A 144,179-nucleotide genomic window follows, 5' to 3' on the forward strand; every position below is an offset into this window, starting at 1 on the left:
TCACACCGGTTCTAGCCAAGCGCCTCGGGCTCCTTATCGCCGAAACGGATCGATTTCAAGATCTTCACACTCGTTTTCCAATCCCTTCAACCTGTTTACTACCGAATCCACTACCTGCTGCCTCCGCTCGACTGGCTCCGGGCTCCTGCGTGTCCCTCGTGCCCTCCGTTCCACTATTGGTGGCCACACTTTCAGCCACTACGCCCCAAAACTCTGGAACATTTTCCCTCTATCCCTCTGCCTTGCCCCTTCCTTTCCCATCTTCAAATCGCGCCTCACCCTCACCCCCTCCCCTGCCTCCCTGGTACCCTGGGGTGGGGGGAGGGGGTGGGAGGGGCAGAGCACCTCACCCTCACCCCCTCCCCTGCCTCCCTGGTACCCTGGTGGGTGGGGTGGGGAGAGAACAACTCACCCTCACCCCCTCCCCTGCCTCCCTGGTACCCTGGGGGTGGGGTGGGGAGAGAAAAACTCACCCTCACCCCCTCCCCTGCCTCCCTGGTACCCTGGGGGTGGGGTGGGGAGGAGAGCACCTCACCCCCTCCCCTGCCTTCCTGGTACCCTGGGGGGTGGGGGGGGGAGAGAACAACTCACCCTCACCCCCTCCCCTGCCTCCCTGGTACCCTGGGGGTGGGGGGGAAGCACCTCACCCCCTCCCCTGCCTCCCTGGTACCCTGGGGGGTGGGGGGGGGAGAGAACAACTCACCCTCACCCCCTCCCCTGCCTCCCTGGTACCCTGGGGGGGGGGGGAAAGCACCTCACCCCCTCCCCTGCCTCCCTGGTACCCTGGGTTGGGGGGGGTGTGGGTGTGGGTGGTGGGGGGGGGAATGGTCAAGCATCTTCTTGGGGCGCTCTGGGCTGTGGTGATGGCGATGGGGGCGGTTGCTATGGTGACCCTCCTCAGAGGGCGTGGTCCGGGCGGGAGGGGCGGGGCGGGGCGCACTGCGCAGGCGCAGTTCACCCCTCGGGGGGGCGGGGCGGGGCGGAGCAGTGATTGCTCAAGATGGCGGCAGCGCTGCGGGCGTCGAGGATTCTTTTCGGGCTCCTCATCCTCTTGACGGAGGGTAAGTAGGAGATTTGTTTTTGGTCGGTTGATTGGTGGGGGGGGGAGAGAGAGAGAGAGAAGTTGGCTGTTCGTGGCGGGTTTGTGAGGGGGGGGGGAGGACAGTTTGAATGGTGTCAACTCGCTCCTCGCGCGCCCTCTCCCCCCCCCCCCCCCGCGCGCGGCTAACGGTTTCTGCGCGAGACGCGGCTTCGCTCTGTCTCTCTCTCTGTCTGTCTCACTCACTCACTCACTCTCTCTCTTCTCTCCCCCCCTCCCCACTCCACCACCCGCCCGCTTCCACCCCGTCCCGTCTCCCCTCATCTCATCTCTACCCCTCCCCTCCCCCCCCCATCCCACCCACACACACACACCCTCCCTCCCTTCATTCCACCCCGTTTCCCCCTCCCCACTCATCCCATTCCCCTCCTCCTCATCCCATTCCCCCCTCCCCACTCATCCCATTCCCTCCTCCTCATCCCATTCCCCCCCTTAGCATCCCCCCAACCCACCCCCTTCAGCAACCCCCCCCCCCATCATCCCCCTTCAGCATATCTACCCCCCTTCAGCATCCCCCCATCCCCTTCATTCAACTCCTTCGTCCTTTTTATTTTCTCCCACTTTTTCACGGTGTGGATACACAGTCATAATTCACTCACACTCACAGAGAGAATAAATACAGTGAAACACACCGCCCGTTTTATTATTTCATCGAAGTAGAGGCGATCCCTCCCCCCCCCCCCCGCCCGGCCACACACACACACACACACCCACACACCCCTCCCGTTATCCTTTTTATTTTCTCCACTTTAGCGCGTGGATAAAGTCAGTAAAAGTCATCTCTCGCACAGAGAGCGAGGGAGGGGGGGGAGAGGGAGACAGACACAGAGAGACAGAGAGGGAGGGGGAGACAGACACAGAGAGACAGAGAGGGAGGGGGAGACAGACACAGAGAGACAGAGAGGGAAGGGGAGACAGACACAGAGAGACAGAGAGGGAGGGGGAGACAGACACAGAGAGACAGAGAGGGAGGGGGAGACAGACACAGAGAGACAGAGAGGGAAGGGGAGACAGACACAGAGAGACAGAGAGGGAGGGGGAGACAGACACAGAGATACAGAGAGGGAGGGGGAGACAGACACAGAGAGACAGAGAGTGAGGGGGAGACAGATAGAGAGTGAGGGGGAGACAGACACAGAGATACAGAGAGGGAGGGGGAGACAGACACAGAGAGGGAGGAAGAGACAGACACAGAGAGGGGAAAATAATACAATGAAACACCGCTTTATTATTTGAGGTGAAAAGTTTTCGGGCTCCTGTTTGTTTGTTTGTCAGTTGTATAAAAACACACACTTGAGGAGTGTTTGCAAACGAAAGGGTTAGTTATTTCCATTCCCGTTTAAGCAAGAGTTTTCCCCCTCCCTCCCTCCCTCCCTCCTGCTTCTCCCTCTCCTTCACAGAGGAGTTTTCATTTCTATCCAGCTGCGTGGGGGTGGAGGAACTTTTGTGTGTTGTTGTTGTCGTCGTCCTCGATAAAGGAATAACGGTATAGTTTTTCCAAGCGTTGGGAAAACTGCCCGGAGAGACCTCACGTTGTCAGGCGAATATATATATATATATGTGTGTGTGTGTGTGTGTGTGAAAGAAAGGTCTGATTTCCAGCAAGATCAAAAAAAAAACAAGATTTGCTCTTAATTTAAACAAACACAACCTGGCAAAATCCTCCCCCCCCCCCCCCCACCCAAAAAAAAAAGTTTTTTCTTTTCACTTAAAACAAACAAACACCCCCCTCTCTCCCCCCCCCAAAAAAAAAAAAATCATCTGCTTTTCCTTTTTTTTCTTTTAAAACTTTGGTTTACGCTCAGGATTTTCAGATATTTCTTGAAGCCCACCCACTCTTATCTCTCGTTACCCTCCCACTGCGTGAGAAACTTTGGGTGTGTGTGTGTATGCGCACAGATAAGTTTTAACCCACTCCCCGATCTCTGGTAAATAACTAGTTATAGCATCATGAGACTCAGACGCACACTGTGAGTAGTGAAAAGTCTTGGCAGGAGTTGGTCAAGCGAGTTTAAAAACTTGTTGCTTATCCAGCAGTAATTATTTTTTTGTGTGCCGGTCAGCCCCAGTCCTGAGGTTACAGAATTCCAGTAAAATTCACGAACCTTTGCCGACTTGACGGCAGTAAAATAATTCTGTGGTGAACAGTATAAGGAAGTTTATGGAGTAAATCAACTGAGTCGGGTTCGCGTAACGAGTCTTCCCAAAGAACGTTAACTTGCACATCTATCACTGTGAAGTTTATTACATTTGTTATGTGGAAGATTTCGTAGTCGAATATAACGAAGGGTGGACAAAAAGGGAAGTGTGGGTATATGCTAAATCTAACTACAGAGCTAAGTTGTTTTGATATATTAATAAATTCAGAAAGTTATTTTACCTAATTTACCAGAGGGTGGAATTTGTAGATACAAGGACAGAATAAAAATGTTTTATAGCACCGATTGAAATGTTTAATATTGGTTCAACTGTCATCTCATCTCATGATATTGTTCCCACTATCTTCCAAGTTTCTTTGTTTCATATTACTACTTTTTCAATTTGAAGAAAATGTGTCAATTTTAACAAAATAAACTGATTTAAAAAAGGTTTGTAATATTTGTTCTTATTGAATTATACATAAATAGATACAAGATGTGTCATTCACTGTGACCTAAGATGATGGTATATGTTAAGCAGATGATGTACACGGGATGATTAATGAATTGTGCTAATAGAGGTGAGAAAACGATCATTGCAAATCTTGCAGTCACAAGTAAATTAAATTCAGACTCAGGATGAAAATGAGCAGTGCCAGTAGAATATTCTACTTACATACCCTTTACCATAACAATGTGCTGCATTTATAGAAGATAATTCTATTTCTCCAGCCCGCCCTCTTCTTTTTGCCCAGTTTCCTGTTTTTCTCTTCAAGGCAATTGCCCATCCTGGGTTATGTTTGGGTTGGCACTGCTTTTGATTTCCAGTATCTAGCCCGAGTTGGCATTCTCCATATGTGAGCCTGGTCCGCAACGAAGGGCGGGGCATCACAGCTGAGCCTGATTCTGCTGTCAGCTGGCATTAATACACATTCTAGGAGGGGTCATTGGAGAGCGAGCAACCCAACTTGTTTTCCCTCCAGAGATTGAATTAGCCAGCCTCAGGAGAAATGGGGAAATTCAACCTGGATTGTTTTTCAAAAACTGAAATTCTGAGGTCTTGTGCTTGAGGGACCTTGTTAATGATGTTAATGTTAATGATGCTTAATAATAAAGATTTTTAGAAAGCACAGCGAAATTGCGAAAGGAGGAGGTCTTGCAATATCGATAAAGGACACAATTACAACAGTAGAAAAAAAGGATTTTAGTCAGAGTGATCAGGCCGTCAGTTAACCTTGGATGCTGGTTATGCTGGACCAAACGGCTAGCCTCGATATGTCCGGCTTAATCAGTTTTCACTGTATATTACATCATGATGGGTGATTGAACGTTTTCTGCAGCACAACCATTTTCAATGTTGCATTCAACAAGAAAACAAGTGGCTTGGGTGGAATAAAATTATATATTCAATTTTACTGTTTGATTTCTTGACTGCATACATAGACTTCTGTGTGCCACAAAATATTCTTCCTTTACTTTGGAGAAAATAATATCATTGCCAGGAAAATGCAGTACAACTTCAGTATTTAACTTGAGGTCAGTCATATAGCCGCTTCTGTTTTTATTTAACAGTTATCCTTTGTTCTTAGTACAAGGCAGCGAGCAAGTTACTTGTTCCTCAACAAAGCAGTTATTTGTTTAGATCAATAATAGTCTGTAAAAAAGCTATGAACACAGCTTTGGATGAGTACACCCTCCACCTTCTTTAAGACCCATGACAAAAGTTGTTGTGTGGTGAAACCAAACACTGCTAAATTTTCTGCATAGATTTTCAGATTACGTGAATCATCACTTTTATACGCTCGCATCTCTCAAGTCAGTTTAACCACTGCAAAACTTTTTTTAGGTGATTAAAAATATACTTTGGGTTCCAAGTCCTGATGTAGAGCTTGAACTCACAACCTCTGATTCAGAGGCGAGAGCACTACCCACTATTTGAATTATCAATTCAAATAATATCTTTCTGGATTGTTTTTAGCTATTAAGTGCCATACATGCAAGATTATTCCTTGCTAATATATGATGTTTTGTCAGCTCCAATCGTATTATGTCGGGACTTGGACCTCGTATGGTCAAAGCCAGGGTGGTCCAACCTTTTATAATAATAATAATAATCCTTGGATTTGATATTATTAGCGCCTCATCACGTCTTTGAGACGTCTTAAAGCCCTTCACAGAATATACTGTAAAGTGAACTGACTATACTTTGTGGGTGAAACACAGCAGCCAATTTCACACAGCAGTGCCTGACAAGGATTATTATTGTATTACTTACATTCTTCATGCATGGTAGTGTCTTGGAGTGCTTAAATGCCTAAATAAAGAACTCCCATCTCCCTCCAAATTCCTTTATTGTAGGAAGTTTTCTGGCTTCAATTGTCTTTTCTAATGATGCGCTGTACTTTGTCGCAGAAAATGGAATTATCCCATTGTAATTTTTATCTGGAGTCCCATTTAATAACTAACTCTCAATATAATACTTATTTTTGGACCATTCATATTAATGAAATACCATTAGGATTGATTTTTCGTTATCTACTAAAATACAAGGCAATGAGGCTCAATGATTAATTTGTAGTTTTTAAAGTCCCAGTCTGTTTTTATGTAGGTTTCTTTAATCTTCCAGTCATTACTGACAGCATCACCATCCAAGTCTCCACACTCCACCTTATTAAGCTGGTCCAGAACCTTGGCGTCTTGCTTAACCCTCAACTATCCTTTCCACCCCAAATCTTCCCCCACCTCCGCAACATCGCCCAACTCTGCGACTGTTACACCACAGGCCGCTGAAACCATCATACACGCATTCATAACATCCAGGCTTGACTATGCAAACTCCCTGCATTGGCCTCCCCAACTCCTCCCTCCATAAGCTGCAGATCGTCCAGAACTCTGCAGTCCGTGCCCTCTCCCGCATCAGGCTCTGTGACCCTATCACCCCCATCCTCGCCCGACTCCACTGGCTTCCCATCACATGGAAGATCCTGGTCCTCGTCTTCAAAGCCTTTCATGAAACAGGATACAAATATATCTCAGCACTTCCGGAATATCCTGTCTTTGTGAGGAGCACAATAGTGAGTTTATTGCAGTCTTTTCGTGGTGAGATTTTTCCCATATTTAGTATGTAAACTTATGCTCTTGTGGTTGCAGAGTTTATTTTGGTGTAGCTTTTTCTATCGTTCTTGTGGAAATTATTAGAGGATGGTTTTTTTAAAATCACAGGTTAAAATTCATGTTTTTTTTGGGTCAGCTGAGTTGTGATGCATGCCGAAACCCATCACCACGTTCAAGAGTATTCAAGCCAAACTGAGAATTCCATAAATTCATGGTCATACAGCTTTAGTGTTTTTGACATATTGCAAAGTGAAGAAACTTGTCTGAAAATGGGTGTCTCTCCATTCCCTGCCCCCAGCGCCCTCTACTCATCTCCCCCTTCTCACTTCCCCACTCTTCCTGTCCTCCTCTACTCCAGATCCCAACCCCAGCCGGGTGCATGCTTGATTGTCCAGAGCTTTGGAACATCCTCCCGACGTCAAAGGCACTATATAAATGTAATTTGTTGCTGTTGTGATTACTTTATGACGTTTAGGTAATTCATGGGCTATCTGAGATGAAATGTTACTCCAAAAGTGAATTATTATGTTAAAACAAATTTCAGCTGTTTAAAAAGATTATGTTTCTATATTTTGAGGACCGGCTGTCTAGGCTTAAGCTAATTTTTTCAACAGCTGGGATTTATACATGTTCCACCATTTATCTTTTATGGTTGCTAAGTTTGATCTCTGATTTATCATTGAATACTAACTGGCAGTGTTCATGTGGCCATTCACAAAATATTTAAAATGTGCATTTAATTTTTTTCTCTTTGCTATCCTTTGCCCATGTCGAAGTACTAAGTATGGTTTTAGAGGGTTGGCAGGGAAGTACAGAGAGATGAAAAATGTGCTGCACTTTATCCGTAGACCATTTGTTGAAGAATTTCAGCTGTTTCAAAGGCATTACGACTGTAGTTTGAGATTCTGTTGATAATTAACAACTATAAGGCAAGCTGCGGTTGTTGGATGGGTTTAAACAGCTGTGATTTTTTAATCTAACATTATAACATTATAACACTGTTAACTAACCTATGCCAAGGTGGCTGCCGGGAGCCGGGTGCCCTATTTGAGAAACACGGGCCGCATAAGCAGTACTTTTGTGTTTCCCTTCCAGAAGCGTAACATTTGCACAGCTCCTTTTTCACGTCGGCAGGACTTCTGAAAGCGCTCGACACCGCTGGCTGGGCACCCAGGCTGGGGATGGGAGCTGAGGGGGCTGGGGAGGGAAAAAGATGACTGAGAGCGCAGTCAAAGAGTTAGGTCTTGATGTGCCTTCAAAGAAGGGAAAGAGGAAGCGAGTTGGAGGTACTTTGGGAATGGAATGTTTCGTGAACCACGAAACACTGCCTTCATTTCTCCCCTCTCTTTCTCTCCCGCACTCTCTTTGTTTCTCTCCCTCTTGATCTCTCTCTCAATCACTCTCCCTCTCTTGCTGAGACGTCTTAAAGCGCTTCACAGAAGTGGATCGACTGTGATAAAGAGCAATTGTTTTTTTTAGTCGGCCTGGCTTAGTTGGTAGCTCTGAGTCGGTGGCTCTGAGTCAGAAGGCTGTGAGTTTGAGGCCCACGTCAGGACTTTGAACTCAAGTCTTGGCTGACACTTTGGTGGAGTCCTGGGGTTGTGCTACATTGTTGAAGGTGCTGTTTTTCGAACGAGTTGTCCCTCTATCGGAGTTCAGTGTGATCTCTCTGAGGTCCTGTCTGTCTGTTCCAATGGGCATTAAAGATTTTTGTGGCTCAATTTGGAAAAGTGCAGGAAGTTTCTCTGTGTTCTAACCTTTGTTTGTCACTTTGTGAAATGTTTGCTGCAGAAATTATATTTTTGTTTTTATTCTCTGTACAGGTTGTCAAATGTGGGCATTGGTATTAACATCCAATAACAATAACCCTGTGGTGAATGAATTTGAAAGTAAGTACATTAATAACTATTTTCTCCTTTTTCCCCCAATTAATAATAATAATCCTTACATTTGATATAGCGCCTTATCACAGCTTCGAGACGTCTCAAAGCGCTTCACAGAATATACTGTAAAGTGAATTGACTGCATATTTTGTGGGCAAAATGTGGTAGCCAATTGCGCGCAACAGTGTCCCACAAACAGTCATGGATTGAGTGAACAAATTCTTTTGTAAAATTTATTTTTTGAGGGATTATTATCCCTGGAAAAGCGATCTGCCAGTTGACTACCTACTTAATGCTAGGTAAACTGCTAGGTTCCTACTTACTCTTTAGGCTTAAGCTAATCATTTCAACACCTGGGATTTGTACATGTTCCACCATTTATCTTTTACGGTTGCTAAGGAGCCACATGTGGAGTAAGGAAACTTGCTCAACGTTTCGTCCTGCCCGGCAATCAAACTCACGTTTCTCGCTTGCGAGACGAGTGCTCTTAGCACTGAGCTACAGGACTCCACATGTCAGAACATTACAAATCTCATTTTCCATCTAAAGTGCGGAGAATAGTTTTAGTTTATCATGTGAATGTTTGAGGAAATCAAATGTATAGTGACTCGGACTCTCCCAATACAGAAAAATGAGATAAATAAAATGTTCTCAGTTTAAAAGGAAACTATTTTTATGCTGTACAGTCAGAATTTTGCCTTACATTGAAATCTAGAAAGTTCCACAGAAATTAATTCGGAGTAAATACTCTTAATTACTAACAGAGATTTAATTTAGCCACATCTTCAAACACTGCTAAAAAATCATATTGTTTTTTTTTAAGGTGCTACATTATCCTGCCTTATCGAATCCACGGTAACTGTCCATCCTCGAATTGAGTGGAAGAAGTTGTCAAAATCAAATGTTGCTCCAAGCCATGTGTATTTTTTGAAAAAGTTCACAGGTATTGTTTCAAATTATGTAATGCCATTACATAGAGTAGGCTGCGGGGTCTCCTTGGAGCTGAACTGGCTCTTGAGATGACATGCTTGGCAACAGAATGTGGGACTCGAGTCAGCCCTCTGTGGTGATGTCAGTAATCTGGTTCTCGAGCCAGGTGGGTCCGCAGTCTGGGTCATTGGCAGGAACTGGAAGGGCAGACCAGTAAATATAGTCTTGACCCGTCCCCGCATGCGCACTGCATTGAATTATGCATGTGTGGTGTAGATTGATTAAATCGGATTTTATCCGATTTATACAGTTTGCCTGCAACTCCAACTTGGCGTAAGTCCCGACTGATGCAGCTAATGCGAGTTTTATTGTAATACAGCCTTTGATATTTTTCAAAGATATCTATCTAAATATCTAGTGTTTAAGATGTTGTGTTCTGGAACATAAACATTCGTACAATCAGGACACAGTTAGTACAAACAATGATGTCAGATGTAGATCATTTGATTTAAGCGCGTGTGTGTGGGAAGGTGCAGGCAAGCTTTATATCACAGTTTACATAGTCTCGCACTTGAATGCTGCTTACAAGATCATTATATGCAGGAATCGGGGAGGAACTAATTTGTTGTAACTGATTTTCTCAGTTTATTACTTTGATTCCCAGCCTCTAAAATGTTAAGTGAGAGGGGAAGAGGGGAATTGATCACGTATCACTCTTAGAAAGCACATATCCCCGTCGGCAATGGACTGGAATATATTGTTTGGTTGGAGAAGAGCGCAAATTTCACAGGGACATACAAACCCTGAAAATAAAACAGTATACAAAACAGATTTTTCTTTTTTGCATTTACTTACATTTGACGGTTGAACATTTTAATTTAGATTCAGGAAATTGAGCAGCATGTTCCATTAACCTGTATAGAATTTGATCTAATCCATGACATTATATTCTGCTGCAATTAGTTTTCATAGTCAATTTTAATCCTGATCTTTGAATTTGCCAATTTTAGCCAGAATTGCAGTTTGGGCATATTAACTTGTCTCAAACTTCCTACCCCCCTTATCAAGGGAGGTGGAGTGACAAAATAGTAGGGTGGGAAGAAAGATAGATGGTTGTTTCTTCTGAGTTTTAAATCTCCTAGATTTGTTGAATTTTGTGAGATTATTGATTGCGTATTACGAATTAAATATTCCGGTGATGAAAGCAGACACTATTTGTAACGCACATTTATCATTTTACTTAGGGGACTTGGAAGGCCGAGCGGATATTGATAAAGCCACTCTCTTTATATATAATGCAACTCGTAAAGACACGGCAACATATCGCTGCGAAGTAACAGCAATTAATGACGAGAATTCATTAGGTGAACTTTACATTAACCTCACGGTGCAAGGTACTTTTCATATAATTTTTTACCAATGTATGATGAAATGTTCTCATAGGATGAGCTGAAGTTTCTATGTAATTCATTGTTGACTAGTCTATTCGCAAGTGAGATGTCAAGAAACATTGGGAATCAATGAAATATCATTACCTTGAACCAAAATATCTGATTCAACATTAATACTGCGTATTTGGTAGTGATCTAAACCTGTGGTATGAACAGCATTTCGTGCTGGAGCTGGCTGGAATAGATACTTTAAGCAGGAATGCAGTTAGCGCCCACTCAGTATAAATCTGTGTGTGAATCACGCTGGACCTGCTTCCTTAATGTCCATTCAATGTCCTTGGACCGTTCCAGGAAACTTTCATCAGAGCATCTTATGACAGGCTCTTTTATTCCATCAAAACACAAATTCTATGTTCGTGATTTTTGATTTTGGCATGAGCTCATAATAATAATTCTTGTATTTGATACAGCGCTTTATCACATCTTCGAGATGTCTTGAAGCGCTTCACAAGATATACTGTAAAGTGAATTGACTGTAAATTTTGTTGGGGAATTGACAACAGCAAGTTACATTTGTAGAGCTTTTCACGTCAGGAGGATGTCTCAAATCAGATCAGAAGGGGCTTTTCAGGACCGATTAAAAGCAAGAGCTAGGAATTACAAACCAACTTTATTTATTCATATCCTGACGAGACTATAAAAAGAAAAGAAAATTAGTAGTAAACTCAGTCCTGAACTCCAGATGACTATAACTGCCCATATCTACAACAGGTATGCATTGCTAACGTATTTGGGTTATAATTAAATGGTAATCTCACTTTGAGAAAAGTTGATGTAGAGTATTTTTCATTGTAATTTCATGATGTGGTTATATTTTTGCATTATGTGTCAAATGTCATGATCTTCCCAATTCTGAAAAATGAGTTTGTTCGACAGTGAAACCAATCACACCTCGATGTTTCGTGCCTAAATCGGTACCAGTGGGGAAGACTGCAACTCTGACGTGTGCTGAGAATGAAGGCTATCCACCATCCATGTATTCCTGGTACAGAAATGGAGAACATATCCCAACGGACTACAAATCCAATCCAAAGTTTTTAAATTCCTCCTATAAAATAGATTCAAGTACAGGAACTCTGGTAATTTTCTGTTCTAAACTTTCATAAAATGCTTGCATCCAATATTGCCCCTCCAATGTCGGAATGTCTGAAAGCATTTTATATTAATTACTATTAAGGTGTAATGACTATATTTAGGTGAATATAGCAGCCAATTTGTGGGCAGCAATGTCCCACAAGCTGACAGGAAATAACAACAATATGCATTTATATAGTGCCCCTCACGCAGGGTAACGTCCCAGAGCTGGGTGGGAAATGATGGGGGGGGGGGTGTGCTTGGCGGGAGGTAGCCAAAAACCCAGTCAAAAATGGGGCCATTAGGTGTATTTTGAAAGCAGAGTAGGGAGGAAGCAAGGTGGAAATATTTAGGGAGAGTTCTGTGGAGAAAATTCCAGAGAGTAGGGACAGATTAGCTTAAAAGCTTGTCCACCAACGGTGGGATAGAGATGGTGGAGCGGAGGGAGTGGGCAGGAAAGTAGAGAATCCCAGGTGTAGGTTGGGCCAAGGTGTTGTTTAACAACATTTCAGAGGTTAAGCCATATGGATCAATGGCAAATTGCCGATCCAATCACTGAGCATCGGGAGGTGCTAATCAGCTTTCTCGTGGGCCACTAACTTTTCCATCAACAAAAGTAATCGCTCCAGGCTGTACTTGCTTACACCTTCGGACATTGTCTGGGATGACATTGTACACTTGCTAGAGTAGGGTTCATGACACACAAAGCTCCCAAGAAAAAGGAAGGGGAGAAACTGTTTTAAAATGACTCTTAAAGACTTATTTTTAAATGCCTAGTTTTAAAAGATTTTGTTTTCCTTGCTAGCTTTTTACTGCCACCACAAAACAAGACACAGGAGAATACCATTGTGTCGCATTGAACCATGCTGGCCATGCAGAGTGTGGATCTCAACGGATGGAAATTTGTAAGTTTATATTTTGTGTCTGAGCTTCAGTAACATTCATTAAATTGTTCAGTGTTTTGCATTGCTAACCTTGTTTTAATCATTTTTTGAAGTTTGGGCTTTAACTGTTTTGGAAGGTTAAATTAAACAGAATGGCCCCATTATTACATGTCTCGATTAAGAGCATTTATAGCGCAGGTCCACTTATAGTGCTGTTTTACTGTGAACAGAATGAGTTATGGGATATACTTAATTTTGATCCCTTTGAGTTGAGGAATGGCTGATTCCGCATTCGTTTTCCTGATTTTCTTTCCATTCACTGTGTTGCAGATGACATTAACATTGCTGGGATCATTGGTGGTGTGCTTGTGGTTGTTCTTGTCCTGCTGGTTATAACCATTGTCATCAGGCTTGCATATAAACGAGGATACTTTGCAAGTAAGGGATACCTTTTCTTATTAAAGTAATGCTTATTAAACATCTAGTGTTCAACACCCAGGTTATACGTGTATGGTTAACATTTAAGATATTACAAAAAAGCAGATTCACACAAAGCATACATGTATTGCAAATCATTACTTATTGTTTTACTGACAGTTTAAAAACTTGACTCCACACTCAGGATTAGCCGAACCACATTGACAGTTCCACACATGCATGCCATCTACGTGTGGAAATGTCCCCGTTTCTGGAATGCACCATCTCCTCAGAGGGACATGCCCTGCTTGTCTGATACCAAACATCATAAACAGCGGGTTGGCAAGAGCTGAGGCTTGGCTACCCTGGACGTGTGTTAAGAGTAAGGAGTTTTAACAGGCTGAAACTGCGCAGCTTAACATTAAGTACATTGTCTGGAAGCATCCTGCTGCTTGCCCAGCTATCGCCTCCTACTTGTTAAAGCTTTGGCTAACTGGGTTAGATGGACCCGAGTGGCAAGAATTCCAGCCCCCAGTAAGTGCCCCTAATGAGCCAGGCTGACTGGCATCGTAACAATTCCTCATGTTGTCTATGAACTGGACAACCAAGACTGCCAGAGGCACCCCCCGAAGAAACATCATACAATTTATCCATTATTCATTCCTGATAAAATATTTATAAACCAGTGGTTTAACTTCATGTTTTCTCTTTCCTGTTTTCCAGAGAAGCAATCTGCATCAAGGTAAGACCATTAAACAAGTGAGATTGTCCAATATCCACGTGAATTGTGAACGTTTCAATTGTGGAAATGAAAACGGTGCAGATATCACGTCATTCGAGTTCAATCATTTTAATTGCTGATGTTGTAACCTGTATTACTGAAAATATGTTGCAAAACTTTCTTTTTAGCAACTACAAGGCATCTTCAAAAGCAGATGGCGTTGATTATGTCAGATCAAATTCAGTGGACGATGAGGTAAATTCAAATTGTGAAGTGGCAATTCTTGTGTAATGAAAAATTCAGTATTGTACAAATAGAGGTTTTGTTTTGAGAATTTCCCAAAATTGACAGTGACATAAATTGAAATACTGATTAACAATTTACTTTTGCTGCGTTACATGGAATAATGGAATAATCTCTCACCATTACAGGGAGACTTCCGACACAAATCCTCTTTTATTATCTGAGGAGGAGAAAAGAGAAGTCTGGACAACAGAAGAATACCTCTTGAGGAGCTCAAACCAGTAGCGAATTGAAGTGTATAAACTTACATGGGCCTCAAACCTATAAAGAAGTTTAATGCCAGAGACTTTATGATATAAAATGATTTTTGCCAAAGCTTAATGACCACTGTTTCTGCTACTAAACCGGGAAGTGTTTTATACTTCAAATTCCATTTTTGGTACTGTAGCGTTGGCTCCGTTAGGTTATTTGATCGAATGATATTGCTCTGCTGTGGTAATGTTCTAATGTGGCTTTATTTTTAAGGGTTACTGCTTCTCAGCAATTATCCATGAGATGTGGATAATCAGCCGTGCATTCAAGCAGTCTTGAAATGGCACAGCATTGTGAGTGAATTGCCCGCAAGTCTCGAGCAAAGATTTTGATGAATATAAAGGAAATAGCAAATTTTCAGAATTATTTTGTGGGCAATAGGCAAACTAACGATAGAGTCACCATTTTTATTAATCTGCCATGGTTAATATTTTCAAAATTATTTTTGTATAGATTTGGATAAAAATGTTTACTCTTTTCGTAAAACCAGTGTTAATTGAAATGCCAAAAGATGAGTAGTTCTTCAAGTGGGCTCACGGGATAGCGACAGATGTTTGGGAGGAATTTAGTGGAATTTGAAAGTGGGTTTGGCCATGATTCTCTTACGTAGAGTGCTTTTGTTTGTACACGTTGCCTGTGCTGGTCAGTCATATTGATATACGGCAATGCTTCAATGGCTTATTTTCAAACAGCCCAATTTTTTTCCCCCAAAAAACAAATGGCAATGTAAGACAGTTCACGATCTATTACTGCGGTGAAAGTATAGTGTGGCTAAGGACAAGCTAGAATAATGTAACTGTTAGTTGCAAGACAATGACGTTTGGAAGATTTGTCAGGAATGTGACACCCAGAAAGATGCTAATAAACTGCTTATTGATGAGATGTCGTTTACAATTTGGACGGAAAAAAAGCATCTCTCTTGGCAGTTGAACAAAAGCAATGTTTTTTTAAAATTGCTACAAGAAAAGCATAAGAAAACATACTACAACTTTGTTTTGTGTTTAAAAGATCTGATTATATTTCCATCCAAGAAATGAATGTGTTGAAAAATATTTTTTAAGTTCTTACCTCCTACATTTGTTACAAAAAAGAATTGTGTGTGTGTGTATATATATATATATATATATGCCATCCTTGAGACTAAACAAATAGAAGTTGTAAGACCACCAAAAAGTCAAGGAAAGTGGGTACTGTTCATCAGTTTGAATCAAATCTTCCAAGGACGGTCAAACATCCTCCAAAGGTGTAATGTAGCTCGTAACTGCCTCCCGTGTGGTAGAACAAAGGCTTATGTTAAACATTTAAGCAGATTTTTGGCACCGATCAGTTTTCCTTTGGTGGGAACCTGGGACCTTCCCAATTCATCACAAAGTGGCATTTTCAAACTACCACGTCAGTTACTATCAGTCGGCAAGTCTGTTGCGCATTCTCATTGGGTATTTGCTGTACAACTTCATACTTTGTGTTTGCAGCCGGACTTTCCACTTTCAAATGCACGTTTTCTGTTTGCTTAAATATATGTAGTACAACTTAAGCAAATGTCTGCACTCACTTATGACATTACTTTAACATATCTATTCACGGAACTCACTCTGTATTTATGGAAACTCGGCTAATTGTGTACCGAGGATTTGTTCTGGATTTTAAGGTATATTTTATAGTATTTGTGACTCTTCATTTATCCATTATATTGAAGTAGCGTTGTGTTTTTCGTTGCATCTTTAAAGCCATGCCGTAACATGTAACAATTTACTACGAACAGCCTTTGTCAACTTATTCAGGTTGTGTGAGTGATATAGAACTTTGAACTTTATTTTCCTGTTATCTGATGCTGCGGTTAGATTGCCTGTTTTAAAAAATAGCTCATAAAGTGCCTGTTAGATGATTCTGTAGTTTTGTGACCAGTTTTGGTGGTACCGGTCAATTATACTTTAGATTAATTTATTTACATTTACAACGTATGTATTGACTTCAGTTATTTGAACTTCACAAACTGAATGGCCCATTTTGTTAAAATAGGTGGGAGGGAAGAGAATAAAAAGGAGTCATAAGAAGAGTCATCATTCCCCGATGACCTACTTATGGAATCCAAGTTCAGTCCAACTTAATTTTGCTCAGTTTGTGCTCTGGGCTGAGCAACTGTAAACATTCTTATAAGATTTCTGCGAGTTGTCAGTGTTCTGGCTAAAGCCAGGATTTAATTTTTACCACTTTACATCCTTCAGCGGAAGCTGCTTCTGACAGTTGTTGGAACAATTTCAAACTTGTATATCTTGCAGATGTCTTCCAATAACTTCATTCAATCGGATGGGTTCACATAGGGAGTGTTTCCCTGTGGCCTTACGGTAAGCTTAATAAATCAGTTTTTTTTTGAAATTATTGGGAGTAATTAGAACTGAACCACTATCTAAACATTCTGACCGATTTATAAACGAGGATAAAGTACGCATGTTCTGTGGTTAATTTTCTGTTTGCTTCAATATATGCAGTACAATTAAGCAACAGTCATGAGTTAAAGCGATTACTTGAGAGATGGTCCGCAATAATAATACTACTACTTGCATTTGATGTAACGCTCTCACATCTTCTCAGCGTCTCAAAGCGCTTCACAGAATATACTGTAAAGTGAATTACGAAATCTCTCCAGTCCCCGTAATTATGCAACTTTGTCCGGGCTCTGATAAACTAAACGTGTACCTGGCCTTTGAAGTGATATGAAAATTAGTTTCATCCATATAAGCAAAGACAGCAGTAAATGGGGGCCCAAAGCAAACCAGCTGAGCAGTTGCCATTAACTACACTGTTTGCAGTCTCATGCCATGCTCACCTGCAAACCTCTCACAGGATAGGGAGCTTGTACCAAAGATACAGCACGGAAAATAACAGGTTAAATTGTTCCTGGCAATTAAATTTTTTTCAGTTTTACTAACTAGTAATGACCAATTTTATTGGTACCAGGGCCACTTCAGATCGGGGTTGCTTGAGATAAGATGGTGTGCTGTCACAAAGCATTAGTTTGGTCCAAAAGCTGCTGTTTTTCTGCAGCTGGTGTCGACAAACTAATTCATTTGGATGTGGAGATGAAACGAGCATTATCTCTTTTTGCAAATTCAAGGTTCAAATTAGATTATACTATAATGTTCCCTCCTGACTACAGGGTGGACGTGCCTTCCCGCACTGAACCAATTTAAGACAATTTAAATAAATGAAATAACTGAATGTGAGGAGAGGGTAAGCGGTAGAAGTGGAACCACATTCTTTGCCCATTTACTTCCAAACTCTGAAAGGGACTGTTGTAACGTTGCTCCCTATTTGAAAGCACATTAATGTTAATCACAGTCCAGAGTATAGTTAACTTATTAGATGTCATTACAAAATGTTAATAGACATGTTATTTGCAAACCTTTAGTATGATCCTAATTATTTTAATACTCTTATGAGTACTAAAGTCAAAGCAGAACATTCTGATTAAATTTTCTCCTCTTCCCCCCAAAAAAAACCTGCAAAGAACCAATTTACATTTGATGCAGTTAAATTCAAAGTGGCGCAATCATATTTCATTATAAATATTACAAATTACATTACTTTTGGAGAACAAATGCTCAATATGACATTGATTGGCCTGAGATTTGGGGATTATGTATAAAAAGGCAAACTCTATAAATTTAGATTTGCATATTTACAGATGTCTAAACATTTGCATTACAAAAACTTGTGAATCCAAATCTTAAATTCATTTAGAACAAATGTGTATGTTTCACCTGATTCAAGTAAACGCTTGAGATTGAAGTCCTTTTGTGTGAGAATCCTGGAATTAAAAACCTGTACAAAACTAATAGTTAAACCTAATGTGTTTAAAATAAACATTTCATTTATTGATATATCTATTGTAGAGTTGGTTATTTCAAGAAATTGCAGCATTTTAACCAGTTAACACATTTATGAAAAGGATATTTAATTAATACTCAAGGGCATATTACTTTGCAACAATAGTCCCATTTTATTGTGGGAATGGAATTTTCCAAGTGAATGTCTCAGAAATAAACATGTTTCTAACTTCGAGCCACAAATTTGGACATTAGATTTTTTTTCTGAATATTGTAAAGTGGTGGATAGCAATGAAGTCCATTGGAGAAAATTAAAATAATAAAGCAATCTCAGGTACACTGACAGCGTAAAGTATTTTACATTTTTAGTACAAAGTAAACATTTGGTAGAAGTATTGTGCACATAAATATAAAATGGTTATTCATTGTGCATTGCGTGGGAAAGTTATACTGTGACATTTCAACACTTGATTCAAAACATTTCAAACCAGGATATTTTTCAGCAAGAACACAAACTGTAATATCCCAAACAACGTAATGCGTTTCAACACAAATAAGTGTAATACTCTGCAGGAGGGGCATTGCGTACACAATGGAGTACCTAATAGAAATGATCAACATATTGATTCAGATTTGAACCAGAACCCATCGTTTAGTTTGATCATTTTCGTTGGTTGCTTTCAGCACGTGATATATTTCTACCGTGGAATGAACTGTTGTACCAGATTTCAGCCACTTGTCAGTGTTACAGTCCAGAGGGCTGACATTCGCACACTGCCATCGCGTGGCTTAAATCAGGTATCGCGGCTCATATCAAGTTACTCCACTATTCTGGCACAGTGAAAAGGTTGGAAATAAACAGCAAATGTTTGTTACAAAGCAAAACCACGAGAGCAAAGCATTTTCACTAAATTGTCACCAGTCCTTGGATGCAATGCGTTTTTTAAAAATATGTTGCTCTTAATACCGTTGAACCTCTCTTTATGTATAACTCGCACAGCGCTGAGGACAATATAATATTTATACTACTTTTCAAACGGTGACTGAAATGTATAACACACTGATAAGCACAAGAACAGGCCACAGCGCCGGGCCTAACTCTTTTTCACTGTACAACAGCAACAAAATTATATTTGTGTATATATAAGGAAAAAAGCAGCCAACTGATTTGGGAGCGAGATGAATCCTCTTTAGCTGGAGTGCTCTCCAGAACAAGACCTAAATTGCACAAATTACTGTCGTCGTATCTTCAATTGGAAGACCTCATTGGTGTTTTTCTGACTCGTGGTTTGTTCAGTGTTTTGGCCACCGGTGATGCCACATTCCACTGCTGTGGTTGAGGAGCTCTGGAGGGCAGAAATTAAATTTAAAAAAAAAATAATAAATTGGTCACTTCAATCCGTGACTGTTTGTGGGGACGCTGCTGAGCACAATTAGCTACTGTGTTTCGCCCACAAAATATAGTCAATTCACTTTACAGTATATTCTGCGAAGCGCCTTTGAGTCGTCTCGAAAATGTGATGAGGCGCTGTATCAAATGCAAAGATGATTATTTTCATCAAGTTGCAAACCAGGTACAAAATACTACCAAGAGCAACAACCCTTCATGGAGCAATGTTATTGTAGTGCTTAACAGAGACGGTGCATATTGGGTCAAATAGAACGACCCAGGACAGCAACGGGCATTATTGACATTCGTTATGAATGATGGGCTTCACTGCACTAAAATAGTTTACTCTGATTAAAATATTATTTAAAATAGTATTTTACCGATTAGTTATTATTCCTAACATTCTTCCACCTCCGTCACATTCCCCGCCTCTGACCGTACCTCACACCTAATGCAGCCAAAACTCTCATCCACACCTTTGTGGCCTCCTACCTCGATTATTCAAACACTCCCCCGTCCCCGGTCAGCTCCACTCACAAAATCCAACTGCTCAAAAACTCCCATCACCCGTGTACTCCAAACTCTGTACCCACATCACACCAGTCCTCGGCAAACTCCATATCACAGAACGGATTGACTTCAAGATTGTCACACTCGTCTACAAATACCCTCAAGCCCTGGCACCTCCCTACCTCTCCGACCTCCCTATTCCTGCCGCGTCTGCTCCGCTGGCTCCTGCGTGCCCCTCACCCCCCTCCCTACCACTGAAATCAAAGTCATGCATTCTTAAAATAGTCAGGCACTTACGGTTTATCTGGAGACTTTAGGCACAGCACATTTTTCTGTGAATGTTCTTTACCTATTGATGAGACATAGGTTATTAGCTGTTGCCTGTTATTAACAGTGGACATAAAATATGGTTAATGTTTTGATTTAGGCCACACATCCTGTGTTTTTCTGCTGCCACAGCCTCAATAAATCTTGAGCCCAATAAACCCAAACTTTTTTTTGGAAGTTGAGGCACACTGGAGTGGAAGTCAGACACAGCGGGGACAAACGATTTGTCTGGCTTAAGAGGAGTCCGAGTTTAACCAAAATTCTTACCTCTTCCCGCCCAGCAGAGGAGCTTTGGCGGCACCTCCTCCCTCCCATCGGATGGGGAAAAGACCAATTAGCGGCAGCTCCGAGGTGATTGACAGCCTTGGAGCCGCTTGTGAATGTTTGGGTGCTCAGTGCGGGGGAACAGGGAAGGACAAGCATTTTATACAACCTTTGCGTGACTTCTATTTAGTTTGCAGATGTAGAAAACTCACCGTGTTCAGATGGTGTCGGACTGATGTAACTGACTCCTGCAGCGAAGGTTAAATTATCAATTGTTCCTGTGAAAAACAAAGAATAACCCATAATCATTTCCCCATTATTATAAACTAATTGTGGGGCGTTGGTATTCCACACTATTCTACATGTGAGAAATCTAAATGTACTCATGAAGGTCAGCAAAGTTTATGAGAATGATGAAACACTTCTCTACTTAGTTTTACTCCTCTCAGTTCCACCTTCCCCTAAAAATAAAAGGTTTGCAATATTGTACTTACTGTCAGGAGTACTAATAGCTCGCCCAGACAGCGAACTATTGGAGGAGGAGGATCCCGACCGTGTATATTGTCCTGAGCTGTGGAAAGAAGCTGCAGGAAAAAAACACATTACAACAGGTGATGCTAGGCGGCCATGGTCTGCTGTTCATGGTAATATCCTCCAGCATACCCCACCCAATAATAATTTGCATTTATATAGCACCCCTCACGTAGGGTGGCATCCCAGAGCGCTTGAGTGGCAGAATGCCCAGCTGGTGAATGGGGAGGTGACCGTCGGCACAGTAGAGTATGAAGGTCTTCAGTCATGACTATAATATGGGTGTTTTTAGAAATGCAGACCAGAATTATGCAAGTTTTGAAACTCAGACAAAACGGAGCGAGTTGCCTGGTCACCATTACAATGCATTTTTGCATTAGCAAAACAGAGGTTGAATAATAATAATAATAATAATACCAGCACTGCCCTGGAGCATCAGCCTAGACCAAGCTTTTGGCTGCCTTGGGCCAGATTCCCTATTTGAGAAAGGTCCGTGGGCCACATCAGCAATATTTTTGTGTTTCCCTTCCAGAAAAGTAATTTAACATTTACACAGCCCCTTTATCACGTTGGAAGGACATCCCGAAGTGCTCGACACTGCTGGCTGGACACCTGAGCTGGGGGTGGGAGCCGAAGGAGGTGGGAATGGTCCAAGCCTGGACTATACGTCAAGGTCCTGACGTGGGGTTTGAATCCACATCCATATGAATCAGAAACAAGAGCGCAACCATCGTAGCCAGACTAACACAATAAAACCAAATGGAAACGGATGCATTCTCACCGCCTCTTAAGTCACCTTTTGCAAAACCCATTACCTTGTTGTTTTGGCACAGGGTTTTCTGAGGGTGGAGTTGTAACTTTCCAGCCGATACTTTTGCTGTGTTTTTTGTCGCCCGTCTGGGCTGCTTTCTTTGCAGAATTTAGGATGGCCATCGTACTCAATGACTTTCGTCTGCAGTCAACAAGAACAAAATCTCTTCAAGTTGATGGCCCAGTGCATTCTTTTAAAATACTCGCTCTCCTTTGATCATTTACTGCTGTCTTCTTTCACAAGTCAGGACTAAGAGTGTATTTTTCTCAACTTAAATCAAAATGGGTCAAATAATACTGTGGGAACATTTAATTATGCAGCACCTAATGTAGAGAGAAAACATTCAGCTATCAGACCTGGGTATTGTAGCTGCAGGCGTATTCTGTACTCCACTATTGGGGGTAACAAAAGCGTATAGTTTAGACGTCATCTGCTGTGGTGTACGGAGCATAGACACGGCTCCTCTTGTACCAACAGTGGACTGGATTCCAACCCCAACTTGTGCAGCTGAACCTCTGGGGGATTGCTTTAAAAACAAACAGCACGTTTACTCAGCTTTGTAGACACGCTAACTGAATACAAGAATACACTATACATCACTTCGTACCAAAACAAAGTCTTTAAACGATTTTCCATACAACAAAAAATTAATAAAGCTACAACCAGGTTAATAAACAAACAGTGTTTATTGAAGTAAGAATCACTTATATGCTAACAAAACAGCTCAGAGCTTAGACTATTATGTGCATAAATGTTGGGCTGACAATGACATCCGCAGGGATGAGTTCTAAATATTGTTGTTTTAGAAACTGTTCACGCTGCACAATTAGTTGAGAGCAGCACCTGAGCCTCTTCACGTTACATAACTCATCTAAATTTAGAAAGGCATTTCTGGTCATTTTGACTGGACCCGCGCCAAAGATATCAGATTTAATTTGCCATTTAATTTAAATTTATTTAGCTTAATGTAAATAAATTTTAACTCCCATCTTGTGAAAAGTTCAACTAACAACAAAATGCTGTTGTAGCGAAAAACTTTTCTTCAGGTCTCCACTGGACATCAGTTATGTCCTCTTGTTTACAGATTTACTTAAGCATTCTACTAACTTAGCTTTGTCGATGCACATTAAAACTGAAGCAACCAATACTAAACTATCAAATTTCAGCCAAAAACATACCACAGGGGTTTGTGTTGGAGATCTGATTTCTGCGGCTGGTGTAGGATTCTGTCTTTCCATTTCCTCTCTAGCAATCTGTTCTTCATACTTTTTCATATCGTACTCCAATTCGGCTGCCAACTGCTTATCAGCAGCAAAGAGATCCTTCAGCTCATTTCGATAATCCTGCATCACTTCCTACAGAAAACAAACTGGGAATAATTAATGCTGCTTCATAAAGTTAAATTCCTTTCTCAAAAAGACTATGTGCGATAGCATCTCATAACAACCCAAAATGCTCTACAGCAACTATTGTTTTTTGACTGTACATTTGTTGGAGTAAATATTTGTGTGCAACAATATCTGACAAACAGCGAAGAGGTGAATGACAAATTTAACAGAATTATTGGACAAGAAATTTCCTTCTCTTTTCAGTTTAACATCTCAACTGAAGGATGGCACCTTTGACAATGTAATGCCCCCTGCCACTTAACCACATAAATCTCTCACTCAGAAGCGCTAAAAAGTATTCAAATTTTTCTAATATTCACACAACCAATGAGCAAGAGAAAATTCTATTTATTCCACTATCTACTTTTTTTTTGATTAGGTTATGGAACCAAGGCAATATGACGTAAGGAATCCCAGCTGCATGAACCTAGGAGAGTTACACTAAAACCAAAGATGATTTCAATTGTGATAACCGGGAAACACAATAAGTCGAAAAACAGAGAGGGACAGAGATAGAGGCTTAGATGACCATGAAATTTAGAAAAAATGAAGTTTAAAAGGTTTGTTTGGATCACAATTCTAAACTACAACACCTTGTATTTATATAGCGCCCCTCAAGTGGGTAGTGTCCCACAGTGGCTGTCTTTTTATTCACCTGAATAAAATTAATTAATGGAACTAATCAACCACAGAGATCTTATAGCTCAGAACTGTGTGCGTACAGCGACAATACAAAAAGACTAATGCGGTTCTCTTACTCTGAGGTAATTCATGAGATCCTTCAGTGCTGGGATATGCTTTTGTTGCAACTGGGTCTTCAAACATGTTACGATGGGGATGATGTTTTCTACAAAATTATTCTTTTGTACCTGTAAAAGGAAGTTTCAGATTAATATTCTCGTGAAAGCTTCAACTTAGGGCAATTTACTTTCATGATCACAGAACAACCTGCATTTATATAGCGCCCTTCACGCCAGGTAGTGTCTCGGAGCAATTGAATAGAAGATCCTGTACACCTTTCCTATTCTATACTTTCTTCATCTTGCTTTGTTTGTCAATTTTACAAGATACTTTAACTGCTAGTTTCTGCATTGCAGTCTGTAAACAAATGAATTCTGCTTGTCACAGCTTTCTTCCTGTACCATCAGTTGTGTTACTTTGAGTCAACATTTCTCTGCTCACGGTAATTAGTTTTAATTCGATCCTAAAAATACACTTCCAGTATCATAAATATTCTATGATCAGCAAATTAATAATACTAATCCTTGCAGTTGATGTAGCACCCTATCACGTCTTCGAGACATCTCAAAGCGCTTCACAGAATAGACTGTAAAGTGAATTGACTGTATATTTTTTGGGCGAAATGCAAATTGCCAGATAGTGAGGGCATTCTCCTTTGTGGGAGGAAGGATAATCCTCTCCATTTAATAAGTATGTTTGTCATTGTTTTCTTTTAGCGCCAGGTACCTGAGATATGAGTTTCTTCTGGGCTACTTGCATAACTGCGTTTGCCTTTGCCATTTCATCATTATCAATCGGTTCTTCGTCGGCAGGTTTTGATCTTGTGGAAGACAGCTTGATCTCCTTACAACTCATCACAGAAAAAATATCCGACAGCAGGTCGCTCGCATCCGTGTCCAAAGGAAGCATGCCATCAACAAAATACGCTGAAACAACAAACGCATTACAACTCGGATTCAAACTCAAGCGAGTTCCGCCCACAAAATACACGGTCAATTCACTTTACAGTATATTCTGTGAAGCGCTTTGAGACGTCTTGAAGACGTGATAAGGGGCTTTATCAAGTGCAAGGATTATTATTATTACATCTGAAGGAAACCTTAGAGGTAAGGCTTCCTCCAGGGTTTGCTTACAGATAAGAAACACATTTCTTTCTAGAAATTCAATTGGTATTACTGATTCTATTTTTTAAATACAGCGACCGTTTACTTCATGGGCATTTGTGGGTCATTGCTCTGCGCAAATCAGCGGCCCCTTTTTCACTCAAAATAAGTCACCAAGCTTTACAGTATATCCTGTGAAACGCTTTGAGACTTGAGAAAGGTGCTATACCAAATGTAAGGATTATTTTACAATCGTGGCTCTCTATGTTAAAACAAGACATACTATACCTAGAATAACATGAACAATTTTAGTTGTGAGGTTGAAACGTTGCTCATCTGTGAAATGTTCCAACAGGAATTTGTAAATAGTCATTCGATTTTCCTTGTTTGCATTCCCCTTCAAGGAAAACAGTTTCTTCTCCCTGTTAGAAAGACAAACTGATCAGCTGCTGCTTAAACGCCGCACCTCCAATTGGTGAAGGGATGTGTACCCGAGCTGCGGACAGGAAGACGGTGGCAATGCTCTCATGCATTTCATGCTGAGATGTGTTGCCTACTGGGAAGCTTGCAGGGAGTTTCTGATCCACCTCCCATCCACCTCGTGAGGGCTCAAACCCACACTTGTTGGATGTTGAAACTAGTTGCTTTCCTCCTTGTATCAGGGAGGTACCCGGGGACTCCTTGGAGCTCAACTGGCTCCAAGATGACATGCTTGGCAACGGAATGTCGGAATTAAGCCAGCCCTGTGGCCCGGGTAGTAGTGTTCCTGAGCCAGGCTGGTCTGCAGTATTCCAGGGCACTGCTAACGACAACACAGCCAGCCTAGCTCGTCTCGGAAGGGCAGACTTGTCACTGGCGGCAGGGAATCATCCCCTCCAGCAGTTACCCCAACGCAAACTCTGAGGTTCCCAAGTCTTGGCTCCCGCCAACCTGCACCTAATAATTTCCGGAAATAGGTAAGAGGATGTGTCCCTCCAGGGAGAGAGTGCGCATTCCATCCCAACAATCTATCTCTTGGATTTCCAACTCTGAACACAAGTGAATGCAGTGAACATACTGCATTTAATGTTACTAAAGAGATTAACTTTTAAAATATTATTAAAGAGCCAGTCGCACAACACTCGATTTTCTACACATGCACCATAACAAATCACCCGTTTTCTGCTGATCATCATGACTTGGAAGTAAAGATTTATAGTACTCACCGCTCGGTTTGTGAAATTATGTATTTTTCATGTTTTTCATAATTATTGAAATGCAAAATGCATTCAATGAAATGCTGAGAGAACATCAATGGATTCCTTTTCAGAAGTAAGTGGACTAAACAGAACTTGGCAAATCTGAAATGGAACAGAATCTGGTTTTACACACATTTCAGTGACACTGCAAGTGTAGAGCTGCATTGCTGAACAACTGCTAAATAAAGTGCTTATTTAACTCGCTTCTTTAGATCACAAATAACGCAGTTACACAATGGAGCCCATTCATCCACTCAATATTGACCTATTGGTTAAGAAGAAAATATTATTTTATTATCTATGCGGACAGTTTCATCGTACTGTGCTCATTGCTAGGTTTTAATGCAATGAAGTCTTAATTCATTAAAATGCAAACATTTATGCCTATTGACAGTGATTCAATAGTGTGTTGCATTCTGTCAATAGCTATAGATTAGGGTGTAAATAAGGATGTCAAAACACCTTCATAATATTATTTAACTAAGGCCTCAAGTTATATTGACTTTCTCCCTTCTGTATGTTTAACTGCCGATTTAAGCTCAACAATCAACAACCTTTCAGCTTTCCTCTCTAGTCTATGCACATCAACTTAGTGATAATATAAGCAAATATTGACCCTTTACCCACGATAGGTTTCACATTAACACTTTGTTAGGCACTATACAAAAAAAATTACGAAGGCCATGGCACAAAGACAATTACCTGGCTATGCTTTCATCTGAATCCACCAGAACACTCACAAACCTGAAGAAAAGAGAACCTTTCCATTTCACAAATTCTTCCTGCAGAGAGAGAGAGAGAGATAACGAAAGAACAAACTTTCTGGGATACTCAGATTATAAACAAGAGCAAATTATTTTACCAGCTACTATTTATCTTTTTATTAATCAATTTCCTGTTTTAATTTGACCATGTCACTTTTTAAAAAAAAATCATTATTCCAAAAGGTAAAATCCATATAAAGATTTACACCTAATAAGTCAGTCTTGCTGGGTTTTAACAGGAAACATTTGCAAACAATCAACTTGTCAACATGATGTTGTGTAATAAAGAGTACATCCTCACTAACCTGAAGTAAGTTGGTGAGCATGATCAGAGTCTGTTTGCGGATAAAGGGGCTCTCGTCTTTTAAGCACACAGCAATGTTGGGAATGTACCGATCCACCATCGTGGTGTACCGTACACAGAGGTCACACATGACTATGATCACATTGTTCCGAACAGCCACATCTTCGCAGACATCCAACTCGCGTGCAAGGGCCGCAATGCATTTCTTTGCCAAGTCTTCATGCTGTAAACACAATTTGCCTGCACCAAAGAATAGGAAGGTAATTGCCAAGTGCTGTGTGCAAATTAAATGTTTCTCCTGCATACTTAAAAAGACCCAATGTGTTTGTAAATACAGAAGCACAATATGACAATATCAGATTTTTATCTTATTTCCATATTCCAAAGTTATGAACTGTACATTGATAAACATTTAGCACTTTCTGTAGTTCAAATTGTCCTTGTTCAAAAATTTTAATTCAGCACAACAGATTCTTTTCAAAGCAAGATATTAGTATATATATATACTATATATATATATACACACACATGTGAAGGGTGCTATATAAATGCAAATTGATGATGTTGTCATAGTATATGGACAAAACTTAGGATAAGCATGCAGCAGCAATCTACTTTTAAAATCTATCTACCGATGCTTCTTACAGAGTTTAGGATGGAAGTTGTAAAATTGCTTCGAATTTAACCAAGGAACAATGTTTTTGACTTGACCGGAACAAACATAAAATATAATTGGGATGGGGTTCTTCTGATAACTTGTTAGTACAAATACTGTGTTGTATGGTATTGAGAGAAACAGATCAGGAAAGTCCTAGTTTTCATTTCTGGTTATGCTGCGTTAGACAATCTCAACAGAGCCAGAGGAAAGAGGAAGAGACTTAGGCAGAGAGAAAACAGTTGACGAAAATATATTCATCTTAATTACAAGGGTGAGATTTACAAAATTAGATTTTGGTTATCAAACAACTAAATAAAGAAAATGCAACCTCAGAAGTCTGCACTGAAACTTACCTAGAGTGACAAACGCATGTGCTCGGATAACAGGGGGCATAGTGGATCCTGCAAACTGTGAGAGGGGCTGTGAGGCTAGCAGATCACCGCCTTCTGGGCCTCCTGCTGAAGAGTAAAATACAATTTAGAGTATTTATAACCATTTCTGGTTACCAGGCAAATAGTCCCCAAATGTTTAGATATGATGTGTCAATATTTCAATTGCTGTTTTTTTGTAAGGACAAAACTGGTTTTGTTTTAGACACGACAACATATGATACACGTGGAGTCTTGTAGCGTATTGTTAAAGCTCTCGCCTCGCAAGCGAGAGGACCCAGGTTCGATTCCCAAGCGGGGCAAAATCGGAGGGAAGTTTCCAAACAAGTAGAAACCCGGTTGTTAGTTGATTCGCTGATCGTTTTTCCAGGGGGTAATAATTCCTTAAAACAAATGTGGCACTCAGTTCACGACTGTTTGTGGGACACTTCTGTGCGTGATAGGCTGCTGCATTTCAGCCACAAAATATACAGTCTTCACAGTATATTCTGTGAAGTGCCTTGAAACAGGGATGGGGGGGGGGGGGTGAGGCAGACCAGAATTCAGCCCTCTAATGTGTTATCCAATATAATAAGGCTGACAGCAAATAGGTTTCAAATTCTCACCTTGGGTTAAACTGCGAGAGGCCGCAAGAAATGACTGTACCAACAGGAAGATGCGCTTCTCGATTTTTGCAGGGCACAACTGTGCTACTTCACCGAGTGTGAAAAGATACCTCACCTGAAAGAAACAAGACGTTGCATCAATATATTTCCAGAGTTATCCCGCAGTATAATAAAATTGAAGCATTTTAGCAGAGTGCAGAATAATGTGAAGTCATGGCCTAGCGCCTGACCATGGGTGGTTGGTTGGGGGGGGGGAAGAGAAGGAAATTAACTCTATAAAGCTGCTGAGGTTTCTGAAAATTATTTATTTATCCTTAGAACAATAATAATCCTTGCATCTGTGTCAGCCTGGCTCAGTGTTAGCAGTGTGTCACTTCGCCTTTTGAAAAAATGTTGTCTTTTCACTTTAAGCATTTGAAGCTGAATTTCAGTTCAACGGTTTCATCTGTAAAATATGTCCCTCGTAAAATATGACCCTAAAACAACCCATAATTCAGTCATCTCACTCAGGAGCAGCCAATAAACTGCGAGTCTGGGGCATTCCTTATCTGACAGCAAAATTAAGGCACTTTGGTGGGTGTGGAAGGAGAGGACCAGGAATTCTTGATATTAACACTTACAGAGAAACTGGAAGTGTTCCATTCTCGAGGCTGTTATCACTCCTCTTGAGGAGCACACAATGAATCAAGTCATGCACACAAGAATATCGTAAGAGGATAAATTCTAAATCCTACGCACTAATAATGAGCTTTACCACTTACCACAACATTTTCATCCAAACATTCAGCACCAGCTTCTGTGAGAACTATTTTGGAAATGTAGGACTCGCATGCTGAAATCAACTTTCCGCAAATCTGATTCATCAAAACCTGGTACAGCAACAAAAATATTCATATTAAAGAGATCTTGTCTAAAATATATACTTTTTAAAAAAAATATACACATTTTTTTCCAGCAGTTTTAATCTACTATGTCCCCTGCTGAAAATATTGTGGATTGTTTATGAATTACAGTTGAAGACTTGAAATGAGCTGGATTTGAAGAGCACAGAAGAGATCAGGCTTTAGATTCAATCGTTGCATTGCAAAACAAATGTGCGCGCTGTGGGCCTGCGATCTTAGGGGATTGAATGAATACAGAATCATTGACAGAAGAATGAATCGGGTTCAACGACGAGTAGAGATCACTGATGTGGAGAACAGAATGTGAAAGAAAACGGAGCCCTGGGGAAAATGATGGAATGGTGGAGTTAAAAAGATGAATTATTCAACAACAGAAGCATACCTGGTGCAACGAGAGCACTAGATAGCCCTGAAAAATCATGTTATAGGGAAATCCAGTTAAAATGCTGCCCATTTTAGTTTGGTTTTCCTTTTAGTACTGATGTCCTGTGGTGTACTTGGCTTCCAGTGCTGACGAGCCAGATTCCAGCACTACAAAGAGTCAACTTCTGGGTCATCGGATTACTTGTACGTGTTCTACACAGTCTGGGGCACTGCGTGTAGAACACGTACAATGCGCTGATGTCATTTTACCAAGAGACTGATGTCAGTCAATGGCACTTGTTCCTCACATGTGTAGAATGTGCAGGAAGCGACGTTGGCTGTGCTTCTAGTAGGCGGGAAATGGGAGTCACTGGTGGCCAGGAAGTTGACCATTGTATCGGATTATCCAATTGTATTTGTTGATGCTTTTAGGATTTGCTTGGAAGCCTGAAAAGATCATTCATTTCAATCAATATTGATAAAAGTACCTGAGTCTCCGCAGACGAGTTGCATTGGGGCTGGCAGAGTTTGCCTAAGGCCTCAACTGCAGGACTGATGATTTCTGGAGGAAAGCAGAATGCATTTATCCAATTCTGCACATCATCTGTAAAAAAAAAACCAAACATTTAGTATAACCACAAATTTTTACAGCACCTTAATTCCATGCATCCCACCTACACGTGGAAATCCCAGGTATCGATTTAAACCGACCCATTCACCAATATAATTAATCACAAATGTATATAGAACGAAAAGAGTTACATCGCATTATGTGCGTACTACAAATCATACCATCTCACTTACCAATCAACTGGGTTCTGGTCTCCTCAGGCAAATGCTGAGCGATGTGTCCTATTACCCTAAAAACGTTGCTTGTGCTTTCATCTATCTTCTTTGACCTATAAACAGATACTCTACGCATTAGAGGAAAGAACTTCACAATAATGTTCATATTTTGCACCAACACCCTCTTCACCTGACGTGTCCGACTTAACAGGTTTCCACTGTAAAATTAAATCTTTGTTGATTTTAAAAGCCAAGGTAGATCAATAAAATGGGTTCAAATGAGTCCTGTTTTGAATCTTATTGTATACGTATAATACGGTAAGATGTGTCCTGTAACATTTGCAGGATACAAACCTGTAAATATTGTCCCAAGTTTCAATTATCTTCCCATAATTCAAGTTTGTTGATGACCCGACCACTTTTGAGAGTAGCATCCAGGCAGCAGGTGCATGCTCCATGTCCGTGTGCGAGATCAGGTTTTTAATAAATGTTGAATTGAATTTATTTTGATAAGACCACAGGTGGAAGGCCTTGGTCAAGTAATGGCTGTGGGAGACAAAAACAGATTCCTCTTGGCAGTTACATTATGCTGACAAGTTCAGGGCAAAAAAAAGTTAATTAACATCTTAATTCACCTCTACCAATTCAGTTTGTTCTGAGTAAAAAAATTGCAGTTTTGTTTTTAAAAAAAAGCAAATGTGCAAAATTAGAAAGTGGAACTAAAACTGATTTGGAATAATAAATTGTAAAAATAAAATTACCAGAGTTCGTGATTTCAAGTGTGAGGAGTGCCAATACATCCCAGGCCAACCTTTGATGTTTGTCTTGGTCACTAAACATATTATAGTGCTTGATTTGTTGTACTATCACCCGGTCCAGGCACTCCAGTACTTTCTCTTGCACAGAGCACTCGGAATCAATTACAACAGGGATAACACCATTCAGCCAAGCTTTCTGCAGCAAGGGATTGCTTGGCTGAACCTACAAGCATTATAAAGAGATCAGTAAGCTACCCTGTTAAATAATTTTTAAAAATTAGAATCAAACAACACATATTCAGATATCAGAGGATTTAAGTATGTTTTATAATAATAATCCTTGCATTTGATACAGTGCCTTACCACGTCTTCGAGACGTTTCAAAGCGCTTCACAGAATACGCTATAAAGTGAATTGACTGTACATTTTGTGAGCGAAACGCGGCAGCCAATTACACACAGCAGCGACCCACCAACAGTCGTGGATTATACACATTCGTTAAAAGCACAAAAACAGTAAAAGTTTAGTGACTATTGCAGGCGAGCATGCAACCAATTTACGTACAACAAAAATCTAACAAACAATACAGATCAGAAGATATAAAACCAGAACTCACCAGTAGAAGCTCTGTGATTGACTGTAATGCCTGCTTCCGGACAGACAATGCTGGATCTCGACAGCGATCCTCTAGTATTGACAGATCTTTTTCTTTACAGTTTACAAGATTGTGTTTTAAAATGCTTACAAATACCTGCATGACAACAGAGATTAGCTGATATGAAAGAAATAACACCACATTTATGGATTAAGAAATTAATGGAACCCTAAAGTAATTCTTGAATTCAGTTGCCTTCATCACACAAATCAGCATCTAATTTATTTCACAATATCTAACTAACTTACTAAGAGTCAAATGCCCCAAATGTGTGCACTCTCAATATATTGCTGTTCATATACAATTCTAGAATTACTGAGCTGGGACTTTTCTTTCTTCTGTAAAGAGAACAGAAAGAAAAACCTTAAAATGTGTGTAATCGAGGGTATGTGTTGCAGGAGGATTCCAGATGTGAAACGTGCTAATGTAATACCCAGAATATAATGTAATGTACAAATACCCAGACACCATTTACTCATTGTGCATTTAATCAAGTCTAGATTACAATTTTGTTCAGGGTTAAAATCTCAACTAACACAATGCCTAAAGTCCAGGGAATAATGTAGAATGCAGCAGTGATAAGATGCTGATTTGCGACTTCCAACTTAATTTCAAATGTGCCACTTTTGCAAGTCCATAATGGAAGCCGGATACTTAACCTACTCAAAGGAAAAGAAACAATAGAGAACCAACAGCTCTTTAAAATATACTATGAAACCCTGTTTGCTAATGGTGTTGACTTGCTTTTGCTGCAGAGTAGGAAAGTGGAGAAAACAATGCCGAATCCCACCTCATTGAAACGTTGTGAGTAGTGAGTGAATGGAGGGAATTTTCTCAAAATCTGTCAACTAGCTTAGCTATTTTTCATTTAAATAGAATCAATGCAAACTGATACAGTAAAGAAAGAACGTGCATTTTTATACAGCCTTATTAAGTCAAGACTCAAACCATTCGATGGGTAATAAGTGTGTGACTGTTTAGAAGGCAAATGTAGCAGCCATTTTTGTGGTAGCAAGGTCCTACAAAGATACACAAAGTCAACCAATTAATATGGAACATTTTTGTGCCGACTCCTACGATTTTCTCATGCGAACACAAATACTCTACCTGAAGGGCTGATTTTCTGACATTGGATCTCTCATCCCCAGCTCTCGATCGCAACATGGACATAACGTCTTTCACTGTTTAAAGAAAGTAGCCCGAATGTTTAAAAAAAATGACCAGATGAATACTTAATAAAAAATTATTCTTGCATTTGATATAGCATCTGACCACATCGTTGAGCAGTCTCTTAGAGAGCTTCACAGAATATATTGTAAAGTGAATGGACTGTGTATTTTGTGGGTGCATCGCGGCAGCTGATTGCCACAAAATGAATGTAGCATTTGCATCAGCTGTAATATGGCACAATGAATAATTATTGATAAACGCGTCACTATTCAGAGTAGAATTCTATCACTAAAAAAACCCTCCAGCTGATTCTACCACAAACCTCTGCCCTCACTTCCCCTCCCTCTCTTGGTTCCTCTCTCCATCATGCTATACAAATTTAATTTGTAGTTGCTGTTGAAAATAAATGTTTGGCACCAAAAGAGTGATCACAGCTTCTTTATGTTAATAAGGTTGAGAATTTCAACAACGTTAGAGGAGATAGTAAGACCTAGAGTGTTGATGAAGTTTTGAAAGAGAAGACATGAAAGGTAACTAACTGTAGATGTTAATTATATTTACACGAGACGAAAATGAGTAAAACCCATGCGAAAGCAATTCATAGAAAAAGATTTTTGGGAAGAAGAGGAAATTTAAGAGGAAAGACCAGGAAAATAACAATGGTGAAATGGGTTTTGATCCTATTAGTCTGCAAGTTTGCAAACAAATAAACATACAAATTAAAGAATATTTTTCTTGTTCTCACCATCTGTGACACTTGAATCCCAAAGATCTGTGATTTCAATGCTTTTCAATGTGCCCAGGTTCCTGAATTGATTAGTTGTGGCTAAATGTTTGTAAAATTTTGGAAACAATAAACAGATTGCAAAGGATTTACAAAAAACTGTACAGCACAGAAACAGATCACTCAGCCCAACCAGTCCCGTGACAAATGTTTATACTTTTCACCCATTCCTCATTCTCTCCCACACCCTTCTATTCCCGTCTCCGTTGTGTGAAGGTCCAGCTTTCTGTTGAATGCATCTATATTATCTGAATATAAGCACTTTCAGATTTTTTTAAAAAAAAGTGCACTCAACGCGTCTCAAATAACCGACATTGCAATAGGCAAAGAAATAATTTGTTAGTAATGGCAGGGGGGGGGTGGGGGGGTGGTGGTGGAGGGGAAGTAACTTTCCAGATTGCTTGATACGTTAATTTTATCTCGCTGCAACACTGGCCAAATTGCTGAAAAATTGTTTAAAATTTTAAATGCCTCTAACATTTTGACTTGAATGCTTTTGCGGGGCTTGAACAGATCAGGTTTCATAAAGAGTTTGAGGGAAGCTATATTTCCATTTTCAAAGAACTGAAAATTGGAAAAACATTCAAATTATCAGGAGCATTCATGACAATAAAAGCATATACAGTAAAAGATCCAGATAAAAGACACCATCTCCAAACAAGCTTGCATAATGTTACTAGTGCTATAAACCCTCAGAAAGCATGATCCTCAGCAAAATGTGCTTAATTTATGTATAGGAATTTACACACTTGTAAAATGAGAAACTAATTTCAGTTAACAGCTGAAGAAAAAAAGTTACCATTTATTTTTATTTATTATAGCCACTTCAGTCACAGATCTTACAGACAACACACTTTGCATAACTACAATTGCACTCACCATTAGAAACTACGGAATTCCCTTCTGTGAATTCATCGTATTTTATTGCATTCAGGGACGTTTGTTGGTCAGTTACAGCTAAACAAATGTTCGAAGAGGAAAAAAATAAAATTCAAAATTAATATCGAAGAATGTTGCATTTTAAAATCATTAAACTGGAAATGCGGTCAAACCAGTCGGTCTACAACAATCACTCAATGAGGCCTGAGCCAAAGTGGCCTTTCTATTAAAAGCAGAATATAGTACTGAAATGTTCTAATTCAATTGAATTATGACAGCACAAACCAGTATATCCAAAAATTAATGCAGCCACCAGACATAACTGTGGCAAACACGCACATCCCTCAATAATTTGTACAATTTTCACACCATTGAGCATTTCTATCGTTTAAAATTTAATTAAGTACGTCAGCCTTACACAGGCAGTGTAGAATAAATGCTTCATTTTCTGCAGCAACATGTTGGTTTGGTTCCCTATTTAATATGTTGGTGTTGACATTATCAAGTGATTCTTAACAGCTTTGTTTACTCGATTAACTAGGTTACATAAAGAAAGTTAACTCAAATCAAGCAAGTCTAGTTATATAATTTGACAGTAATACTGCAATATAACTGAGCAGCTCCTCAATTGGAAACATTTGAGAAGTGAATATTTGGAACAAAACCATTTTGGCTCGGATTCAACAATTTGCTTCTAGAGTAAAAGTAAAATTTGATCTGACAAACATGTAGATATATATATAGGCTGAATTTGAGAGCATCAGTCTATTTCTACTATCTGAATGTTGTGGTTGGTGAACTATGCATTAATATTTGCATATTACACTACATTCTGTAAGTCTTTAATTTACAATGGCATTCTTCAATAAAATGGTAAACATCATAAAACTTATTCAAAACAAAACTGAAAATTTGTAGCTTTTACCATTAAGTTACAACTATTTCAACAACGTGGGATTTAAAATTAACAAGTATGCATTTAACTCAATCAGTCTATGCTCTTTTCTCTATAGGCAAGGACCAAGATACTTTTCCATATATTTTCTCCCCGATACTGAGAGGGCACCTTAACAAGCTCCTGAAACCAGCTGGTGGAAGTGAAACCCACATATGGGATCGTATTCCAACACTTCAGATAGCTGAGCATCCACTTATACTTATTACACTGCCATATATTCTTTTTTTCCCCAAACCTTATGCATCTTCTAATTACCTTCTCCACCTGTGGCACAGGTCTTCTGAATATCCAGCATTCCCTCCGATTGCGAATGAAACATCGTTGGTCTTGTAGCTGCAAAGATTGTTTGACGTTTACCTTAGATTGGTCACAATGATATTCTTTCGGATTTAACAGTATTGAATAGCAAATCAATCATACTAATAATAATACTCCTTGCATTTGATATAATGGAGTCCTGTAGCTCAGTGGTGAGAGCACTCGCTTTGCAAGTGAGAGACCTGAGTTCAATTCCAGGCAGAGGGCGAAACCTTGGGCAAGTTTCCTTACTCCACACAGAGCCTAATAATAATCCCTCCAAAAAAACAAAACAATAATAAATTGGTCATTTTCAATCTACGACTGTTTGTGGGACATTGCTGTGCACAATTGGCTGCCGCGTTCGCCCACAAATATAGTCAATTCACTTTACAGTATATTCTGTTAAGCGCTTTGGGACGTCTAGAAGACGTGAAAAGCGCTGTATCAAATGCAAGGATCATTATTATTATTATAGTGCCTTCTCGCGTCTTGGAGAAGTCTCAGAGCTTGTTGAAATCCTCCAATTTGCAATTTTTAAAAAATGCAAACAACCTGGAGACAAAATATCAGAAGAGCAGTGCTAATCTTGTGACACTAGAGGGAAGCCTTCCAAATACAACATGGGGTCTCCAGCACAACATGAGCCCAAGAACCCCCACATTTTATTGGGCCGTTCGTCATACCACAACAGAGGTGAGAAACTTCCTGATCAGATGTTATTCCAACAAGGTACACCCGATTGACCAGCAGGTTTACCTGCACATCCACCTGCAGTTTCTTTTATTTCAACAGTTGACTTTTAAAACTCAAGAAGATTTCCTTTTCCTACTTTTAGATAAACAATGAACAATAAGCAGCTGCGATGTGATACGATGTGACGGTTTTGCTTTGGGGCAGTGCCACAGACGCTAAAACTACAAAGGTTTGAGTGATTTTAAAGTTTGCTGAGGCTGAAATTTTTCAACAGGCTTTCAGGAATTTTACCTCATGTATTTTAATGGTCAGAATCAATTGCATCCTTCCAGCATCATAAAACGGATCCTTTGCAATTCTGAATATGTAAACATTTACGGCAAGTACAGTACACTAGACACTTATTCATACTTACTTCCTAGCACCAATTCATGGATGGAGTCCACAGCTGATGAAAAGCCTAAATTTAGACACTGTGCCAGGCAAGTTAGTGCTCTACTTCTGACAGTAGGTGCTTTATCTGAGCATCTACCCAAGATCAAGACTTGTAGCCAATACTTGTGCATTAAATACTTGTGATGTTCTTGAGGAACAGTGTCGTCTGGTTCTCTCTCAGGGAGATCCAGTAATGCCATGACCACATCCAATGCAAAAGCTCTGTAAGATATCTGGAATTGAGAGAACCAATGCAGATTAATACCGTGATTCAGAACAGCAATACGGTATGTGTGCACGGCAATACAATTAACCGCAATGCTTCATATTTTCCACTGCAAGTAAATTGGCTAATTTGAAAATGTGACAAATCTTGCAATTCAAAGAATAATAAATTCTTATAATAACATATTTAAAATAGAAAAAAAATTAAAGGCTTCAATTTCATAAACTATATTTTCCTACCTTGGAGTTCTGTGAATACTTAAACAGCCAATCCAAGAAGGTAGCGTAGTCTGCACTAGGAAGTTTCTTTAGCAGTTGCACTACCGACTGAGCAGCACAAGAACGGTATTCTAATTTATCTGGCACCTGTAATGTCAGAAATATTGTTCGTCATCAACAAATAATATTCTTACTTTTCATCAGCAAAGAGTGCTTAACGCATCAGAATCCTTTCCCTTAGCCAAATTTGCACTGCTAATGTACAGGCAACAATTTTCAAACATTCCTACAGGGAGACGCTATCAATAGAAACCCTTGTGAGAGCCGAAACGACTGACCAAACACCTGTGAGCACGTGCAAAAGCTGGCCATCAGTGTCAATCTGATAACTCGCAGCCAATATTTTTTAATGGATCTTGCTTCGTAACATATTTCCTATGAAAGTTATTGGGCATATTTTTGGATGGCGTATTTTAATATTAATATCACACAGAGATACAAGCTCTCTCCCAAGAGTTTCTAGGGTTAATGTCATACGTAAGAAACTTTGTTGAAATTATAATTGAATATATAGTTTTTTTTAAAAAGACAGAATTTCTACTAAAAACAAACTAGATCACTTGATTCTTTAGAAAATATATCTATATATCACTATATGAGTGAGAGTGAGGTACAACTGAAACTAAGTTTAGAGTTTAGAAACTAGAATATTTGCCAAATCCTGCTGTTAGTTTCATTTCTTTATTCATCCAAAAGTGATAAACTACAGTCGATTTTACAAACCGAAATCAGGTAAATAAGTTTAAGAATCAAAAGACTTAAGGTTAGACACTCTCACTCTAGAAACTCTTGCGAGAGTGCATTTATCTCTTTGTGATCTTAATAACATACAATACAAAAATATGACAAATATCTTTCATAGAAAATAAAGAGTAGCTGTTATAACAAGATAAATACAAATTTTAGCATGCATGTCATTTCTTTCAGGTAATGCGTTGTTAATACTATACATTTGGTAGTGAATGATAGCAATTTTGACAGTAGTATCAAAAATGATCTTTAAAATAACCTCAATTCTGAGAGTTTCAAACCTTAGCACAGATATGTTGCAGCAAAATTCGAAGAGTAGGTAAGGCAGGCTCTTTCAGCTCATCCACAATGTAACTGCGAACAAAATATTTCAAACTTCAGAGATAAAATCATCTGCTGCACTTTCAACAACAATATTCCAGACCCAAAGATTTTAAAATGTTTCCCTTTAAAAAGAAGTAACCTAAAAATTTCTAACCTGATAAACTTAATGGCTACATCTTTGGCAAGGACAATTTTCTGTCCAACTCCCAGTAGTACAATGGATTTAGAACCTTCTTCGCATCTTATCATTAAAATTGTGTTTAATAGAGTTTCGAAAAGGGAACAAAGCAACTGCAAAAGAGAGAAAATAAATTGAGTACATCCACTGTACAGGTTCGTAACCAATTTATAAGAAAACATTTTATGTAAAAAATTACCTTGTTGACATCACCATGCATGGGGGAACAGAGTAATCGTAGCCCATAATAAGACAATTCAGGCATAGTCCTCATTCTCTCAATGTTTCTGGCAGAAAAGCAGAAAAAATTAGTTAACTCACAGCTAAAATAACTATCTGTATATTTATATTTGGTAAGTGTAGCAAAATCTTTTCCAAAATGTGAATAACGATCACAAGCCAATAACAATTTTAATAATATTCTTTTGATTAATAATAAGGAATATTATTATTAAACCAACGTTATTAAAATATAAAACAAATAGTTTGTCGTTATCGTCTAAGGAATCATAAGGGGAATAGTATACAAATTATATGCACACGATTTTAATCCCAGCTATATTGTGACAATAATCATCCTTGATTTTGATATAGGGCCTTATCCCGTCATCATGAAGTTCTAAAGTGCTTCACAGGATGTGGTGCAGTGATTGACTGCGTATTTTGTGAACGAAATGCGACAGACAGTTTGCACACAGCAATGTTCCACAAACAACCATGGAGTGAGCGACAATTTTTATTTGGGAGATTGTTAGCCATGAACTCCCTTCTCTTTTTGTTAGTGCCATGGGATCTTTAACATCTACCTGAATAGGCAGATGGGATCTCGCTTTAACGTCTCAAGTGAAGGACAGCACTTCCGACAATACAGCATACCATTAGCATTGCATTGACTATGTGATTCCAAGTTGCAACGTGGGGCTTGAACCCACAGCCATCTGACTGACTAGAGACGAAAGTGCTACCACCGACACAGACTGACACACATAGAACAATTAAATCATTTCAACAGAATACTTTGGTTGAACAAAGAAAAGAATATTTTAGAAGTAAAAATGAGTTTATGTATAACCACATGGCATAATCAAAGAAAGTTTCACAATAAATATTCCTGATAACTGAAAATCAATTAGCAGTTGAATTTGTTCAATAGTCAGTTCAACAGTAACACAGCCTTGAGATTTTCACATTAAGTATTTCATGCGCAAAATAGCTTACTGTATTTACAGACTTACACGGCTTTTGAAAACGATAATCCTCCAATTACAGGCTCAAAACTTGTCAATTGAGAGAACACCTGTCGAAATATAAAATACAAATATACATAGAAATATAGTTAATCGCATATATGTGGAAGTTTACGCTGTGTCTGAGGATCACATCGCCAAGAGGGAGCATATAGATGAGGGGTCAAGGATGGAGCCCTGGGGTACACCACAGGTGACCGGGTGGGGGCGGGAGGAGAAACAGTTTGAGGAGATAAAGTGAAAGCAGTTTGCTAGGTAGGGCTCGAACTGGGCTAGTGTAGTCCCACCAAAGTGGATGAGAGAGGAGAGGCAGTGGATGAGGATGGCATGGTCGACTGTGTTCAACACGGCAGAGAGGTCCAGGAGGACAAGGAGGCTGAGGGAGCCCTGGTCAGAAAGAGGACAAGAATTGCAGTCATTTGTGACCTTGACAAGCGGAGTCTCTGCGTTATGGACAGGGCAGAAACCAGACTGGAGGGGCTCAAGGAGTGAGTGGAGGGAGAAGTGAGAGCAAAGCTGGCTAGCGGCAAAGCGCTTCAGGGCTTTGGCAAAGGACAGGTTGATACTTCCTTGCCAAAGAAATGATACTTTAACAATATCTGATTTCACCATATCCATGGTTGTAAGGAAATCATTTTGGTATAAACTTGATCAGTTCAGTTTCATTGCATGCAACATCCATAAGGATGCACAAATAGTTGACTTCTTACCTGCAGGCAGTGGTGAGCACAGTGGGGGTTGTCTTTCAAAGAGAATTTGGACAGAAATCTCAGGAAGTTTTTCAGTACAGAAAAAATACTATCCCTGATACGACACAAGTCATTCACAGAAAAATGAACATGAGCATCCTCCTCCTCTTCCTCAAATATATCATCCATCTAAAAATGAACAACAAACACAAAAATATCAGCATCATGCTTCAAGTATACTCCAAACACCAGAGGTAACTACAAACCAATTAAAACAAGAGACATGGAATAGGAATCTTTTACAATATAGATGAGTTAACATTAGTTAATTTGGACTGAAGAAGCAGAATCCTATTAAAAATACAGGAAATCCTGCTTCAATATGCAATTCCATACAGGGGTAGGAACACGCTGGCTTGCATTCATGCTGCTCAGATGGCAAGCTCCTTATCTCAGTCATACAAATAGGAGAGCAGCTTGCTGGTACCAGAGGGAAGAAAACTATTGCATTCTTCTCTCACACAACACCTAGTGCCTGAGACAGATCTTGAAATAAAGTATAAATAATAAACTCCCCAATATCTAGCAAAGCAAGGTCACTCTTGCAAAAGACTGGTCTGCTAAGTCTTTTAGAAACAATCAGTCTTTACTTTGAGTTTTGCAACACAAAAACATCACACCGGTTTTCCTAAATATTCACATAATATATAGCATCCTATCACATCCTCATGACGTCTTAAAGCACTTCACAGAATATACTGTAAAGTGAATGTACTGTATATTTTGTGGGCGAAACATATGTGCACATTTCAGACAAGGCTCTGATAGATTTAAAGTTCCTTACCTGAGACTCAGTCTGTCTTGCTGGCTTGCTTCGCTTTCTTCCTTTTGCCTCATGCTGAGAGCTCTTTACCTGCGTGTCCTTCTTCCTCTTCCGATTTTTCTCTACATCCATTGGCCAACTTCTTGTCAGAGTGTCAAGACATTTGTCAAAAAGTACTGGATGAAAGAGCCGATTGGCTACACTACCTATAAGAATAATGTATGAAGAGTTTTTTTTAATACAAACCCAAGTATCTACATTTCTGGAAAATGGTTGCACAATTTATCCTTTTGAAGACATATCTGCAAATTGTGTTCATTTATATTTTACAACCTGAATTTTTATGCGACAAGTATGACATTCATTTGTCACAATTTCACCAAGATATATTTAACAGTAAAGAGGTTTTTACATTTACTTGTGTGGCGAGAAAGCAACTTCTGAGCTATTTTATCTCACCTGGGATTTCAAGAAGCAGGAAATAAAGTCCAGCTGCATGCAAGGCATATTCCCGCTGAGCGACGCCGGCATTCTTATCATGGATCATATGGACAAAATGATACAATACAGCAACAAGGACATTGTGGTGGATATCATTCTCTGCAAATAGTGTCCAAATACCCTAAGATAAAACATAAATTAGAAATGAAAGATGAAGTGTCCGTGAGTTAAAGGAAATAGGATAATTGTTCACTTGAAGGACCATTAAATATTAGCAGGAGTCAACATCAGGCTGCATGGATAAAGCTGTTACCAGTTTATGGCAACTCAACTTTGAATTATACATAAATAGGCCGGCCATTCATCCCAACTAATCCACACCAGTGTTTAGACTCTCCACTAGCCCCCACTCCTCTCTATCATACCCTTCCTTTTCTCCTCACATATGCATCAAGTTTCCTCTTAAATATGTTGATACGTTTTGCTCCAACCACAGCTTCTAGTAGTGAGTTATCACCACCCTCTGTGAAAAGATGTTCTTCCAAAACTCCATTTTAGATCTGCTAATGCCTAGCTTATATTTATGCCCCCTTGTTTTGGGCTCACGAACAAGTAGAAATAGCCTTTCAATGTGCATCTTATCAAATCATTTCATAACTTAGAACATGTCCAACAGATCCCTTTTTACTCATCTCTAGAAAGAAAAGCTCCATTTTTTCTTGATCACTGTACCAACTCATCCTTGGTAACTTCCTTATAAATCTACGCAGTCCTCTCCCCAGTGCTACAATTTCCTTCCTGAAATTTGGCAACAGGAACTGTACACAGGTACTCCCATTTTTTTCTTAAGTTTTCTATAAATTTAACATTACTTCCCTCCTTTTGTACTTTATTCCTCAGGACATAAAGCCAAATAAAATCTCAGTCCCAACCACTGACTCCCTCTCATTCCCCAAATGGCAATCTGACTACTTCTCACCCAGAATACTTACACCGGCTGATTCCTGGTCTTGGCTAATGAACTTAAGAAGACTCTTGTGAAGTTGGGAAAAAACCTCAAGTCCATCTTCTATGATCTCCTCTTCCAGGTGTGAATCCAGTGGTTCTGTCTCTGTAAAATCTAGTTCCCATACTGTATCCACCCACACTGAAAGAATATATAAAAAGAAATCAGATTACACTGAGTATTTTCATTTGGTCAGCCTGGTGCCTGACACATGTGGAAATCCGTCACTATGCTAAAAATGGAGGTAGAGTTCCATAAATGTATACCACCTCCACGTGGAAATTTCCATGTCTGGGATGGAATGCCCACTCTTTTCCTGGACAGCCACGTCCTACGTAGCTAGTAAAACTCAGATAATAATAATAATAATCATTGGCTCTGATTATAGCGCCTTATCACCTCTTTGGGCGCCTTATCACGTCTCAAAGGGCTTCACAGAATATGCGGTAAAGTGAGTTGACTGTGTGTTTTTTGTGGGCGAAACGCAGCAGCCAATTGCGCACAGCGGTGTCCCACAAACAAGAAGGGCACGAACCGAAGATTGGAAGACCCAAGAATGTGCAATTGGGTTAATCGCCGGAATTTTAAACCAGTTAAAACCACACAGTTTGCCATTGAAGAACACCGTCTGGCACACTTGTCCAGCTAGGACCACCCAACCTATTACGGCTTTGGCTTGCAGGGTTAACAGTGGGAAGAATCCTGATCTGCCCCCCACCTCCACACAAATATTGCCAGTAACAACAACGACATTACAATTGGATCAGCGCCTCATCAGGTCGGGAGGACATCGTTGGAACATTACATTGCATCGAGACCTGACGGTGCGAACTCCTTGGTATCGGCCGCCCCAACCCCTCCCGCCATAGGCTGCAGATCATCCAGGACTAACCCTGCAGCCGGTGCCCTCTCCCGCACCAGGCTCCGCGACCCTATCACCCCCGTCCTGGCCCGAGCTCCGCCGGCTTCCCATCGCACGGAGGATACAGCTCAAGATCCTGGTCCTCACCTTCAAAGCCCCTCCGTGACCTCGTTCCCCCCTCCCCCACCTCCTGACCCCCTACCACCCTGCTCGCTCCCTCCGCTCTGCTTCACGTCCCTCCCCCCCGCCTCGCTCGCCCCGAGCGGACCTTCCGCCACTCTGCCTCCCCCCACACCCACCTTCTGGAACTCCATCAGGCAGTCCCTCCGCCCTCCTCGCCCCCTCCCAGACCCACCTACAAGACCCTCCTCTTCAGCCTTTCTGCTTCACCCCTCACCACCTGCCCTCCCCCCACCCTCACCACCTGCCCTCCCCCCACCCTCACCACCTGCCCTCCCCCCACCCTCACCACCTAATGCTTTCGTTGTTGTGTTGTTGTTGTTGTTGCTCTCTCTCTCTCTCTCTTTCTTTTTTCCTTCCTGTTTGTTTGAACGGTCACCGGGTAGCGCGGAGGGTGGGTGGGAGGTGGGGGGGGGGGGGGTGAGCGGAGGCTTTGTGCCCGGTGCCGGCGACCCCTTTTTTTTTTACCTGCACTAACTTGGCGCAGTTTGAGACCTTCCAGTCGCTGCAGAAGCCGCAGCGCCGCCGACGAAGACGATGAAGAAGTACCGGCCATTGCTGACTGACGAACAGCCAAAGCCCAGCTCAGTCAACCAGCCCGCCAAAACCCCCGCGCCTGCGCACTCACCGCCATCCCAACGGCTGGCGGGCGACCAACATTACACGCACACAAAAAAATATTTTTAAAAAAAATGACATTAATTCCCCCACCCAACCTGGCTGTATTTTAAATGTATTTTTTTAAAAAAAAAAGTCTGTTTTTTTAACCAATTTTTAAAAAAAATTTTAAAAAAGAAAACCGTTGGTCGGTCGGCGCGTGCGCAGAAGCGCCCCTGAAGCCCGCGGCCGTCGCGTCGCGGCGCGACCACGACGGGGCGACGGCGTCAACGGCCCGACGTCCTTTTACGGTTCACGCGCGCAAAACCGCGGCCACGAGCACGCACGCACGCACGCACGCAAGCCGCGCGGAGAGAGCGAACGAGAAAGCCGCCCCGATCGGTCGATCGAGGGGGGAGGGGGGGGGGGGGGGGGCGGGGCGGCAATCGAGCCCGATCGGGGCGTGGATCGCGCCCAATCGGGCGGGTTTCTCGCCCTGTTCGCCCCCCCCTCCTGCGGCTTTTTGGGGTGGGGCTCCTTTTTTTTTGGGGGGGGGGGTGGCTCCCGCCTCCTGACGTGTCGCGCGCGCGCGCAGCGCCGCAGTGTCGAGCGAGAGAGAGAGAGAGAGAGCGCGAGAGCTTATATATTAAAAAAAATCCGCCCAATTGGGCGTGAACCACACCCCCCTCCCGCCCCAAACGCTGACCCGGAGGGGGGGGGAGGGAGAGGGGGAAGGAGTGGGCGGGAAAAAAAAACCCGAGGAGAGAGTGGAAGAGGGAAGCGAGTCAGTCACGTCAGTCAGTCACCGCCACAGACACACAGACGGACGGACGGACACCGACCGACCCTTAACGCGTCCCGAAAAAAAAAAGGAGGGCCCAAAGGAGGAGGTGGTGGTGGTGAGGTGAGGGGGGGGGGGTGTGGGGTGAAAAGGTTGACCCCCTCAAACGACCCCCCCGGAAGGCCGCGACCATGAGCTTCTTCAGCTTCGGCCAGAGCGCGGAGCTGGACATCGCGCTGACCGACGCCGAGACCCGCAAGCGGGCGGAGCACAAGAGCGAGGACGGCAAGAAGGACCGCTACTACCTGTTCTACGACGGCGAGACGGTCTCCGGCAAAGTGAACGTGGCCCTGAAGAACCCGGGCAAGAGGCTCGAGCACCAGGGCATCAAGATCGAGTTCATAGGCCAGATCGGTGGGTGGGATTTTTTTTTACACACACGCACGCACACACACACACCCTCTCCACACACTCCCCACACACACAACACAACACCCCCCCCATACACACACACAACCCCACACACACACCCACACACAACCCCCTCCCCCCACAAACACAACCCCCCCCCCACACACACACACACACCCACACACAACCCCCTCCCCCCACACACACACAACCCCCCCCCCCGTCCACACAAACCCCTCCCCACACACACACAACCCCACACACAACCCCCTCCCCTCACACACACACAACCCCACACACAACCCCTCCCTCACACACACAACCCCACACACACCCCACACACACAACCCCCCCTCACACTCACACAACGCCCCCCTCACACACACACAACCCCCCCCCACACACTCACACACAACGCCCCCCCACACACACACACACAACCCCACACACACAACCCCCCCTCACACACACACAACGCCCCCCTCACACACACACAACCCCCTCCACACATACACACACAACCCCCCCCTCACACACACAACCCCCCCCTCACACACACACAACCCTCACACACACACAACCCCCCCTCACACACACACAACCCCACACACACAACCCCCCCTCACACACACCCCACCCCCCCCCCCCCCACGGCACTGACTGACTCGGGTAAAAAAAACGACTCCTTAGTCATGTGCCCTGTGGTTGGGGCCTACAGGAGCCTCCTGTCTGTCATGACTGTGTGTGTGTGGGGGTGTGTGTGTGTGGGGTGGGGGGAGTGTACGTGAGGGGGGGAGTGTGCGTGGGGGGGAAGCATGTGTGTGTGTGGGGGGGGTGGACCGTGTGTGTGTGTGTGTGGTGGGGGGGGGGCATTCAGTGAGTTCAGGCCTGGGATTTTAAAGGTGTTTTGGGGGGGATAAATGTACATATAAAGACCCCCCACCCCACCCCTGCCTTGGGGGTGTAGGCTAAACATGTTCATTACTTAATAAATAAATAAATAATGCTTGAGTTTGACACAGCGCCTTAACACGTCTTCGAGACGCCTCAAAGCGCTTCACGGAATAGCCGGGACAAGCGAGTCGGCTGTATATTTGTGGGCGTAATGTTCATCGTCGTTTGAATTTTAATCAGGATAATAATACTATTAATAATAATCCTTGCATTCGATTATAAGCGCCCACAAAACACGCAAGTCAATTCACTTCATGGTGCATTCTGTGAAGCGCTTTGAGATGTCTGGAGGACGCGATAAGGCGCTCCGTCAAATGCAAGGATTGTTGTTGTTATTATCACGTCTTCCAGACGTCTCAAGGCCATTCGTGGGATGTACTGTAAAGCGTAGTGGCTGTGTGTTGCGTGGGCAAAATGGTGCAGCCAATTGCATAGAGCAGTGCCCCACAAAGAATTATGGATCGAGCGATCTAATTATTATTTATTTTTTCATATATGTATTTTTTAAGATTGAGGACTATCCATACAAATCATGTTTAGGGGTCTGCATTTTGCAGAGCGCTCAATGTGCTTGAACTGCAGCCTAAGAACTATTAAACAAACTTTATAATAAAAATGCCGCTAACTAAAGTTGTGAATGTGACACTGATTTTTTTAATTAATAATAATAATCCTTGCGTTTGATATAGCATCCAATCACGTCATCCTGACATCGCCAAGCGCTTCCACAGGATATACTGTGCAGTAATTGGACAATGTATTTTGTGGGGTGAAACCTTGGAAAATTGAAGGAAAAAGACCTTTAATCTGTTATTTCGATTATCCTTTGGATGCTGTCTACTTCCACATTATGGTTCTCTTGTCACATGGTTGCTTTTGTCTTGCAATGTATTCTTGTTTTTAGTTTCACTTTCGGCCTTTGGTGTTAATAAATGACTACAACAACTTGCAATTTTATAGTGCCTGGGACAGCGTCTCGGAGCACTTAAAACTTAATGCTGAGCCAGGCAGAGAGGGGAGGTGACTGCACACACGGTCGAAGAAGAGGGCCTTAAGATGCAATCTGAAGACTGGCAAAACAAGAGGGATTGGGAGTTGTAGAAATTTGGGATACAGTGACTGAAAGAATGCTATCCAATGGTGGAGCGGAAGCAACAAGGGAAGTACAGAATTCTAGAGCTAGTTGAACGAAGAGGTGGGTAGAGGAGTGGGATTTAAGCAGGTGAAGGAGGTGTCAGCACATGAAGTGATTCGTGTGTGAGTTTGAGGATCTTGAAATCGATCAGTTCTGCGTTAGGAAGCCAGTGGTAAGGACTGAAGTGATGGTGGTGTGGAGTTTGATACCGACGAGGATATGGGTGGTGGAATTTTGAATCGGTTGGATTTCACAAGCTATCTCTTTTGATTCACCTTATTTGTTTAATTTCCGCTTATAGTTTTATCTCAAAACTTCCCCTTAAGCTGTTTCTTTCGCTTGCCTCGCCTCAAGATTTTGATTTTGTGAAGATATTTCGTTGCATTGATGCTGAAAGGGTTAAGCATACACTCCTGAATGCATGTGTGTGTTAGTTAGATAATCCCAGTCATCTGCTTTTACCCCTTCTCCATACCGTTTCATATTTTCTTTATCTGATTGCCTAACAAAACAATATATGATCGTGAAATCCTCTTAGATTTCTAACCCTTAACTTTCTCTTTATCTTGTAATTTTATAGAATGCTGGGTAGACCCCATTGGAAGTCAGATAATTATACAGTACGGAAGGAGGCCATTCGGCCCATCGTGTCTGTGCCGGGATACACTAGTCTTTGAGGGTTTCCAGGACTGAAGATGTGCCCTGGCGTGCAGCAATGTTGTGGGGTGAAGGGCGGGGGACATATTTTTGAGCACTCACTCCAAAATCTAAAATATTCTTTCTTTTAACAGAGCTGTACTACGACCGAGGGAATCACCATGAGTTTGTGTCATTAGTAAAAGATTTGGCCCGGCCTGGTGAAATGACACAGTCTCAAACATTTGACTTTGAGTTTACACATGTAGAAAAGCCGTACGAATCCTACACTGGCCAAAATGTTAAGTTACGGTGAGTCGGTGTCTTATAATATTAATTTTTTATCAAAAGCGCAAGTGAAGTGTATGTAGGATATACGATGAGAACAAATATAAGAATAATCCTCATCTGGAGGGGAAAGTGAGTTACCGCTTCAGGCCGATGATCTTTCCTCCCTCCTTAGACGCTGCCTGACCTGCTGAATGTCCACAGCGATTTCTGTTTCTATTTTAGATTTCCAGCATCTGCAGTATTTTGCCTTTTGTTTATAAGAATAATCCTTACATTTCATAGAATCATAGAACGCAGAAAGAGATCATTCGGTCCATCGTGTCTGCGCCAGCTCCGAAAAGGGCAATCCAACTCAATCCCACTGGCCCGCTTTCTCTCCATAGCCCTGCAATCTTATCCTCCCCAAATACCCATCTACTTCTCACTTAAAAGTTTAAAATAGAATCTCTCATGTCAGGAGGATGTCTCCAAGTGACTATATTTTGCAGGCAAACGCAGCAGCAATTTCTGCACAGCATTGCCCCAAAACAGCCATGGAGTGAATCGCCATTTTTTTCACATCTTCAAAACGTCTCAAAACGCTTCACAGAATATACTGTAAAGTGAATTGACTGTATTCTGTGTGCATTTTCTGGTACTTTAGACTCGCGCATTGCAATTGTTTCAGAGAATGTGTGACCTTTTTGCAATGTTGATAGAATCATCCTGGCATGATTCTATGTGGAGTTGTTTTAAATGTAATTCTCAATGTGTTTTCTCTCCCAAATTCAGGTACTTTCTCAGAGCAACCATCAGCCGTAGGTTAAACGACATTACAAAGGAGATGGACATTGTTGTGCACACCCTGAGTACCTATCCTGAGATGAATTCCTCCATCAAGATGGAAGTTGGGATTGAGGATTGCCTTCACATTGAGTTTGAATACAACAAGTCAAAGTATGTACAGTGAAATCCTCTTATGGGCAGCAAATTGGAATGGGGAAAAAAAAGACGACATATAAGCGGTGTAGCATATCAGAGGCTAGCTGTATCATTATTCGCTATGCAAAGCGTGTCTCACAATACTGTAGTTGTGAATATTATGTTACATTTGTACATCAATCTATCTGCAGTACTTACTTCAATCAACTTGCATTTCAATACAAGTCTTTAAATGCAAATTTCAGATAAAACAAAAAATAAGATTCAATTACTGGGAAAAAACTTATATACTAAAATCAGTTTTAAGCCAACATTTTAATTTTTTGGAAAAGTATTTTTTTTCCATTGTGCAGCTGCAAATGGGGTTACTTTGCCATATATTGATAATAATACGCTTTTGGTATAGCGCCTTATTGCTTTGTCTCAAAGCGCTTCACAGGAAATACAGTAAAGCGTTTTTGACAGTGTAGTTTTCTGGGTGACCTCATCTGCGGACTTGGGTATGTGCCCTTTTTTTTTACTTCTGTTCCCAAAAGTTTGCGTATAAGAGGGTTTCACTGTATGTGGATTCGACTTCAGTTGGATCAATACCTGTGCATTGTTGAAGCAAAAAATCTAATCGCTGTGGTGAGGTGGGGCCCATTTCTTGAAAGACTTTCTGATCAATTTCCGTCGCACCAAACCAAATTTGTAATAAATTGGTGTGGTGTGTGGGAAATTGAACGTAAATTCTTTGAAGCCTAATGGGAACTGCGGTGATCTTGGTGGAACAAAAAAGGGCCAAATTTGTATTCTGTGTGGCTGATTTCCCCTTTGCCTACATAGTGTGCTTGAAATAAAAACAGAAGTCGCTGGGAGCACTGAGCAACTCAGGCAGCGTCTACGAAGCAAGAAAAGTGGGTTAATGTTTCGGTTTCTGACGAAAGGTCATCGACCTGAAACGTTAACTCGCTTTCCTCTTCGTAGACGTGGCCTGACCTGCTGAGTGTTCCCAGCCACTTCTGTTTTTATTTCAGATTTGCAGCACCTTCAATATTTTGCCTTTTGTACAGTGTGCTTGACATCAATTGTTGGAAAGTCTGAGTTCATAGTCTGAGAATTGAACCTTGGATTTCCCTGGTTTTGTATGGCTCAGTTATTCGCTGAATGAACTCACTGAGGCATGTAGTTCCACTTTAATGTGTTCAAAGTTTACTTCGTATTGTCTGTCTACTTTCTGATAAGGTGTCATCAGTGTATGATGGAGTCTTTCTGATTCATTTCGTAATGAGCAGATTTGCCTTTGAAGCTTTTTCCAGTTGCGGTGGTAAGTGAAACCGTAATTTTAACAGGAACTGCACGTTGATATCCAGAAAACGGTAGAGCTGTTTTTTTTGTTGTGATTAATTTCCTTATTTTCAAAGTCCTGCTGGAGTTGAGAAATCCTTCAAATCACGATCACTTTCTATCATTGATATTGCTTTTTTCAGTCTGTTTTTAAAATGATTGCAGGTATTTTTTTTTCCCTTCCCATCTCTGCCATGTTTTTAAAAAGTAGCAAAAACACAGCTGAAACTATAAAGTTTTCACAAATGCTATGGTCTGTTTCACCTTGGATCACCAATCTAAATAAAATGGAGACAGGTAAGCAACAATTATTATTTTTAGTAGATGCATCCTTTAATGATTTATTATGTCTTGGTGTAAAGTTAAAAGGGCGCCAGTGTAAAATGATTACACTAATTCTTTTATGTACAAAATAAGCAGGTGCACTATACAAGAAATGGATCAGTTCTGAAAGCTGAAAGTGTTGAAGCATTGAGGATTAAATATATTTTAGTTTCATTTTTTAATAACATACACAAGGTTTCTAGGTGTGAAAATCCTTGAATGGAGATGAAACCAGCAAAGGAAATCCAAATAGAAAGTCCTAAGACCCTGTTCTGAAATACACAGTCTGATTCTTTTGAAATTTTAGATATCACCTGAAGGATGTGATTGTGGGGAAGATCTATTTTTTATTGGTCCGCATCAAGATCAAACACATGGAGATTGACATCATTAAAAGGGAAACTACTGGAACAGGACCAAATGTGTTTCACGAAAATGACACGATAGCCAAGTATGAAATAATGGACGGCGCCCCAGTCAGAGGTGTGTGTTGAAGCATTTGTGAGTTGCTAAATATGGCTTAATGGCATTGGAATTTTTTCTTGGTCGTGTCACATTTCACATCATCAGCCAACTATCTGAAGTACTTGTGTTACATATTGTCTTTCAATCACTAGTTCTATTTACATCATTTGTATTACCAGTAAAACTGCATTGCAAAGATGATTTGCTGATGTTGTTCCTGATGCACTGTTAAACTGTTAAAGAAGAAATATCCATTTCTATTTTCACAATTTCAGGTAATTTCATTTTTATGACTTCTCCTGCACTTTTGTAAGTATGTTTATGTAATGTTTGTCTCTCTGCTTAGGAGAGTCCATTCCCATCAGGCTCTTTCTAGCAGGATATGAGCTAACTCCAAGCATGAGGGATATTAACAAAAAGTTCTCTGTGCGGTACTACCTCAATCTTGTCCTTATTGACGAGGAGGAAAGGAGATACTTCAAGCAGCAGGTATGTGCTTGCCAATGTAATTACTTGCTGAATAATGGCAATTTTTTTAAAAGCCACAATACCTTGTTTTAACAAAATGGAAAAAAATGAGCAGGTTAAAATGTGTGGCTGTTGCTATGATGAATAGCAAGAGCTATTTACAATAAAGAGTTTGGGACACAATACGTCAAGCGACTGCCAGGATGGTGGAAGGCGAATGAGATGGACCTTATTCTTCTTTCACCTCTCAAATTGTTGTGTTCTTGCGAATGTATCAATCTTCCAGCTACTAAAACTGTCTTGGACTGTAAACACGATATTACCACATTTTTAAAAGCTGCATTTTTCCCCTTTAGGTTAGAGATTGTTCTGAAGAGCTTTCTAGTCCATTTATGGTGGGAACTGTAGTGTTATTAAAAACTCTTCTTTCTATTTTTATTGTCAATGTCTGTTGTTGCATATCATGTGAATCTGCTTCAATATAGCAGTATATCCATTATTTAATGAAAAAGCATGGTTCAGTTTACAATTTAATTTCCTAATGTTGATTTGGCAAACGTAAAACATTTTTTCAATGATTGTGGAAAGTGTGTGTGTTTTATATGATATTCTCAATATTTCCTTACAGGAAATCACTTTGTGGCGAAAAGGGGATATAGTTCGAAAGAGCATGTCCCACCAGGCAGCCATTGCATCACAGCGTTATGAAGGGGCTGCAAATGCTGAAAACAAATCCCTGGCTAAAAACCAGGATGCAAGCGATTAACCTACTTTTCTGTCGCGTTGTGGCAGCTAGACTAACAGTGTAACCTGCAACAAAATCAACTGGACTTTTTAAGTCTTTCCAACTGATCTATTTCCACTTCAGAAGACTGATTTGGGATATTAGGTGATATAACTCATATGTTTTTTTTAAAAAAAGCCTGTGTGTTTAACGTGGAGCTAGGGCAGGAGATTTGATTGACTGACTCTACAGGTATGATGGAACATGCAATCTGAAACATTGCTGGCAAAAATGGAAGGTCCTGCTTCCATTACTTTTGCCTCAACACATTTTTTTGTCCTATCATGTGGAGCTCCTAAATCCATCTTTGGTCTTGCGTATTAACCCTTCATATATGAAATTTAACTGTTCAGTTCCTTTTGAAAACCAGAAACAAAACGACTGGTGATAGTTTCATCAGACCTCCAAGGAACTTCTTTTCCATTCTGCCTTGAGCTGAATCCTGTTCTACACTCCGTTACACATTAAATCCAGGCATTATTTGTCCTGCTGCTGAAACCGATATAGTTACTGACCCTTTCTAACTCGTACAAGAATGAGATGTTAAAACTGAAAAATGAACTACAGCGTTTTGGTCATTTAACACAATATTTTTTTTGTGTGTCAACATTGATACACCATAAAATTCAGACAGTTTATCCTTAGCTTTACTCTCTTTAGTTGAGCAGATGATGCTACAGGAATGAATGAAAATGGCAGATATTCATAGATATAAAGAAGCTCAGTCCTTTTTGTGTGTGAAAGTAGCTACTGTACACAACCACCGATGGATTCAGATCAGGAACAATCAGATTTGAAACAAAATCTGGATGTACTTGATGTTCACTTAATGTTTCCATGTAGCATCATTCCAGAATCACAGAAATAATGGATTTGAAATTCCACTATATCTGTTATTTAATGAAAAATCATGTTTCCGTTATTATAATTTCAGTGTGTCATTCCAATGCACTCCCACTATTGAAACATTTTGATCCAAGTAGAACATTTTAAGACAAAATATATAATATACGTGTCACGATAACCTGTACCAAGGCCCCAAATAGCAGGAATCTTTTTTTAAACTGGGAATCTTTTCTGAGAAATATTATTCAGCTTTGTCATTATGTCAAGGCAAGTGCTTTTAATGTCTGTGGTAATTAAAATCAAATGCTTGCTATTTTTAAGCCGGGATTACACAAAGGTACTGCGATTTAAAGCTGCAATATATTTGGTATGCAACATCTTCAACTATGTGGATTATTTGACGTTGCAGTTTGTAATTGTAATTTCATTTCAATTTACAGCCACGTGATAATTTAAAACAAAACTTGCACATTGACAATATTGAATCTTATAGAACTTAACCAGTCTATGATGCTATGACCCGATGTTTCACGATTGGATATTTTAATTTAACGGCCGGCCACTTTAATTCTGAGGCGTGTATTTCAGAATGTATTTTTAAATATTACTTCCACCAATTATTTCAGTAACTTAAGTGGTCTAACAGAGAAAGCAGCCCTGGCTGGCATATCCTCAGGGACATATGGTGCACAAATATTAAAACAATGTAGTCTCTGATAAAATATACAGTATTACTAATGACTCCTGTGGCTTCTCATTCTTCATTCCAAAAACTGATTGTATTAATGACATGCTCTTATTTTACCAGTAGCTATATCTAATTTAAATAAATGATAATGTTCAATTTTGTGTGTACTTTCCAGTCCTTTAGACAATCTTAAAAACTTCTAGGAAAATTATTTAACGAATCTTCTTAAATTGGAGTTGCTACACTTTTTAACGCTAAGACTTCCAAAACTTTAAAGGTGCTTCTAGTAAACTCGGCAAACAGTACCGACTGGTAAGAATCCTGGCTTCATTTTCATTTAGTTACTGGTTCAAGCCCCAAGGCTTCTAAATATTCACCCAGACATTCAAATTTAGGGGATCCATCACTTCTCAGTTCATTTGCTGAGCATCTTTGCTCAAGAGGAAAAAAACTAGCAGCGTGCCACGCTAAATAGCAAGGCAGCCTCTCAACAATGAAACATCTGCAGGGAATACTGAGAGAGCCTCTTAATTGCGAACTAAAACAGAATTCTTTCTAAAATCTGTAATTCGCTCGAGACACTAAGGGTCCACCTGTAGTTTTTCATTGAGGTCGGCTGCTGATGTTACCGCAGCAGATAATGTCCTGGTGGTAGGTGGAGAGGTGAGGAATCGAGGAAAAAATACAATTACAAAACCTTCCTGTGGTATACTGCAGCTTTAAAAAGGTATAATTGTGTATAGTTTGCTTTCCTGGGGGCAAGGCCCTTTCCATCTGTAATTCCGATTGTTTTAATGTTGCCTTTAGATGTATGTTGACCAAACTGCAAACCTGTGGCCTTGCCTTAATTCTACACAAGTGTTTTGACGTGGAGAAGGATATTTGAATATGTGCCTGTCACTGTAGGATGCAGTCAAACTTGCATAGGTCTTATCTTTATAAATCGTATATTCGCCCAAGTCATGCATTCACCCAAGTCCGATTTAGTTTCCTACCAAAAGGACCACGCGTGCGCAGTGTAGATTATTAATTGAATCAGACGTTATACGACTTATGTACGTTTGCCTGCAAATCATCTTTGGCTTAAGTCACATTAAATGTTATGGTCCCGACTGACGTGACTTATGTGAACTTTCCTGTATCTGCCAAAAATTTGAACTTCAGTATTTTTTTTCATTCTTGAAAACAAAAGGAAGCCTACGTGTGTTTTTGTTTTTAAGTTTATGTGTAAATATAAACCAGTTTATTTACCTGATAGACTTAACAGCAAAATACATTGCATTATTACCTGTAGTATTTCATTATGGTCTGGGACTTGCACACATCCTAACCTGTAGCTTTAGACTGGGTTTGATTCCCAGGATGGGCGAAAGGTGAGGCAAGTTTCCTCACTCCACACGTCTGTTTACCCAGCAGTAAATAGGAACCCGACTGTTAATCGATTGGCAGATCGCTTTTCGGGGGACAATAGTCCCTTCAAAATAAATCAATAAAAATAGTAATAATTTGGTCACTAAATCCACTACTGTTTATAGGGCACCGATGTGCGCAATTTGCTGCTTGCTGCGTTTTGCCCACAAAATACAGTCAGTTTACTTTATAGTATATCGTGTGAAGCGCTTTGAGATAAGATGCCATATCAAATGCTAGGATTATTATTATCGATTGCTCTTGTGTTGTTTTGGTTCCAATATGAGGTCCTTCCAAATACTTCTTGATGAATTGCTGTAATTACGTAGTCCGGGAAAGAGTTGTCAAAAAAATGATTCAAATTTAAAAAGTCTTAACTTGGAAAATGTTGCACATCTTTTGAAGGGAGAGAGGGGTGGGTCTGAGATAAAGTTCCAGGTTGGGGGGCAGATAATATGAAAGTCCGACTGTTCCGGGTGGGGCGAGGGATGTGTGAAGCGGGGAGAGCGCGGCCGGGTTGGTAAGGTTGGTAGGTCACAGAGGTAGGCTGGGGCGAGACCACAGAGGGATTTAAAGGGACGGGTGAGGATCGTGAACTTGGATCAGTCGAGGGATGTGGAACTGGGAGAGAACGGGGGCGATAGGCTCGTGGAGCCGAATGCAGGAAAGGACACAAGCCGCAGAGTTCTGGATGTTGTTAAATACAAATGTATTTTTAAGTTATCTGCTTGCATGTTTGTCTGAAATAGTTCTGGATGATGGATAGCTGCACAGGCGTGCTTTTTTGCTGCAATTTATGACATTAAAAAAAAAATCACTACAGATTCGGTCAAACCCCAAAAAAACCTCGAAATACTTGATGGACCTTGTGTTTGATTATAGCGACTACACGCGATGTCGTTAAAACGTCTCGGAAAGCTTTGCAGGCAGTGCTTTGAAACGTAGTGACGAGACAAAAATGCAGTCCGGTTGGCTCACAGCCGAGGCCCACGATCAACTGCGGAGCAAATGACCAATGCTATCTGGAGGATTGATCGTTGGCCAAGGCACCAGGAGAAATTCCCTTTTATTTTCGAGTTGTGCCGCGTGATCTTAAATGTTCACAGTTGCGCTTCTGACAAATTACCAGGTACTGCATTGGAGTGTTAGGCTACTAGACCATAAGGTCAAAGTCCCAATGTAGGGTTTAAATCCACAGACTTCTGACTCCCAACAACAAATTACATTCGTATAGCGCCTTTCACTACATCGGGAGGACATCCCGAGGTGTTGTCCAGAGGCAAGATTCCTACCAATCGAGCCACGCTCATAGGAACCTGTACCCGTGTTTTTAACTTATTCCTGATGTATTTTTAGATGTTTTGTCCAGATTTATAGTGTGTTCTTTCGTGTTTCAAGTTCTGTATTGGATCACTCTGGACTTAAGAACATTCCTGAATTCAGAGCCAGAGCTTTTAATCTTGTGAATAGGGAGATATTTAAACGCAGCATTCGCTCGTGAAGAATGGAGTCCGGTATCAGCCAGGTTCACAGACGTGAAGTCTCACTCGTTGAGCCTGTCCTTGAAGCCATCTTTAACGCGGTAGTTTGTAAGCGATGCAATTTTTGCAGTTTTATTTGCTGTCATAGCGTAGAGGCTTTGCTTTCCAGGAAGACTTTATGGTTTTAAGTCACTTTATTTCTTTAAATGTTTTTTTTTTTTTTTTGCAAAATCGCTATAACTGATTTAGGGGATGTCTTTGCGATAAGACAAGTAATTGTTATAAAATGCCTTAATAATAATAATCATAGTTGGGTGGGATGTTACTGCTTTCGTCATTATTCCTGGATGATTTTTATTTACTAAATTCAGGTAATGATTGCCTCGTTTTAATCTTCTCGACCCTATCTCCTATGTATTGTGGTTTAGAATTGAACGATTTGTGTATGTGTTTTGGTGGGGGGGGGGGCAGATCAGCAGGTCATTGTCGTAGTGACTTTGAGTACAGAGACATTAAATATTTGTGAGATGTAAAATCATGTTTTAACCTTTATTTTCCCTAACTCCAATTTTTTTTTAAATAAATAGTGATGAAGGCATTTCACCAGGGTGGGGGTGGGGGGGGTCAATGGCCAATTTTTCAGGAACAATGTTCAGTGTATCATAATGAAACAGTACCCACGAAAGACCCTGCTATTCACGATAATGAGCGCCTAACTCGAATGAGAATGCCAACTTGTCGAGTTGCACAGGCTGCCTTATTTTGGAATACGTTTTATCTATTTTGCAACGTTGTGGAGGCAACTTGGTGCCTTCCCAAATTCTCTGCCGTGAACCAATGACCTGTGTTAATTGGAACCCTTCTCTCTCTAAGTTGGAGATAAGAGAATCTATACTGAGCAGCTCTTTGGGAAGGGCAAAGAAAGTTGATATTCCTAGCTTTTTATAGCAAATTGTTACGGTAAAAAGGATTTTTTTTTATGCCTTTGTGAAACTGCCATCGTCGACAGAATGTCTGCTTGCTTGTGACAGTAGCTAACCTGAAATGCTTTTATCAGTTATCACATGAAATTGTACGTCTACAAATACATGTGTTTTTGTTTTAAAAAGGCACAAAAGGCTGTAGTTAACTGTTTTAGAAGGAACATTCCTTTAAATATTGTACATGCGGTTTTATTTGAACGTTTATCTGAATAGCAAGATATGTCAGCGCAGTGTGTACAAAAGAATGTGAACTGGTACATTTTCCGATTATGACTATGTACTGAATTTTACAAAGTATAAATTGACATAACATGCATTCTCTTCAGCTTTTTCTGTCTATTATTAAGTGCAACTCTTCGCTTCAACTGGGGCATCCAAGGGGGAAAAAAAGGACAATTTTAAAATTAAGAGTTAAACCTTTGAAAGGAGAGCCCAGAAAAAAATATTCTGTAAATATTTGATGGTCGCAAAGTCACAGTCAGTGAATTTGGGGGTTAGAGAACTAATTGTTAAGATGTAATGAATATGGAGAACAGAAATAAATGATTTCATTAATATTATACACTTCTTTCTTCTGTTCCACTGAATCCAACCTATTGTGATTGTCATCTTAGATGTGATTGTGTTGTGTCAATTGATCCATGGATGACAGTCTATAATGAGACATTGCAAGATGGGTTTTCCTTTCCTTTATGGATTCAACTCGTCATACCCATCTGCAAAAGGGCATACTGTTAATCACAAAAAAAATACACTGTAACGTTGATTCCTTTGAGAAACGGCTCAACCCACTGCAGTTTGCAAGCTCGTCTCATATAACGAAAATGTGAACATATAGAACTTTGCAAAGCAAAGCGAGCTTGTAACCGAATAACTCCGGCAATTCGTACAACCTCCAAAAGACGTAGTGGAAAATGACAAACGTCTGGTATCCGTCACTGAACTGATCGTAGGATAAAGAGCTCTCACAATTCCGGGGCCCTTCCAATTAAATCGGCTTTTTGTCTTCAAGAGTCGAAATAAAGTCAAATTCTCCTGTCAAAATAAAAAAAAACGAATTAAACATTTCCTTTCCATGTTGCAATGATGCCATCGCTCAATTTTTAAACATTGCAGCATTGCTGTGCGCAATTGGCTGCCGCGTTTCGCCCACAAAATCCAGTCTACACTTTGCAGTATATTCTGCGGAGCACTTCGAGATAGGGCACTACATCAAATGCAAGTAGTAGTAGTGTTAAACATCGGACTATTATAAGGAGAAATCAATGTCCGCCAGCGAAAAGGGGGCTGGCAAGACTGAGGAATATTATACAGGTTAAATCATCCCATTTCTCACCTTTGGTTAGCGGTTGCACAGAAAGCCTTGCCTTAGTAAAAAGTGCCACGTTCTTCAATGGACCACCCTGTGTTTTGTGTTCCTGGTGATATTTCTTCATTTCAGCCAGTGGGATGAAACGTTTCAACATCCTCACAAACTGCACATCCACCTGGGAAGAGAAAGTGAAATTGAGGCATTTCACCAATAAAACAAATTTGCATTGATACGGCGCCTTTCAAGTCAGGAGGACACCCCAAGGCGCTCCAGCTGGGGGTGGGAGCTGAGAGGTTGGCGGGAGAAAGATGACTGTTGAGTTAGGTCTTGAGATGGAACCGAACATCACATTATAAGTGGACCTCCACTGCAATCAATGATGAAATGAATGATCAATGAACTCCTTTGAGATGGGTTAAAAAAGGTGAGTTGTTTTTTTCTCAGACCTGTCATCTCAGAATGTTTCCAGATTCAGTACCTGGGTTTGTGCATCAACTCATTCCTCCGGATTTTTTCACAGTAATATTTTCAAAACTCAGAACTGAGTTGGTCCTTTGTGACTGTCTGTGTGAGCTCTGAGGTCCCCAAGGATTGGCTCACTTTCTAGGATTAGGGTAATAATAAGAATCCTTGCATTTGACATAGCGCCTTATCACGTCTTCTGAACGTCTCAAAGCGCTTCACAGAACACAGTGAAGTGAATTGACTATTTTGTGGGCGAAACACGACAGCCAAAAAAAAAGTTTTTAATTTACTTTTGTACTGTGTTACAGTAAAGAACAAGAGGATGTCAGTTACCATCGACCATTTAGGATTCTCCTTTTTGCTGGTGCAGTCATAATGGGGTTCCTTCTTCTCAAACTGTGTGTGATCGACGTAAGACTCCTTTACAATCTTCAAGAAAACGTCGAGAAATAACAAGAGCATTAAGCTTAACCCAAACCATTTTTTTAAAAAAAATGCACATTCACTTTCTTTTATATATGGAATCAATGAAATGACAAGAGGTGGCCATCAAATGTAATGATCCTCGCATTTGATACAGTGCCTTAACCATGTCTTCGAGACGTCTCAAAGCACTTCACAGAATATACCGTAAAATTAATTGACCACATTTTTGGGGCGAAACACGGCAGCCAATTGCGCACAGCGGCGTCCCACAAACAGTCGTAGATTGAGTGACCAAATTATTATTATTAAGTGAAATACTATTGAGGAGAGGGAATTTAGAGGTGGATAAATCAAAAGAAATCCTTCAAACCTTGACAATTGCAGCGATCCCAGGTTCCTTACAATTGCTGTGGTAGAAGAAAGCCAGTTGGCCCACCATCATATCCCTCATGAAGTTGCGGGCCTGTAAATGTAGGAAGTTTAAATCAACTCTATGATCTGACTAAAGTATTACATCTGAGTAGAATCGGCTCCTAAATTAGGATTGAATCGAAAAGTTTTCCAAAATTCTGCACACATCTTCTATTTAACACGATCTTATGGGTAAAACCATGTGAATTCCAGGGCTCTGGTGAGTGAGCGTGCGAGTTACCTGGTAGTTCCTGACACCATCCCAACATGCTGTCTGGTTCGGTTCGGCCTTTAAATCCTCCACACCAAACTAGGAACACAATCAGTGAAGAGGGTTACCGCTGAAGAGGGGTTTGATCCACCATTTCTCCCTTCTTCATTATCTTAAATCACTTCTATCAAATCATACATGAACCCTCTCCACTCCAATGAAAAAGGTCCTAACCTTTCCGGCCTCTCCTCGTCGCTATATATTCGCTCATCCTAGATATCATCGAGAGAACTGCTTTGTGGACGAAATGCCGCAGCCAATTGCGCATAGCAGTGTCCCACAGGATTGAGGTGACCAAATTATTTATTATTATTTTTGGAAGGAATGATTACTCAGGGAAAAGCGATCCGCCAATCGACTAACAACCGAGTTCCTATTTACTGCTGGTAAATGGAGACACGTGGAGTAAGGAAACTTGCCTAACGTTTCGCCCTGCCTGGGAATCGAACCCAGGTCCTCTCGCCTGCGAGGCAAGTGGCTCGAACCACCGAGCTGCAGGACTGCACACGGTTTTAAATGAAGAGCGCACAGTATACCTTCATATCAACGCCATTTTCGATTCGGCTTTCTGGTTCCGATTTCATCAACCAAAAACTGAAGGCTCTTTGGTGCCTGAGGCACCTTTCCCTGATGACTTTGTAGTTTTCTCGTTACTGTCCAAACCCTCTGCGATTTGTTCTTCCGCCGTATCGATCTGTACTTTTTTGGCACGTTTAGCAGCCCGTTCACCTTTCTCTATATGGATAACAGAGGATAATTTGAGAAGAATTTGACTGAATACCTTTGTCGATCCACATTGACTAAAAACAAAGTTTGAAGATCTAGAGGGGTTGGTGAAGATGGGAGTTTCAATGCTGCAGATCTAGGGTCACTTTATCCAGCAGTATGTAGGAACCCTGTTGTCGATCGGCGGATCGCTTTTCCGGGGATAATAATCCCTTCACCAAATTTTTTTAAAAAAAAATATAATAATAATTTGGTCACTTAATCCACGACTGTTTGTGGGGACGCTGCTGTGCGCAATGGGCTGTATCTTGTTTCGCCCACAAAATACACAGTCAATTCACTTTGCCGTACGCTCTGGGAAGCGCTTTGAGACGTCTCGAAGACGTGATAAGCCGCTGTATCAAATGCAAATATTATTATTGTTGATATTGCTGCCTGGCGAGCTTCCCCACCCTTTGGCTTTGGCTTGCAGGTTTACCAGGAGCTGAGGGGGAGGATTCCCTGCCCCCAGTGACTGGTCGGCCCTTCCAGGTCCTGCCGATGAGCCAAGCTGGGATGTGCTGTCATCAGGGGTGAGTGCCCTGGGATACTGCGACCCCTCCTGGCTCAGGCATCGGGCAACCGAGACCGCCACAGAGGGCTGGCTCGATTCCGACATTCCATCGTCAGGCATGTCACCGCTTGGCGCCAGTTCAGTTCCTCCAAGGAGACTCTTACCCCTCACTCCCCCCACCCCCCCCCCTTCCCCCCATCACCACCCCAAGAGGATAGATAAAAAAAAAAGCATCAAAAGAGATAGACCAACTCGGGTACAGGACCCAACGCAAAATATTCCTCAGCAACAGTCTGCCACAAAATAGTTATTTTGAAAGCACTTCAATATCTAAACCACCAGAACTGACCAGAGAGAACAATCGATAATAATGTTTTTTTTTACTTGGTTTTCCACGTTTTCTGCTTTTGGGGGGCATCCTCAACTGTCTTCCAACTTGCTCTCTCTCCTGTAAAATAACCACGCCGATGACCGGGGAGGGGAGGAGGGGACGCCGTTACCGGAACGCTCCCAACCGTAGCTCAGTGGTTAGAGCACTCGTCTCTCAAACGAGAGGACCTGGGTTCGACTCCCGAGCAATGCCAAGTTTCCGTACTCCCCCCCCCCCCCCCCCCCCGCACCCCACCCGCCGCGCACGCCGGGGCTCACGTGGCGGTGAGTAGGAACCCGCTCGTTGGTCGATTGGCGGGGATCGCTTTTGCGGGAATAATAATCCTTTTTCTTAAAAAAAAATGATTCGGTCACTCAACCCGCGGCTGCCTGTGGGGACGTTTGCGATGTGCGCCATTGGCAGCCGCGTTTCACCCACACACCACGCAGTCACCACACTTTAGCCGTATATCCTGCGAAGCGCTTTTTCTTCCTCCCCCCTTCTGAAGGACCGTTTCACAGTTTTCGAAGCCGCCGACTGAACCCCGAAACTTGTGGCCGGTGTCGCTTCGGCAAAAACAAACACCGGGACACGAGGCGGCACAGCGTGGACCGCGGAGCGCTCCGCGACCGCTCGAAGACGTGTATAAGGCGCTGCATCAAACGTGAGGCTTATTATTACTATTATTACTACCACTACACACTATTAATACTGGTATTACCATTATTACTAGCATTACTATTAGTATTATTACTATTATTATTACTACTGTTATTACTAGCATTACTACTAGTATTATTACTACTCTTACTAGTATTACTATTACGATTACCATCATTACTATTATTACCACTACTATTACCATTATTACTACTACTGTTATTATCAGTCATTACTATTACCAGCATTACTATTAGTGTTATTACTATCATTACTACCCGTATTACTATTACCACGAATTACCATCATGACTATTATTATTGCTCCTATCATTACTATTACCATTATTACCAGTACTACTGTTATTATCACCGTCGTTACTATTACTATGACCGGGCGTCACGAGCAGCATTGATCACCGGTACGGCTGTTGATGCTGTCACTATTACTGTCGTGGCTATTACTACCAGCACTGGCATTGTTATTACTACATACTCTTACCGTGAGTACTATCATTATTACTACCATTATTTCAACAAACTGGGGAGTGTTTTCTCTCAGTCTCACCTATAATCCCCCGGTGTGTGTGTGTGTGTGTGTGGGGGTGTGGGGGGGGGGAGGGGGGGGGGGGGGGGAGAGGCTGTGAGGCTGAGCTCAGGCCCTGGTGGGGAGGAGGTGGGTCTGTGTCTGCGTTGGGTGAAGGGTTATAGTCACGTGGTGGCGCTGACGCGGCGGCTGGTCGTCACGTGGTGGCGCTGACGCGGCGGCTGGTCGTCACGTGGTGGCGCTGACGCGGCGGCTGGTCGTCACGTGGTGGCGCCGACGCGGCGGCTGGTCGTCACGTGGTGGCGCTGACGCGGCGGCTGGTCGTCACGTGGCGTCGCCGCCGCTGTCATCAACCCGGTGGCGCTGCCGCGGGTCGTCACGTGGTGGCGCCGGCGCCGCTGCTGGTGGTGGTGGTGGTGGCGGGCGGAACGTTTCTCCCGCGGTGAGCTGTGTGTGGGGGGGAAGACAATGAGTGAGGGACCGGAAGGAAGGCAATGAGTGAGGGACCGGAAGGAAGGCACAGAGAGCGCGTTAACCACTGAGCTACTGAGTTCCACAAATACAAACAAAATAAGGCCAACAAAATAAATAAATATCCCCCACTGACTCCCCCCCTCCCCCCCCCCCCACCCCCCCCCCCCCCCCCCCCCCCCCCACACACACACACACAACAAATCGATAGATCTGTTTGATTTTTTTTTCGCGGCACTGTCCTCACTGCTGTCGGGGGTTTCACTTCCGCTGACAGACGGCACCAATGGACAGTGAAGTGCAGAGAGACGGCAGAATACTGGATCTCATTGACGACGCCTGGCGCGAGGACAAATTGCCCTATGAAGATGTAGAAATACCTTTGGTCTGTATTTAATAATAATAATCCTTGCATTTGATATAGCGCTGTTCGCGTCGGGAGGACGTCCCCAAAGCGCTTCACAGAACACACTGTAAAGTGAAGTGACTATATTTGTGGGCGAACGCGGCAGCCAATTGCGCACAGCAATGTCCCACAAACAGTCGTAGATTGAAAATGACCAATTTATTATTGTTTTTGGTTTTGGAGGGATTATTATTAGGCTCTGTGTGGAGTAAGGAAACTTGCCCGAGGTTTCACCCTCTGCCTGGAATTGAACTCAGGTCTCTCGCTTGCAAAGCGAGTGCTCTAACCACTGAGCCACAGGACTCCACAATTCATATTGTCGTGCACCTTATATAACGTGGAAACGAGGAGTATACGCTTCTGCCTAATTACCGAAAGCAAACCGCTCTTTCCGTCAATTTTGTTTCATTTTCGCACCAAATTTCTTCCCTCCTCTCCTGAATGACAATGTGGCAAGACACAAATGTACGGTATCCTCGAACAGATTTAAAAGGGACTTCAGGAGAGAGGTGTGAGAATCTGGAACTCACTGCAAGAAGCTGTGGTCGAAGCAGAAAGCTTAGTGGAGTCCTATAGCTCAGTAGTTAGAGCACTCGTCTCGCGAGCGAGAGGATCCGGGCTCGATTCCCGCCAGGCTGAAACATTAAAAGTTTCCTCCTCACGCCTCTGTTTACCTAGTAGTAAGTAGGAACCCGGTTGTTAGTTGATTGGTGATTGATTTGGGGACAGGAAAGGTTTTTTCTGTATTTATTTCTGTTTTTCATTTCATTCCCTTCCTCCAGAGATTGATTAAAGTGGGTCTTGCAAATTGTGTATTGGCCTTTCGTAATAACTTCTGCATGTTTTATACCTTAATATTAATAACTAACTCCTGCTTGTTCTATACCTTGTTAGAGTGAACTCCCAGAACCGGAACAGGACAACGGAGGAACGACTGAATCCATCAATGAACAAGATATGAAATGGACTGACCTAGCCTTACAGAACCTGCATGAAAATACCCCGTCTGCAGGAAGCTAGCTGCTAAATATAGAACTACCATAGCAGTAAAAACATCTTTTCACACTGACCTACATCATATATATTGATTTACATCTTATATGCTGATATGCATTCTGAGGTGATGCACCTCACAACTGGAACTCTTTCATTAAGGCTCACTGTATTCATCAATGTCCATCAAATTGTTTGCACATGTGGGACTTTGGAAGCTGAAAGTGTAACCATTGAAATGAACGAAAGGTGAGATGTGAGTAATTTTGTAGAGAATTAAAGTACCCATTGCATGTGAAACCCTTTCAGTTCCATTGGCTTTACCACGGTTACGGTAGTACCAGCATCTTCAGAAGAGGAGAGAGTTGCCGAAGCAGTGACGGATACTTACCACTGCTCAACTTCCAGTCACCCCCATTTCAGTGCGGGTGGCAGTATAGATGCTTCAACTTTAGATAGTCTTGTAGGGATTGGGGATTAACCAGTGTTCCTAGATTGATATTGAATGAGTTAGAAATGCACAACGCAGTGGAGGCTAATTTGACCCATTATATTGTGTCTGTGCTTCTCCAAGAAGCCACTCATTCTGATCCTAATTCCCAGCTCTTTTGTGTTAGTGGTACAGGGGGAGGCTGACAATCTGGAAATAGCAGTCGGTGCTTTCTTGGAATGAGAAGAATGGGGAGAAAAGCTTCCAAGTTGGAGCATTTTCTTGCGACTAACAGATGTCATGTGCTTAGGTTGTTGTAAACTGCTGGCTTACGGCTCATAAGATATTGTGTGGACCAGGGGAAAGAGCTGCAAAAAGAAATTAATAAAGAGGGTGATTTAATAATTACAGGTAGCAGTGCCACAGACTCGATGAGCCGAATAGTCCCATCTCTCTTTTTGTGCAGATCGTTCATTTCTATGTTCAGTCAGAACTCGAGGGGCACAATCTGCGAGACCGGAATTATTTGGGGTCAAAATACATCACAATCGGCTCCAGCGGTCAGTGACGAAACATTCCATTGCCACCGTTTAATTTTAAATTCCTCCTGTCATGTTTACATCATGCGTGCCTTCACAGCGGCATTCTAAAATCCAGAATTATTGGAGAAATTCTAAACAGTCGTTTGTTATCGACACCCATTGAAGACTTCGGCAATTTTAAAATATCAACTTGCACGTGTTTTCTTTTGAGTGCTTTCATTAGTATAGCTGTACAGGTTTCTGACAGACCAGAGCAGTTCTTCTGCTTAGGGTACGTTAAAGAGGTATGTAGTAGTGGAGAAAAAGGGAATAGCCCTGATAACCCTGAGAGAAAATAAGAGAAGAAAATAATGTCAGCTCAAGGAAGAAGTACTCCTCCAAACTACACTGACGCACAATTGAACAAAGTAATCTGGTCTTGTTTTAATAAAACGATTCTGAAGTATTCGTATGTATAAAATCCAAGGTGGCCTTTGATTTCTAATATTGGAAGAAGCAGAAAAGCAAAGTGAAATCAGACAGTAGCAGCTAAAGCCACAATTAAAAATGCAATTCATTGCTGGCGCCATCATTGCAACCCTCTGCACGTTGAGTGGTGAGTGAAAACAAAACCTTGACAGTTTTTAACAACGTGTTTGGCTATTTTGCAGCTCTTTATGGAACTAATATTTGTCAAAATAATAATAATCCTTGCATTTGCTACAGCGCCTTATGTCTTCGAGATATCTCAAAGCGCTTCACAGAAAATACTGGACCACTCTACTCTAGACTGATGCTGCAGTGCAGTGCTGCGGGAATGTTGCATTGTCAGAAGTGCTGTTCTTTAGATGAAATATTAAACCCAGGTCCTGTTTGCCCATTCGCATGGATTTTAAGGATCCCATAGCACTATTTGACCCAAAAAAACATTGTAGTACAATCCAGCCCCTTGGGACGTCCTCCCAACATGAAAGGCGCTGGAACAAATGTAATTTTGTGTTGTATTTTATAAGATTATCTGTTATTATTCTTAACATTATCATTATCCCTCTCATTAACCATTGCAGCAGAAGCCCTGAACTGCTACCATTGTACAAACTCCAAGAAAATCGACATGTGCGATAATCATCAGGAAGCTTGTTCAGAAAATCAAACAGTGTGCCTCACCTCCGTGGAAATCAAAGGGTTTAGCCAGAGTAAGTCACGAAGGTCATTTTTTTAAGCTTCCTAGAATAAGTGAGGTGATATAAGTAGTTTTACTTCAACACGACCTACTTTACAGATCAAAGGGATGTGTTTGTTAATTAATTGCAATAGACCAGAAAGGATATCCAGGAGTGGTGTCTCGAGAGACTGAGAAAATCAGTATGAAGGATGACAGGGACTAGTTACAACACTTTCACGGAGCGTGGAAAGCATTGGAGAGAAAATTAAATCAGAAAATTTAGTGGGAAACTACTTGAAAGGGCAACTTTTGAGTTGAAGTCATCAATATTAGTAAATATAGTCATTAATAATCCTTACCTTTCTGCCTTTCATGTTTGACGGGTGGGGTTTGGACAGCGCCTAAGTATGCTTCACGTGATATACTGTAAAGTATGGTGACTATTTTGCACGTAAACAATTTTGACAGATTGACAGCCTTTCGCTATTGCCTTACACAAATAAAAATATGCTGAATTACATATTTGGCAATAATTGGAGACCATTTTAACAGTACGTCTGTTTTAGTATTTCCATACTTAAAATATCAAAATATGTAGATCATTTAGTATCTTTATTTATGTCAGGCTGTAGTATCAATAACAATAATAATCCTTGAATTTGATTTCTCCCCTTATCATGTCTTCGAGACGTCTCAAAGCGCTTCACAGGATTTACTGTGAAGTGAATTAACTTAGTATTTTGTGGGCAAAATATATATCGATCTGATGGCTGGACTGGGCTTTCAGCCATTCTGCTCCCGCTCTGCAGAACTCCATCCAACTTCTAGTCCCCACGACTTGCCCCCTCCCCGCTCTTCCCGCGTTCAAAGCCTGGTCAAGACCAAATTTTGGTCATCTTCGCTCCCTACCCTCTCTCCAGCCCAGCATCGGGTGCCCAGCTCGCTGTACAAAAGCATTTTGAGATATCCTTCGGATGTGAAAGGCGCTGCATAAATGTAAATCGTATTGTGTAAATTGTCGTACCCATAATAGCATTTCAATCCACAAAATACAGTCAGTTGACGTTACAGTGTATCCTGTGAAGCGCTTTAAGACGTCTCTGAGACGTCTTAAAGCGCTTCAAGTTGCTGTACTCAAATGCCAGGATCGTTAATATTATTATGCGATGCTCGGAATTAAAGCGATTTGGACCAAAATGTTTTCGTTGCAGTTGGATTTGTGACGGTTACAAAGAAATGCGCATATCGTTCAGACTGCAACCCGAGTTCATCCGATCTAATCATTGGAGGGAGGAAAGTCATCTGCTGTTTCACTCACCTGTGCAATGTGGGCTGTGACTTGGGAGACAAACACACCTGGTTCTTACTGGGATTCACGACTGCCATCAGCTGGACACTTCGAGAATTGACTACCTCAGACTAGATGAATCAGAACTGCACATTTATTCACACATCAGATTTGCTCATCAGGACCTTTTTATGGGGATGGGGTGGTGGGGGTAGGGGGCTCGGGGCTGGGGGGAGAATGTATATAGAGAATGAGCTGTTGCCTTAGGATGTTAATATGTTTTTTTTTAGTGTTTGGTGTTTTTTTTAAACTGTTTGATTAAGGTGAAATCACTGTCCGTAGGCCAGCCATGTTGTATCAATACCGCAAACCACTAAACTGTGTAATAACTCCACTTGGTATTGGGCTTATTAACGTCTGGTATGGAATTGGGTCTTCCTCCCCCCCCAGAATGGCAGGTGTGATAGGAACAGACCAGGAACCGCAGACACTGGGCTAGGCTGAGTCGCGTCATCGAGACATCTCAAAGGGCTTCATACTCTAATGTGGAGTGCCTGTGTCTTTTGTGGGCGAAACACGGAAATAAGAATTTGAATTATAGCACTATTTGTTTAATCCACCCGCATTGCTGCAGGTTGGTTTTGTTCTGCCACTTGAGACTATACAACAATTTATATGGCATCGCCAAGTGGGCAGATACGATGGTGAAACAATGAAGGAATGAGGATACAGCCCTGAGGAACACCTATAAAGTACACACTTTATATACTTTGCCACTCCACTTGACAGAAAATTCTGTGAAGCACTTTGAAATGTCCTCCCCCTCCCACCCCGTGACTGATATATTTGATAAGGCAGGGATATATTATTGATTATGTGACTGGGAGTGGGAGGAAAACTCGCTGGAAGAGACAAAGTGACGACACTGGGATGGATAAGACTGAGCCCAGGAAAGGTCAGAACCTTAGAAGTGGAGCAGGGAGGAGAGACGATGGAGAAGGACGGACTTCCCACAAAATATACAGCCAATTCACTTCATAGTATATTCTGTGAAGCACTTTGAGACGTCTCAAAGACGTGATAAGGCGCTGTATCAAATGCCAGGATTATTATAAACAAATAAATGCAAATTGTTGTGTTCTTTGCTTACGAATAACTTTCTGTCTGAGCAAAAAAAATGTAAAATGCTACAGTTTATAATTTGCCAAGTTGTACTTGCAGTATCTGTTAACGTGGTTTGCACCTGTGGCTTTGACGTCAGTGACACTGATGTACTCCAGGAGTGTGTGTGACACTGATATACTCCAGGAGTGTGTGTGACACTGATATACTCCAGGAGTGTGTGTGACACTGATATATACCAGGAGCCTGTGTGACACAATGGGATAGTTGTTGTTCCACCCACTCGTGCTCCATATCCTGCTCAGCATCCGCCCAAACTTAGCCACTTTTTATTTCCGTGCCTCTAACTTTCTGGATCTCTCCCACTTAACGCTTGCCTCCTCCCCTATCTCCTACGCTGTCAGGCAAACCTGTCAAAAAGGAAAATGAGGAAACTGGAGAGAAATTTTTTTTATTCCTGGCCAAAGAGTCCCTGCATTTGGCCTTTGGCTCCGTAAAACCTTGAAGAATTACTGTGCTTACTTGATTGTCAGTCGTTATGCTTGAACCTATCTCTAATTCCTCCACTGTGCCTCCCTCTTCAGCGACCTTCTCAAATCCTACGTCATCAATTGTGCTGAAAAGTCACGTCCCTCTCGACTCTCTACCCCCTCCTCGCTCCCTCCCTTCCCTCCCCTCACCCTGACCATTTCCCCCCGCCTGCTCGGGTCCCGACCCAACTGTCCAGCGCCTTGGGAAGTCCTCCCGACGTGAAGGGCGGCTCTATAAATGAAATCTTGTTGTTGTTTGGCGGCATTGTTTGGCTTTCTTGTTAGAAAAAAAACTCACCCACAAGGCTAGTTTCCAGTTTCTGTGTTTCTTCATCTCGCCATTAGAGGCAGCAACGGCCACCATTGTCGGGTTCTTCGGGAATTGGCTCTTCTACTTGAAACAATAGGAATTAAACTAAGATTAACGCAGGGCATAGCATTAATACTTTGATGTAATCATTTTCAGAAACTGCTCTTAAAATTGATACCGACAGTCACGAAACTTTAGTCTACATTTTAAGGTCACTGCAAATAGTCTCTCCCGACACCCCCCACCCCGCTCCCCACACACGATCCCACATTTGCACACAAGGACTGAAACAAGATACCTCTGTGAGGCACAAACCAGTGTGGAACTTCCAAATACCAGTTTCACCCTAACTGGTTTTTCTGCAATCCACCTCCTAAATGCCAATTGCTAACTGCAGGGTGTGTCCTTTTTGTGGTTACCAAATTGAATGCCATTGTCCGATGACAAAGAAAAGAACAACGACTTGGACTTATATAGCACCCTCCACACCGGGTAGCGTCTCAGAGCGCTTAACACTGGCGGAGCCTGACTCCGAGCTGGCGGTGGGGAAGTGGGCGTAAGCACAGTTGAAGAGGAAGGTTTTCAGGCGGGGCTTGAAAAAGGGGAGAGAGGGGGCAAGGCAGAGGGCTGAGGGAGAATGTTCAAGAGTTTCGGGGCGTAGCGGCTGAAAGCGCGACCTCCAATGGCGGGGCGGAGGTTGCGAGGGACAACCAGGAGGCCGGTGCCGGTTGAGCGAGGGAGGTTTTTATTATAACAAGAAGAAATTGCAGATCGTAGACTCATTCAGCAGTGTCTTGCAGATCTGACCTGTGACAAGCACTTGCTGGGTGAGGCTACAGATGACCTCAATCCCTGTTTCACCAGAGCCAGACGCACCAGATTGACCTTGAGATGTCCAGGCGATGGGTGCAGCCACGAACGCAGAAAGAGTTTGGAGACATTCCAATGACATTGACTAATTTCACTGATTCCGAATCAACAGGAATGCCAAGGATGCAGTGTTCCTGCTCCCCCTCTCCATACCGCATCCACCCATCTTCCCCCTGAGCACAAAGCAAAGAGTACATGAATGTGGTGGTATTTCAGACACTACACCCATCACTTCTGGAACTCCCACCCTCTCCTCTGTGTCGGTCTTTAACAACCTACTGCGTAACAATAACGACAAGATAATAATATATCGGAGGTTGAGGTACATATTTAAGTAATGGGTGTAGTGTTTGAAAGCTTAGCGATCCATGGTGGACCACCAGCTGAAATATATATATTATATACTTATATAGCGCCCTACACATAGGGTAGTATCTCAGAGCGATATAATATAATAATATGTAATTAAACGACTATTTGTGCACAAACGCTGCTGTGCACAATTGGCTGCCGCGTTTTCCCCATAAATATACAGTCAATTCGCTGTACAGTATATTCTGTGAAGCGCTTTGAGACGTCTCGAAGACGTGAAAAGCGCTATATCAACTGCAAGGATTATTATTATTATTACCTCCCAGACGCATGCCAGCTTGACGGCCGCTATGTAAATGCAAGCTGTTGTTGTTGTACCTCTTTGACAAAGCCTCCCCCAACCCCCCCTTTGTCAAACACTCTGAGACGTTACATTACATGAAGGGTGCTATAACAATGCAAGTTGTTGTTGTTATATGTGTACAGAAAATAGACCACCTGACAACTCACCAGAAAGCCTCTCAGGAACTTAAAGCGGTTGATAATCACTGCTGTGTATTCAAGGACGCCATGGCCTATGCAACAGTAACTAACTTCCTTCTCAATGGTACACATGATTAAATCTACAATTATTTATGCCTTGTTTGATTATCGAGATTGAGTAACTTCCAAAATAGTACAGACGGGACTTGGAATGAAAAATGGTAATTATGTAATTTGGCAAACCTTTAATTATTGGATCAGATGGCAGCAACTTTGATTGTCACCATCACCAATAGCCATTTACTCAAATTGCAACTGTAAACAGGTGTTAATTCCACTCAAAGCTGATTTAACCAACCACCTGACAATTATCTCAGTACTGGTAACTCTGTCTGGAGCTGGTAAACAATTTTATCGTAAAGAAGCATCAACCTATTCTGTCCTCTCTTCCATTTTGTGGCGTCCTGTAGCTTATTGGTTAGAGCACTCGCCTCTCAAGCAAGGGGACCTGAATTCGATTCCCGGGTAGGGCTAAACGAAAGGTAAGTTTCCTTACTCCACACACCTTGTTGTGACAATTGTGTACCCTTCAACACTTTAGCCACTGGAGTCGAGCTAAATGTTTCAAGGTCTTCCCAGACAGTTTAGTCTAAGAGCTATTTGTGTTTGCCATGTCCCTCCACACCCTAACCCAGAGGAAGTCAGCGAGCTCATAAAAATAAATTGTCGCTTTGTTCTCAGTTGAGTTAATGCAAACCTAATGTACCTTTGTAGGTTCAGGGACAACTGCAAAATCACCTGTTCATTGGAGGCCATGTGGATTGAACCTTATGACTCAGAGGTGGGAGTGCTACCACTGAGCCAGGTTGATACTAAGCAATAATAACTATACCTGTAACAAAGGAATGCATACACAAATCCTCAGTCTGGATCCTTGCAGTCCACGCCCTCTGACATTCTATATGCTTTCACATTTAACAATGATCTCTATGGCTTCATGCTTGTGATTCCAAGCTTTCTTTGAACCCGAGTGTCTGGTTCCCTTCCCAAATTGGCTTCAGGCTAAAGCTGATGTGACTTTGCAAAAATAAGTTCACAAGGAACTATGGTAACGTGTTCCCACGAGAATGGTTTAAATATGATCTGCCGTAGGTTTCAGCAATGCCTATAGCTGTATTGAGAGAGGACACTCAATTTATATTCTGCTCATCTTGTTTTCTCCCCCTCCTCGAAACTTGGTCACCATTCCCTTGAGTTCAGAAGGTTGAGGGGTGATCGGATTGAGGTTTTCAAAAATAATAAAGGGATTCAATAGGGCAGCTACAGAGAAACTGTTTCCTCTGGTGGGGGGAATCCAGAACAAGGGGCCATAATCTTAAAATTAGAAATAGACCATTTCGGAGTGAAATTAGGAAGCAGTTTTTCACCCAAAAGGTAGTGGAAACCTGGAACTCTCTCTCCCCCAAAAGGCTGTGGATGCTGGATACATTCACATTTTCAAGACAGAGGTAGATAGATATTTGTTAGGATTAAGGAATACGGGTCAAGGACGGGTAATTGGACTTGAGGTACAGATAAGCCATGATAGAATTCTTATAGAATGACGGAACAGGCTCAAGGGCCTGAAAATCCACTTCTGTGTTTATATAAATGTAGATTATATTGTATTGTGCTGGGATAATGGTTCGACAATCATCACCTGCCCTTTGGTATGTGGCCCATTTGTTCACCTTTCAGAGACAATACGTGTTGCCAGGCTATTAAAATGCAGAATAAGGACAAGATCCCACCCTGTCCTCACCTCTGACATCTGTACACACACTGTTCAGCATCCATTAATCAGGAGAAAGAATTCTGACTCATTTGTCCCTCCTTACACCCGGAGAAATAGTTCAATGTTACTGTCGCACCACGACAAAGCTGGCTGAGGTCAAAGCATGAAGTGAAAATCAAACCTTGGATCTTCTGGGTTTCTCCCTGTGACAAGGAGTTCAAGCCCTGAGTGGTTATTTATTATAAGTTTTGCTCTGAAGGCACACGTCTCACCTCTTCTCTTTCTACACTTCGTATTCTTTTCTTTGTTAGCCACGACGGAAATGTGGAAACGTTTTGAGATGTCTAACTTATCTATGTATCGGCAATCTTTTTGTGCTGTATGATTCCATGATCCTACGAATCAGAGCGAGACAATAAACTGATGTTGAACACCAAAACATGAAATAAAGCATCAAATTGCTCATCAAGAACCTTTAAACTTCACAAATAATTTCTAAATAATTAAATAATAATTAAATCATTCTTAAATAATTATTTCTCTTACGCTAAACTCTGAGGTTGAACAGGACTGTTTCCCGGGTAGAATAGATGGCCATTCAAGTTATTTTAGACTTTGCTCCTGCGTAAAGCCATCTATGTTAATCTCACTTTACCTGTGCTTTTCCGAAGCATCTACTGCCCTTGGCATTCGTTCATCTGTGTACAGTCGTCAATCTGGCTCAGTCTCGCCTCTGAATCAGGAGGTTGTGGGTTCAACCCTTAAATCAGCACTTTGAGCTCCCAGTATAGAGCAGTGCTGGGGGGGGGGGGGGCGCGCGGGCTGCATTATTGTATAGCGTTATTCAAGATGAGAAGGGACTCTCTAACAAAAATAGAATGGAATTTCCCCTGATGTCCTGTCCCACAAACCCTCAACAAAAATCAGTCATTCACTTTCTGGATGTTTGTAGGACATATGTACAAATTGGCTGCTGCGTTCATCCAGAAAATTCACTTCGCAGTAAATCCTGTGAAGCGCTTTGAGACGTCCTCTCAATGTGAAAGATGCCATATCAACTGCAAAAATATTGCTATTAATAATATTTTCCTTTTAAATACCCCCAAGGGGCACTGTTCCACAGCTACCCCTATCCATTTATTTCATACTTTGCCTCTAAAAACATTGTTCCCAACTTCCCTCCAGTGCTGTTTGTGGGAGGCTGCCGTGCGCGACTGACTGTTGGGTTTCGCCCACAAAATATACAGCAAATCCACTTTACAGTATATCCTGTGAAGCGCCTTGAGACAACAACAACAACAACAACTTGCATTTACGCAGCGCCCTTCACGTGGGGCAGTATCTCGGAGAGCCTAATGGATCTCTCAACGAGGTGATAAGGTCCTATATAATAAGAATTACTATTATCATGATGATTGCAACATTGCTTGGCCAGGATTCCTTATCGGTTAACAATTTTTTTTTAAAAAAGAGTCTGCAGTGAGCACCACGTGCTCGCGCCAGAGGCGACTGGTGGGCGCTTTACGGCAAATTAATTTCCTTTGAGTTAAAGCCACAGCTATCAAATTTCTAAGAAAGTAGGAGGGGATGGCACGCTGATGTTTTGACCAGGGCGGCAGGTTGTCTTAATGGTGGCTTCTGTCAGGAAGGGTGGATTCATTTAGGAAACGCCGCCTCTCAAGATCTTCCTTTCCGACAGTGTCTTCAGTCATCTTCCCTCTTCCACCCCACTTGCCCTCCACCCGTCTCCTTACAGCACAACTATCCTCTACACAGTTTGCTGATACATCAAGCAATTTGGACGTGCAACTGTTAATGGTTATAAAAGAGATGAAAACCTTGCTCTCTTGTACTAAACATTCTCCTGGAACTGGATAAACGTCGTAATATTATTGCTGGAAAGAAAAACGATGGGGGTTACAAGAGCTTTACCTGTTCCCCTCTCATGCCCTGCAACTTCTTCACTTCACCGATCCCCTCTTGTTCACTCTCTTTATCCCCGCCACAGACACGATGGGCCGAATCTACGATTCTATGATGATATGTGTACCCACTCTGACCTCACCTTCATCAAATGGTGGGTAATCATTGCCTTATTGAGTCTTATTTACCTTTCTGAAACATTTTGGCCTTTCAGGTGAAGCCTGTGTCTACAAAGTAATGACCTTTGCATGAATTACAGATTGAAGTAAACAAACACCTGGGATCATGATGTTCGTTGCGGTTACTGGAGTATGAGAGATCGCAGTGCGTATCAGTTACACAACTGGGTTAAGCCAGTTCACAGACAGTATTGGAAGTATTGACGTACGTTTGTGGTAAAGTTTGCATTTGGACTCCAGTTAGGCTTGAATGAGAGGAAAACTGATCTCTGCCATTCAGCACTTGGGTTTTGGTTAGCTGGACGTCTGAGACAAGCAGAAGCCCATCATCGCCGTGCTTAAGTGTATCCAAACCAGACTGAGAGTTCTGCATCATATTTAAGATACCTTAAATGTAAAAGAGTGAAGTGCAAAATCTTACATTTGAGTTAATCCCTTAGTGGTTTGGATGGAACTTATTGAATGGAAATCCTGGCCTATATGTCAGCCTTGCTTAGTTGATAACACTCTCACTTCCGAGCCAGACAGCTGTGGGTTCAAGCCCCACAAGACAGCTTGAGCTCCTAATTTAAAAGATATGTTCCAGCACAATACTGACGGAGTGGTGCATTTTCACAGGTGCTGTCCTTTGGGTGAGATGTTAATCCAATGTTCTCGCTGGATATTCAGATGGATGTTTAATGATCCATAACGCTCCTAGAAAAGGGAAGGATTTCTAGTGCCTTGGGACATACTGCCAACGTGACAGGGGCTGTGTAAATGCAACTTGTTGTTGACGTTGATGAATGGAATTTTTTCTGGTAACTGTGGATACAACAATCTTTCAGATTAACAAAATTTTGTGAAACATTGCTATATGCAAATTGACCTGTTCGATTGGATGAAATGCAAATTCATCTTACAGCAAGTCTGTGTTAAGTGCATTGAGATACTTTAACTTCACAACATTTGAATGTTGTACAAAATTTGATACAGACGCTTTAACATAGATTATTCCAAAGATTGATTTATAGCTGATAAACAGAGATTGGGTCATTTCCCATTCTTTTAGCAAACAGACACTTTGTAACTCAACCATGTTTAAACATTGACAGAAAATAAGATTTCTAGCTCTTATCTGAGGCTGGAAAATACACATTTCAGACTGAAAGTAATGGAAGCAGCTTAATGTAAAGTGGATTGTTGCATGTCCATATATATTTTCTAACAATGCCCTGGGAAAGGGACTTTGAGCAATCATGTTTGCTTTAATAAAAATAACAATAATAATCCTTGCATTTGATATCGTGCCTTATCACACCTGTGAGACGTCTCAAAGTGCTTCACAGGATATACTGTAAAGTGAATCAACTGTATATTTAGCTTTTCATAACTGTGGAAAGAAGGTGAACAAAACTAAAGGTAAAAACCTGTTCACGGACTTCAATCTTTTGGAATCTAGCAGACTACGTGCTGTGGGAGATTATAGTCAAATTAGAACCTGTTTGACCTGAGCTTTGCGATGTTATTGAGGCCCACATGCCCCTAGGACAAGAAAAACACATTTTTAAGCTTTTGTATTACTGACTCTTTGTGAAGCTTGCATTCCTGCAGGATTGTACTGATATTTTGTAAAAACAACATTGTGTTTAAGCTGTATTGTTCATACATGCATTCATGACACTTGGATTTTTATTACTGACACCAAAGTCAATCGAAACCACCCAATTTAACAGGAGCTGCCTTTCACAAATTCAAGAGGGAATTGGTTAACTTTTGGTGAACAAATTAATGAAGGGGTGTGACATACAGAGGAATAATGCATGTTGATTTCAACCTTTGGAACCAAATGTTAAACTGAAGTCATGCCTGTTCTCGTTCAGGTGGAAATTAAGTATCCCATCACACTATTTGAAAAGAGAAGGGAGTTGCTCAAATGGTGGTCTTAGCTGGACAAGCAGTGGGAAATCTTGGCAGACAGTGCTATCAATGGCAAGCTATGCGGTTTTACCTGGACAGACTCCAACGCACACTCTGGGGTCCCCCAGTCAACTCTTGCCACCCTGCGCCCAGTACTTTCTGGCATTAGGTAAGCAGGATGCATCCCTCCAGGGAGAGAGTGCGCATTCCATCCCAACAATCTATCGCTGCGATTTCCAGGTGTGGATGGGATGCCGTGGAATTCTCAACTTGGTTTGGATAATCTTCAGCACGGTGCTGGGTTTCCACGTGTGTCAGGCACCCAGTGAGCACCAACTAAGCTGTGGCCATCTTGTAGCCGGACGGCATCTCTGAACGCTTAAAACGTTGCAACGCTGAAGGTTTTACTACACTGGTTGTATTCTGTGAAGCTTAAAAAAAAATCTTTGGAACTGATCTTTGGCAGCTGTCCTCAAAAACTAAACCCCAGAATAATCTAAAGCTGGAATCGTTCAAAAAGTGAACGACTTGGATGGAAGTGCAGAGAAATGTCCTAATGCCAGAAGGGCAAAAGATCCCCAGTGTCAAAAGATCAGCAAAATACACGTTGGAATGTAACAGAAAGTCAACACCAAAAGAGGAGAATATATGTGTGTGTTTGGCGGATTTGTATCTGCCCTTTTATTTTGTTTTGGGAGGTTTCGTATAGAAAACATTGCCTGGAGGAAGCACAGCCCCACTGCCTCTCTACTCCACCAGTGGATTGACTTTTAAGATCTTTATCCCTGCCTTCAAATGCCTCTACAACCTTGACCCACCCTATCTCTGTGATGTCTCATCATGATGCTTGACTACTGTACCCCACCATTGTTGGGCAAGCCTTCAGTCACTTTACTCTCCCTTCTGACATCCTTCTGCCTTGCCACTTCCCGCTCTATTTTCGAAACCTGTTCTAAAGACCCACCTCTTTGGCTTTGCCTGCCGGCAGCTTGCCTTATCCCCCCACTTAGGCCCCCATTCGATCCCTGTCAAGCACTTTGAGAAGATATAAAGGCGCTTTGTACTTGACAATACATTCTATGAAGCGCTTTGAGACGTCTCGAAAACGTGTAAAGGCACCATATCAAATGCAAGGATTATTATTATATGTGAGTTTAAACTCTTGTTGTGCATGGGACAGTCAACCTTTAATCTTGAACTTGTTGATTTTTTGGAAAGTATTATGTCTATGGAATGTATTGTTTGAACTAGACTATCACCAGCAGCAATATTTCAATCATTGTCTCACCTTGTTCCTCATTCCCAATATGCCATTACATTGGCTTCATACATGCTAAGTGGCATATGGAAAGGATGAAGAGAACACACATTGTGCTGTGTTATGAAATGTGGGTGTGTGAGCGAAAGAATGAGTAAACATAATAAAGAATCCTATTAATTTTTACTTCAAATTTTACAAAAATGCATTGTTTGATTGGTTGTCATGCAATATTATTTTTGGACTCATTGTTCCAACTGATCTGATTTCTTTATTGCAACCAAAGTTCATTGGCAACCTCTAAATGATGCGTAGGAATAAGAAATCAGCATTGTCTTTGTGAAGAGCTTTGATGTTACCCATAGGCGCTATCTAAATGTAAATTATTGAAAATATTTTCCATTGATAATAGCAATAAAACTATAGTAGTTTGCATTTATATAGAACCATTGCTGTCATCAGTGTAAAACAATGTTACACTGATAACCACCTTACTGAGTTACTGATAATATTGTAATGAATGAGGCAATAACTAGAATCGTAGAATCAAAGAATCTTACAGCACAGAAGGAGGTCGAGGCCATTCAGCCCATCGTGCCTATGCCTATACTAACGAGTCCCACTCCCCTGCGCTTACCACATAGCCCTGCAAATTGTTCCTTTTCGTGAAACTTTCCTTTTCGGTTCCTAATCTTCCCTCGGTCCCATCCTTCCTTTGACCATCCTTTTACACTTTACATGTTTATTAAAGACCTTTTATGTTACCCCACTAATCTTTTCTCATACGCTCTTTTTACCTCTCTCGTTCCCATTTTCAGACGTCCTCTGCACTTTCAGTATTCTACTTAATTTTCTACTGTGTTACGAACCTGACATTTATCATCCGCCACCTTTCTCTGTTTTATTTTAAGCCCAATTTCTTTAATCGTCCTATTACACTTTGAGATGTGCTCCCGATGTGAAAGGTGCTGTATCAAATGCGAGGATTTTAAAATTAAACGTCGGGAAGATGTCCCAAGGAGCTGCACTGGTCTGGAGCGTCAGACATGGGATGGCGCGTATGTTTGCATTTCTCCATCTACTTTTAGCTGTTGCATTTGCAGATATTAAAATTTCTGACATGGGTTTGCTTACATAAACAATTGCGCTGAGTTGGGTTTGTAGATCTGCGTGAAGACAAGCACATGTTCAACAAATTTGCTGTACTTCCTCAAGCTAACATTTTCGATATGAAACCTCCCAAAACAACATGAAAGGTTACCTGGAGTAACCTTCTCTTAACGTATTATTGTCCGTTAAACACAAAATATACAGTCACTACAATCAGGGTTGCCGAGCCTGGATGTGCTAAATACGTGGATGAGTGTCTCGGCATCTTGAGGGGTGAGGCATTGGTGGAGTTGGGCAATGTTTCTGAGGTGGGGGATGGTAGAACGGTTCATGGCGCAGACGTGCTATGGAAAGGATAGTTGAGGGTCAAACAAGATCCCAAGGTTCGGCAGACTGCAGAGTTTCCAAATTCCTGAAGGAATGAGAACAAATGGGCCAAAGAGTCTTCTTCGTTTGAACCCGTGTAGTAATCTTGTGAGTGTTTGTTGATTTCAATTTCCAGGCAGATTTTTATCCAATTTCTTTTAGCAAAGCAACATTTGCTTTTGTTTGGATTTCACCATTATCAACCGCTCTTGTGACTCTCGTCTCTGAGTCACTGATCAGTTTAGTTCAAGTTAAAAAGGGGAGGCTCCTGCGTAAAACAAGGTGGAATACAATACACATTTACATTTATATATATATTTAACCTTTTCATGTCAGGTGGCTGCTCCAAGGCATTTAACAGCACTGGCCAACAAGGCTGGGAGTGGGAGCTGAGAGGGAGGGGAAAGATGATCTTATTTATTGTAAATAAGTAACTATTTATTATGAAGTAAAAATAGAAGTCACTGGTAAAACACTCAGCAGGTCAGGCAGCATCTATGGAGGGAGGAAAGCGAGGGAACGTTTCAGGTCGATGACCTTCCCGACGAGAGATTTAAATACATTGCCGTGTTTTGATGCTGAACACAATCTTCCAGATAAATTGGTTGTTGCTGTTTGTGGGATCTGGATACAGATCAAACCCAAGTCCTCTCACTTGCAAGGCGAGCGCTCTAACCGCTAAGCTGCAGGACTCCTTGATCTAATAGGACTCTTCTGCTTTGGTAGCGGCCTGTGAATAATTCTTCTCTCGGCAGTGCTTTGTTTTTACTAAATTCCCGATCTGTCTCATTATCATGTGCACTGTTCTGTTGTTTTGTATGCAATATGTTTTGTGAACACAATAAACACTGTAAAAGTGCCACCATTACAGTTAGCCAACTTTGTGTCACCTTCAAAAAAAAAAAAAGCGCCTAGGAAATAATCCACTAGTGATGGAATCGGACTGAATTGGTCAAAGCACTGGAGCAACGGTTTACTGAACCCACATCTTTGCTTACCCAAGTGCTTGCTTTCTCCAGTCAAGTGACTGGGGGCAGGATTCCTCCCACTCAGTTCCTGGAAGCCAAAGCCCTCGCGGATACGGTGGTCCTAGCTAGACAAGCAGTGGGAAAGCTTGCCAGGTAGTGCCTTCAATGGCGAGCTCTGTTGTTTTAGTTGGTTAAACTCCAGCAATACTCAAGTACTCTGGGGCTCACAAGCCTTGGCTCTTGATACTCTTAATAATGAAGCTAGCGGGATGTGGCAGAGAATGCGGATTTCGTTCCGATACATGGGAATATCCATGCGAGGAAGGATGCATGGAACTCGCGGTTTGGTTTGATTACTCTTAAACACGGTGATGGGTTTCCGCATGTGTTGGACACCCGGCTGACCAAACAAATCTGCTATTTCCAGAACTTTCTGTTGTCCACCGGTGATGAGGATCTATATTTTTACCGGTTTCAGACAGTGTCTGAGCACTTTATGAGCTACGTGTTGCACTGCTTATGTTTATACAGAGTTGCTCACAAGCCCAGACTACAGTGTCCTTTCCCACACCAGGCTCTGCGTCTCTATCACTCCATCCTCGCTCAGCTCCACTGCCTGCCCATCTCCACAGTGGATCAAATTCAAAATCCTTGTTCTTGTGTTCAAATCCCTCCATGATTTCTCCCCAACCTACCACCTCTGCGACCTCCTTCAACAATACTGAGCCAGCTGTTCCCTTCGTCCAGCAAACACTGGACTCTGTCCTACCCGCCCCATGATCGACGGGTGAGCTTTCAAGCGCTTTGAGACATTTCTCACCTTGGGTAACGGGGTCAATTTGAAACAAATGTAAAAAGGTTTATAAAAGGGTAAGGGACAGTGGGTGAAATTGGGAGAATATAGAAAGTGGCAAGAGGATGATGAAGAAAATAATATGGAGTTCTCTAGCTTAGCGGTTAGAGCACTCGCCTCGCAAGTGAGAAGATCGAGGTTTGATTCATAGCCAGGCAAAACCTTGGGCAAGTTTTCTTACTCCACACGTCTCTGCTTACCGAGCAGCTATGAAGTGAACAGCCGTTTTCTTTCCGGGGGAATTTTGGTCAGGACATAAAGAGAAACTTCTCTGTATTTTCAAAGAGTGCCAGAAGATGTGAAAAACTGTCCGGAGATTAATTTTTGCTTTTAATTTTCGTGACAAAGACTGTGAAGAGTTTCATATGTGCAGAAACACTACTTCAGTGAGAGAGTGGAAGTAGAAAATGCCATTTGTTTCTAGAACAAATAAGATAGATTTCTGCTACAAAATAATATCTCATATAGTTTGGGACACGACATGTCAGCGACTGCCAGGATGGTGGAAGGTGAACTCGATGGACCTTGGTTTTCTTTCTCCCAGCAAATCCGTATGTTCTTATGTCCTTATTTCTTCTTCAGAAGGGAAGCTGTTTGAAGATTATTTTTTGCTTTTAATTTCTGTGCCAAAAACTGTGAAGAACTTCATGTGGGCGCAATATTTGCATAAACGTCACTGACAATGTCAGTGGATTAAACCAGTTTGAATTGCAGATACACCCAGATGCCAGTAAATACATTTTATTCAATTCAGGAATAATTATGCAAAATGAGTTGCTAATAAAGTCTCCCAATGCATTAACTCCTCAGTGTTTTGTAGAGAATCTATCAGTTTTTGATTCCTCAGAAGATTTACTATGTGAAAAAAAAGGAGCAAATGTGACTCGATCCACTGATAGATTTCATAGATCCATACAGGGACATGATTTGCATACTTGAGATATTGCTGCTCCTTATATTCTTAGAGCCTCAAAGTAGTTAGCTTTTTGATTTGCTCTGGATTACTTTGTCCACAGCAGATGGCACATGTACTTGCCATGGTTCGGATTTAATGTTCTCCCACATGGTGCTGTTTATCTCTGTATCACAGAGTGGAGTTATCTTGTCCCCCTTTGCTAACTGGAAAGGTAACGAAAGCCCCCCAAAAAATAAACCTTGCGTTTGATATAAGCAACTTATTACGTCTCCAAGACGTCTCAAAGTGAATTGACTGTATATTTTGTGGACGAAACGCAGCAGCCAATTGCGCACAGCAGCGTCCCCACAAACAGTTGTAGATTGAGTGACCAATTTATTATAATAACCAGAAGATCATTGGGGGTTGTCCATCTCTCCATTTACCATTCTGTTCATCTGCCATTAAGTGACTTAATTCGGTTACCAGAGTTCTTTAAAAGTATTGAATAGTCACATAAGGCATTCACGACCGTGAATAAAACTTTTATTGTCAGAAAATGAGAAAAATGACAATCCTTTTAAAATCACATCAATGTACAAATGGATAGATACATATGTTTGCAATTATCCACCGCAGCTTAATTTTTTTAAGGTACCAAAGTCTTCACGACACGACCAACACTTCAAAAAGATTATTGCTTCCGGTATCATATCTGGATTGTTCGGAGCTGCTCATTCTCTTCCTTAAATCCCATAAAAGGAGCAAATTAAATAGTTCATTTGGGAAAAGAATATGTCAACTGAAGTCACAAAATATGCATTCAATGTCAAAAGAGTGAAACCCCAGCCTAATCAACAATTAATAATAGGTAACCACTACGGATTAATAACGTACATAAGTGACTGGCATTAATATTAATGGCAACTAGCAAAACAAACTTCATTGTGGAGATAAAGGAAAGAAAGTGCATGAAATTCATTACTATATGAGGTCAGAAATAATGAGGGGAGATTATCAAAACAATTATAACAGTAAAATCATGCTATATTCAAGCACAAATTCATCAGGGGCATCAACAATGATCAACCTGAGAACAGACTGGTGATCTGTGGAGGAAGATTTGTCCTTTATTACGCATTGTATCTCCTCTGCCAAACAAGATAGGTCGCAAGAGCTATTCAACGGCGTGTCAGATTTCATATACACTACAGTGCCTCTTTGCGAAGCAAAATGAAACACCAGACATGCCAATTATATTGTCAGTCTCATTCGTAAACTTTGTAAGAAGTTTTTCTACCTTGGTCGTAAATTTGCTGAACTTGGCACAACAGCACAAAGCTGCCAATTTGGTAAGTTTACCAGCAAAGTAGGAAAGAATTCTCAGAATTAACAAAGTGACGTGAAATTTTACACTTCCATGGCTGTGATCTTCAAATGGTCTTCCAATCAGCAAGTGTTACTTCAATGAAAAGTTAATTCAATGTAATTTGCTGTTTTATGTCACCCTTTATGAATATATGTTGCCTATGATGCTCTTTGGAGGAGAAATTCGATCTGGGTTTAGACATACTCTTATTTTCTTAGCAATTCTTGGATCTGAAAACACTTACAGAAAAGAAAGCCCAACTTTAACAATCAAGACCGAATTCAAGCCTTTTACTTACAGCCCAAATGGTTCACGCTCTGAAATGCCAAGAAAGTAGTTTGTCTAAACCCAGTTGGAATCTCTCCCCCTTTTTTTTTAGTTCATTTACTGTTCAGGGTAAACTAAACAATGATTCTGAGCATGATTTGTCTAGAAGGATACAGATTAACTAGCCACGTGCTTTTTGCAAGTGGGAAACACTTCGATTCTGAAGCCTCTCACTTGATGTCTCCATTTCATTGTAAAATAGGAGCCAGATGTTGACTTCATTCTGGATTTTCAGAGATTCGAGAGCAGGCAAGTGTCAAGCCTGCACACTGGAATCAAGCAATTCAGCAGCAATTGAGATTACTTGAGATATTTCCATGTCTCCACTTTCTAGCGATTTAAACAGTTAAACTTTGAGACTCTAAAGACATCCTGATGTTGGAATAATAAATCATGTACATCTCATTCAAATACAGTCAAACATCAAATAACCCAGAACCCATCTGATGATCAATTTAAAAATAAATCAAGGGTTGTAAATAACAAATAGTTTTAATTGTTAATATTAGCTAACAGCTTCAGGGATGTGACTGAAGTTTTAATGTGTTTTATTCCCCCCCCAAAAAAAGTTCTATATTCGGAACAATACTCGCTTCACATCCCTGATCAGAAGTCCTGTCTACTCAGAACCAGTAAAGATCTGTTAAAAGCTGGTTGACCTGCCAAACTGATATCCACTACAAATTTGTACCCAAAAGGTTAAATTTTTTTAAAAATTGTGATAAATGGGTAACATTCTTAAGGAAAGGAGAAAGTCAAAGTTTCTGAGAAATACATTCTACCAATTTAAACCCACATGAGGGAGGGCCTGTTGCAATTATAGACTAGAAACTCTAATAGCGGTGGCGAACGTCATCCTGAGGCATTGCACAAGGGATATCATTGGGTTGATTACAAGAGCAGTTGTTTGGTAGTTGCAGACAGAAGGACCATCAACGTGATGGCGAATGCACCCAGTGGCTGGAAGCTGCCCGAACCATTTCTGGTGGTCGTGGCGGCTGTGGTTGTTGTGTTAGGGGCCATGGTATTGTTGTACGTTGTGTTGACTGGTGGCATGGTGGTCTGGTATTCTGTGTAAAAACAATTATGCGTAACAGATAAATGGGGGCATCACTGATAATAATCATAATAATAATCCTTGCATTTGATACAGCGCCTTATCACGTCTTTGAGAATTAGGTAAGCAGGATGTGCCTATCCAGGGAGAGCGTGCTCATTCCATTCCCACGATCTACCTCTGGGATTTCCATGGGTAGGTGGGATTCGTGGAATTCTCAGCTCGGTTTGCGACGCTTTTGAACACGGTGATGGGTTTCTACAAGTGTCAGACACAAGGCCGACCAAAAAAAAGTCAAAACTCACGCATGGAGAATGATCACTTGGGCAGGGTACCGAAGGGAAACATTGCATTGTCACGTGCCTGTGTAAAGCATTCATATCTAAAATTAATTCATACCTGGTGTCATGAGCGATTTAGTTAAAAGATAAAACTCAGTCGAATTTTTGACATACGCCCTGGAAAAAAAAAAGAAAAATAAGCAAAGCAGTATCATTTACATGAATCATCCCTCAGCCCCACTCTCAACATAGAAGGCCCTATCATGAATGTAAATTATATTGTACACATCTTATGACAGATGCTTGGGTAGTAAAGGTATCTATCTCGCTTTTAAATGTCTATTGATGATGTTCTTCTAAAGTATTTTATTTATGACAGTTTACAAGAAGAGGGAAAGGATGTTCGGAGTTGTTGGGATGTGGAATGCCCTGTAAAGTAATGGATAGAGGCAGAATCCATTGTGGGATTCAAGAGGGAAGTAGACAGTGCATGAAAGATAAGGTCTTGAGGTGGGGATGGGATAGGGCAGCGCAGTGGGATTGAAAGAGAAAGTTGCTCTGAGAGCCTTCTGTTCTGTAATTGTCTATGTTTCTATGATTCCCATTTGTATTCCCGCACGAAAATTATTGCATTAGAACCACAGAGTTTGGATTGTTGTATTTGGATCTATGGATTGTGCATTTTCTAATATAAAATTACATTAATCTTGTACCCACCACGGAAGACATGAGGTTTCATAGTATGAGTGAAGTCATTTACTTCATGGCTGTTTGTGAGGTTGTGTTGTTTACAGAAAGAATGGCTGCCGCGTTTGTCTACAAATGTAGCGTCACTACATTTTACAGTATATTCTCTTCTCATTTTGAGATGCTTTGGACGACGCGATAAGGTGCTTTATAAAGGCGCTAGCTACGCTGTTATTGGAAATAAACCTATTTGTCAACGTCTCACAGTATCTTGCAAATGTGTCTCCGTTCGTGTGTGAGTTTCGACATAATTTGTACTTTATCTAGGAATCTAAGATGGGAGAGGTCAAATTGAAAAAAAAAACAATTTGTATTTATATACCACCTTTCACATAGAAGCACATCTTAAAGTACTTTACAGAAATAGACTCGGAGTCAAGCTGTTTGGGAGATAGACGGCTAAGTTCAAACTTAGGTTACAAAACGTACCTGAACATTACAGTAGCCGACATGTTTTCAGGGGAAGTCCACATATTCACTGTGCTCATGTTTCTATAATCCATAATTCCTGAGCAGTTTTTCGAACCATCTGTCCAAGTGCCAAAGCTGCTATTGTAAACAGCGGCTGAGAGAGATACACTCACAGAAGAGTCAATCCCTGAAATGGTAACTGAGAAAGGACACACACAATCATTAATTATTTGTGGGGATAATAAAGAAAACATATTTCAAATATGAAAGACAATATGACTTGAGAATTTCTTAAGTGCATTTTGTGTATAACACAAGCAGACATTTGCACAATAGACATGTATCATTGGAATACGTAAGAACATAAGAATTTGCGAGTCGAAAGAAGACCGAGGTACATCCAATTCACCTTTCACCGTCCTGGCAGTCACTTGCACATTTCATTATATGTTTGATATAGTGCTTTTCACGTTGGGAGGACGTCCCAAAGCACTTCATGGGATACACTGTAAAGTGTAATGATGGTCTTTTATAGGGCAGTGCATCCTTCCTTCCTTCAGATGAGATGTTACAAGATTCCCTTGGCACCTTACGATAAGAAAAGGGAGTTTCTCCCAGTGTGTGTCCTGGCCAACAATTCCCCCCCAAATACAAAAAAAAATTGTTTCATGGCTGTTTGTGGGATATTGCTGTGCGCAAATGTGCTGCCATGTTTGCCCACAAATACACAGACACTTCATTTCACAGCAAGTCCTGTGAAAAGCTTTGAGACATGTTCCATTCCCACTCAAGAATATTCTGACATGATAATGCACTCGATCAAATGCAAGGAGTATTATTATTATTATTATATTCTCTTCTTCTGGTCTTTAAGATGAGGAAACTCAATGCTGGGTAATGGAACATTTTCTGTTTTGGGCTCCAAGTTTGAACACTAAACATTTGTAGCTGAAAATATAATATAGCCGGGCGTACAGCAGCCCTCTCTCTCTCTCTGTTCTGTTGCAACAACAGGACGTGTTCAACCTTCGACGGAAAGATCATCTTTCATGTTGGAGATCATTTCAAAGAGCTTTACATGGGTGGTGTAGGAACAAGGTGGGAAGAAGACACTCGGGATAGGTAGGGTGAGGAGACATTCATCATGTCTCTGAATGATGTGGGGCATTCAGGAGCCAAAACTGAATTCGCTGGCGATTCCTATAGCAAATGTGCCTCACAGGGGCTGTGTGATGTGATTGCAACACGATACCTCTGCAAGCAATCTCATGCTTCATGACATGGCAATGAATCACTGGCAATGATGCTGATTGCCATGTATCGCTGAGCTGCCTTCCTCTTTTTTTAGTACGGTCACTTGATTTTCGTGCGACTATTTTTTTTAATGGGCTCAGTTGCTCGGGTAAGAATCCTGACCCCAATTTTACTGTGACAATGTCTGGTAAATTTCGACTCATTCGTGAGGCTGAAATCGCAAGGTGACGAGCGTTTAGCTGACAAAGCAAAACCAAACCGCACACACCAGCTCATAACTTGCCCGTGGTTACAATTTGTGGAGTTCCCGCAGCTCAGTGCTTAGAGCCACTCGCCTCGCAAGCGAGAGGGCCTGTGTTCGATTCCCGGGCAGCGCGAAACCTTAGGCAAGTTCCTACTCCACACGCACACACACACACGCCTCTGTTTACCGAGCAGTCGGTAGGATCCCGGTTGTCAGCCGATTGGTGGCTCACACTTTTCCGAGCGGACGGTTTGTGTGGGGACGCTGCTGTGCGCAACTGGCTGCCGCGTTTTGCCCACAGCGTACACAGTCGATTCACGTTACGGTCTATTCTGTGAAGTGCATTGAGACGTCGCGAAGACGTGATAAGGCGCTGTATCAAAGGCGGGGATTATTACTCATCAGTAATCCTGCAGTGAAGTATGGATCGGCAGCAATAGGGATTAAAGTGCTTTCGGAGCCTTATCTGCTGATTGCTGAGAACAGTCATGTGTATTATCACGTAGTGAAAGATTGCCATTATTTGCGAAAGGAGTGAAAGGCGTTTTCCTTTGAAAATGCAATGATATCCACACCTCTACAAACCTCCCACCTGCAGGGATGGGATGGGTGGGGTAGGTGCCTGGGTCATTTCCCAATCTGCTCCCGTTTCATTTGCCCTACCCAATGGACAGAGTCTTGGGAGGGTAGAGGAGGGGTGGGGAGGAAGGAATGGGGAGGGGGCGAGAGGTATTGGGAGGGGAGGAATCATACTATGCAGGAACTAGAACATGCACAGTACAAAATCTCATTAGTGGGGCACCTGGACTCTGATGGAGGAGAGCTTTGAACAGCAGACTAGCAACGGACGGCTCGTATTACTGTTTTCAACTCTGCTCAGATATCCCTCCCCTCCCCCCTTATGCCTCTGGCTCTTGATTGAGATTTTCAACAGGTTTTTCCACTTGTTCACGTTGAAGCCAAGTTGACCGAAAGCGACAAGAGCCATTTGCCGTCGTCAGCTTCGGCATCCATCAAATTATAAAGTAACCTCGTTACATAACATGATTTTCGGGACCCACAAAATCCCGAAGGTCGGTAGCGGGTTTCACTGTGCGCTCGCACAGACTAACTTCCTGCACAAAGTCAGTTTTCCCGCACAAAATAAACCCCCAAAAGATGCCTAACCTTTTGGCCACAATCGTGACTTCCCGATTTCTACATTTGCGCAAAGCAGAAGGTGATGCTGTCGGTTGAACTGCTGAACTGGAAGCCATCTGGTGTTGAAGGCTATCAGTTTGGGGGCAAATGTTGTTCTGTGTCTTGTAGAACATTCGGGGATGAGCAAGAGCAAAGGTTTGAGGCGGGGAAACCTCACTGATGCTCTGGAAAAACATCTTAACGCAGCTCGGGTCCGAAATACTGATCGTCAAATGTAATTTGCTGTTGTTGTTGTTGTGCATTAAGCAGCAGTCAGTCTGCACTCAGCAACGTCACAAAAGCAGCCGTGAAGTAAAAGGACAAAAGCGAATTTTTTTATACAGCGCCCCTGACGCAGGGTAGTTTCCCAGCGCACTTGGGAGTTGGGAAAAGCCACTGTACACAAGCAATATACAAGCTCCCAAATGGCACATTGCTTCCGATTCCTTCTCCTCGCTTCCTCCCTCGCCTCCTTCAAGGCCGGTCTCAAGACCCCTCTCTTTGACAGTGTCTTTGGTCTCCCTCCCACCTCTCTGCCTTCCCTCACCCCTACACCAGCCCTCTCCCATGCTCGGGCCCCGACTGTTCAGCGCTTTGGGACGTCCTCCCGACGTGAAAGGCGCTTCTATAAATGCCATTTTGTTGTTGTTTGCAGGGTAAGGTAAATTTATCACTGTTCATAGTAACAATCGACATGTAGAACTACACAGGTGTGCTGTAAAAATTCGCCCGCAGAGAGATTAGGATCTGGGACATAGAATGGGAGGTTTTGTTTCGGAATTTGTCTAAATTCTACGAGCTGTCCTGAATCTCAAATTACCCCCGGCAACTCACGCACGCTGACGGTTGCCTTGCTAAATGAACGTATTTGCTCTCAATTTCGAACAATCCGCATGCTAACTGTAAATCCTACCGTTACAAAGTGTTTCGCCCACAAACTACTCAGTCAATTCACTTTACAGTGTATCCTGTGAAGCTCTTCGAGACGTCTCGAAGACGTGATAAGGCGCTGGGTCAAAAGCAAGGATTATTTTCATTATTATATAACGTTTGGACCTCGTTGCTCTGTGATGGCTGGACAGTAAGAAGATTTCAGCAGAACAAAGGGGAAGCCTAGAAGGAGGTGCCATTCCGCCTCAGGAATATCGCTAACAATGATCTTTCAACATCAGATGTCTGCTTACACCTGTAACCTGTTTTACACAAAGACCGGAGGCTAAAGTTTGACGGTCTCCAGCGCACCTTAAACCAGTGTTTTGAGATCAATCGCATCTCAAACAAAATTTGATGCAAACACAATTTATTTAGGATTTTAAACAAAAACCTCAAAAAATATTTTAAACTTTTGACAATTAACCATAATTAACAATAGTCAATTTCATTCAAAAGTTTAAAATGTTTTGATGGATTTTTTGAGGTTTTCACCCACAAAACATACAGTCAATCCACTTTACAGTGTATTCTGTGAACCGTTTTGAGATGTAATAAGGCGCTGTATCAAATGCAAATATTACAGAACTTGCAAACTGCTTCTTTCTTTAAAAAAAAGTTTAATCATCCATTACCAGTTGTTCACAGAGAAACAAACAGCGAACCGAAGGGGTAGAAAAACACTTGACGAGCCTCGCCGGGTCACTTACCATTGTAGACGGTGTTCATTCGGTAATATCCTGGCTCGATCATTAATTCATACGAAGAGTTCATCCACTTGGTCATGTTATTGGTGTCTAACATGCAAAGGTCCATTGTGATGGCTGATGCAGCCTGAAATAACAGGCAGAAAAGTACCACAGGTAAAACTGAAGCCATTTCTCTCTGCTGACAAGTTCCTCTGGACAACGGGAGAAGGGAAGTGTTTTGTCAGCTGCTTGAGATTTGAATCCCCCCCTGAGTATCAGGTGCAGTGTTTTAAGAGAGATTGTGGCACCTCCCTCTGTCCAGATCTATTCAAATAGTGGAGGAATTTGAATATTGCATCACTGGTGTTTTTTCCCCCTGGTTTTCAGGATAGGCACCTGCACAATATCTACTTCCTTCCCCTCCCCCTCTGTGGCTATGGTCCTGCTTTTCTTTTGTATTTTTTAGCACATTTTGAAAACTTCTTTCAGCTCTTTTCAAGGTCTTTTTGATGTCCAGACCCTGTGTTTGATGGAGTCCTGTAGGTCAGTGGTTATAGAGTGCTCGCCTCGCCTCGCAAGCGAGAGGACCCGGGATCGATTCCCAGGCAGTACAAAACATTGGGCAAGTTTCCTTACTCCGCACACCTCCATTTACCTAGCTGTAAGTAGGAACCCGGTTGTTAGTTGATTGATAGTTCGCTTCTCTGGGGCTAATAATCTTCTAATACAATTATCATCATTCTTCGACCTGTTCCAATGTACCCCCTTGTTTTTGTTGAACAAAAACAAGGGGGTAACAGGTCTTTCTGGGCAGCCGGTACAATAGAAACCCGTTTCTATTGTAGAAACCTGCCTTAAACCCCCTTATAAGGCAGTTTTGCTTATAAAGTCAGGATGTTGAGGGCATGGACCAGAGCACTGCATAACCCATGTCACAGGTTCTACACAGGGCAGAAGGGGACCGAATGCATTCAGCCCGTGACGCTCCAAAACTACCCAGCTTTGCAGTGAGAGCTCCCTTGTACTTTGACCCGTGGGTTAAAACAGCGTCAGTGATTGTGACGTGGTCATTGAAAACGAATAGAGAGGATTTTTTTATTATGCCATAAATGTCTCCAGCTCTTCACTTGCTGTCAGGTGCAGTGACTTGTTTTCCAGGCAAACACAGCAACTAAGCAAGCAAAGTCTTTGCGTAAGCAAAGTCCCACTAAGCAGCCATGAGGTGACCCGATCAATTAATTGAGGGTTGTTAGTGCATCACCACAATATCAGCAGAGATCGTTCTGTGTCTAAATGACAACAACAAAATTACATTTATATAGCACCTTTCACATCGGGAGGACGTCCCAAGGTGCTGGACGGTCAGAGTTACGATTAGGATTTTCACACCCAGACATTTTTCTCCGGTGAACTTCCTGGTTTCTATCTATCTGTCTTGAAGCCCTTGGAAGTTTTTTTTCCCAAAGTGGCGATGAGCTCAGCGAGAGATGTGAAGGAATATCTTGAGATAACTCAAAGCTGCTGTACAAGATAATAATAATATAATAATAATAATAATAATAATAGATATTCTTAAAGGAGTTTGAGTGAGGCGGGAACAAAAGAAACAGGACCTTTTGCTGTGGGCACCAGTATCCGAGTGCATCAGAACAAAAAATAATCTTTTTTTAAAAAAAAGACTTTTACAAGTTGCAGGATAGCACCCGTACCCCAAACAACTATTTCTGTCTGTTTGATAGTTGGCTCTCGCCAAGCATAGCCTCCTTGAAGTCATTTAATTAAAGATGGATCTTGCCAGGTAAACTCTGGTGAATGGCTTGTGTTTACCTCCTGCGTTTCTATGTTTTCGGGAAAGCACACAGCTTTCAGCTTTCCCTTTGATTTTACGTCCAAACTTTTCTGAAAATCTCAAGGAACCTCCACCCTGTGGAGAAGCCACTCCCGGACGCAGTGACATCTGAATACAGCAACAAGAACAAATTACATTTATTACGTAATTACGTAAGCATGGAAGGTTTTCAGGTGGGACTTGAAAAAGGGGAGAGAGGGGGCAAGGCGGAGGAGATTGAGGGAGAGTGTTCCAGAGTTTCGGGGCGTAGTGGCTGAAAGTGCGATCTCCGATGGTGGGGTGGAGAGTGCAAGGGAGAAACAGGAGGCCGGTGCCAGTTGAGCGGGATTGGGGAATGAGGAGGTTGGAGAGGTAGGAAGGTGCCAGAGAGTGAAGGGATTTGAACGTGTGTGAGGATTATGGGATATGGGGCAAGGGCGGCTATTTGGAGTTGAGGTACAGATCAGCCATGATCGTATAGAATGGCGGAACAGGTTCGAGGGGCTGAATGGCTTCTCCTGTTTCTATGTTTCAAACTTTCCTGGAAAAGTTCAAGATGGAATTCATAGAATTTTACAGCACAGAAGGAGGCCATTCGGCCCATCGGGTCTGTGCCGGCTCTTTGAAAAGGAGCTATCCAATTCAACCGCACTCCCCCGCGCTCTCCCCATAGCCCTGCAAACTCGTTCCTCCCCAAATAATTATCTACTTCTCTCTTAAAAGTTGTTATCGAATCGGCTTCCACCACCCTTTCAGGCAATTCATTCCAGATCCGAACAACTCGCCGTGTAAAATAATTTCTCCTCACCTTCCCTGTTTTCTTTTAACAACTACTTTAAATCTGTGTCCTTGGGCTGCTGATCCGCCCGCCAGTGGAAATAGTCGAGCATGTTCTTCGTTCAGGCCTAATATTATCTCACAATATGTGATATTTTATCTTGACTGCATGTGATAAGATATAGCTTGCTATGTAAAGAACTACAAAGTTCTAATAGATGTTGCAAAATAGAATGAATGGGATTTATAGGAATTTTAGCACAAGAGGCCATTGGACTCCTGACAATAATTCTGTCTTCCCCAATCTGTAATTTGGGGCATTAGAATCGTAAAGTATAGAAATATAGCAAAGGTACACAGAAAGATAAAAGCACATTTGTAACTGACACCATGAAACAACTCGATACAATGCCTTGGTGCCCTCTTGTGAGCTGCTTTGAGATTGCTGTGAACTCACATCCCAACAGCAGAATGGAGAGGCAAAGGGAGATTCAGGAAAAGAGGGACTTCGCAACACCTGAACCAAATCCACATCATGGTTCATTCATAAATAACCCAGGAAAAACAGAGAACTGCTACCAGATCCCTGGCCTGTTAGAAGGACAAGGTAGGTGGGTGCATGGAATTCTCAGTTTCTCCAGATAAGATCTGCACCCGAGCTGGTGGTTGGGATCAGGGGGAGGGTAGGGGGTAGGAGGTTGACCGACGGCGCGGTCGAAGAGGAGGGTCTTGAGATGGGTCTTGAAGGAGGCAAGTGAGGGGGTGAGGTTCATTCGTTGTCAAACCTACGTGTTGGAGGCAAGCAATTGAACAACAATGTACATTTATATAGTGCATTTGTACATTTGTATTGTACATTTGATGTTGGGAAGATGTTGTCTCAAAGCTCTTCACAGCTGACCTGGGGGGAAGATGACCCACATCACTATTGCAATTCTAGGTAATGAGGTGTGTTTTAAAGGTGGGGCGGGACTAAGAGGAATTCCAGGATGAAATGTATGGAAGAGGCTCCCAAGTGGAACCATCAGGTGTCGCTTCTTTGAAAAGCAAATTAGATAGATTTATTTTAGGAAATAATATCTCGGGATACAGGATATATTTTGCGACACGACACGTGAATGCAACTGCCAGGATGGTGGGAGGCGAACTCGATGAACCTTGGCCTTCTTTTGTCTAGCAAATTCTTATGAGTTTCAGAGAGCAGGATTTCAGAATGTAGAATTCAGCAACCAGTTTCCCTGAGATATTCCAATGGCCTCACATTGCAGAATTGGCTCTCTGATTTTGCATTTGCCGTTGATACCATGGGCCACATGAATGAACTGAATTCAAAACTGCAACTGCAACGGAAGGGGACCTTTGTGCACAATTTGTATTGCAGTGTCAAGTCATCAAGTCACTGTGGAGTCCTGTAGCTCAGTGGTTAGAGCACTCACTTTGCGTAAGTGGAGTAAGGAAACTTGCCCAAGGTTTTGCCCTGCCGGGAATTGAACTCCGGTCTCTTGCTTGCAAAGCGAGTGCTCTAACCACTGAGCTACAGGACTCCATGATGAAATTCAATAAATCAAAACATAGATCTGTGATGACTGATGACCACCTTGCAGCAGTTCTCCGCATTGCAACAACGGAGACGATGCCTGACTTCAATAGTCTGGCTAACGCACATCAGGCTTTCATTCTTCCCATTGAGTGAGCTTCTCACATTCTCATCAATTGTTTTTATTCAACTTAATTTTGATGAATGTCAATCATATACACTTGATTTTATGCATGTACAAGTGTAAGACTTGATTCTGAGCTATTATACAGCATTTGCATCTATATTAAGTATGTGGCCCGCGAAGCTTACCAAAACCCGGCCAGCCAAAATAATTCCCCACCTGTGTGTTAGACAATCCAATCACAGGATTAGAGTAGGCCCCTGAGCTGATAGGACTTTTTCCTTCCAGAAAACTGACCCTACCATCTTCCCATCGCACCGTCAATCTGAATTTATTCAAGCATGAAGGCATAACAATATTTCAGCAAAAGATATAATTAGAGTTAGCAGTGGTCATTAACAAATAGCTGCATGCATCTCCCGGGTCAGGTGTTAGAGATTCTGAGGGGCTTTTCCAAAGTTGAACTATATTGCTGTGCAAAAATGATTCAGATCACAGTTCTGATCAGAGGCCTTTGTTGGTACCTGTGACGATCAAACCATTCTACTGAATGACGAGTTTTGAATTCCTTGTCAATTTGAAATTTGGAATGGGGACAGACTAATGGCGCGCCTGTAACATTTCGTGTTAAATTGTGTAAAAATGGTATACCCACTTTGAAGAAGGGGAAAAACAAATGAAAGATTTTATGACATACGGTTCCCAATTCAGGACTACGGAGATTGACACAGGGCAGTACAAATGTCTAGAATTTAGGTAGCCTAGTGTTTCTGATTTAGAGGCCTTGAACATGCAGGTATTTATCAATGATCAACAATCAAGACACAAGATGCATTTTGTTTTACAAAAGCAACCGTCTACCTGTTACAAATGCTGCTAACAGTGTGATTGCAAATCCACCCAGTGGCTCAAAGGTACCAGAAGCACTTGTGGTGGTAATAGTGGTTGTGCTGACCATTGAGATTGTGTTTGCAGTTGTGGCCTTCATAGTGCTGTTGCCGTGGAGCAGTGTGGTTGAGGTGTTTGTCCCATTCATGGCGGGTTGGATTGTGGTTGAGGTGTTTGTCCCATTCATGGCGGGTTGGATTGTGGTTGAGGTGTTTGTCCCATTCATGGCGGGTTGGATTGTGGTTGAGGTGTTTGTCCCATTCATGGCGGGTTGGATTGTGGTTGAGGTGTTTGTCCCATTCATGGCGGGTTGGATTGCGGTTGAGGTGTTTGTCCCATGCATGGTGGGTTGGAATATGGGCACTTCAGGCACTGTGTGAAATCAAATACATTTATTAAGTAACATAGAGTTTAGAATATGTGCAATAATATTTATTGGAAATTAAGTTATATTGATTAAATCATCGAAGAGTAATAAACGTATGATATAATCTTCACAGCTGACATTTCCCCTACAATTTCCTTCCTTACTCCTCCTCAACTGAAGGTTTTATGACTTGCCTCTTCCTTTTCCTAGATGTCTCAGTATAACCCCCTCAACCTTAATTGTGGTGTTTTTATCAACTAGCTCAGACCGGAGTTAGTATTCCAACATTGAACCTTATGTTCTATGTTACTTATAGTGTTGCAATGGAGGAGGATATTGTCTGTCAGTCTATAATAAAACATTAATAGCTAAAATCAATTCTTACCTTTAAGAATTTGAGAAAGTTGCTGAAAAGATACGTTGCTTCGAACAGTTGCCCTGGAAAAAAGATCAGGAGGAAAATAAGCAAAACAATATTTGATTAACTCGGTTAGTTGGTAGCGCTCACTGGCTTAGTTCTAAATGGGAAGGTTGTAGGTTCAAATCCCATTTTGAGACTAGGAACCCAAAGTCGAGGCTGACATCCCAACGCAGTGCGGTGCATTGCCAGAGATGCCATTTTCAGACGAACGTTAGCAAAATCCTATCCACCTGATATTAAAGTTCCCATGGCATTATTACCACTTCAGCGATTACATTTAGCACACTGTTCACATCGCAAGCAATAATAATAATAATCCTTGCATTTGTTATAGCGCCTTATCACGTCTTCAAGACCTCTCAAAGCACTTCACAGGATACACTGTAAAGTGAATTGACTGCATGTTTTGTGCAAAACACAGCAGAAAAGTAGAGTTGGGTGTCATATGCGTACATGTGGAAATGTACCCCATGTCTGCAAATGACACCCCCAAGGGGGAGCATGTAATCAGAAAGAGGAGGGGCCAAGATGGATCCTTGGGGTACCCGCAGGTAACCGGGTGAGAACGGGAGGAGAAGCCGTTTGTGCAGATGTACTGCTGGCGGTTTGTGAGGTATGACTCGAACCAGGCGAGTGCGGTCCCACTGAGGTGGATGACGGACGAAAGGCGGTGGAGCAGGATGTAGTGATCGGCTGTGTCGAACGCGGCAGAGAAGTCCAGGAGGACAAGGAGTCAGAGGGAGCCCTGGTCACAGATAGAGCTGGTGTGGGTGCTTGTGGGTGTTTGTGGGTTCAAGCACTGTGTCAAGACACGATTTGTAATAATCCGTGCATTTGATATAGCACCTTATCACGTTGTCGAGATGTTAAGTACTTCATAAGAGTGGCGGTGTATTTGTAAGCGAAAGTAGCGTCCAATTTACACACAGCAATGACTTATAGTTATGAACTGAATGACCAATTTCTATCCGTGGTTATTGTCGGCCAGAGCATGAGAGAAATTCCCTTCCCTTTTTGAATAATACCACAGGATCTTTAACATCCACCACTAGGGACAGATAGGATGTTGGTTTAACATCTCATCTGAAGGAGGGCACCTCTGACAATGCAGCATTCTTAGCTGCTTAGGTTGATTAGACAACAACAACTTGCATTTATATAGCATCCGTCACACAGGGTACCATCCCAGAGCTGGACAATGTTACTGTGAAGAACTTTACAATGTGATACGGGCTACAAAATGATTAAAATCTACTTCAGATTTGAAAATCGTGACAACAAGGGCTCATTCATTTGAAAACTAATGGGACAAGTGATGAGTGACACAACGGAAGATTACCTGTGAAAACGATTTAATAAATATAAAGTATCATAAAATTTAAAATTTGAAATATAAAATTATTATCATGCTTCTTAAATAACAGACAGACAACCTGGCTTTAAGATTGAGCAGACTTATAAAAATATTAATAATAATAACTCACATGATATTGACAGGATCTGCCACGCTTTGAGGTGATAACCAGGTGTAACTGACTGATGAGTTTGAAAGTTGATCAATTTCTAAGCATTGTAGGGAAGAATTATTCCATTTCCCTGTGGCTTTATCTTGAACAGTAGCTGCCAGATACACGGAAACCGAACTGTTGTTGATTTTAACGCTAACTGGGAAACAACAGAACATCATCATTAACCACTGTCTGCAATGTGAAGACAAGTTAATATAACAACAACTTGCAATTCTATAGCGCCCATCACGAGGTCTAGTGTTCTGGAGCACTTGACAGTGAAGGAGTCTGACCCCGAGCCAGGGAGAGAGAGAGGGGGGATTTACTGAATTCTCTCCCAATATTGACACGAAAGGTAAATATCCAGATTTTTTTTGCGGGAATAATTTTTTTTTCAATGGTCTTTAATTGTGTCGGACATTGTGACTGAGCCCAAACCTGTACTCGCCAATAATTACACACATGCAAGCTCTACCAGCAGAGATCAGCAGAGAGAAATTTCTGACCCATTTGCCCCACCTTAGCTTGAAGACAAGAAGCCCAATGGTAAGATCTCTCTGCTGCCTTGGATGAGGCGAGTACAGATCTGTGACCTTCTTGTCTGTTTTGGAAGGTGCTATAATAATGATGAAAATCCTTGCATTTGATACAGCGCCTTATCGTGTCTTTGCAAAGTGGCAAAGTGCTTCACAGAATACACTGTAAAGTGAACGGACGACATGTTTTGTGAGCGAAGCATCAAATGTACAGATAAGTATCATAGGACAGCGTGACTTTTGAAAAAAAATTGCAAAAACCGATTGTTTAGAAAGCTTTTGGAGGGAATTTAAAAAAAATGTGGGGTGGGTTTTGTTTGCAGCAACCTTAGAATAAGAAATTCACAGGTGAACACCAAATCTAACTTTACCCCCACAACATTTATATAAGCTGGAGAAACTTCACTCTCTTGTGGTAATGCGAGGCACAGCAAATATCAATACAAACTAATGCTACTTTAATGCTAAATTCTGATTAAATTAATTAAGCTATTATTTAAGCAAATTTAAATGATTATTGTGAGAAATAGAGGTGACCAGCCAGGCTTTAAGTCCGATGAGGAATAAAGTCAGGTTTATGAGTGATAATGATAGACATATAAATCCTGCTATGTTTATCAGTTTATAGGAACCTGTTTCAAAAGTTTACAGTGTATCCTGTGAAGAGTTTGAGATGTCTCCACAATGTGATAAGGCGCTATATCAAATGCAAGGATTATTATTATTATAAGCTTTATGCACAAGCACTCTGGATTTTATAATTTTTCTAGAGTACTTTCATTCTCGTTACAACAGGAGAGAAAGAACCGGCAGTAAAACTAGATGTAGGTAGTATCGACTTTTTTTTCTTTAGATGGGAACCTGACCTGCCTTTCGTTTTCATTCAGTAATGTTTCAAAACGAATTTGAGGAAAGCGATGAGAGAATCGGGGAATGGAAACCTGTTCCCATTTCCGCTCGCCCTTACAGTGCTGAGTGAACCAGTTGTAGCGTTGAAGGTATCTTTCCCCCAGAAAACAATTGAAGACAAACATCTTTTATCTGATTTTTTTTTTGATGCCTATTGCATAGAATTTGTTAAACTTTTCAGAGTTTCAACAGAACAAAGGGTAGAGGGTTCAGGGCATATGCCTAATATTAACTCCGATTTGGTGAATGGAGCTACGAGACAACAGGACATTTCTATGCATTTGTTTAAACTCACTGTCTGCTTTGGAAACTGTTAAGCATGGTGGTGGGTTTCTTTGTTAAGACAGCAAGCTGATCAAAATAAAATGTCTATTAAAATGTCCAATCAAATGGCAGTTGCTACTCAGTCACATTAAGCGTTTTGAGACATCGCGAAGATGTGATAAGTCACCATATCAAGTGCAAGGATTATTAAATACAAGGATTATTACACTAAATTTTAAACTGCATCAATAGTCTAATTATCAGAGTTACCAGTTTTTTTTTTACATCGAAAGCATACATATTAGCAGTCTCTATGAGTTAGAAAAGACTGGATTTTGTGAATTTGGTCAATTACTTACCATTGTAAGTCGTATTTGCTTGGAGGGTGTTTGGAGAAATCTCAAGATTAAATAATGTGTTGTCAACATCCAATGAAGCAGAAGAATTAGGTGGGCAAGGGGGTAATATTTCTGCATCACACAGGCAAAGAAGTGTGATGGTCAAAAAGAACTTCATTCTCTCTCCTGCAACTTCCTCTAGACAGTTAGTGAAGTTTGTTGGGTGTCTTCTGGTTAACTTCCTTGTTGCGGAGCTTTTAAATACTTTTTCAGCTTTTGCCCGAGGCCAATGAAACCAAAAGAATTTGAGTTTATGATTGGGTTGTGTCACTATTTATAAGTGATTATTACCCCCGGAAGAGCAATTCGCCCATCGACTAACAACTGGGTTCCTACTGATTGCTCGGATTCTTCCCACTCGTCTCCTGTTAACTCTGCAAGCCAAAGCTAATGGTTATGTTGGTCCTAGGCGGACAAGCAGCGGTAAGCTGTTACTATAAAGTGCTCTGAGACGCCATCCGGCGTGGAGGGCGCTATATAAATCCAAGTTGTTGTTGTTGTAGTCCATCCAGAACTCTACCACTCTGGTGTCCTCTCCAACACCAGGTTCCACAAACCTTTCACCACCACCCTCAGTTGGCTCCACTGGCTCCCCATTTACCAGAGGATTGAGCTCAAGATCCTCGTCCTCATTTTTCAAACCCCTCCATGGTCTTGCCCCACCTTCCCTCTGCGACCTTCTAAATTCCTGTCACCCTCTGCTCAGCAGGCACTGACCGGCTTCACATCCCCCGCCCTGCCCGCCCGATTGTCGGGGTTTGGGCTTTCAGCCTATCTGCCCCCATGCTCCAGAACTCAATCCCTCCATCAAGCTCCATCTCAAGACCTTCTTCTTTGGTCATGTTCCCTCTCTCACCCTCCATCCTCTTGGTCTGCAATGCTCCCAAATCCAATCTCCAGCTCAGGTGCAAATCTTTGACTGTCTAACATCTTGGGATATCCTCCATAAAGGCGTTATTTAAATGCAATTTATTTTTGTTTAAATTTGATTGTTACTTGAAAGCACACTCTGGGCTCTTGGCTCTTGCCAACTTGCGCCTAATACCCTCCGAGATAATATTACATTATATTACATGACATACATGGAGTGGAGTCCTGTAGCTCAGTGGTTAGAGAGAACTGCTGCAAGGTGGTCATCAGTCATCACAGGTCTATGTTTTGATTTATTGAATTTCATCATGGAGTCCTGTAGCTCAGTGGTTAGAGCACTCGCTTTGCAAGTGAGAGACCTGAGTTCAATTCCAGGCAGAGGGCGAAACCTTGGGCAAGTTTCCTTACTCCACACAGAGCCTAATAATAATCCCTCCAAAACCAAAAAACAATAATAAATTGGTCATTTTCAATCCACGACTGTTTGTGGGACATTGCTGTGCGCAATTGGCTGCCGCGTTTCGCCCACAAATATACAGTCAATTCACTTTACAGTGTGTTCTGTGAAGCGCTTTGGGACATCCTCCCGACGTGAAAAGCGCTATATCAAATGCGAGGATTATTAGGATCATACATGGGCTCCGTGCTGAACTCAAGCAAGGCAGCAGATGCTTTTTGACTGAAGAAGTAAAAAAAATCAGGCTGGTTTCCTGCTTCTGATTTTTATTCAGAGACCCCTGCCTCAAGATTTGTAATAATAATCCTTACCTTTGATATAGCATCTCAATCGTGTTCTTGAGATGTCTTAAAGTGCTTTACAAGATTTACTGTAAAGATTTGTGACTGCATTTTGTTTAGGTGAATGTGGCAGACAATTTGCATGAAGCAAAGTTACATAAACAGCCATGAAGAGAACAATTTTTTTTCTGGAGGAGTTTTGGTCAGGTCATAAAGAGAAACTCCTCTGTCTTTTCGAAGAGTGCCAGAAGATAAGAAACTGTCTGGACTTTAATTTTTGCTTTTCATTTTCATGACAAAGACTGTGAAGAGTTTTGTGTATGCACAGTATTTACGTGTAAGTTTTTAAGGGAAGGATGGTTGGATGTAGGGACTCCAGAGTATGCATTGGGGTACTGCTGGAGGTTAACCAACTAAAACCACATAGCTTGCCATTAGTAGCACTGTCCGTCTGTCTATTTATTAGCACTTCTACCTCATTTGTCATTTTGTTTGTTCCACTCTGTGCATTCACATAGCATACCTTAAATTCTTGAAGTTTTACGTAGTTATTCCTGAATTGAATGTAATAATAATAATGAGAATGTTTGCATTTCATAGAGCGCTTTTCATGTGTCAGTGGATTAACCAGTTTGATTCGCAGATACACCCAGATGAGTAAATACATTTTATTTAATTTAGCGATAATTATATATAATGAATCACCTTTTAAAGAATGCAACGTGAGCTACACATCCGTGCTCCAACTCACTCTTTGACTCAACTTTCCCCAATTCTGAAACATTGCCCATCTCTGCCAATACATACTAAACATGGCATATGTGTCAGTAAGCAGAAAACATTACGAATGACTGTGAAAAAGGAAATCCAGCAATGGCTAAAACTAAAGTTCCGAATCAAGTTATTCCACATTTCAGTAGGGATTAGTCTTGTTTCAAGAAGTTTGCTATTGGCAAAAAAAACAAAACAAGTTGCACAGGAAGAGCTGTGAAAAATCCGTATCTGTGCACAAAAGATTGATTGCACCATTTGTAAAAAATCGTAATGTTGGGTGTGTCCTAGAAATATAACAATACATTCTGTGGGTTCTCTACGTCAATCTGTAGAAATGGGAGAGGAGAGGAGGGGTGAGGAATGATGAGTCTTAGTTTTATTCACATCAGCGGCATTAACAGAAACAATAACTTAGGAACATCATGCGCTAATATTCCCAGAACAATAAAAAGAACCTACACAATATGAATTTACCTTCATGCCTTTCAAGTCCAGAGGACTAATGTATGAATGATGGTTTTGGCAATCCAAAGAGTGAGGTAGTGGCAGAGACGGGCAATGTTTTGGAGTTGGGGAATGTTGAGTCAAAGAGTGAGGTAGAGCATGGATGTGGAGCTTAAAGGACAGTTGGGAATGTACATCTATGCGGGTTGATGCTGACAGCACCTACAAACTGAACAGTCACCCCGAATTGGAATAAATTTCTCTGAAGAGCTTTGAGGTGTTCTCCTGTTGTGGAATAATAATAATAATAATCCTTGCATTTGATATAGCGCTTTTCACGTCGGGAGGACGTCCCAAAGCGCTTCACAGAATATACTGTAAAGTGAATTGACTGTATATTTGTGGGCGAACGCGGCAGCCAATTGCGCACAGCAATGTCCCACAAACAGTCGTAGATTGAAAATGACCAATTTATTATTGTTTTGGGTTTTTTGGAGGGATTATTATTAGGCGTGTGGAGTAAGGAAACTTGCCCAAGGTTTCGCCCTGCCTGGAATTGAACTCAGGTGTCTTGCTTGCAAAGCAAGTGCTCTAACCACTGAGCTACAGGACTCAGGCACAATATCAAATGTAGGGATTATTAGTATTATTACTAAATATCTCTGTTGATTCTGCTTTTACAGCTGTTTGTGAGGGTGGTAAGAATTCATAGATTCATAGATGGTACAGCTTTTGGTCAGGCTATTTGATCCATCCAGTCTGGCTAGTGTTTATGAGTGCCAATCCTTAATCCTTTCTCTAGCCCGTATTTCGGCTTTTCCCTATATCCCTCAACGTTATTCTCTCTTAACCATATGCCCAGTCTTTTTTTGAATGTGCACATGGTCGTTGCCTGACAACTGACGGAGGAAGAAAATTCCACACTCCTGTTAGATTATAGAAGTTGTAGTCTAATAATAATGAGACATTAAACAAATGTAGAATGGAGAAAGTACTGACAGTCACGGGATAGGACACATCTGGTTTTCTCTGTTTCTGAAAGAATAACAAGACAGCTTTGGTAAAGGGCAGAGGGTCACCTCTTATCAGTGAATAACAACAAACCCACAGAGGGAAGGGTTCAAGGTACCGGTCGAAACAGGCTCTCGACTTAGCAATAAGGCGCTAGATTCTGACAGGGCGGCTTGCCAAGTGACAAAAGGCAACCCTCAAGAATAGCAAATAATGAGCAAGTTGTTTAAACTAGAGGACTTTGGCATCATCCCGGGATACTGATAAGAAATAACCAGTCACTTAAAAGGAATATACTAATGATCGCACATAACCAAATAACAAGTACCAGATTACAGCCCTAAATTGATCAATCTCCTAATTTAGACAGGACAAAGGGAATAATAATAATAATAATCCTTGCATTTGATATAGCGCTTTTCACGTCGGGAGGAAGTCCCAAAGCGCTTCACAGTGTAAATTCAATTCACTGACTGTATATTTGTGGGCGAACGCGGCAGCCAATTGCGCACAGCAATGTCCCACAAACAGTCGTAGATTGAAAATGACTAATTTAATTATTGCTTTTGGTTTTTGAGGGATTAATATTAGGCTCTGTGTGGAGTAAGGAAACTTGCTCAAGGTTTCGCCCTCTGCCTGGAATTGAACTCAGGTCTCTCACTTGCAAAGCGAGTGCTCTAACCACTGAGCGACAGGACTCCGAAGATGCACCAAGCCAAATGATTCATTAACCTGAGTATGTGACTGTATCAGAAGTGGGTAGACGGGCCCTAGGAAGAACACTTGGAGAAAGGTATAACTATAGCACTCGAGGTGAGAACAATTAGAAGAACAGGAAGGCTCCAGAGAGAGAGGAGAGACCAGTGTGGAGAGGTCCTTTTAAGAATCACAAGGAAGGTGTTCCGTGACGTTGTGTGACTGTCTTCAAAGACTGGTAGTATAATTTGTTAGACATTTGTAGTAACTGGTTAATGCATGTTGTGCTCGCTCTGTTCATAATAAATCTTGCTACACCATATTTGGATTGTCGAGTCATAATTCGAACTATTGGGATCGGACATCCCAACAAATTCATGTTTAGAGAACAAGAGCAGGTAAAAGTCCTGTGCGTTCCACTAGAAAATAACAGACAAGACCGGATTCGGACTTCGGCTGTGAAAGTCTCATTCCGCGGTAGTATTGTTTTATGTTATAGTATGCTAAATCCTCGATAAAGCTTGACTTAGCAGATTTTACCTAAAAGGAATGCTGGGTATCTATTAATTTTTAACACTCGTACTATACTCTGTGTGAAAAAGTGTTTTGTGATCTCGGTTCTCGACTCCCAGTTCTAATTTTAAGTTAGACCTTAACTTCCTCCACTTGATCTACTTAGTATATTTGTGCGTTCGCCCACAAATATACAGTCAATTCACTTTACAGTGTGTTCTGTGAAGCACTTTGGGACGTCCTCCCGACGTGAAAAGCGCTATATCAAATGCAAGGATTATTATTATTATTATTATTTGTTCCCCTGAACCAGATCCAGCAAAGCTTCACTAGTAGAATCCATGACACATTAGCTAAAAAAAATCCTGCAAACATTTCAAGAACCCCGAACCCTTTCCCCCCAATAACACCCTTTCTATCCCAGTAGATATAGGTGTGATTGAAGTCTCCCATTATATAATTCTAATTTCCTCACTGTTTTCGTTCCTGCACCTATCCTTTGTGCACTGTTTCTCTACCCTCACTCACCAAAATGACTCCCTCTCCTTTGTTTAACCCTCCCAATCCCTCCTGGATATATTACACCAACATTCTACCTCTTTGCAGCCTGCAATGCAGAAATGCCTTCTAACCTCAGTATCCGACCACCTTGGATTTGATTTTAAGAGTACAACCCCTTGTAACGCAAGGGAAGAATGGTTTGTTCCCCCTCATGTGTATTGTGTCTCCTGATTGTTGTAGCTACTGTCTTCCGTGACTCTGAACACTGCAATACACAATGTTGAAAATCATTAACCTTTATCAGAAATGCTGTTTGTTGCCCATTAATGATCAGTCCATTCGAGACCGAAATATACCAGTGATGAATTGTCACAGCAATAGAAGCAAAAGTTTAAAGATTTTTGTTTGTTGGGAATGAATCGGTGCAAAGATGATTGTTGTGAACGAGTGGAATGAGTAATCTTGATGAAATATTTGATTGCGGATATATTTCGCGGCCAACACATTCTCTAATTCTTATGAATCCCTGAAAATTCGATGATCTATTTAAGAATCACGACCTCTTCGGCTTGCCGGCTGATCACGCACTTCTAAGATGATCAATAACATACTGACTCTTGCTAAGGCAAAGTTATTTTTTTTCTCTCTCATTTGCAACTAAAGCTTGTGAGAACTCATTGGCCTGCAGTAGCACGGCTGATTTCTGCAATGGACTAAAACCAGCCGTGTGTCTGACACGTGAGGACGCCCATCACCATGCTTAAGAGTATCCAAACCAGATTGAGAGGCTCACATGAGTGTGCCACCTAGGATCATAGAAATGTACAACACAGGAGGAGGTCATTGGGCCCATCAAGTCTGCACAAGCTCTCGGAGCAAGCTGTCTCCGTAGGCTGCAGATCATCCAGAACTCTGCAGCCCGTGACCTCTCCCACACCAGCCTCCGTGACCCTATCACTCCTGTCCTTGTCTGACTGCACTGGCTTCCCATCACATAGAGGATACTGTTTAAGGTCCTGGTTCTCACCTGCAAAACCCCCCATGGCCTTGCTCCCCCCTACCTCTGCGACCTCCTAACCCCCCTACCATCCTGCTTCACGCCTCGCTCACCCCACTATTGGTGGGCGGACCTTCTGTCACTCTGCCCCAACCCTCTGGAACTTCATCCCGCAGTCCCTCCACCTCGACTCCTCCTTCAAGACCCATCTCAAGACCCTCCTTTTCGACCATGTTTTTGTGTGTTTTTGACCCTCCTTCCCCCACTGCACTCCAATCCCGACCCCCAGCTCAGGTCCAAAACTCTATCTGTCTAGCGCTTTGGGACGTCCTCTCAACATGAAAGGCGCTATACAAATGTGATTTTGTTGTTGTTATTATAAGCATAATTGTTATTATGATGATTATTATTAACATCTCATCCAAAGGACAGCTCTCCCGGTATCGAACCACAGCACAGACGAACAAGGCCATAAGAATACAACAGAATCCTTGGGTTTACGTCTATAGGAAAGGCATATAAAAATAACAAAGTGTGACTGTAACGTAAGGGTGTGCCTGCATTTGTACAATAAACCACTTAGTAAACATGGCATCTACAGAATAAATCAATGCCGTGTGCTGAATCAATACTGAATGGAAACATTACAGTTATTTACATTATTTGATGGAAGATGTCAGTCCAAAAGTCACGCGCTATTTACAGTTGACATTGCACAGAGTCACTCAACAACACTTGAGTGATTCTTGCAACGTCAACTATAAACAGTGCGTGACTTTTGGACGTCTGGCTGTCCATGTAACTGATGACTGCAATGCCTTACAAGGAACTCGTTCAATCAGGAAGCTTTAATGAAATCATAAACCACAAGAGAATGAAGTCAAGCCAGTTTATGAACATCAGCAGTGTATTAAATCACTGCCTCAGATTAATTGCAAGCTATTCTTTATAATGTAGTATAAAATGAATGTTCATTCCAGTTATATGTCAGGTCCTCTGAGCACAGTAGAAATGGGATGATAAAGGTGACGGAGCAATAAAGATGATAGTTACTTAGCACTTGAAGATATGGGATTCTACTTGTCTGATACTGTAGTGTCATCTGGTCTTGTTCCAGCAGCAGATTACTTGGCAATAAACACATTAGATATTATACGTCTGTAATCTAATGAGATCAGACAGCCTCATAAACTTCAAGAGCTAAGTTTAGGCATTTACCCTCACCTTAATTATAGGCTTTCATTAGCAACTCACATTCCATTGCCAGCTGTGACTTGAAGTTCTTGAGGGAGAGGCCACCTTCGTCACTCCCTCTCATGGGCTGAAACTGTCTTTTGCTCCATAAACAACCCAAAGGTACTGTTCTCCATCATCCATCGTCTCTTCTGTGCCTCCCCCACCAGGCTACCTCCATCCTCACTTCAAATGCCAAGTGTGCGAAGAGGTCCTAGACTTCTTTGCGTCAAAGATTGAAAATAGCTGCTTTTTTTTGCATCCTTGTTGCTGTTGTTGCTGCTGCTGCTGCTGTTGTTGTTGTAGTAAGCCTTCATCGACTCACTGATGTCTCTTATTTAATCACGTTTGGACTTTAAATCTTTAACTCAAATTTGAACCAATTCTATTTTGTTTCTGTAGGAATTCCAGCGCCTCAGATCAGTGGCCTACAAAATACAGTCACTCCACTTTACCATATGGTTTACAGTAACTTCTGTGCATCAGTGGAGTCCCGTAGCTCAGTGGTTAGAGAGCTTGCCTTGCAAGCGAGAGGACCTGGGCTTGATTCCCAGGCAGGGAAAAACGTTGGGCAAGTTTCCATACTCCACACGTTCCCCTAGTTTGTTGCGTTGACCTGGAAAATACAGTGAAAGCCTGCGAAGTGCTTTGAGACCTCCTCCCAACATCTTTGGCCCCAAATCAAGTATTATTATGGGTGGAGTCAGTCCCCGGTATCTAAAAGCTTATTTACGGCTTTTCTCCATTTACCCTCTTTATCCTTCAAAGTGTATCATGAGTGTAAAGTCAACACAACAGTTTTATGTTTACAGGGTGATCACAAAAGTTGTGATATCCACCCTATTGTATTGGTATCGCCCACAGATACAGTCACTTTACAGCATAGTCTGTGAAGCGCTTTGAGACGTCTAGAAGACGTGAAAAGCTCTATATCAAATGCAAGGATTATTATTATTATCACGACTTTTTGGTCGCCTCGTATATAACGCCATTCACATCAGGACGTTTCAAAGCGCTTCACCCAGTCTGAGCTGATCTGAAGATTTAGTGAGGAGGAGCTCTGTGTGTCTTTGATAGACGGGATTTTATATATTCAGGATGCAACTTGCATTCCCAACCGTAGTGCCATTGGAGTGACTGACCTTTAACTCTCCTGCAATTAAAGTCTGGCTGAAAGGCTTTCATTACGTCTTGCATAATAGATGTTAACTGTGGAAGATGTTCACTGTTCATTTCCACTTCAGGGAACACAAAGGTTTCTAATGCACTTTCAGCAACACTTGACCAGCAACGACTTTGTTTTTTTTTACACACATACAAATGGACGCATTTGTGATAACTGAGTCTTTAGAGTCAAATATTTCCGTCCCCCCCCCCATCAGCCCTCCCCTCCCCCCCCCCCCCCCCCCCGCCCCCCTCACATCTTTACAAAGAATCCTTCACTGTAAATGTCTCTTGGATGAAGTGTTTGTTCTCTGGCGATAGATGCATTTTTGATGATTACTCCCGTTTGAATATTTCTGTAAGCGTGCACTTACACAAATGGCCCAACCATTTTCCAAACAGGTATCCTCTGCACAGCTTTCAGCTGTAAATTCCTGTTTTGGTGCAATAAATGAAATCGTTGGCCATAGATAGATGCAATCAGCAAGCTGCAGCAAATGGTATCATTGAGGCATTCAAGGGAAAAATGATACGTTTGGAGTAGCCTGAGTAAATCTAACAGGCTAGATATTGAATAATAATCCTTGGGTTCAATGCTCACAGCACTGCACAAGCTTTGACCCACAAACAGTCAGGTGAACGACCAATTTTATCTGGCAATATCAGGCTCGGACATAAGGAGAAACTCCTTTTTCCTCTTTCAAATAGTGCCATGGGATCCTTTAAACCCTGAAAAGGAAACAGGACCAACAACAACAAAAACAAATTACGTTTGTGTCGTGCCTTGCACATCAAGAGGACGTCCCAAGGCTCTGGACAGTCAGAGAACCGCACCTGAGCTGGTGGTTGGGATCAGGAGGGATGGAGGGCAGAGGTAGGAGGGTGACCGAAGGCACTAGTTGAAGAGGAAGGTCTTGAGATGGCTCTTGAAGGAGGCAAAGGAGAGGGCGAGACGGATGGACTGCGGGATGGAGTTTGCTTTGCTGGATTGAGGCCCTTTTTATCTAAGACCCTTAAAGGAAAGAGAGAGAGGTTTTATCTTTCCATTCTGGAGTTATCAACCAGTTCCTGTGGGTAATAGGATTCTACCCCACAGGAACATTTTACTGATGTCAATTAGGTTAATTGAAAAAAGAGAATTTTCTATCTTCCTCTCCCTTATAAAACTACAAAAAAATTAGCTTTCTGAAAATTAGAGCATTTAATTGTTCTGCTATTAGAGATTAGTGCATTAATAAATTATTATTATATCTAATTTATAGATTATATATATATATCTTAGCTGTTTTATCTTGTACTAAACGGTGGAACCAGAGAACACAGTGCGATTGATAAAGTCAAAACAAATCTGTGGAAACACTACTTCAGTTAGGCGAGTAGAAACTTATGGAACAAGCTCCCCAGAGAGATGGTGGAGGCAGAAACTATTGTTGGTTTCAAGAACAAATTAGATAGATTTCTACTAGAAAATAATATCTCGGGGTACAATATATAGTTTGTGTCACGACGTGCGACTGCCAGGATGGTGGAAGGAGAACTAGATAGACCTTGGTCTTCTTTCGCTCAGCAAATTCTTATGTTCATATCAGATTACTGAAGTTCACTTCTATGCTCTACAGGTTGAGATTCCTTTGACCTAACTTTCGGGCAATCAATAATCAAATAAATTCCAAATTTTCAGTTTTCATCACTGTGATTTATTGAACAAATTCCATCTCTTGCAGTGGGAGTGAAAAATGCATAACCAATTCAACAATATAATAATAATTATCCTTGGATGTGATATAGCTCCTTATCACGTTTTCGAGATATCTCCAAAGACTCCACGGATTACACTGTGAAGTGTAGTGACTGTATATTTTGTGGGTGTAACGCGGCAGATAATTGTGCGTAGCAGTGTCCCAAACTGTCACGGATTGAGTGACTACATTTTTTTTAAGGGATAATTGCCCTGTGAAAGTGATCCATCAATCAAGACTAACAACCAAGTTCCTACTTATTGCTAGGTAAACAGAGACGTAATATAACAAGTAAGGAAACTTGTCCAAGGTTTTGCCCTGCCGGGAATCGAATCCAGTCCTCTCACTTGCACTTTTCACCCAAGTTCCTCAGCGAGGAAGAAGCTTGTTGAAATTCATGGGACTAAAACATGAATATTCCATTTTGGTGCCTAGAATTGGACACAATAATCCATTTCTACGTCAACCATCACACACATAACACAATACACGTTACATTCTTTAAAAGGTGATTCGTTATATATAATTATCGCTGAGTTAAATAAAATGTATTTACTCATCTGGGTGTGTCTGCGAATCAAACTGGTTAATCCACTGACACATGAAAAGTTCAGCACGGAGCCCATGTATGATCCTAATAATCCTCGCATTTGATATGATATATCATAATAATCGCACAGCCAATTGCGCACAGCAATGTCCCACAAACAGTCGTAGATTGAAAATGACCAATTTATTATTGGTTTTGGTTTTGGAGGATTATTATTAGGTGTGTGGAGTAAGGAAACCTGTCCAATGTTTTGCCCTGCCGGGAATCGAATCCAGGTCCTCTCACTTGCACTTTTCACCCAAGTTCCTCAGCGAGGAAGAAGCTTGTTGAAATTCACGGGACTAAAACATAAATATTCCATTGCGTTGTAGAGTTTGGATTGGAACAGCTTGAACAGAATTGTTCAGGGGTGATTTTTCAAATGCGGGTAAAGTGACTAACCTCAGCAACAGGAGCTTGCGTAAGTAAATAGTCATTCTATTTGTCCTTCTAGAAATTCACGGGTGATTCTGGTGAGTCATTGCTGGGTGTCACTAACCTGAATACTCTTTGTGAGCCTTGTCTTTCCCACATCTTCCGTCTTTGGGCCACAAAATACACAGTCACTACATTTTACGGTGTATCCTGTGAAGCATGTTGAGACGTCTCGAAGATGTGATGAGGCGCTATAGCAAATGCAAGGATTATTATTATTATTCTAATGCTTATTATTGTGTACCTACCTGGTTTCCCTGCTCTTGGCTTGGCTTATTAACAGTAGATTTCATTTTAAAAAATCACTTATTGGGATAGTGGGTTTTCACACTGTAACAAAAACACACGTCAGCACCTGAACCTCCTAAAGAGAACCCCAACATTTGTCACATTGTCTTTGGCCTTTTAAGATCCGGACAAAGTCCTTTTTACGCCCCTGTTACTTGCAATCGCTTCCCTCGTTTCCCACATCAGTACCTTTCTTCCTCTGCCAAACGCAGGCTCTCCTGTCCAAATTGGGTGGTCCATTCCGCATAGAGAATTGACCACTGTCTCTGCAAAGTAAAGCGATTAACTGTCAGGGCTTTACTTTCATCTTCCCCTGTTCCGGGCACGTGTCCGTGATCCCTTGCTCTGTGTGTTTCCCTTTCCCTGTGTGTTTCGCTCACCGCTTTTGCCACAGGGCCGGTGTTCGTTAGTTTGAGAACGCAGAGAGCTGCGGCAGAGAGAGAGAGAGAGAGAGGAAGGGCTGGGGTAAAGCCAAAGAAACATTACGTAACGTCGATAGACCGTAGAACAGCACGTTAAGTAATTCTCGCAACAGGAACATTGCTGACAAAATAGTGGTTAAAGAACCAACGAGGGCTTTCCAGTGGCGTCGCTCTAAACAGTCACTAAAGTTGTTCTAACTTGTAGTTATCTTGTAACCATGGCAATTCTGTTTGAGCAGCACAGCGATCGAATCTGGATGCTCAGTATATTGAGGATCTTTTAAACAACTTGCGTTTCACACAGCACCTTTCACAGAGGATGAACATCTCCAAGCGCTTCACGCAGACAATGGCGCGATCAGCAAGCGATTTGTACGCATCAATGTTCGCAAAGCGATTTACAAAAAAACAATCTGGCCGTCACCTTGATCTCCCGCAGAACACACCGTCACTACACCTTTACAGTAAATCCTGTGAAGCGCTTTGAGACGTCTCGAAGACGTGATTAGGCGCTGTACCAAATGCGAGGATTATTAATAATATTATTATTGGATTCAATCAAAATCCAACCTGGGCAGACAGTGTGGTCTGCCAGAGAACCAGGTGAGGGCAGTCTCTCACAGCATCTTTCCTCTGCGTCCTAATCATGACGAGAACCTGCTGCTCGTCATAGAGCGCACAATGCAGCCTCTCATCATGTGTGTCAACAGGCAAAATGGAGAGTTGGTAAATTGCACCTCATTTGTTAAGACACGCGTGAATGCACTTGCCTGCGCGACCCTCGCGTTTGTCACAAATGTTCCCACCGCTCAACTCAAAATGAATCTTTTCAAGAGAGAGGACAGGAGTCACTAGCTGCTCGGCGTTGAGAATGGGAGACAAAATGCAGGAAGTGGAGTGAGACATCGCTGACAGTGATGAATTCATCAGCCAATTCTCGTTTTTTTTTTTCTTTATCCATTTTGTTAACTTGCGGATGAAACGCCGCTCCTGAAATCCCAGTCGAGTAGAGAATACAAACGCTGGTCTGGCTTCAACAGTAGCGGAGACAAATTGCCTCTCCTCCAGCCTCCTGGTCTATATTAATCCTATGACTATATTTTGTGGGCAAAACACGGCAGCCAATTGCGCACAGCAGTGACCCATAAACAGTCGTGGATTGAGTGACCGAATTATTATTATTTATAATTATCACATCAAACTCTTCTCCCCTTCTCTCGCCATAGACTCCCAAGGACCCATCAGGCTCTGGTAAGGATCATTCATTTCTATCACAGAAGGTTGGTCTCATTTTTGTTCAACCACGATATATTTTAAAGCCTGTCAGGATTGGTCTCGATGTTATACACATATATACATATATAAATTTCGGCTTTAAAAGGTTAACATGCGTGACTGTATGCCTCGTCTGCTCCCTCATCTCCTTCAAGACCCATCTTAGAAGCCGCCTCTTTGACCGCTGAGAGCAGAATTGAAGCCAATTCCAGCTAATCCATCCACGTTGTCTGCTCAGACACTGTGTGACGCTGAGCAGTGCCTGCGTCAGCCCCACATGAAAACAATACGAACAGCGTGTTGACTTCACAATTATGCCTGAAGGAGTTGCGTTCGATAGAATTGGGCAATTATACGGTGGGGTTGGAGGAAAAAAAGGATATTTTACTGTAAAAGTTTTTTTGGGGCTGTAAAAAAAAACTTCTTTTTACCACAATCTCTAAGAAACTTTTAATAAGATTTCAACCTTTTTCAGGATTAGTTTCTCTAATTAAATAGCTCCAATGGCAGATTTCTCCAGTTAGCTCATGTTTGGGTCCAGAAGCGACATTTTAGACGTTCACAAAAAATAATTTTGCCGATTGCTTATCGTGTTGATTAATTTTATCGCACAATATCACCTTCAGACCTACGGACCTGTTATGCCATTCTATAAGATCATGACTGATCTGTACCTCAAGTCCAATTAGCCCCACCCCCACTTGCCCCATATCCCTTGATAACCTGACCTTACAAATATCTATCCACCTCAACGACAACAAGATTACATTTGTATAGTGCCGTTCACATTGAGAGGACGTCCCAAGGAGCTGGACAGAGTACAGCATTTCAGACCCGAGCTGGGGTTGGGGGGTAAGGGAGGGGTGGCCGATGGCATGGTCGAAGAGAAGGTTCTTGAGGTGGGACTTGAAGGAGGCTAAGGAGGGGGCGAGGCGGGGGTGACCGGGGCATGGAATTCCAGAGGTTGGGGGCAGAGTGGCTGAAGGCTCTCCCTTAAAGCAAGTAAATAAATAAATTAAGTAAAGTAAATAAATAAATAAAGTAAAGTAAAGTAAGGTAACCTCCAGCCTTTTGGGGGAGGGAGAGAGTTCCAGATTTGCACTACCCTTTGGGTTAAAGACTACCTCCTAATTTCACTCCTAAATAATAATTCTTGCATTTGATATAGCGCTTTTCATGTCTTCGAAACATCTCAAAGCGCTTCACAGAATATACTGTAAAGTGAATTGACTGTACATTTATGGGCAAAACGTGGCAGCCAATTGCGTACTACAGTATCTTACCAACAGTCACTTTGGATTGAAGTGACCAATTTATTATTATTTATTTTTTCTTGAGGGATTATTATCAAGCGTGCTGAGTAAGGAAACTTGTCCAAGGTTTCGTCTTGGTCTGGCGTGAAGGCTGCTATATAAATGCAAGTTGTTGTTGTTGTTGCGGTTCTTGTTGAGCCCACAAACTTCTGACTCCGAGGCAATAGTGTTTACAGTTTGCCAGGCTGGCATCTATTGGAATGACATTCACTCTGCACTTCACTGAGCTAAATTTACCGTTGCTACACTTGACAGGCTCAACATCGAATATAACCTGAATAAACATTATTTTTTTTTAGCGGAGGAAAAAAATGTCGGAAAGACAAGCGCATTCATTGGGACTTGAAGGCTTCATCGTCTGAATAGCTGGGATCCAAAGCAAGAAATTATCTATGTGCCAACAGCCAAATTAAACTCATATTATGAATGTGCCAAGGCTGACAGAGAGGTGCAGGAAACATCATCTCTTCTTGGCTGTTGGTCGTTCAATTAATTCTGACAGCAACTGGACAGAAATACTGCTCTGTGCTGTGCTCTCGATTCTGGCAAATAACACATTAACCCCTTCGAAACCACTAGCTCCACACTTAATAGAAACATAGGAACAGGAGTAGGCCATTCAGCCCCTCGAGCCTGTTTCGCCGTTCTATAAGATCATGTCCCGTTATCTGCGCTTGCCCGATATCCCTTAATACCCTGATGTGAATTAGAACAGTTAATTGATAGTTGGCCCATTATTTACTGCTGAGTGGTTAAGAGGGCTGGACTTCTGACTGAAACAGCTCTGAATGGGATTGATGAGCATTGCATGTTATGGCCATCAAGTAGAACTGGAGGCAGGTCCCTGTCATTTCATGTGCAATTAATGTTTACAGTTAATCGTGACAGACGTTATGTCTTTGTACTTGTTCTGCTGTTGACAAAGAAGGATGTGAGCAAGTAGCAATTAGGATTTTGAAAGGTAGAGTTGCTTCTGCAGAGGTTTCCAAAAAAACTCAAGTCAAATCATCACCAGTGAACTCCAATCCCTGATGTCCTGAGATGGCTGTGTGGTGAGCTGGGAGGCTGTTGCAACACAGTGAATTCGAAATAATAATATTAACAATAATCCTTGCATTTGATATCGCGCTTTATCGGGTCTTCGAGACGTCTCAAAGCGCTTCACAGGATACACCGCAAAGTGAATTGACTGTATTTTGCGGACGAAACGCAGCAGCCAATTGCGCACAGCAGCGTCCCACACGCAGTCGTGGATTGAATAAGTATTATTAATATTATTTTTTTTTCTGTCTCGGTCCGGGCACCGACTTTGGCTGCAATGTAGCTTGCACTGCAAGTTAAATTTAATATTGAAGCCAACCCATTTTATGAGAGTAATGTTTAAAAAAAGATAATATGAATGAAAAATCCTTCAACATCTTGGACTGTCTATTTTGTCCCAAAAAACATTACCTCTTATGGGGCTGGGTGCGTCAATGACATGACTTCAGAGCAGTAATTGTTACTATTATTGTAGTTAATTCACTTTTACAGTGTATCCTGTGAAGCGCTTTGAGACGTCTCGAAGATGTGGTAAGGCGCTATATCAAATGCAAGGATTATTATTTTTTAAATGTGTTGCGCGCTACTGGAATAAATAATCCTTATAATAGTCCTTGGATTTGATGCAGCGCCTCATCATGTCGTCAAAACGTGTCCTAGATCCTCAACAGATTTACTAGAAAGTGTACTTAAGGAATCTCTTAGCGATCAATTAAATAGCTGATCAGTTGCGAGCTTCCCACAGCAACAGTGCAGCAAAGTGTTTTATTATTTCGCCCACAAAGTCTACAGTCAGTTCACTTTACAGTATATTGTGTGAAGCACTTTGAGAGGTCTCGAAGATGTGATAAGGCGCAAAGGTTATTATCATTGCATGATATTAACATCTTTAGTAGGAATGTATTGCTTTTATCTGATGAATATCTCAGTGTGTATGAGCGCTTAAATAAGGTTTACGATGCCGAATGCTTTATAAATCTTACTTGTTTATTACTGTCTCTACACATTCTTCATATGCCAGCATTTCTATGACTAATGGATAGACTTTGTTCAGGAAGAGTCACATCACCCAGTATATGTTGGATAGATCAATGCTTTCCTGTCAATAGTTTTTGTATTACAACGTGTGTGTATTTATTTTCTGCCAACATGGAGGTGGGTTAGCTTGAAAAAAGCCAGTCAATCCAATTCATGTTTTATCATTAAATGTGTTGCTCTGCAACTGATCCCTGAGGCAGTAAATGGCATTAACGAATCATTCGACTTATATGAATATTTTGCATTGCAACTCATCCAAAGTTTTCACAATTTTTGTTACATCTGTAAAGATGAAACTAATTTTTCGTGCGCTGTTCTTCTTGGCTGCTGAGACCTGGTGTGTGAAGTCTCTCTAACAGTCCCTCAGTACTTTATCTCTCCCAAAACAATGCAATGACATTTGTAATTGGCTTTTAAGTTATATTCTCTATATAAGTTATTTGCATTCTCATTTCAATTAAAACATGCCCCATGAAATTTGCAGGATTTTTTTTATTGTTAAACTGTAAATTTTTATCATTAAAAATAAGTTCTATTGAAAGCCAGAACGGACTTCAAACATATCGTGCAGAACACACCCTCGATTAAGGACACACCAAACCCTGACCGAAACGTATCTGACTGTCGGATTAAACCAAGGGAAAAATTAATTTTTTTGTTAAAAAAGAAAAGTTTGGAAACCAGCCCAAATGATAGATTGGCAACACTCTCCAGCTGTTGGGGATAGGACCAAATATCAACAAATTGAAAGAGCAAACATATAATTATTGTGCAGAACTAAGATGTTATGGTTCCTCAGCAACCGTACAGATCCCTGTGGACTGTGTTGACAGTGGTTAAATGGGTGGCTCCGTCGTGAAATTTGTTTCCGCATTAGCAGTGAGCTGGTTCCAACTGTGTCGCTCCCCGTACTTTGCATATAAAGTATGCCACTTGCGCTGTTAACAGCCTCGGGCAGCAGATGTAGCCCACAACTGTTGTCCACATTTGCACATCAACCACACTGCAACCATCCAGCACTGTGAATGCACTTTGGAATAGTAATATTATAATAATAATAATAATAATAATAATAATCCTTGCATTGATACAGCGTCTTATCACATTTTCGTGGCGTCTCAAAGCTCTTCACAGAATATACCGCAAAGTGAATTGACTGTATTTTGCGGACGAAACGTTAGGTAACCTCGCTTCGGAGGGTTTTGACTCTTGTGCAGGGAATGCCGTGAGCAAAGAAATATTTCCGGCGTGCCAGGGCCAAGGGGCAGTTGTTTCTAACAAGCTGTCGCAGCATCAGTTTACCACTATCTTCCTGACTTGTCTGAAGTGTCGATATGACGAGCGTTGACATTGTATTTTATATTGCGCTCCTCACCTCATCGTGAGCCGACTTGATACTCTCTTTCTAAGCCATTCCGAAGCAGAATACATTGCAATCAAACCCAAGAATCTCCCGGGGTTGCATTTGTGTAATAATAATAATAATATTAATCCTTGTATTTGATACAGCGCCTTATCACGTCTTCGAGACGTCTGAAAGCGCTGCACAAGATATACTGTAAAGTGAATTGACTGTATATTTTGTGGGTAAAACGAGGTATCCGATTGCGCACAGCAGTGTCCCACAAACAGTTGTGGATTGAGTGACCAAATGTCCTCCTGATGTGAAAGATATCTAATTGTAAATTGTAACATGGTCACTCAACTACAGCACTCATCCTTCTCTCTCTCCCTCTCTCTCTGTCTCTCTCACACACACACACACACACCATTCCCTGTCTAATTCCTTTTAGTGCTGCTTCTGTTACAGCTACGGCAATGAAAAATGCTGGTCAGAGTAACAAATGACATCTTTCTTAACTAACAAATCTATAAATAGTAAAAGTAATTGGTATTGCATCTTTCACGTTGGGAAACCAGTTAGGAAAGTAGCCAAAATGATAGATTAGCGACACTCTCCAGCTGTTTAGGATATGACCAAATGTAACACTCACACCAAATTGCCTTTTGGTAACTTTACTGTACCATTGGAAGTATAATTGACAGAAGTTGTTTGCAAGTTGATGCAAATTCAGCTCGGCTTTAATAAGTGTGCAATCCTTGCAAATGGACTTTTGTGGTTTAAATACTTTTCGGTGGTGATCGATCACAAACTGTTGCCATCAATTCAGCAATGCCGCTTCCAACAACAAGTTACATTTATTTAGCACCTTTCGTGTCAGGAGGACGTCCCAAAGTATTCCACCGGTCAACATACATCAAACTGGAGAATTTCCTCAATCTCTTCAATGCCCACATAAAATGTCGCAAGCCATAGCACTACCTGATTTATCTGCAAATAAATTTAGAGATTTAGAGGTTACCGTAGGCACAGTCGAAGAGGATTGTCTTCAGGCGCAACCCGATGAAGGGGAAGGAAGGGGTGAGGCAGAGGGATAGAGGAAGAGTGTTCCAGAGGACAGCACTGTTGGCCAAGACTGTGAGCTCAAAGTCCCGATTGAAGACTTGAGCCACAACCTTCTGAATCAGAGGCGAATGTGCTACCCACAAAGCCAGGCTGACAACATTTTGATGAGGAATCTTTGCTACTTAAAAGTCTGTGACTTTTTTTCAATGTTGATCTTTGTAAAGTTTGACAGGACTGTCCGTGAGATAATGGGTGAGAATATTTTTTTTTTGCTTGCTCCAAGAAATGCTGGGACTTCAACTTACATCAAGGTCAGATTGAAGGGATGAAGATCTCCTCCGACAGCAGTGATCGCCCAAAGTAAACCGAGCTCAAGCAATTTCTATTCTGCTCCACTAGGGACATGAGCCCTCAGCACAAAAAAAACAACTATCTCAACCAACTAACAATAATAGAGAAATGTAACTTGCTGAGCTGATAGGGGAAAACTAAATGCACAATGGGGGAGTGCGAGACACTGACATTAAACACAAGGATTGCAAAATGTATTGCATTTCTAGCACATGAGCGATGAACTCTCACCTTCATGACTGCAGCCATTCCGCCTATTCTCACTTTGAGTGGTTCGTCTTGTGAATAAAATGCAATACGAAGCACGATGTCAGCCTTGGCAGAACATTCGCCTTCGAGTCACAAAGTGTTCGGTTCCAAGCCCCCTCCCTCCACTCCTCCTTCCCCCCCCCCCCCCCCACCCCACCACACCACACCCCCCCACCCCCAGCTGGGTGTCTGACACGTGTGTTAACCCAGCACCATTCTGTAGAGTCTCCAAACCAAGATGAGAATTGCATGCTTCGCACCTACACACGGAAATTGCAGAGATAGATTGTTAGGATAGAAGGCGAGGTCTCTCCCTCCTTATCTAAATCAGGAGCTTAACTGGAGTTTTGTCTAATCTGCTCATCATTCCATGTTGTGCACAATTAGTAGTTCTGATTCTAATTCCTATAACATGCGCCCATTAATGAGTCTGTAAAAGCTGCTCATTATTAAAACATGACCTCCTGCTGGTCGGCGATCTGAATGTTTTATTATGAACACATCGTGAGTGCAAATGCGTTTGCAAGCATCTCCATGCTCTTAGCTTCTGCTCCTTTATAAAAGAGAAATCGGTGGTGTGGTTTCAGCTCCATTCCCGATATTAATTTCCCTTCAGCTCTGAGGCCGTCAAATTAATCACTGACTTCATTGGCTGTTTGTGGGATGGTTGCTGTGCCCAAATTGGCTGCCGTGCTCAGCTACAAAAAGGTACACATCAAAGTGTGCATCAAGGTGAAGTACTTTGAGTCGTCCTCCTGATATAACAGACACTTCATCAGATGTAAAGATTATTATTATTTATAAAATTCACTGAAAAGAATAACCGTTTCTCTAATTGTTAATTAACATTGAACTCTTATGAGAAAAAGCTGTATTCACCCTTAATACTTTATAATCATATGCATTGCCTGATAACCAAACCGCAGCTTAACATTCTATTTTTGTTGTTAGAAGATTATTAGGTCCCTACTTTCAATATTTTGATGTTATGCATATCTATTCACTGTATTGTGCATTTCATTAATATTCACTAGGTGTTTTGTTTGCAGCCACCGAAATAAAATGAGGATGGATTATATTCATTTACAGATTTATGGAGCAAATAATGATTATCTGATGAGATGGTGACATTGGGAAGAAACTCAAGCCACGACAAGACCGATATGTATGTGTGTATATACATATATATACATATACTCATGTAAGACAAGATTAATCCAGTCCATAACATATATTCAGCTACAGCTTAGAATCTTTGCTTGATTATACCCTCTGTCTCCATGATACAAAAGGTAGCCTCTTCCTCAGCATGATACAACTTTTGAACAATAAGTCCCAGATATAGTCAAATCAGATCCATGAATATTTATGCTTGTATCATTCTGGAACCAATGCATACGTGAGGGAGAAAGAAATATGGGAGCATCGGGAGGCTACGATAAGGGGATTAGGATGGGTGCAGTATAAACTTTGGGACAGACTGGAATGAGTGACCGATTTTATTTAGGGGAAGGAGGCTGAATGGCCTATTTTGATGCTGTAGGTTCTATGTAAAAAACCTTCCAAAAAAATAATAATAATAATAATAAATTGGCCGCTCAATCCATGACTGTTTGTGAGACACTGCTGGGTTTCCCCCACAAAGTATGCAGTCGATTGACATTACACTATGTTCAGTGAAGCTCTTTGAGATGTCTCGAAGACGTGATAAGGCGCTGTATCAAATGCAAGGATTATTATTATGTAGTATTCCATGTTTACAAATCTGCAGTCATTTTACATTACCTGCTAAATTAGCCTCGAGATGTTTCAGTGTTATAGGCACATAACAATCAATTGCAAAGATTGTTATGATGACCCCATCTCTATCTCTCTGCCTCTATCCTCATCTCCAGGACCACTGCTGTCCTGACCGCTGGACTGTCTGTCAGACATAAAGTCCTGGACGAGACAAATTTTCTCCAGTTGAATGTCAACAAGACCAAGGCCCTCCTGCGTGGCTCTCGTCGGCACCTCCACACCTCAGGCGCTGACAGCATCACCATCCATGGTTGCACTCTAACCTCACTGAGCCAGTAAGGAACCTGTGAAGTGCTTTGAGTTGTCTTGTTAATGTGATAACGTATGGTTTCAAATGCAAGGTTTATTATCAGTTGGTTTTGGTGTAATTTCCCTTTGCCTGGTGCTGTGTGTTCTGCCAGTTATCTTCATTGAATTAAATGATAGCCAGCTCAGTTTCACAAGCAGTTCGTGCCTGGCTAATCTCATCGGGTTGTGATTGGAAAGGCTGACATTTGTCTCTGGAAGGAAGGCTTTATTTGACGATTAGGTTAACACTGTTGTATTAATAGTTGTTCGTCTGCTGTTCTGACATTGTATTTGCCATACTCTTTCTGTATTTGGATTGGTTTGTGGTTTGTTGCTAGGGTTACAATAGCCTGAAGACATCACAAATTATTAGATGAACGGCAATGGATTCAAGTGAAGTGTGATGATATTGGTTCTCATTCCATCTCATTGGTGATTCTCATACGCTAACGCACTGAAAAACAGCAATCCTTTCCCACTGTGAAGATCTAATGAAAAGATGTCTATTTTACAGATTGGTTTACTTTTTCTTTAAGTTATTTCCACTTGTTTGATTTCATCTTGATTTGGTCCAGTCGCTCTAAGATCCGGAAGGAGTTTGTTTGTCAGATACATAATAATAATAATAATAATTCTTGCATTTTATACAGCGCTTTTCACGTCTTCTAAACGTCTCAAAGCGCTTCACTGAATAGATTGTAAAGTGAATTGACTGTATATTTGTGGGCAAAACGTGGCAACAAATTGTGCACAGCAGCGTCCCCACAACCAATCGTGAATTGAAGTATTCGATTTATTATTTTTTTTCTTTGACGCATTATTATCAGGCGTGTGGAGTAAGGAAACTTGCCCAAGGTTTTGTCCTGCCGGGATTCGAACCCGGGTCTCTCGCTTGTGAGGCGAGTGCTCTAACCACTGAGCTACAGGTCTCCACATTTGTCTCATAGCTGTTTATGTGATTTTCTGGGTGCTAAACAACTGCTGCATTCGCCTAGAAAAAGTCACTATATTTGACAATAATTATGTCTGTGAAGTTGTCTGTGGTGTTTGTTGTTGTTGACGTTGAAAATGCAAATTCTTTCTAAAATTGCAGCAGTCACAACAACCTGTTACAGATGCCTCTCAATATTCACATCACCATGAAATATAGATGGGAATTTGTGACAGGCTTCTTCCTTCACAATTATGCAGCAATTTGAGCCATATTTTCATGTCTCCCTCTCCAGATAAACATGTCAGCAACTTAACTAGATTAACATCTAATCAAAGGTCCAGGAAAGGGAATATCTGAGGGTACAAAAAGGAAATAAGATCAGATCGTTAATGGGATCAACTTTACTTGATCTAATCAATAATTGAGCAAAGACTCTCTCTGCGACTGAAAATTGGAGGTTAACAATAGTAATCCTTGCGTTTGATACTGCGCACAGCACACAAATAATATGCTCTTATTTGTCTCGCAGTCAATAGTCATTACCTAGCGCCCTCGATCAATTCTTATCGATGCTCCTGTCTCAGATTATAAAGTAAATCGGTGAAGAAATCTCAAAGCCCATCGCGGGATTGGACTGCGTATTTAGTAGATGATTGCGGCAGGCCATTTGCACGCAGCAATGAAGTTGCAGATTGTCAATGAGAGGCAATGTAGAAGTATCTCGATGTCTGATTCACTTGGCATACTGCTCAAATCAACACCGTGATCTCGCTCTGCTCACATTTACTTTATAACCTGAGGCAGGAGCATCCATAAGAACTGATCAAGGACACAAGGTAATGACGATTGACTGCGAGACAAATAAGAGCATATTATTTGTGTGCTGTGAGATACCGTGAGCAAGACTATTAATAGCACGTAGGTCAGGGTTTGAGTTACTGGTAATACTTACAACCAAGAGTTCAATTACCACCAATGGACATAAAGTGCAGAATTGCCACATTCCCACAACAAAGCAAATTGATTGCAAGGTTAACGTTGGCCATTTTTGTCGTGACTTGAGGATTAGAATATAATGTTGAAATAATTGACCAGAAAGTCGCTCTCAAAGCCAATCCCCTGAAGGGACTGTGTATAAATTCGACCACTCAACCATGTCTAGTCCTGTTACAGCAGCTGAGAACTCGACAGAGTTATCTCCTGAGATTCAACACTGAATATGCCAAGCTTAAGAGCCTCTCCATCTAATGTCCACTGAGCAGTCTCTCCCCCAGATCTTCAGGCTGGATCCAAGTTTCCGTACATTTCTCTCTCCACAATTAATTCAAACCTAACAGAATTTGTGTGGGGGGGGGGGGAGGGGGTGAAAGGGGGGAGACAATGTAGGGCGGATTTTGTTAAAAATTCACACATAATGATAATAATCCTACAAATGATGAAGGGTAGATCTTATATAATATAAATATAGTAATAATCCTTGCATTTGATATAGCGCTTTTCACGTCTTCTCGACGTCTCAAAGCACTTCACAGAATAGATAGACTGTAAAGTGAATTGACCTTATATTTGTGGGCGAAACGCGGCAGCCAATTGCGCACAGCAGCGTCCCCGCAAACAGTCGTGGATTGAAAATGAGCAATTTATTATTGTCTTATAAGCAGAATGTGTTTACTGTTACTCCTTTCTTTAAATTGTCCTCTCTGACTAATGCAAACTTGGAATTAGCATTTAATGCTCATTTTTTGCGTCTTTCTCGGCTTGCTGGCTTCCATCATGTCCATGGCTTGAGGTATGAGTGTGCCCGAAGCACAATAAAAGCAATACAGGTAAGCGAATCAAGATCACCAGAGCCTCCACTGTGCAACCCCCTTATAAGGGTCTTTAAGTCATCGCCCAAAGACGAAATCAGTAGGTATTGAACAAGTAAGATAATCAGAAACAAACACAGAGAGAGCTGGGAAAACTCAGCAGGCCAGGCAACATCGATGAAGAAAAGAAAGTGAGTTAACATTTCGGGTCCATGACTCTTTGTCAGAACGGAAGCAAAATTCCAGCATTTGCAGCATTTTGTGTTTTGCTCAAGTAAGATAATCACATTACTACGGATGTTTCCCAACCATTCATTTCTTTAATACAATGATTGCGATGTACGTGTGTGTGTGTGTGTGTATGTGTGTGTTTGTGTGTGTGGCATTTAAAAGTGAGAGCGAATTTCTCTACGATTACAATTCGTATTTTAGGAGCTATGACTTTAATGCTACACACACACAGCAAAAAAAACTGCATGAATTGAGGAATCCCTCGCTTCTACTTTATGAGCTCCTTGGTTTCTACATCAATAATAATTCTTGTCATTTATACCGTGCCTTTTGTGTCAGGAGGGTCTCTCAAAGCACTTCACAGGATTTCCTGTAAAGCGTAGTGACTGCGTATTGTGTAGACACACGCAGCAGCAAATTTGGATTCAGCGACTTCCCACAAACAGTCATGAAATGAATGACCAAAATCTGGGGTTTGTTGGCCAGGACACTGGGAGAAATTTCTCAATTCAAACAGTTCTTCCAAATGACAAGGAAGTTAACTTACATTGCGTAAACTAAAATAGATCAACAGCAACAACAACTTCAAATCCACCATGGTGCCCGATTATAGGTGCAAAGTGGGATCTTACGAATCCCAAACATGAGGTTATAATGAGAATCTGATTTATTTTATTAGAGAACTGTACTTATGGTACTCAGCCACAAGATGGAGGTTTTTAAGGCCTTGTCTCCTGGTAATCATTTGTGGCATTCAGTTTAATTAAAGTGGTTGTTGCGAAGCTTTGCCCAAGTGAGAGCAGGTCATTGTGCAGCGCGAGAGAGAAAAACAAGCAATATTAACGTGGGAGGTTACAGCCACACGAAATGCGATGGAACGAGGAGGAAATATGGGTGGAAAGGTGGAAAGAAAAAAAAGTCTGAATTATTTATGAATGTGTCGGGAATTCAAGTAAAGCTCACAAAGGGCTGCTCAGTACTTATCACAAGCACTTGAAGTCTACAGTACCTTTGAGTTTGTCAGAGATGAAGAAGGGCAAAGGCTAGATGTGCCAATAAAGAAAAGTGCAAAGCATTTTATGTCTTAGAAAAATGCCACATGAAAGACATGCATTTAATACGAGAGCGCATTTTTGAAAAGGCAGGTTAAATCTTGTGAGTACGGTTCATTGTGTGAAGCCTTTTCAAAGGTAGAATTGTGAATGATGTTCATCAGAAGCAGCCTTCGCTGCGGGGACCGCAACCATTATATTGCGCTGCCGAGGTTAGGTTGGACAACCCGTAGGTCTGCTGATATTGAGCACGCAGCTCTTTACTGATCGAACAAAGTCTTCGGCGAGCTCAGTTCAGAGAAATGACTGTACGTCATTGAAGGGAAGATGGGACATGTAACTGCTCGCACAGGGACAGAAGGGCAACTAACGTGGCAACATTAATAAGTTGGTCACTTCAATCCACGACTGTTTGTGGGGACGCTGCTGTGCGCAATTGGCTGCCGTGGTTTCGCCCACAAATATACAGTCAATTCACTTTACAGTGTATTCTGTGAAGCGCTTTGGGACGTCCTCCCGACGTGAAAAGCGCTATATCAAATGCAAGGATTATTATTATTGTTATTATTATTCTGTGAAGCGCTTTGAGACGTCTCGAAGACGTGTTAAGGGGCTATATCAAATGCGAGGATTATTATTGTTATAGTATAACGTTAATTTGGAAACTAGTGAATTGTTTGCCAGACCAGTCAAGTCAAGTTGATACCGATGCACACATGGTTGAAGACGCACAGTTTTATTAGCGCAGGGGGAAATCTCAGCAGCGTCTACACCTCACTCTCCAAACTATGCCCCTCATCTCCTGTGCGCACTTCACACAGGCTAGTGCCTGGAGCACTCGACAATAGCAAGGCTTGATGCCGAGAGCAGGAAGAAAGGGGAATCGACAGCGGGCACGATTGAAGAGAAAAGTCTTCAGGTGCGATCTGAAAATGGGCAAAAGAAGCGCCAAGACAGAGGGGTTGAGTCCCAGAGATTCTGGGTTTAAGGGCTGAAATCATGTCACTGGAGCTGAAGAGAATAAGCACGGCTGAGCGAAGGGAGAGGGTAGAGGAATGTGATTGAGCGGATATGAGAGGTAGGGAGGTGCTCGGGCATGAAACGGTTTGCAGGTGAATTTGTAGGTAGATCAGAACCTTCAAGGAGATATACCTCGGAATACAACAGATATCTGCCGGTTTTCATTGAAATCTATATTTTTAGTGCCATTTTTCCCCCCCTCTTTCCCACCCCACCCCCAGTGCTGACCACTATTTGCTCTAGTCCAGGTTGATATAAATGTCAGCGTTTGGCTCCAGTCACCATGTCCTTGCGCTGCCTGTGTATTGAATTGGGAGAGAGATCAGATTCTGCGTGGCCTTTTATACATCTTCATTTGGACGCCCTGCAAGATAATAACCGCTCAAGACAGAAAGTCAAATCCATTTTGCTTTGCCCCAATTGACTTGTGGAGTCCGTTGCCATCTGCCTTAGGCACTTTGTCGCCCTCTGCCCTCTGTTCGATCAGAAATCTGCCATTGCCATTTTGGTGCCAACAGTAACTTGCATTTATACAGCGCTCTTAACATTTTGGAGCGACTCCAGTGATGGGGAGTGATACCCAACAAGGGAAAAGGGGGAAGGTGACCATGGGTTCAGTCAAAGACATTGGGATAATCTCTCTTCTATTTTTGAATGGGATCTTCAAAGTCCACCTGGACAGGCAGACAGGACCTCAGCTTAACGCCCTCATCTAAAGGACAGCATCTCCAACAATACAACCCCCACCTCCTCCCCCACCAGCGTTGTGTCGGAGTGTCAGCCTAAACTACGTGAGTTCAAATCATTCTGTACGCCTTCAACCCTGACTCCAATGTGGGAGTGCTACCAACTGAGCCAGGCCGACACACAAAATAATTACCAGCATCCATGACATACATTGTAATTATTTTAGTTACAGTCGTGGCATAAGGATAACGAAACATCTGAATATCTATTTATTACAGATTGAATTAAAAAATAACCTGCAGCAACAACTTGCTATAGAGCCCTCTTCACGTAGGATAATGTTCCAGAGCGCTTGACGGGCAAGGAGTTGCACTCTGAGCGAGGAAGTAGGGAACTGATGGTGAGCACGGTCAAAGAGATTTTTAGGGAGGATTTAAAGACAGACGGAGAGGGAATGAGTCGGTGGCTTTTGAAGGAGGTTAGGAGTGTGGCAGCTGAAAAACCTGCAACTAAATACAAATGAGAGTAAAATAATCCTGACGGTATAATTTTTTCAGTAGCGATAATGTTATTCTGCCACTTCGAAACCGTTTATTTTTGGCACATGAGAAACATCATTATAACGACAGCGTGTCACGCTTGATGAATCTCTGCTTGTCCTTTTATTCCAATGTCAAGTGTCATGAATTTTAGATGTGAGCCGAGCCCATTCGAATCATTTCGCTGGCTCGTCGCTGCAACGTGTTCCTCGAGCCTGCGATCAAAAGAGAAATCACCGAAAAAGAAAACACTGAAGAAAATGACATGGACTCAGTCGAAATCCTGCACACGACAACCCGCGCTGAACTCAGCTCGACCCGCTCCGGCCCCTTCCTTGTCCCCCGGACACCCCACCTCACCATCAGCGGCCGTGCTTTCAGCCACTACGCCCCGAAGCTGTGAAACTCTCACCCTCAGTCCCTGCCCCCTCTCTCCCCCATTTTCAGGTTCGAGACGCTTGAAGACGCTTGAGTCCTGCAGCTCAGTGGTTAGAGCACTCGCTTTGCAAGCGAGAGACCTGAGTTCAATTCCAGGCAGAGGGCGAAACCTTGGGCAAGTTTCCTTACTCCACACAGAGCCTAATAATAATCCCTCCAAAGCAAAAAACAATAATAAAATTGGTATTTTCAATCTACGACTGTTTGTGGGACATTGCTGTGCGCAATTGGCTGCCGCGTTCGCCCACAAATTTACAGTCAATTCACTTTACAGTGTGTTCTGTGAAGCGCTTTGGGACGTCCTTCCGACGTAAAAAGCGCTATATCAAATGCAAGGATTATTATTATTATTATTTATAAGACCTTCCTCTTCGGCCCTCCCACTGGCTCGGCATCGGGCCACACCACTGTTAAGCTCTCTGAGATACCGCCCGGCTTGGAAGCCGCTATTTAAATGTAAGTTGTTGTTAAAGGGTAATCGGAAGCAAAGCGGCAAACTCATAGTCTGATCCCAATCCTTCCGACGTGAAAAGCGCTATATCAAATGCAGGGATTATTATTATTATGATCCAGGGAATGACGTTGTGTCTGTAATAATTAATAATAATAGTAATAATAATAATCCTGGCATCTGTTATAACGCCTCATCACGTCTTCGAGTCGTCTCAAAGTGCTTCACAGGATACACCGTAAAGTGAATTGACTGCGTGTTTTGTGGGCGAAACGCGGCAACCATTTGCGCACAGCAGCGTCCCAGATGCAGTACCAGCCATCCTTACTTGCAACAGTCGATGATTACATTCAGTTATGACAAAACATCCCACAACTGTCCATGTAGCTCATCATATTTTATTTTAATAATTTATTTTTGCACATATTGTTTGTTACACCCGTGCCAGAGCCAATCCAGCTATTTCTGTACTGCCCTTGAAGTGAATCATTGCCACTTAGTCGCTTTAACATCTTTGGTTTATTTTACATCATGGCTGACATTTGCAAGGTTCATTGCAAACAATTGTTATACAAGCCGTGTATAACAAATAAAGAGGTAGGATAACAGGCTTCAGAATGGTCTGCTGAATTCACCCAGCAATCACAAGAGCTGCTGCCTTGATTCAACAAATAGCAGGACAGATGTTCATCACTTTAATTTTAAAAAATGCAATGCTAAGAACAGGTATCGTCTTTGAAATAATGCATTGTTTACCTCCTGTTGATCATAGCTGTAGAGGCTCCGTGCTGTACGTTGCTAGTATGGTTAGAAAGCTGCTGGGTTAAAAGGACCTGGACATTTATATCCTCTCTGTTCTCAACCCCTACCCCAGCTCGGGTCCAAATTCCTGACTGTCCAGCGCCTTTGGACGTCCTCCCGATGTGAAAGGCGCTAATGTTATTTTGTATTGTACAATTCTTTATGTGCTGAAAAGTCTCATGTCGATTCCCAGTAATTATGTGAAGCTGTAGGCAAATGTAACAGCGATTTGCGCACAGCAAGCTCCCACAAACAGCCATGGATGGTCAATTTACTGATTCATTCTGGAGATTGTTTTGGTTAGAAACTCCCTTCTCTTTATTGATTGCTTTATAATAATAATAATAATAATGCTTGCATTTGAATATAGGGCCCTATTGCGTCTTCGAGATGTCTCAAAGTGCTTCACAGAATATGCTGTAAAATAATAATAATAATAATCTTTGCATTTGATATAGCGCTTTTCACGTCGGGAGGACGTCCCAAAGCGCTTCACAGAACACACTGTAAAGTGAATTGACTGTATATTTGTGGGCGAACGCGGCAGCCAATTGCGCACAGCAATGTCCCACAAACAGTCCTAGATTGAAAATGACCAATTTATTATTGTTTTTGGTTTTGGAGGGATTATTATTAGGCTCTGTGTGGAGTAAGGAAACTTGCCCAAGGTTTCGCCCTCTGCCTGGAATTGAACTCAGGTCTCTCGCTTGCAAAGCGAGTGCTCTAACCACTGAGCTTCAGGACTCCACACATGAATTGACTGCGTATTTTATGCAATGTGGCAGTCAATTGCGCACAGCAGCATCCCACAAAGAGTCGTGGATTGAGAGAACAATTTATTATTTTTCCTTTGGAAGGAATTATTATCCCCAGAAAAATGATTTGCCAATCAACTAACAACCAGGTTCCTGCTTACTGCTGGGGAAACAGAGGTGTGTGGTGTAAGAAAACTTGCCCCACGTTTCGCCCTTGCCGGGAATCAAATCTAGCTTTCTCGCTTGCGAGGCGAGTGCTCTAACTGCTGAGCTACAGTGCTTTGAGCACCGCTCACTCTATTCCGTGCAGAAAGATATGCAAAGGCAATCCACCTGATTAGAGGGAAACGGGATCTCAGTTCGCCAAAGGACGGCAACTGGTAAATAAATAGCTTGAGGCTGCGATGGGAGGATGGTTAGGGTGAGTATTCCAAAGGGATGAGGTCAGGAAGGGTTTTCTTCATCTGAACTCAACTGAAGGTGGTTCCAGATGTCTGTGTCCAATGCTAAAGTAAATTCTACTGGTGCGACTGAGAAGCTGGGAATCTGATCCGACACAATTGCAGACACAGCAATACACCAATCACTAACAGCCCTTTCAGGGCTGATTAAACATAATAAACTTTGCCCTTCCGTTCGCCTCAATTAAACAGCCACCAACTGCCTCAAGCGACTGATTTTTTTCCTGCCGATCAATAGATTTCTAAGTTAATTAAAAACCCTGACCCCGCATTAAGCAGCCGGTCGATCATATGCCCAACACCATCCTTGCCACCGATAATGACAGTAAACTGACCCCTATCTCGCCACACTGCTACCCCCTCACCCCCACACACAGACCACACACACACAACCATCACACACACCTACACCACATCACACACACCCACCACCTCACCCCAAGGTGGGTGAGTTAGTGACGTGAAGCATCAGGTTGTGTTCTATGTATTGCAGGGCACATTAGCATAAACACTGCTGTCCTCCTTTCTGGCTGAGAGTGTGCTGAGCGCTGAGGTGCCTATCTGCTCTGGGCACATTCTCCTCAGAGACTGGCCACACTCTGTCACCCACGGGGTGGGGGGGGGAGTTTGGCCAAGAATAATGCTGTTTCTTCTCCTTTCTTTGATTCTGTGAAAATTGGGGCTGTGGGTTCAAGCCCACGTCAGGACTACATAGTCTAAGGTGACACTCCAGTGCAGTGTGCAGTTATTGGAGATGCCACACTTTTGAATGGGACATTAAAAAGAGGTCCCATCTGCCTGTTCAGAAAAATCCCACACTTTCAGTCATCTCTCTACTCTTCCCCCTTCTGCTCAATGTGAAGCACTGTGAGACATCCTTGCGACGTGGAAGGTGCTGCGTGAATGTAACTTGTCTTGCCTGTATTGTTAAGGTTTACGACAACAATATGCTCAAGTATCATGTCACCACCGGAGTATTATCCTCACAATCTCCTAATTCCTTGCAATTAAATTTATCTGCGGGACTTAATATTTTAGTGTAGCTTGCTAATGTTAATATAGCATAATATATCAGCTGCACAAGATAGCCCCGATTACAAATTGATCATAAATTCTGTAACAGTAAGTCCCATCTCTGTGTGAAACGTATTACACTCTATGCTTTATAGAAGAATGGAAGGCCAAGGAGATTTAGTTCTCAATTACTTTGGTGGCAAACTTAATGAAAAGCACTAAAATGCTAAATGAGTTACACTGGAATTACTCAGGGCTGCCCAAGGTTGAGGAATTTCATGTTGGAGATGAATGGGAGGAATGGGAGCCATAAGTTCCTATTTGATCGTAGAAGAAAACTACAGGGGATCTGGCAAGCTGGACTACCAGTAAAGTATTGTAATGATTTTCAGAACTATTCCCTCTCCATATAATAACGCATTTTCACTGCTTGTCCAATGGCTAATCTGTACCTCGAGTCCAGCACCAGTCCAGTGTGTGCTGGGCTAAGGATCCAGAGACACATTCCAAACGTCCCCATTTTTCACCTGTATTTCTTTTGGAAATACCGTAAGAAACGCATTGGTGATCAACAGTGAATCCCGGATCCCAGAGACCGCTGTGATTTGACAGAACCAAACGTTCTAAAAGTCGAACTGTCGTGTTCCCCCTTCAACACGGCAACGGCAATTCGAAACCACCTTCGGACAATAGGAGCTGAAAGTGTCAGTCGCAGACAGAACAATGTTCAACCGGAGAGGTCTGAGGAGGATTTGAGAAGTAAATACAACAACTTGCATTTATATAGCGCCCTTCATGTGAGGTGGAGTCCCCCACCCATTCCCAAGCCCACTGCCATTATAAATTTGCTTTGATTCCCTTTTGAAACGATCGTGATGCTCCTCTTCCGCCTCCTCCTCGCCCCGACCGTTCCCCACGTTTATCCGCTGACCTTGTAAAATCCTTTAATCTGAACTCTTTGTTCACCTCCCCGCCCGGAACTTCAGACAGTGACCCACGAGCTAAAACATTGGTTGCCCTGTTTATAAGATAATGCGAAGCCTTGATTCTATTAGATATTTACCTCAGACACAAAACGAAGAACCGTTTGGGAATTCAGACCATGATTCCATCTCTAAATTGCTTGATCCGACCGAACCTTAGAAGCCGAGCAAACAGCCAGCTTGCCCAGTACGAGGAGTAAATTGCTGCCACAGAACCAGATGGCTTTGACCTGCAATTACTGAGTTCAGAACAATATTTTTCGCAAAAAGCGGAAATCAAATAAGTCGCCACCCAGCGTGTGAAAGAAAGAAGTGAAAATCTAAATGTTCCCCTCAATTGGCAGTGAAATGAACGACACAAGAATTGGTCAGTTTTAGAAGACTTTGCAATTTGTAACCATTAAATAACCTTCATTTAAAAAGCATAATCTCCTGTTGAAACCAGGGTGTTCACTGTTGAAAGGTTTTACTGTAACTCAATGACTTATAATTATGAGAGGAGAATCTAATCTGTGGGATGGGTGAACCTCCTGCAGTATTCTTCAAGGGAATTATCATCTGGGTTTTGTCTCTCCAAAAATCATTAACCGTGATTTTAAAAGAAATTGCTTAAAATGTAAGGAAAGAAAAAGTCGTCGTCAAGTTCTTGGAGCATAATGTGGATGTGACGCGAACACAATTCTTTTCTTTATCACTTTTCGCAATTAAACAGCTGTACGTTTAAACCGCTTCATCTATAAAAATTGCAGGTAAAAGCTTTGCCCAACACCTGGGTTAAAGGTGGTTTAAGAGTGGCTTCTGCGAATCGGATCCTCTCAGACTTTTAGAGAGGTTGTTGGCTTGAATGTTTAAACCCTGCTTCAACTTAGAAAAAGCCAGATCGGAAAAAAAAACCCTGTCAGGTGAAAGCGTGCAGGTTAATAACACGAGCAAATAAATTGGACCAAATAAAGATGCGTGCGCTGATAAAGCTGGGTATTTCCACGCCGGGCAAGTGGAGACAGGTGTAGCATTACACTTTTCCTCTCACATTAATCATGAGTTTAACCTGGTAAATGATGAGAGTGAAAAGTAATTAATGTTTGCAATGAAGGAAGCCGGGAGCTTAGCGCTGTGGTTTTAATCTATTGGCCTCATCGCGCTGGACTGCATCTTAATAGTTCAGTGAATAAAAGCCCGTAGTTTAAAATCACATCTTGTGAGTGTTTTAACCCGCTCAATCTTTGCTACTGTTAGCCGCTAGCATGTTTTCTAGCGTTGGATCCTTGTTCATTGAGGTGTAGATTATTTTTGTGACTGTTTTTTTTTGAAAAACCTGCAGCCTTACCCTTGACTTTACTGGAGTATTCCAACCCAGACTGAGGGTGGCTCACATGGATGCCACCTCCTCGTGGAAATTTCTCTGCGTCTGCGATGGAATTCACATTCCCTACTTGCAGGAACGCACCCCTCCTTACCTAATTCCGGAGAGCATTGAGCTAAGGCATCTGTCTGTGCCTTAAATTTTGGCGGTCGCCTTATATTCAGATAAATACGGTATTCGTGATGTAATTGAAACTGGAGTGCATGTGGTTTTGACCCTCTACATCTCAACTGAAATCACAATCAGACAAACTGTGCTACGGTTTAACTGTATAAGTTAATTGCTGCCCTTTCTTCCTGCAAAAAAAAATCACCTGAATTCTTCTCACACCAAATTACGATTATGGAAATGAATTTACTGTTGCAAGTACTTGATGCCACTTGTTATTGAACCCGGACCAACGAGTGAATTTAACGACCCCTCAAAACGACTTGTTTTTTAACAGAAAGATGAACGTGTGTGTCCAATTATTTTTCTGATTTTTCCCACTGACATGTGCCACTCTGCTCCTGGCCCTTCCGCCCAGCCTCCCCCCAAACCTTCCCCCAGCGTTGCAATATTGTACAAGATTTATTTTTGCATAGTAACATCACCCCTTTGCTTTTTCTTTACCCCCATGACCTTTATTCAGACCCTCCTCCATTAGGGAGAATGTAACTGCAGCAACGGTGAGCGAATTATTGATCATAAACCTATCTCTGTTTAGTCTTGGTCAGAGGGATACAATCCACATTCTCCAAATTTCAGCGGAGCTTCACATTCATTTCCCAAAGCCAATTAAGTTCCCTACTCTTCCGTATTTTAAGTGAGTTTCACTGCAGCACTTCTCTGTCTAACAAACTTCTGGCATACTTCCTTGAATCTTGATTTCACTTCACATGCCATCTCTCCCATCTAGACAGTCCCACCAGTATCTCCCAGGCAAAAAAAAAAGTGTTGCTAAATTCTAATTGCAAGTATTAACCAAAGACTGGATCTCCCTTGCTTCACTTTCGATTGCACCGACATTCTCAGGATCTTGCACAAGTAATGAATGGTTTGGCATTTTGATTTATCCAGCTCAAGGTTTCAATAACGCCTTGGAGCCAATCTCCATCTGTGAACGAGCAAAGTTATTTGGTTGGAAGCAGTGGACTTAGCGCCTACAGAACTTGTGTTAATAATCAGATTGCTATGCTTGTTCCCGAGTCCTCTATTCTCTTGGGTTACAAATCCAAGGGATGTCCTCTCCACTTCCAATGCATCCCCCATTCAGAATCTTGTCGCACGCTACTTGCAATCCGCTGGGAAATGATAATAATAATCATAATCCTTGCCTTTGATACAGCGCCTTATCACATCCTTCGAGACGTCTCAAAGAGCTTCACAGAAGTCACTTGACTGTATATTTTGTGGGTGAAACGCCCATTGTCCGTCGTGTCCTAAAACGTTCGTCAGATTAGCCTTTCATAAATATGACGCATTGTTGTTGAACAACAGCTTTGTTGTTATTATTATTATTATTATTATTATTATTATTATTATTATTATTGTCCTCAATTGCTGTTGTTACTGGTTGAGTTATTTTCAACATGGAGATGCTGGAAAATTAATAATACCCTCGCACGTCTCTCAACTTGCTGATCTCACAATCTGCTCTCCGGTAGCAGTTATACACTTAATTAACAATCTCCGAGTTTGCGATATGATCTCACCCGAATCAACACCTGGAACCGATGTAGGAACAGACGATTGTTAACAAGAAGAGGTCAGTAATTAAAATGTACCTTACCCGAGCAGCAATTAACTACTGGTGTTAGTCATTATTTCATCACTGTTCAGTTCTACTGCTGCTCAGGGTTTATAGTGTGAAGCATTCCATGGGTCAAGATTCATTAACATTGCGGTGTGAATTAACAAGAGATTCTCTTTGATTCTGCTCAATTCTGATTAATGGAAAGACCGTTTCAGCTTTTCAAGCGACTTTGTGTAACAGCTCGAAAAGGATCATCGTATCTTTCTTTCTTAAGGAAATTACGACATTGATTCAGAAAAATGCTCTGCGATATTCACAGTCTTCGTAGTTTTCAGAGATAAACTACATAATTATAATCTCGGAGGTCTAATTTGGGATATTGCTAATCCCTTTAGATATTGCCTTCTACCCAAAGGAATTTGACTGCAAAATTAAGTCATATTGAATCAGCATTTGTGGATCAATTTGGCTTACTTCTGATTGCAAGAGGACTCCCGACTGGCGACTTGAATAATAATAATAATAATAATCCTTTCATTATTATTATTACGAATCCTTGTTACAGAATTTATTCCGCCTTCTCCTTGGTCTCTAACCCTGTCTTTGTGAAGTGTTCAAGGTGTTATCCTATGTGAAGAGTACTGCATAATTGCAAGTTGTTGTCATAACCATCAATAAAATAAAAAACACGCTTCTCGCCAGACTGGAGCGGAAGACAGCAGAACCTAATCAGGGGTCGTGAGCTGGGTTTTAACACAAAAACTGTTAATTTAACCAGAAATGAGTTGGAAATCAATCTTGTTAAAACTGCGAGCCGCATGCTAAACCATGGAATTAAATGCAAACTTGAAACCTGCAAACGAATCAGTTCCAGGATAGAGTTTAACCACTTGACCTTTATCAATAATTCACACTTTACTTCCACTGACACAAAAGGGCATGTTTTACGGAGGCTGATTTCACAGGCGGACACTCTCGTGTGCAGACGTTGTCTGTGTCAAATGAGTATCTGGTGATTCAGGGAACAACTGCCCGAATTAAACATAACCATAACAACGTTAACAATGGCAAAGTGTTGACTGTCATCTCCTTGAGGAGAGTTGTCATAATAACTAGTAATCCTTATATTTGGCACATCACCTTTCACGTCAAGAGGGTATTTCAAAGTGCTTTACAGGATGCCCCTGTAAGCTGTAGTGACTGTGTGGTGTGTACGTGAATGAAGCAACAGTACTTGAAACCGTGGAGCAGAGGATCCACACGGCTGGGGACGATGTTCTCCCGATGAGCTGACAACCCACCACAGCTCGAGCCAGTTGGTCTAGAATTGGTTTCTCCCTTGCCCTGCCAGGGGAAGTTTCTGGCAGAGACTAGTGAAAGTCTTGGTCAGCAAACTGTGACAATTTCTCGTTGCCTCTAAGCATCTTGTAACCTGAAAGCAGCCTGAGCACTATTAATTACCACTATCAGAAATGCATTGAGAAATAATAACACTCCTTGCATTTGACATACTGCCTTTTCACATCTTCGAGACATCTCAGAGCGCTTCACAGGATACACAATAAAATGGATTGACTGTGCATCTTGTGGGCGAATCAGCAATCAATTGCGCACAGCAATGTCCCACAAACAGTTGTGGATTGAGTGACCGAATTATTATTATTTTTTGAAGGGATTATTACCCCCGGAAAAGCCATCTGCCAATCGATTAACAACCGGGTTCCTACTTACTGCTAGATAAAGACAAGCGTGGGGAGTAAGAAAACTTGCTTAAAGTTTCGCCCAGTTACCCTTCTTATTTGTCTCAGATTTCCAGCATCTGCAGTATTTTGCGTTTTACCCTATTTGAGGACCACTGTCTTGTTTTACGTGAACCTCAAGATCTAAATGAAGGATGTGGATCTTTTGTTGTTGTCCTAGAGCTGTGTGTTGAGCTGTATTTATGATTTTAGTTTTTTTTTAATGTATAAAGGAGATGAACGGTTTGGTTGAGCCACTCGGCCATGAATTCCCGTGATATTTGCACGTCATTTCTCTACTTGCTGTCAGGTGATGTGTGTTCTGGTTTGAGCCTTTCCTCTTGCTCTGCAATTCATGCTTTTGGTGGCTGTGTCCGTCCGCCTCGCGATAGCAATAGCTGCCAACATCTCTAGGACATGGGACCACCACAATTTCACATGAATAATTTCACAACTGGCTGAATTGTCAGGAGTCGAACGTTTCGAATGCACAGGCTCAGGGATCGGATAATAATAATAATAATCCTTGCATTTGATACAGTACCTCATCACGTCTTCGAGGCGTCTCAAAGCGCTTCACAGAATATACTGTAAAGTGAGTTGACTGTGTATTTTGTGGGCGAAACGCGACAGCCAATTACCCACAAACAGTCATGGATCGAGTGGCTTGGAGTGGACAACGTGGTCAGAAAACAAAGACCCAATGTTTATCTCCAGGGTTTAGTCTCCAATGACAGACACCAGCTACCAAGAGGATCTGGCTGGTTGTCAGCACACAAGTACCAGGGGACACTTTATCTCAACGCGCCTTCTGCCAAATGTTTTTTTTCACGGCACAATTCTGGCGGAGGGACTACTGTGCAGAAATAATGTTCAAACCCACACCTTTCTGGGACAGCTCATCAAGATACTTAGAAGGTTAAAATCATTCTGGTATGTAAGCTTTCTGCAACGAACCAAGTTTCTTTTTTCATGCTGCAAAGGGATTCCCTGTGGACACAGTCAGACACAAAACTGGCAGCTACAATTTGCCTCATACTCAAATATTAATGAGTAAGAATATTTACCTATGTCCAAACACAACAATGGGCAGTAAAAATATGGTATACCACGTGACAATTCTTAAATTATCAACTGGTTTAGAAATCAAGAGGTCACGACACTTCATGGTTACTACACCTCACGGTCACAGGCACTGCACCTCTCAGTCACTGTAAACTTCTTAAAGCCCTGGAATTATCTGTGTTCCTCTTTTCCGTAGTTTTTTTTGCCAAAAAACTGCACTAAAACCACCAGCTGAGGCCCGATGGCAGAGTTAGGTAGAATGGTACAGTGTGGAAACAGGCCATTTGGCCCAACCAGTCCATGCCAATTATTCACCACACGAGCCCTCACCCCTCCAATTCCCTTCTCCTATAGAACTATTTTTCCTTCTCCCTGGTGTATACATCAAATTTCCTCTTACATACATTGATACTTTTCGCTTTAACTACATCTTCAGACAATGAGTGATGGTTTTTTTAACTGATGCCCTCTTAATAACTCACCAACAAGTGAAAACAGCCCATCATTATCCACCTCATCAAATCCTTTCATTATCTTAATCACCTCCATCAGGTCCCCTCCCAATCATCTCAGTGCTGACCAATCTTTCTCGCCAGTTGTCGACACTCATCTCTGGTGTCATCCTCAGTGATCGCTGCTACACTACGCTGCTAATCTGAATGAAGTGTTTTACTAAATGCTGCATGTGTCAGGCAGTGAATCAATGGGATTTGGGCAGCGGTTTAGCACCAAATGTACAATATGAATAACGGCAAAACCAACGAGAATTGCAATCATCCAATAGTTACGGTATTGCCGAATTGCGGTAGATTTCTGAGGTCTAATCTACACTGTGTTATACTGCTCCTGATAGTGCTCTGTAGATGAGCATTGGTAACACGTTATGTAGAGGTCTCAAGTTTCTTGTCTACTACAGTGCACATAAGAGACAAATTGGTCTATAATTTCCAGCCTCATGTCTCGCTCAATTTGTGAATAATGCAAGAAAATTTGCTCTCCTCCAGTCTATGGAGCTTCTTAAAGAAGCAATCAGAGGCTCAGAGTTTATTTCTCATCTTCCTTGTGGATTATCTGGTGTAACTGGTTTGAGACTTTTTGAAGTCTGTGAGATGCCTCGAAGACATGATTCAGCGCTATAACAAATGCAATGATTATTATTACTATCATTATTATTATTATTATTATTATTATTATTATTATTATCTGTTGCCCAGATTGCTTTGCAGGCATTCATTGGTTCTTTGAAGTTCTTTATTATCATAACATATCATTTATTTGCATGAAAGATTCCAGAGCTAATCAGACTGAATCTGTAACTTAACCACAGTTGTGAAATCAGAGGCAAAAATTAATTTAACATCTCCTAATTGTCTGCATAATATTTCTTCCTAATAGGCCAGTTTGGAGGCTGAGGTTACATTAAACCTTCTCTAATACTCTGCAATCATTTCATTTAGCTGTTTGTAGGAGTTCAGCGTTTAAATGTGATCTGCAGTCAGCGTTCACAAAGTCTTTCTGCAAAATTATGGCACAGAAACATTCGTACACTGGCTTGAAGTATTCTCACAGCAGTTTAATGGAGGAATAAACAACCAAGTGCCATATACTCTGGATAACATCTACCTACAAATACACAGTCGCCAGACTTTACAATAAACTCGTTGAAGCACTTCCAAGAAATCCTCCCGATGTGATTAAATGCAAGGCTTTAT

General features: G+C 41.7%; 7 protein-coding genes, 1 long non-coding RNA gene and 1 other non-coding gene across 15 annotated transcripts; 3 read left to right on the forward strand and 6 right to left on the reverse strand.

The window, feature by feature from the left end:
- The first annotated feature begins 955 nt into the window (after positions 1-955).
- On the forward strand, positions 956-18,147 carry jam3b (junctional adhesion molecule 3b). The gene is made up of 10 exons (XM_007896075.2): positions 956-1,061; positions 8,175-8,240; positions 9,058-9,177; positions 10,409-10,558; positions 11,492-11,694; positions 12,495-12,594; positions 12,904-13,011; positions 13,714-13,732; positions 13,900-13,966; positions 14,143-18,147. Exons 1-10 carry the CDS (start codon positions 1,001-1,003, stop codon positions 14,176-14,178), a joined length of 930 nt encoding a protein of 309 aa, XP_007894266.1. The 5' UTR covers positions 956-1,000; the 3' UTR covers positions 14,179-18,147.
- Positions 18,148-18,246: 99 nt separating this feature from the next.
- On the reverse strand, positions 18,247-45,478 carry ncapd3 (non-SMC condensin II complex, subunit D3). The gene is given in 37 exon segments (XM_007896077.2): positions 18,247-19,439; positions 20,291-20,342; positions 20,797-20,862; positions 21,079-21,168; positions 21,931-22,067; positions 22,283-22,452; positions 23,105-23,281; positions 24,073-24,183; positions 24,782-24,981; positions 25,447-25,580; positions 26,364-26,498; positions 27,099-27,178; positions 27,466-27,704; positions 28,476-28,580; positions 29,117-29,231; positions 29,878-29,985; positions 30,870-30,985; positions 31,186-31,280; positions 31,522-31,713; positions 31,929-31,941; positions 31,944-32,148; positions 32,542-32,676; positions 33,688-33,761; positions 34,496-34,576; positions 35,414-35,491; positions 36,627-36,704; positions 37,780-38,032; positions 38,265-38,390; positions 39,335-39,407; positions 39,532-39,668; positions 39,755-39,842; positions 40,791-40,852; positions 41,513-41,680; positions 42,336-42,520; positions 42,774-42,936; positions 43,748-43,902; positions 45,272-45,478. Coding segments are annotated over 37 exon segments (4,581 nt in total). The 5' UTR covers positions 45,360-45,478; the 3' UTR covers positions 18,247-19,342.
- Positions 45,479-46,117: 639 nt separating this feature from the next.
- LOC103180304 (vacuolar protein sorting-associated protein 26B-like) lies at positions 46,118-55,586 on the forward strand. The gene is made up of 6 exons (XM_042343943.1): positions 46,118-46,595; positions 49,473-49,629; positions 50,380-50,544; positions 52,487-52,662; positions 52,991-53,133; positions 53,741-55,586. Exons 1-6 carry the CDS (start codon positions 46,373-46,375, stop codon positions 53,876-53,878), a joined length of 1,002 nt encoding a protein of 333 aa, XP_042199877.1. The 5' UTR covers positions 46,118-46,372; the 3' UTR covers positions 53,879-55,586.
- Positions 55,587-59,477: 3,891 nt separating this feature from the next.
- On the reverse strand, positions 59,478-65,099 carry thyn1 (thymocyte nuclear protein 1). Of its 5 annotated transcripts, none has more exons than XM_007896082.2 (8): positions 65,066-65,099; positions 63,853-63,916; positions 62,726-62,924; positions 62,160-62,228; positions 61,878-61,970; positions 61,415-61,510; positions 60,672-60,791; positions 59,478-60,339 (listed from the first exon to the last, which is right to left on the reverse strand). In XM_007896082.2, exons 3-8 carry the CDS (start codon positions 62,771-62,773, stop codon positions 60,088-60,090), a joined length of 678 nt encoding a protein of 225 aa, XP_007894273.2. In that variant the 5' UTR covers positions 62,774-62,924; positions 63,853-63,916; positions 65,066-65,099; the 3' UTR covers positions 59,478-60,087. The 5 variants fall into 5 exon arrangements, with proteins under 5 accessions (XP_007894273.2, XP_007894272.2, XP_042199875.1 ...); XM_007896081.2 differs by lacking the exon at positions 65,066-65,099 and adding an exon at positions 65,000-65,063; XM_042343941.1 differs by lacking the exon at positions 63,853-63,916.
- A 599-nt stretch (positions 65,100-65,698) lies between these two features.
- anapc13 (anaphase promoting complex subunit 13) lies at positions 65,699-69,695 on the forward strand. Of its 2 annotated transcripts, XR_488085.2 has the most exons (3): positions 65,699-65,900; positions 66,816-67,163; positions 68,933-69,695. XR_488085.2 is itself a non-coding variant. In XM_007896085.2 (2 exons), exons 1-2 carry the CDS (start codon positions 65,802-65,804, stop codon positions 66,939-66,941), a joined length of 225 nt encoding a protein of 74 aa, XP_007894276.1. In that variant the 5' UTR covers positions 65,699-65,801; the 3' UTR covers positions 66,942-67,214. The 2 variants fall into 2 exon arrangements, 1 of the variants encoding a protein (XP_007894276.1); XM_007896085.2 differs by lacking the exon at positions 68,933-69,695 and having other exon boundaries at positions 66,816-67,214.
- A 2,524-nt stretch (positions 69,696-72,219) lies between these two features.
- On the reverse strand, positions 72,220-77,779 carry LOC121850797. 2 transcript variants are annotated; one of them, XR_006085771.1, is made up of 3 exons: positions 77,652-77,779; positions 73,157-73,323; positions 72,220-72,361 (listed from the first exon to the last, which is right to left on the reverse strand). It is a non-coding gene; the product is annotated as an uncharacterized LOC121850797 (long non-coding RNA). The 2 variants fall into 2 exon arrangements; XR_006085772.1 differs by having other exon boundaries at positions 72,220-72,364.
- Positions 77,780-85,699: 7,920 nt separating this feature from the next.
- On the reverse strand, positions 85,700-93,986 carry LOC103180307. The gene is made up of 4 exons (XM_007896086.2): positions 93,680-93,986; positions 89,381-89,561; positions 88,323-88,381; positions 85,700-87,936 (listed from the first exon to the last, which is right to left on the reverse strand). The coding sequence occupies exons 1-4, from the start codon at positions 93,846-93,848 to the stop codon at positions 87,758-87,760; spliced, it is 588 nt and encodes a 195-aa protein (XP_007894277.1). The 5' UTR covers positions 93,849-93,986; the 3' UTR covers positions 85,700-87,757.
- A 3,980-nt stretch (positions 93,987-97,966) lies between these two features.
- Positions 97,967-103,382, reverse strand: LOC103180308. The gene is made up of 4 exons (XM_007896087.2): positions 103,177-103,382; positions 101,085-101,265; positions 99,565-99,617; positions 97,967-99,184 (listed from the first exon to the last, which is right to left on the reverse strand). Exons 1-4 carry the CDS (start codon positions 103,331-103,333, stop codon positions 98,766-98,768), a joined length of 810 nt encoding a protein of 269 aa, XP_007894278.1. The 5' UTR covers positions 103,334-103,382; the 3' UTR covers positions 97,967-98,765.
- Positions 103,383-126,249: 22,867 nt separating this feature from the next.
- Positions 126,250-126,326, reverse strand: trnav-cac. The gene has a single exon. It is a non-coding gene; the product is annotated as a tRNA-Val (tRNA).
- Positions 126,327-144,179: the final 17,853 nt, after the last annotated feature.

Source organism: Callorhinchus milii, unplaced genomic scaffold (assembly GCF_018977255.1).
Source record: "Callorhinchus milii isolate IMCB2004 unplaced genomic scaffold, IMCB_Cmil_1.0 Scaffold25, whole genome shotgun sequence".
Classification (NCBI taxonomy): Eukaryota; Metazoa; Chordata; class Chondrichthyes; order Chimaeriformes; family Callorhinchidae; genus Callorhinchus; species Callorhinchus milii.

Excerpts from the sequence above, each read along its gene's own strand:
- LOC103180307 (XM_007896086.2), bottom strand. The coding sequence starts at position 93,848 with ATGGCTTCAGTTTTACCTGTGGTACTTTTCTGCCTGTTATTTCAGGCT. Across the intron at positions 88,382-89,380 it reads TCGGCTACTGTAATGTTCAG|GGCGTATGTCAAAAATTCGA; the intron begins GTACGTTTTGTA and ends TTTTTTTTCCAG. Across the intron at positions 87,937-88,322 it reads TAAATCGCTCATGACACCAG|AATACCAGACCACCATGCCA; the intron begins GTATGAATTAAT and ends GTTTTTACACAG.
- jam3b (XM_007896075.2), top strand. The coding sequence starts at position 1,001 with ATGGCGGCAGCGCTGCGGGCGTCGAGGATTCTTTTCGGGCTCCTCATC. Across the intron at positions 9,178-10,408 it reads TTTTTTGAAAAAGTTCACAG|GGGACTTGGAAGGCCGAGCG; the intron begins GTATTGTTTCAA and ends CATTTTACTTAG. Across the intron at positions 11,695-12,494 it reads ATTCAAGTACAGGAACTCTG|CTTTTTACTGCCACCACAAA; the intron begins GTAATTTTCTGT and ends TTTCCTTGCTAG.
- LOC103180308 (XM_007896087.2), bottom strand. The coding sequence starts at position 103,333 with ATGAAGTTCTTTTTGACCATCACACTTCTTTGCCTGTGTGATGCAGAA. Across the intron at positions 99,618-101,084 it reads GCAGATCCTGTCAATATCAT|GGCAACTGTTCGAAGCAACG; the intron begins GTGAGTTATTAT and ends TCTTTTTTCCAG. Across the intron at positions 99,185-99,564 it reads ACTTTCTCAAATTCTTAAAG|TGCCTGAAGTGCCCATATTC; the intron begins GTAAGAATTGAT and ends GATTTCACACAG.
- LOC103180304 (XM_042343943.1), top strand. The coding sequence starts at position 46,373 with ATGAGCTTCTTCAGCTTCGGCCAGAGCGCGGAGCTGGACATCGCGCTG. Across the intron at positions 46,596-49,472 it reads CGAGTTCATAGGCCAGATCG|AGCTGTACTACGACCGAGGG; the intron begins GTGGGTGGGATT and ends TTCTTTTAACAG. Across the intron at positions 50,545-52,486 it reads TTTGAATACAACAAGTCAAA|ATATCACCTGAAGGATGTGA; the intron begins GTATGTACAGTG and ends TTGAAATTTTAG.
- thyn1 (XM_042343941.1), bottom strand. The coding sequence starts at position 62,773 with ATGAAATCGGAACCAGAAAGCCGAATCGAAAATGGCGTTGATATGAAG. Across the intron at positions 60,792-61,414 it reads AGAATCCTAAATGGTCGATG|GTGGATGTGCAGTTTGTGAG; the intron begins GTAACTGACATC and ends TTCTCTTCCCAG. Across the intron at positions 60,340-60,671 it reads ACGTGGCACTTTTTACTAAG|GAGAATTTGACTTTATTTCG; the intron begins GCAAGGCTTTCT and ends TTATTTTGACAG.
- anapc13 (XM_007896085.2), top strand. The coding sequence starts at position 65,802 with ATGGACAGTGAAGTGCAGAGAGACGGCAGAATACTGGATCTCATTGAC. Across the intron at positions 65,901-66,815 it reads AAGATGTAGAAATACCTTTG|AGTGAACTCCCAGAACCGGA; the intron begins GTCTGTATTTAA and ends ATACCTTGTTAG.